Source organism: Coptis chinensis, chromosome 5 (assembly GCF_015680905.1).
Source record: "Coptis chinensis isolate HL-2020 chromosome 5, ASM1568090v1, whole genome shotgun sequence".
Taxonomy (NCBI): domain Eukaryota; kingdom Viridiplantae; phylum Streptophyta; class Magnoliopsida; order Ranunculales; family Ranunculaceae; genus Coptis; species Coptis chinensis.
Genome location: NC_141460.1, coordinates 89,594,655 through 89,738,833, shown reverse-complemented (window position 1 = coordinate 89,738,833; position 144,179 = coordinate 89,594,655). Strand labels below are relative to the sequence as shown.

General features: G+C 37.4%; 9 protein-coding genes and 2 long non-coding RNA genes across 32 annotated transcripts; 6 read left to right on the top strand and 5 right to left on the bottom strand.

The window, feature by feature from the left end:
* Positions 1-23,630: 23,630 nt before the first annotated feature.
* Positions 23,631-26,963, top strand: LOC147499898 (elongation factor 2). 2 transcript variants are annotated; one of them, XM_086561661.1, is made up of 4 exons: positions 23,684-23,728; positions 23,820-23,878; positions 24,087-24,126; positions 24,231-26,963. In XM_086561661.1, exon 4 carries the CDS (start codon positions 24,243-24,245, stop codon positions 26,772-26,774), a length of 2,532 nt encoding a protein of 843 aa, XP_086417787.1. In that variant the 5' UTR covers positions 23,684-23,728; positions 23,820-23,878; positions 24,087-24,126; positions 24,231-24,242; the 3' UTR covers positions 26,775-26,963. The 2 variants fall into 2 exon arrangements, with proteins under 2 accessions (XP_086417786.1, XP_086417787.1); XM_086561660.1 differs by lacking the exon at positions 24,087-24,126 and having other exon boundaries at positions 23,631-23,728.
* A 4,544-nt stretch (positions 26,964-31,507) lies between these two features.
* LOC147499897 (uncharacterized) lies at positions 31,508-34,920 on the top strand. The gene is made up of 5 exons (XM_086563560.1): positions 31,508-31,957; positions 32,035-32,244; positions 34,232-34,365; positions 34,417-34,524; positions 34,860-34,920. Exons 1-5 carry the CDS (start codon positions 31,508-31,510, stop codon positions 34,918-34,920), a joined length of 963 nt encoding a protein of 320 aa, XP_086419686.1.
* Positions 34,921-35,383: 463 nt separating this feature from the next.
* On the bottom strand, positions 35,384-40,345 carry PKP-ALPHA (Pyruvate kinase family protein). Of its 2 annotated transcripts, XM_086561659.1 has the most exons (7): positions 39,564-40,243; positions 38,771-38,861; positions 38,469-38,662; positions 37,929-38,050; positions 36,572-37,050; positions 35,854-36,166; positions 35,384-35,744 (listed from the first exon to the last, which is right to left on the bottom strand). In XM_086561659.1, exons 1-6 carry the CDS (start codon positions 40,068-40,070, stop codon positions 35,865-35,867), a joined length of 1,695 nt encoding a protein of 564 aa, XP_086417785.1. In that variant the 5' UTR covers positions 40,071-40,243; the 3' UTR covers positions 35,384-35,744; positions 35,854-35,864. The 2 variants fall into 2 exon arrangements, with proteins under 2 accessions (XP_086417785.1, XP_086417784.1); XM_086561658.1 differs by having other exon boundaries at positions 35,384-36,166; positions 39,564-40,345.
* A 25,191-nt stretch (positions 40,346-65,536) lies between these two features.
* LOC147499894 (putative histone H2A variant 3) lies at positions 65,537-75,318 on the top strand. 2 transcript variants are annotated; one of them, XM_086561656.1, is made up of 4 exons: positions 65,537-65,706; positions 65,790-65,949; positions 66,278-66,391; positions 74,821-75,318. In XM_086561656.1, the coding sequence occupies exons 3-4, from the start codon at positions 66,287-66,289 to the stop codon at positions 75,115-75,117; spliced, it is 402 nt and encodes a 133-aa protein (XP_086417782.1). In that variant the 5' UTR covers positions 65,537-65,706; positions 65,790-65,949; positions 66,278-66,286; the 3' UTR covers positions 75,118-75,318. The 2 variants fall into 2 exon arrangements, with proteins under 2 accessions (XP_086417782.1, XP_086417783.1); XM_086561657.1 differs by lacking the exon at positions 65,537-65,706 and having other exon boundaries at positions 65,887-65,949; positions 66,221-66,391.
* Positions 66,400-67,499, top strand: LOC147499895 (uncharacterized). Its single transcript, XR_015196122.1, has 2 exons — positions 66,400-66,927; positions 67,215-67,499. It is a non-coding gene; the product is annotated as an uncharacterized LOC147499895 (long non-coding RNA).
* Positions 75,319-76,192: 874 nt separating the features above from the next.
* D27 (beta-carotene isomerase D27-like protein) lies at positions 76,193-79,972 on the top strand. 2 transcript variants are annotated; one of them, XM_086561653.1, is made up of 8 exons: positions 76,715-77,048; positions 77,142-77,281; positions 77,577-77,669; positions 78,386-78,447; positions 78,545-78,651; positions 78,954-79,019; positions 79,295-79,387; positions 79,582-79,972. In XM_086561653.1, exons 1-8 carry the CDS (start codon positions 76,814-76,816, stop codon positions 79,620-79,622), a joined length of 837 nt encoding a protein of 278 aa, XP_086417779.1. In that variant the 5' UTR covers positions 76,715-76,813; the 3' UTR covers positions 79,623-79,972. The 2 variants fall into 2 exon arrangements, with proteins under 2 accessions (XP_086417780.1, XP_086417779.1); XM_086561654.1 differs by lacking the exon at positions 78,954-79,019 and having other exon boundaries at positions 76,193-77,048.
* Positions 79,973-82,107: 2,135 nt separating this feature from the next.
* Positions 82,108-85,302, bottom strand: LOC147499892 (calcium-binding EF hand family protein). The gene is made up of 4 exons (XM_086561652.1): positions 84,876-85,302; positions 84,588-84,782; positions 82,758-82,939; positions 82,108-82,562 (listed from the first exon to the last, which is right to left on the bottom strand). Exons 1-4 carry the CDS (start codon positions 85,174-85,176, stop codon positions 82,254-82,256), a joined length of 987 nt encoding a protein of 328 aa, XP_086417778.1. The 5' UTR covers positions 85,177-85,302; the 3' UTR covers positions 82,108-82,253.
* An 8,271-nt stretch (positions 85,303-93,573) lies between these two features.
* LOC147499891 (uncharacterized) lies at positions 93,574-94,080 on the bottom strand. Its single transcript, XM_086563559.1, has one exon. It carries the CDS (start codon positions 94,078-94,080, stop codon positions 93,574-93,576), a length of 507 nt encoding a protein of 168 aa, XP_086419685.1.
* Positions 94,081-115,399: 21,319 nt separating this feature from the next.
* Positions 115,400-119,524, bottom strand: LOC147499890 (uncharacterized). Of its 11 annotated transcripts, none has more exons than XM_086561648.1 (6): positions 119,394-119,524; positions 119,030-119,118; positions 118,144-118,437; positions 117,280-117,802; positions 116,861-117,136; positions 115,400-116,477 (listed from the first exon to the last, which is right to left on the bottom strand). In XM_086561648.1, exons 5-6 carry the CDS (start codon positions 116,864-116,866, stop codon positions 115,920-115,922), a joined length of 564 nt encoding a protein of 187 aa, XP_086417774.1. In that variant the 5' UTR covers positions 116,867-117,136; positions 117,280-117,802; positions 118,144-118,437; positions 119,030-119,118; positions 119,394-119,524; the 3' UTR covers positions 115,400-115,919. The 11 variants fall into 11 exon arrangements, with proteins under 11 accessions (XP_086417774.1, XP_086417776.1, XP_086417773.1 ...); XM_086561650.1 differs by having other exon boundaries at positions 118,144-118,432; XM_086561647.1 differs by having other exon boundaries at positions 118,144-119,118.
* A 6,291-nt stretch (positions 119,525-125,815) lies between these two features.
* On the bottom strand, positions 125,816-132,189 carry LOC147499889 (uncharacterized). Of its 8 annotated transcripts, XR_015196118.1 has the most exons (7): positions 130,177-132,189; positions 129,145-129,212; positions 128,990-129,035; positions 127,664-127,996; positions 126,668-126,947; positions 126,279-126,368; positions 125,816-126,197 (listed from the first exon to the last, which is right to left on the bottom strand). It is a non-coding gene; the product is annotated as an uncharacterized LOC147499889 (long non-coding RNA). The 8 variants fall into 8 exon arrangements; XR_015196115.1 differs by having other exon boundaries at positions 127,664-129,035; XR_015196121.1 differs by lacking the exon at positions 127,664-127,996.
* Positions 132,190-138,255: 6,066 nt separating this feature from the next.
* On the top strand, positions 138,256-141,053 carry LOC147499888 (uncharacterized). The gene is made up of 3 exons (XM_086563558.1): positions 138,256-138,607; positions 138,701-139,883; positions 140,981-141,053. The coding sequence occupies exons 1-3, from the start codon at positions 138,256-138,258 to the stop codon at positions 141,051-141,053; spliced, it is 1,608 nt and encodes a 535-aa protein (XP_086419684.1).
* Positions 141,054-144,179: the final 3,126 nt, after the last annotated feature.

Genomic DNA, 144,179 nt, shown 5'->3' with positions numbered 1-144,179 from the left:
ACACCTTAATAGTCATAATTCAATTATATTACTACATGAACAAAGAGAGAGAACATAGTAAAGAGAGAGAACCACAAATAAAATTAAATTAAATGAAAAACTTTGGTTGGATTGTTTCTTACCATCTCCCAACAGATTAATCTTCATGGAGGGGATGGGTCAAGCAACTATTTTGGTTTTTAGTCGTGGGGTTTTTGGGTTTAGGGTGCTTTAGCTTTCCATTTTGAGTTGGAGACTTGGAGCAACCCGTTTTTCTTTCGCCAGTTTTTTTCTCCACTTTCTGATGCATTGATAAGTGATAAAAATAAATAAAAGAATTTGAATGTACGTTATATACATTAGTGTATTTCAAAACTTGATAACACTCCTCTATTCATTCGATAGGGATACGGTAATCCAATTCCTTTATTTCCAATGACTTGATAACCCTAAGTGACCCACAACTTAGACACTCCCAAACAAAATCAACATAGCACTAAAATCCCAATTCTTTATATGTTAGATCTAAATGTTCCATTTTCTATTCATTTTTAAGAACCCAAATAAATCCTAAAAGTTCAAAAATCCAATCAATTCCAATAAAAAAAAAACACTTTAGTGAAGCTAGAGAATGTGAATACCCTGATTAAACATGTTGGTTTAATTACAAAACATAAATTTTGGAGAGAAAGAAGAAGATGCGTACCTTGATTTGGAACGGCAGTGAGAAATGCTCAAAATAGATACACATCAGTATGTGTACTTGCTTTGCTAGTTCTAGCAAGTTCTTGTGCAATATAGTTGAGAGTACCTGCATGGCGAGAAGTTTGAGGATCAACTCCATGATCACATAATTTACTAAGGTCGAAGTCTCCTAACTTTGGGTTTGTTTCACCATCTAGTAGTATATTGCAAGCTTTTAGAGGCTTAAGTTAAAGTGTTCAAATTTCGATGACTAATGTGCAATTAAGTAATGGCACAATTATTTAGTGATGCAAGTTCAAACCTGTCAACAGATGCAATCATGACAACTAAAAAAAAAACTCTATCAAAGAAGAGAAAACCCACAACCAAAAACGCAAAGTTGGAAAAATAAAATAAAAAATAAAAAACTTGTTTTTACCTCGTGATTTATGGAAGCAGTGTGTTCAATCCCTGCAAGTTATACGTGAATATTTAAGCCCACCATTATCAAGTTAATTATCAGTAGATTAATATTCACAGGATGGGAGAGGCAGAAAAATTACGGGTTTTGGGAAGAAATACAGTGGGCTATTACTTATTAGGTAGTGTTTTGCTTACCGTGGATTCTTTGTAGGTTTTGTTTCCATTTTTTGTCCCCTGATTTTAGGAGTGTAAGTGGATATCCAAATATTCGAATATGGTTCGAATTCATATTCGAAAAATCGGATATTATCTGAAAATTTCGGATATCGGATTCGGATAATTTTTTATGGCCGAACTGGTTTCGGATACGGATTCGGATACTGCCATATCCGCATCCGAAAATATCCGATCCGATTTAAAAATTAATATTTATTATATATAATTTATTTATTTATTTATTATTGTATAAAATATTATATAAAATCATAAACTAATAATATAAAACTATAATAACAAAATAATAATAATAAATGACAAATATATATATTTATAATAGTTTTTATAGTGGTAAAATGAATTATTCAAAGCAAATAAAATTTTAATTAATATTAATTTTCGGATTGGATATTATCTGATATTTGATTCAGATATCCGAAATCGGATTTGGATAAATTTTTTAATATCCGTTGGATTTGGATTTGGATTCAGATATCGGTATAAATTTTTGAATTCGGATTCGGATACAGGCATATCCGAATCTGAACCTATCCGTTTGCACCCCTACCTGATTTCTCGTGTGCGCAAAAAGAAACTCCAACGGCTCCCTCCTACATGAGAATTGATAAAACATAATTAAAAACCATTCAATTATGATAATTAAAATCAATAGGAAGGCAACCACTGATTGAAAAGAAAAATACCAACATTTATAATAAGGATAAATTATAACCTGAGTTGCGAATGTCGACAGTGCTAGCTATGTTACCGTTACTTGATATGTTGTTAGCTAGCTTAGTGAACCCTCGAAGGTCATCGCGCAGCCTAAATTGGAATCGTTAGGTAACCTTATTGCAATTATATAACCTTGTAGTTTAGAAGGGCGCACTTGCTTGGTGGCAGGCATAAAGTTATCTTGTAACTGAGACAGAGATATTTCAATTGTTGTCTAGATTTTCCAACGCTTGTAAAGAAAGTTAAGAAAGAACATAATAAGAAATAAACCTAATTGAAAAGCTTTATACACACTTTGAAAAGGTCAAATATGAGTTGCATGAGATCATGACGACCATCACATCCAACTTTTTTAAAATTAATATTAGTACAATTCCAATACGTTGCCCATAGACAAAAATAGTCCAGAACATTGGTACTAAAATGACAACTTACATTTGCAATTACGTTGCGACCATCGTAATTTATGTGAAACATTTTCTAGTTGAGACCATCATCTAATTAGGAAAAAGGATGTGATGGAGAAAAATAAGAAACCTCAAAGAAAAGAAGAAGAAGAAGAAGAAGAAAGAACCAATATAAAAACGTAACCTTGAAATATATAGATTAATCATTATTACCATTGAGTGAGATTCCTCTTTTTTCATTAATGGAAATGCCAATGGGTGATTGATTTTGGGAGAAAGGGATTATGACTTTTATAGGCCTGCTTCATCTCAAAACAGTAACAATACCATTTAGTAGTGCTACTAAGTTTCAAAGCCAATCTGCAAGGGCAGACTTCCAACAACAAATAATGGACAAAACTTTTTTAGGGTACTATGCATGCTAATATTATTACGATATATCATTATATTGAGATAAATAAACTTGCAAGAAAAAACACGACATATGGAACTTAAATTCGATAAGGTAAGACATTGTAATTAACATTTTTTTCAGACCAACCTGTTTCAAGTCTAGAATAATGTATTTTTTTCTTAGTGATTTTAATAACACTTTTTCCAACCCAAGTAGATGGCTTATGAATATCAATCATTGATGCTTTGCATAAGTAAAATTTAAACAAAACTAAGTGAGTAAGGGTACATATCCATAAAAATAATATAGAATTGCATGTACTTAAGAAACTCAACTAAGTTTTCAAAATGACAATCATAAATACAGTAGGTAGAAGCCAATTCCCAGCCTCACATCAACTAAAATATTTCTCACATGTCCAGCAAAAGGACGCGAACTTAGATTTATTAGGAAATATATCCCCTAAACATCAATACAACAACCTACATGTAATGGGATGACCAAAAACAGAAAGGTTGAACTAAGAAGAATATTCAATAATTACCACTCCCTAATTCGCATACAAAAAGTCATGAGGGTTTTGGACTCTTAACATAACAGGATAGGTGAAAAGAATGAAAACCTATGAAGTATTTTGCACTTATTAATCTTCTAGATCAGTCATCTCTAAGCATTTGGCGAGGAGGAGACCCTTGAAGTCTTTTGCCTCCACATGCAGAGTAAACCACATATACAGAAACAGATTTTTCAATCCAAGTTGGAGTTTGTAACCATGCCATCTAAGGTGGGGTTACACGAACTAATCTCAGGGGGGTTACATAAAATTTCCAGTTGATTTACTTTGCCTCTCACTCGTTTTCAGTCTAGTTGGCCACAGTTTCTCAGCTGTAACGCAGACATACAACAAAGAAAAACTGAAAAATGGCTCTAGTTTTGATGAAAAAGTAAAAGAAAACACACTACATCAGTAATTGTACTCAAATTTTTAGTAGGTTTTATATCCTTTAAACTGTTAAATGCCGAAAATCAATGAGGAGTCAAGGAGGTAGAAAGAGAGCTCTGATCTTACCTGATTATTGCCTTTGTTTTCTTCTTATTCGAAACACCAACTGAAACAGCGAAAGTCTCTTGCCTCTCTCTCTCCTATATCCGTAGAATACTTTTTGTAAAATGACATGAATACCACTCGTGAGGATAGGCTTAAAAATTATATATTCATATGTGTCCACTGTCCAGTGCTCCCTAGCCACCTCTCATGTACTCTGAAACCATTTTTTAGAATCAGTTAGAGGTTAGGCTAGTATCATCAGCTGCACCATTCTCATGGATGACAGCGCCAGGTCTTTATAATTAGCATATACAGTCCAGGCATGTTTATAGCTTGACATTTTACAACCTTCGCAACAACTTCCAATTTATTTTTATTCAAAAATACTGCTCAGTTATCTAGGAACTGAATAAGCACTTGGTTTTCCATTTAGTTACTCTATGTACTGAGTAGTACACTATGTTATACACCGATACAAATTGTTGATATCTCAAGTAAGAGCACAAACAAACTAATCAAAGCCATAAGCAACATTTGTTATTCAACTTATCTAATTAAGATATCTCACCAAGCATCCATTATATAAATCAAAGTAAGACAGATTTAAAGTTTGGAATTAAACTATAAACCAAAGCACGGGAAAGAGAATGTGATAAGAGTGGTAACATACCACTAGTACACGGCACGCGATGGCGCCATGCGTGTCGGGTGATCGGCTTTTGGTCGGCAAAGACAAAAGTTTAAAATTCGGTCAGTGGCAATATCGAAAATGACTGAGAAAATAAGAGCAATATATTACGCCACGTGTGCGGTCAGCTGGGTTGAGCCGGGCAGCACAAAAATATAAAATTCGATCAGCGGCAATTGATGGCAATGTGCTAAAATGAGGGAGAAGCGTCTGAATTTCACTGTGGAAATGGACGATTTTACCCCTCCATAAATTACGTTATTACAATAATCATTAAGATACATATCCGTAATTATCGAAGCCGAATAGGGGTAAAATCGTAAAGTGTTATTGTTCACGAGACAATTCTCTTTAAAGTAGTAAGATAGATCAGTTTTTTGAAGAGCAGAAGAAGAAGAGAAGAAAATCAATGTCGAGCTCATACTTGGTTGTCCAACAATTCTGCTCCTTGTGTTTCAGTCAAGCTCTTAATAGTCATAATTAAATGGTATGTCTCATCTGATTGTTAAAGAACATATAATTAAAGAAAACTTTATGATAACTTTAGACACTCACCGTTTACGTTCCATGAATTACCATACTATCTGTGAAAGAAAATGAAAACAAATAACCTATTCCACTATAAGTTAGGAAAAAATATTAGACATCCAATACAAAGTGTTTATTATATGCAATGTAGGAATGTAAAAAATTAATAGAGTTTAGTATCCCCATTTTTAGGAACCTGTTTAGTAGTCATGATGGAATCTAATATGTTTTCCATTGTAAATATTATTGTATATAACCTAGGCAATAAAAGAATGATAGGCATTGCCTTTGTCTAATAAAAAAAGTAATTAAAGCTCTAAAGGTGACCAATACATTCTTTTCTAATTGAACACATACTATGTCGATATTATGTAGATGTAAAGCAAACCCCATTGTTATTAGCCTATTACACAACCCACATTGAAGGGGATAACCCACATAAGGATGCAGGTATAACAATAGAAGATGTACTATAATGGGTTTTAACCTATGCCTGGTGTAAACTAACAGTACTACAACTATCCAATATTTGTACTTGTTTATAATCGGGGTGGATTGTTATATACGAATAACAAAGGCCTGTTTGGCATCCTGCGGTCCTACCCCATCTTATAGTTAATGGTGACAAAACACTTTCTACAACTAACATATATGATATTTCAAATTAAATTCGTAATTTCATCTTGACAAAACACTGTACAGGGCAATGAGATTATCCCTTTTGCCACCTTCAATCTTATGCTACATAAATTGCCTTTCAAATTTTCATAGCTTTCTCTGGATTTTGCTATGATCAAATGAACCTACAATAATACCAAGGAATATCATTCTCAACTTGAAACTGATATAACTTCATGGCTACCATATGGAATTATTAACTGATTGTACTAAACAATAAATTTGCAAAAAGTATTGATAAGTTATGAACAAATATCGTCGAGCTTATCAATAATTGTGGCAATATTTAAGAAGGCAAATGGTGTCATGGAGTGCTATCGTACAAAAAGGGAATTAATAGAAGAGTGTGATCACTATATTGGACATGAAATAATATTGTAATGAAACTTTGGTTTTGGCTAATGCAAATAGATGCCAAAGTGTCCTATTCACTACTTGATCATTTTACTTGATTGTTTATAACAAACCATAGTCTAAACAGTTATTTTTTTACGAATTTCTGCAAGATATAGAAAACGTATTTCTTGAATTCTCAATCTTCATGTATCCATAAAGTCTTCACAATCTAAGGGAGTGTTTTCTCATAATAATCAAATATACTATAACAGAGACCAAAAGTTTTGGAGTTTTAATCAATCCAATATAATGGGTCAGAAGTTTTAACAAAAATCGTGAAATTTTTATTCAAATTATTTAACAAACTCATATTACCTTCAAACGTGACTTTCATTACCCTGACAATAAGCTAAACATGAGTATTTCATTACCCTGACAATAAACTTAACATTTATTATCCTATAAAGAGCTTGATCTATATTTATTGGTTTGAAAGAGAAACTAAGAACTTTACCTGTTCGAATTCAAATTTTTGCAAACGTTTAAGTGTACAAAAAATATTTCTTTTTTCAATCGATATCGCAGTTGGAAAAATTAAAGTTGACCTAAACAATTTTGATGATGAGGGATTGAACAATCTTGTAAGTATTGCTAATGAGAAGAGGTGTTTTCATTTTGTTGGGGAGTTCTAGGGTGGAAGACTTGATTAAATTTTGTAGAAGGCAAGGGTTGCTGAAACGGTTGAATGACAGAATCACTCTAATTCAACAATTTTGACGCCGACGTATCCTACACTAATAGAGCATGACTACTACACAAATACGAAAACGAAAGCATTGTCATTTCAACATAAACATGGCATGCATACCAATCTATATCAAGATATTCGAAAAAGAAAATGGTAATATCTTTCAATTCAAACAGTTATTCGATTACCAGGAAAAGTAAGGTACGGTCTACTCACATATGCGAAACTTTTTTTCATACATGCGGCTAAGGCCTAAGGATATGCCTCTTCTGCATCAATAAATGGCAAGAAACATTTAGACTATAGTAAATGACAGAGAGGGAAAACAAAGAAACACCCTATGAGCAAGTTAGAACTTAGAAGGACAATGCTGACATAGATATCCGTTGCAAAATATCCAACCCGAGTAGACATAACCCTGTACTTGGCTTTTAGGCAAATTTGGGAGCAGAATCAGCAGCCGTGCAAGTTTATTAGTGGCAGCATGCTAGCAGTGGTTGCGCTATCCACTACCATGACACAAATATAAACCCTCCTCTTTTGACGCAAACTGCCGTTAATATGCAGATGACCAGAAAATTCTACAAAGAAGACAATGTCTTCAAATCAATGCCAAAGTGCCCATCACTAGATTAATTACATAGATAAGAGACCACGACTCTCACATCAATAATGATAAGAGACCATGACTAATGACTCTCAAGTCAATACTACAAACGTATCCAATGGTGCAAAAGAGCAATCATGCAGCACATACTAATTATTAGCTAGTAATGCCCAACACTACCTTGTCTAGTGCTAGCTACCAAACATCATGGCTTCACTACTCTCCATCTCCATACTGGTTTTGATTATATTGTTACTACTACTACTTTCTCCCAGCTCATATGCTAATGAAAAGGCTGTTGTGTCATCTGTATCGTTATCTGTAGAAGCGAAATCCCTCCTCTACTGGAAGGCCAGCCTTAAATATTATGGGTCTACCATCCAATCATGGTACAATGATACTGTTACTAAAGATTCATCAAACCCATGTGCAAGGGACGGAATCAGATGCAACAATCTGGGAAGCATAACGGAGATAAGCATAGGAAACACACCGGATATATATAACGGATATATATATATATATATATATGAAGGTCTTTATTGGGAACCTAGCTAGTGGTACATTGGACAATTTAAGCTTCCCCTCTTTCCCAAATCTCTCCCTTCTTTGATTTACACGCACAGGGTTGGCGGGAACCATCCCTGCCGACATTGGTAAACTTTCTAAACTAACCTACCTCGAATAGATATTGCCATCATTGACATCATTCTGTTCCGAACCGTTGCTCTTTTTCCTAAAATCATGAACGCCATTCTCACATCTAACATCCTTATCTGAACCGTCAACTATTTCCTCAGCACCATTACCATGACTAACATCCTCTTCTGAACTTTCATTGCATCCATTATTATTTCTAGAATATACGCAATGTATCTCGGTATATGCAAGGCGATTAACATGTGTATTCTATATCTTATTTAGACTTTACAATGCTTTGGAAATTATTGTCCTGTGAACTGAAATACATCATTCAGATACATTAGACTAATTTTTTGGAAACATTTTTCCGTCAATCAACATGCACCCTTAGTGCAATATATTTGAATAAGATCAGGCAATTCTAAACATTAAAATAGAATAACATATTTCTTATTAATGGCTGACGAACTACTTACTTGTGTTTGGCTACTGCATAAGTTTTCATTTCGCTTGTAGTGTGGAGAATACGACAGTGGAAGAAATTTTAAAGACAAAGGGAGAAAAGGATAATTCTTTGTTCTGGTGCTGAACAAATGATATTGTCTACGATGTAGTGAAGCAAGTAGGATACTATAGCTATCAAGTTTGATAAATATAAATGTATATAAATTTTTGGAATAAACAACAATATATTTACTTTGGTATTATACATCACAGATGACACTAAACAAATATTGGTTCATTTGCAGTTCTGAAGCCGGGAAAACCAAACTACATTGCAGGAATCAAACTGAAAGAGGTAATTTGTTTTCTGACAATGTACGTACCTTACATTCATCGTTATGTAAGCCAAAGTGCTAGGTGACATTCCTAACGGACAAATTGATTGCAACAGACTATCTAAGGAAGATAATTGTACAAGGAAGAAACTCAAAATCGACTAAAGTCGGGGAAATCTTGATGGATGAGGTTCGTTCATTTTGCTATAATTGAAACTTTTGCTACAAGCATCAACTACTTTCTTTTGTAATCCTGGTAAAAAAGGGCATCAAACAAAGATGATCCAAAGAAGTTGATTTTTCAAATAGAATGGATGAAGAGATTGGTAGAGTAGGAGAAATAGCATTTTTTTTTCAAGAGAAAGAGGGCAGGTCATGGCACTTTCGATTTAGGGTTTTTTTTTTTTCGTTATTTCTTCTTTGTACAAATGGTTTCCCGTGTTTTTTTTTTTTTTTAAGTGGAAATTTTATTGATAATGATAACGAGTTTTACAAATAATTAGGACAAGTGTGCAACAAGGTGTGACGCAAGTTTTTCTGAATAGCAAATCCTATCCTCCTAAAAACAAACTCGTTAGAACCAGCTGTCATTACGCTGCAGTCCATAACTTTTTGCAATCTCTTAAGGAACTCAACAGACTGTTGTGCCAAAAAACCAAAAGTGTCAAAACTGAACGGAATGAAACAATGCTGGTTAGCCCTACAAGCCTCCTCGTGTTTCTCAATCTTTCTTGCTGCTGCTCTATTAGTTGCGTCACCCACCCCAAAGACTCCATTCTCAATCCCTACCAACGGAGAGGCTCTAGTTACATCAATACATGCATGCCTCCCCTCAGACCAACTATAGATCAATACATCCGCAGGCCAAAGTGTCGATCTTCCCTCATTCGGATCAATGAGAAAATTGACGAGAGCCTCCTTTTCACTTGTACCCCAGCCCTCCAAAATGCATTACATAAAATATCTCTGACATGATCATGTCGATATTTGAAACCTGAAAAGTGTCGACAGTGTGCTGCATGGTCCCCGAAAGCATCCAATCTACTATTTTTGCAAATAGGGCATAGACCACCGTCAGAGTACAAAGGAATCATGAGACGGTACCGGAGAATAGAACGATACTCCACCGGCGACATACACTATCCAAGTCCCTCCATCGGAATAACAAGTAGAAAATCTTTTGCGTGTTCTGACTGCAAGTATCCAATGACTGCTTTTTGATGAGCAGATAATTCAAACTCTCTCTCAATACCATCAACAATCTTACTGTAGAACGCTTCTGCCAAAACTTTTTGTGGTTTTGAGGGGACGATAGCATTCACAGCCAAAGAATTAAGGTCAAGATCGGTAAACAGAGACTCAATGCACTGCTAGCAACATCAAGAATCGCATCAACAGCCACTCGGCCACAACTCCTAAGAATGTGGTTCTGAAGCTCAGAAGTCTGACAACGGGAGGCCACGAAAGCAAAAGTAGAGACATCAGAGGCACAATAGATACCTAAACCATCAAGATATAATGGGAGTGTCGATAAACGCCACTGCATATCACCAAATTCAGGACCATCAGAAACCACAATACCCTGGAGAACATTGCGGAGATGCCGATCAAAAGTCTTAGCTGCCTCTCTGAAAAGCGATGGTGGACAAGTACGAATCGCAAAGACCAAAGAATCCCACACATGCTCGTAAAAGCGCTAACTCACACTGAGGATCTTCCAACACAGCTAAACGGTCCATCAAAGTCATAACCTTTTCAACACGCTTTCGAGCAAGGCCCCTGACAAAAGATAGATCAGTGCTGACCGCACCTCCAAGCAACCTAACCCCCTGCTGAGGACGGGACATATCTGAAGGAAAGAGACCGAGAGTGGAGCGACGTGGATCTAGTGATGGCCAAAATACCTCAGTTTTAGCCACATTAAGAACCAGCCCATAAGAAGGTCCTTCTTCCTGAATCATACCCAAAGCTATCGCCACCTATTCTGTATCTCCGATCAGAGTCCCATCATCTAGGTACCAAGCCTGTAGCAATAACTGACAACTAGACTGGATCCGTAGAATCAGAGGATGCAGCACCAGTGCAAAGAGAAGGGGACCCAAAGGGTCGCCTTGCTGGATATAGAACATATGTAGCCATCTCCCAAAAATAACCTTGCAGGTTGACAATACAAGTACTCGACCCAAGGGGCAATAGCTGGGCACCGGATACGAACCTCTCTTAACATGGTAGTCCGATCAACCATGTTAAAGGCATTTTGAAAATCTACAAACAGCATCTAAAGAGAGGTATTGTCCCTGTTAGCATACATTATACGGTTGACAGCGTGCAAAATTGCTTCTGCTCCACCCGAAACACCAACCCCATATTGAAAATCCTGTAAGTACCCTACCACGTCTTTGGAAACTCCTTTCATTGCAATCTTGGAGACCAGACGGCCAAACCATGCCCACAGCTATAGGACGAATACTATTATCCGACTTAAGAAATAGAGTAAGCGGAGCACTCGCAATGAACTCCGCTAACGGCTGTGGACATCGTCTCTGTAACCAAAGATTCACCACAGGGGTCAATGCATCTAGTAAATTAGATGATATAGCTTCTGCAGCACCACTCATGGCATCTAACAAGTGCTGAGCTCGAAGACCATCATGGCCACAAGAAGTACCTTTCGGAAACGACCTAATACATGACAATAGGGCGTCTTTCTCTACCACTAAAGGGGGCTCAGCAAAAGGAATAGTTGGTCTTATAGGTGGTTATCGCATCGAGTGCTTCTCCTCTAATGCACATATGGTCTCCGCAGTATTGGGGGCAACTCCTGATGAAGTCAACACTTTTACCGTTGCAGCAGAATGTCCATCAGCAACTTTCTGCAAGCATCGACGCACATTCTGAATGGGGATAGATCTCTGGGGTGGCTAGATTGAAGGGGGCTTTATTTACAAACTCTAAGAGACGAAACATCCCACCAGGCTCATTCCATGTCGTCAAAGGTTAAGCATGGAGAATCTATTTTTGTTGAAGGTTTTTTCTAGTACCAGAACGACGTTCCTGACGATTCTGTGGTTGAAAAACTTGCAGAATACAGCGCGGCAGAAGAAGGAGATGAACCCAGAGCATAACTAAACGAGGATCAGTCGTAATATCCTAGAAAGCAGATTTTAGTGCACCAGAAAAAGCCAAACGACAAGCACGTGGTATACTTTTCACAGTACGGAAAGGTATACGGAATGCACTATCAAGTAACGTCTCATCAAGATGCGAAACATCACCAAGCTGATTAGGGGTATCACCGTCACCCCTGTGTGTCGTGAGTGTAAGATCCGTAGTGTTAGGCTTAGAGGGCGGCTGTGGTATGCCCATAATAACACATGCGGGTTCTCTACTCTCCATCAAAGCAGGCGGTTCTATGGTATCATCTGGATGTCGACACGGTATCCCGAGTGCATAGATGCAAAGACAAATGCCACAAACCTATTTGTCTAATGACCTTAAGGAGTTCTCTAGTGACAAATACAGTTCACAATCATCCTTAATCTCATCTTGTACCCTATGGATACTCAACTGGCAATCCAAATGTTGTTTATCGAAATGTGTGAAAATATAGGGAACAGTAAACCCATTACCGTTCACTCCATTGGTGCATCCATGACGATCCCGGAAAGGACAATTGACACGTTTCTTAGGGGGTGGGGCACAAACCCCCAAAGAAGTAGCTGAGAGGGCGAGACCTTTCTTCCCTCTCATAGTAAAATCCCGCAGCCAGGTAACCATATCCCAAACCAAACAAACCCCAAACTATACATATCCCATACCCAAAAACCCGTAGAATAACAACACACAGAACCCAATACAGACAAATCCACAAACAAATCCCAAAACTAGTCCAACAAACAAATCCAAAACCAAATGCTGTCAACAGTATACCACACTGTTCCCGCCAACAAAAATTCTGAAAACCAAAAACCAGTGAGTACACTGTTGCCCTGTTGCTGATGGAGTGAGTGACAGTGTTATGGCAAAGATGTTGACGGTGGTGAGTGACAGTGCTACGACAAGCTTCGTTTTGCTTTTTTTTTTTTGTAACAATATCTTTTTTTGTTATTTTTTTTTGTGATAAAATTAGAAATTGAGGAGGTCATAGTAATTTAAGAATAGATTAGGGAGATTTAAACAAATATGGGGAGGCATTTCTAATTATTAGGACCTCCTCTTTTTTAGGAACCACTAATATTGCTTGGGTTGGAAAATAGAGCGATATGGTGATATGGTATATATATATATATATATATATATATATATATATATATATATATATATATATATATTTCATGTGGTTTAGAGGAGCATTTATTTTCTCTGCTGGAACAACCACCAATATAGAGTTTCACTACTCTTTCTTCTTCTTGAGTTGCCCTACAAAAAACTGACATGGCACTTTAAAAAGATAACGTGGCCCTGGGTTTTGAAGTTCTGCATTGGTGATGCCCTAATGGAGCCTGGATACGGCCATTTAACTTCAAATTTAATGGACCTTAAAGATAAATTTCCTCCAACGCAACCCTTAAATAGGCCTTTAATTTTAACAGACTGGATATATGTCTTCATTCTTATAGATCGATCTTTTAAAGGAGCTAAAGCCCAAAGCCCATTCACACTTGACTTTTTTTTTAAGCAAAACGTGACTTCTCCAACGAACACATCTTGATTATCTTCGTCTTCTTTTTTTTCAATAATTTCACTGTTTTGAGGGGTTTTCAAGCTAGGGATAAAATCAATTTTTTCAACTTTAAATTCATCATTCTCATCTTCAATTGAAATGGACTTTTGAGATTTCTCCATCTTCTCTTCTTTTTCTTCTTCAATTGAAATTGGTGTGGGGGTTCGAGTGTGAAACTCATTTGGTTTAGAGGTCCTTTATATATACAATGTTTTTCCTTTAAATAGATCTTTAAAATGCTAATGCGGCCTTCTATTTTGAGGGCCTGCATTTGCGATGTCCTAACACTTGAATTTCAGCAACAATTTCAGGCGATGTGAAACATCAAACATGTGCAGTTTAAGCGTTAAGTGGTAGCTAATCGGTTAAGGAGTGCATAGCGATTAGACCTACTAATCGGAATATATTGGGGATTAATTGGAAAACTAATCGGGTGATAATTCCGAATAAGATTTTCTCTTCCCATAGGTAATATGCCACAAATAACTAATAGCTAAATGCATATTTAAGTGAAATAAAAAAGAGAAACATATCCAACAATCACCAAAATGTAATCATAGCCTCATTGCAATATAGTCTACTGTCTAGTCAAATAAAAAACATATAAAATTTCAAAAACCCAAAGGCATCCATGACTCTGCTAAAATTATATCATAGGGAAGTTGGTTTAAGTTGGGTTTATATATTATAGGTTTTTTGTTCTATAACTTTATATATACAAATCATGTTTTGAGAAAAACATAAAACAACAAATAACCCTCATGCCTATTAATTGTCACTTTTTTGACACGTATTTGTGCTAAATCGCCCCATTAATGAACATAAATCGAACTATTAATTGGCATGTTTATTAATTGACCCTGTTTAGATCGTGGTTTTTTCTGCTAATCGTATCGGTCAAGTAGGTTATAGCGCCTATTAATAGGCTATTAATCACCTATTAAACTGCACATAATCAAACATTTGAAGGGTCTGCACATAATCAAACATTTGAAGGGTGATGCAACTTCAGTCGTTAAAGTTAAAATGAGGCAAATAAATCATGTGCGCCAAAAGGTAAACCGTTCATCCCAAGCCCACGCCAAACTCTAGTTATATATCAATTTATCATGTGCTGAAAAACTCAGTTGAAAAAAGTCCACGCGTTAGATTGTTAACCACGTGCCACTTATAAAACCACACCATATTATTGATGAAGCAACAAACACAAGACAACTTGCTACCAAGGGTGCTGAGATTTAAGGCTTGGAGAAGGATTAATGTTGGATTTCAACAAAAAAAAAATTGTTGATTTGGTGTTTGGTGTTGATGGTTGAAGACTTGAAGATGCTCTAAACACTAGCATATCCTCAAACAAAAAACACATCAAATATGTAGAGTTACATTTAGTCACGACCTTACAATCTCGGAGAATAGGATTTGTATAAGATGTTTGACTAAACTCAGGTCAGTGTTCTGAGCTGCCTACATATCAAGTTCTCTGATGAACTGGAATCAAGTCAGACGTAGTTTATCTTGAGTGATTGAGTTGGAGATGGAGAGAATTTGAGCCTCCCCCTTGAGAATAGAGAAGACGCCTCTTTTTATAGGCATAGATCCCCTTTTGCACTATCTTAATAATTGGTTTTCCTCCTTCCATTACGAAGTAATGATCTGTCATTAATGATGTTGTTGACTAGTTTGCAGCAGTTACATTTCATAGGTCATTTGGACGACCTGATCTTAGGTCGTATGTACGATTTACTTGTAGTCTGGACACGTGGTCTGCCACGAGTGGTTGAGAGTGGAGGGTACTAACAAAATATAAAATGAAAATCAAGATCTAATGGTTAGATGTAGTCGTAAAACCCCAACTTCATTTGCGTATTTCAACCTTATATTTATATCTAGTGGAATGCATTGTAACCCACACACCACCTTCATTGGGTGTTTGGTTCCAGACGCCACTGCCAATAACGCATATTATTATTCCCTCACACGCATGTAATGTTAGTGGTGTGATATTACATCGTCAAACACTCGTTGATACTTAACCACACGCCAATCAGAGTGGTGAGCAATTGTTGTTAACTGCTCCATACGCTAAGATAGTGCTAGGGGGGTGGAACATTTGCTCCATATTGAATATATTGAATTTAATGTCCAAAACGCATTCCCTCAACTTCATCCATTGTGCTATAGGGTTATGTCATGGTTCAAACATATACCAAACCATCGAAATAATTATAAAGAATAACTTAATTCTAACGTTTTTTGTCTTGTCTCATAGCTATCACTCTTTCAATTTACAAGTTTTGATATAATAAAAATAAAATACAAATCTTGTCTCACCGAGACTCGAGCAAGCATATATAGGAGGCACTATCAGAGACAATAGAGGGAATGTTATTCTTGCATACACAAGAGCTGCAGGTCGATCTGAAAACTATTATGTACCAAGAATTGAATGTTATCCTAGTGGGACTCAAGGGATGTTAGACTATATATACAAGTTTAGCGAATAGAGGTGGCTTTAGACCCAATGCGAGTAGTACATATACTGCTTAACAAAGAACAAGGGGTATGGGAATGCTGGAACATCAAAGCAGAAATTCTAGAGGTTGCATCAAGATGGACTAACTATTGATTTAACCTATGAACTTGGCAAAATATTCCACTTTGCCCCCATGAACTTTTTTTAGAGCGAAATAAGCCTAATACTTGGTATAAAATTCCACTTTGCCTATGCCGGTAGATTTCGGTCCACGGAATGATGATGTGGCCAATGTATTTCATGTGTTTTTTTATCAAATAATCAAAAAACAACATAAACAAGTGATTGTACAAAATGAAACACATCACCACATCACGTGCATCTCAGCCTATCACGTGAGTCTCTTCTCTCTTCTCCCACAAAACAAAAACAACCCATGCATGGGAAAAAAAGGATCCAAAAAAAAAAACAAACGAGAGGGAAACATAAAAAAAAAAAGGTACCCATTCCATAAAAAAGAGGAAAACGAGAAAGGAAGATTGCACTGAAATTGGAAGATCGAAAGTGTGCTTCGACTTTGCATTGTAGGAGAATCAAGTAAGTGTAATCGAAATTTATAACTTTAGGGTTTGTGAACAAATTAGGGGTTTTATATAATTTAAGGTTTTGTATGTTCTGATTTCATTCAATTATCATTTATTTTGTGTCCATTTGCTCTAAATCATTATGATTTGTTGTATTGATTCGAATAAATTAGATTTGTCTATTTTGTTATTGTAACATGAAAATTAAGGTTCTAAACTTATGTTTTATTTGTTCAGTGGATGAATTTGTTTTGGAATTGCATTATGGGGAGGGGGGGGGGGATGGGAATTTGTTGGAAATTTACAATATATTGGTGGAAAAGTGAATCGTGAATATCATGCTAGTTATTCAACGATGTCTTTCGTAGCTTTGACTGATATGGTTGCAAATATTGGTTATAGAAATTTCACTAGGATTTACTATAGGGTTCCAGGTGAAGCTTTAGCCAGTGGTCTTAGGTTGATTCAGGGTGATTATGAAATTACCAAAATGTGTGATCAAGCTAAAGTTTTTGCTGGGATTGAAGTGTATGTAGACCATACTGAGGTTGGAATAGGGAGTGATGAAGATGATACAGGTGAAGATGATGCAATTTTTTTATGAAGAAAATGATTCAAGTGATGATGAGAGTGTTGCTAGTTTAGATCATTGTTCTAATAATGAAGAGGTTATTGAGGTTAGAAAGAAGATTATAGAGTTGAGGAACTATAATAATAAAGGTAAAGCTAAGGCTAAGGTGGGTTCTGAGGAAGATGGGAATGCAGTAGGCTCTGAGGAAGATGGGAATGCACTAGTGAGGTCATTAGTGTTGATGTTGATGTAGGGGATATGGAGAATGATGTCTTTACTGCTGCAGGGGATAATAATGTGGAAGCAGATATTGATATTGGTGATGATGACTATGATAGTCCTGAAGAAGATGAATTTGATGTGGAAGCAGATGTTACAAGAAAGAAAGATAGGTATCCTGTTTTCAATCCCAAGACTGAAGTTAAGTTACAAAAACCTGAACTTGGAATGAAGTTTGCAACCATGGAAGAGCTAAAGGAATGCTTAAGAAACTATGCAGTTTACAATGGCCTTAAAAAGAATGAAGCTAGATTCTTAAAGGCTCATTGTGCTGAGAAGTGCACCTAGAAATTGTATGCAAGCTACATGCAAGGTGTGGAGACAGTTCAGGTGAAAACTTATATTAAAAAACATGCATGTTCAAGAAAGTTTAAGATCAAGCTTAGGAATGCTAGGTGGCTTTCTAGGAGATACAAAGATAAGCTAATTGACACCACAAGATGGAAGTTAGCTGAGTTTGTGCTAGATGTAAGAAAGACTTATGGCATCAATGTGTCTCAATCACAATGCCTTAGGGCTAAGAGGCTTGCAACAGGAGATATTGATAAGGCTGTGATTGAGCATTATAGTAAAGTGAGGGACTATGTTGGGGAAATAATGAGAAGGAATGAAGGAAGTACTGTGAGGATTGAACTTCACTGGCTAGTTGAAGGTCATCCTCCTGCCTATTTTCAGAGGATGTACATTGAATTGAAAGTTTGATTAGAGGGTGGAAGCAGGGATGTAGACCTGTTTTTGGTCTTGATGGTTGTTTTTTGAATGGGCATGTTAGGGGGCAATTACTTACAGCGGTTGGAAGGGATGGGAATAACCAAATGTACCACATTGCATGGGCTATGGTGGAAGGTGAAAACAATCAGTCTTGGTTATGGTTTTTGGGTTTGTTTGCTGCAAACATTGGGACATCAAATGGCCTTGTCATGACAATCTTATCAGATCAACAAAAGGGTCTTGTGAAAGCTATAGCACAGATGTTACCCTTGGCTTAACACAGGTGTTGTACGTGCTAGACATGTTTATGCCAACTTCAGAAAGAGGCATGGTGGTGCACAATTCAAGAATTTGTTTTGGCAAGCATGTAAAAGTGGTACACCTAAAGAATTTGAGAATGTTATGGATGAAATAAAAGTCCTATCTGATGATGCATATGATTACCTAATGAAACAACAAAACCCAAAACAATGGTGTAAAGCCTATTTCCTAAACAATTCAAGATGTGATGCAGTGGAGAACAATATGTGTGAGACATTCAATGCTTGTATATTGGGGGCAAGGGGCAAACCAATTATTTACATGTTAGAGGAGATAAGGCTATATGTGATGAATAGAATGCAGCAAAGGAGACAGATAGTTAATGGTTGAAGTGAGGCATGTGGTCAATACAGTTGCTTATATAGTTGACACAAAAGCATGGACTTGTGCATGCAGGGACTAGGATTTGAGTGGTATACCTTGTTGTCATACAGTTGCAACCATTGCTTTTAATGGTAAGAATCCTGATGACTTTGTGCAGTCATGCTACAAGGTGGAGACCATCAAGCAAGCTTATGAAGTAACCATGAAACCTTTAAATGGAGAGAAACAGTGGAGAAAAACCAAAATTAGTGGAATGGTGAAGGAACCCTTTAAACCACCTGATCGAAAGAAGAATGCCAGGAGTACCAAGAAGGAATAGAAGAAAGGATCCACATGAATCCCCAAAGAAACCAGGGCATCTATCAAGGAGGGGGGCACAAATACATTGTTCTAATTGCAAGGAAGTTGGCCACAATAAAAAAAAGGTTGCAAAAAGGCATTTGTTCCAGCACCTCCACCAGCACAGTCAAGGAATAAGGTAAGTATGATATGATATTAATATATAGATAATTTTGTTTTATTTGGAACATTGTTAATAATAACTTGATTTAATTAAGACAATTAATGTAGGCTAGGAAAAAAAGGAATCCAGTTCAAACTAAGACAACACCAACTGATGAGAGTGCAACTACTTCAAAGAAAAGGGTGAAACCACCAGTTGGGTGATTTGAAGTGATTGATTGTCTAAACACTAGAGACCAATACATAAAGGTTAGTGCATTTGTCATTTTGAAATGATTGTTATAATTTTGAAATTATTGTTATAATTTTTATTTCCATAGTTACCAGGTCAGAAAAGAGGAAAGTATTCAAAGAAAAATGCACCAGATGTTGCTCCTACTCTAAGTGATAAAGCAACAAATGTTGCTGGTGTTGCTGCTACTTCACCAAAGAATAAAAGCCCAAATGATGCAGCTCCTTCAAGTCAAACTTCTTCATTTGGACCTCCACCTTCAAGCCACACTTCTTCAAAGAAGATCAAATGCTAGTCCTGTTGCTGCCACTCCACCAAGGGTGACAAGGTCAAGTGTTGTTGCTGCCACTCCACCAAGGGTAACAAGGTCAAGTGTTGCAGCTACCACTCTACCAAGGGTAACAACGTCAAGTGTTGTTGCTGCCACTTAACCAAGGGTAACAAGGTCAAGTGTTGTTCTTGCCACTTAACCAAGGGTATGTAACAAGGTTAAGTCCTAGGAATTCAAGTCCATCAATAGCTGAAAACATGTATGCCTGGTTTAACTGCAGCAATGCTCCAAGTCCATCCAAGGCTACAAGGTCAACTGCAGGTGCTACAAGTTCAAGTGCAGCTGGTGGTACTGGTAGAGGGAAAAAGACAGTAGGTGCAAAGCATAGTAGGGGGGAGAAGGAGTAGGTGATTATGCTTTTGTTATTGTCTTGTATGTTAGGCTTGGTGAACCATATAATATGTATGCTGCAAGGTGATTATGCTTTTGTTACTGTAGTTCTTTTATTTTATTTGTTTGTTTTGTTTGGTGGTTATGTATGTCAACAAAAACACAAGACTGTTATGTTGCAGTTTCTAAGTACTGTGAGAAACCTTATAGTTTTTTTTATAATATATGTTGCAGGTTTTTTTTTTTTGCATAATATGCTACAATTTTTTGTTTACAAATGAATTGTTCCAATCTAAATAAAATTGGCCGCGCATGTATGTTTTATTTATGGATGAAATTGATGTTGAAAGATTATAGAAGTGCACAATGCAAACAGTAACTAAAAACTAAAACTCTATTCCATTACAGTGACGTTACAATCAAACTGGAAATCATAACACAACTTACAAACCCTACTTGCATCCACCCTAATTCAACATCCCTACTTCAACCAAATAAAGAAAACAACAAATAGAAGAAACACAATCAACCATTTTTCTTGTTCATTCTTCTTCTTCAGCATCATGATTTTGTTTTCCAACTCCACAATTGTCTTCACAAGCTCCTCGATTTTTAGTGTATAAGGCGGAAAAGTAAGTGGTGGATCAATCCAATAAAATGTCCTGCACTTTCTACTAGTATAGTAGTTGACACATCCTACAAATCGTCTGCCAAAGTTTTGCTCAGTCCATGAAGTTTTAATAGACGCTGGTTCTCCACACTCACAAGTACCAGACGAATAGATTGATTGTTGAGACATATTTGAGTGAAAAGAACTAAAAGAAATGATAAAAATTTAAGAGAAACTTATGGGAATTTAAGAGAAATAAAAAAAAAAATGAACATTGGAGAATGAAGAAGATCGACGACCTTGGTTTCCTTTTATATTACAAAAGAGAAAACCGTTGGACACTCACGTGATCACGTAATGTGGTGATGTGGTGATGTGGTGATGTGTTTCATTTTGCACAATCACTTGTTTATGTTGTTTTTTTATTATTTGATAAAAAACATGTATGAAATAAATTAGCCACATCATCATTTCGTGGACCGAAATCTACCGACGTAGGCAAAGTGGAATTTCATACCAAGTATTAGGTTTATTTCGCTCTAAAAAAAGGTTCATGGGGCAAAGTGGAATATTTTGCCAAGTTCATAGGTTAATCGATAGTTAATCCCATCAAGATTCCTCTCCATATAATTTATTCACGTATATTGAGAATGTAATAGAGCAGCCGATCTCTTGGCTTCTCTTGAGTATGTTGAAGGTTACAACTACTTTATACCCCCTCTAGTGCCTCAGTTAATTGTGGAGGAGGATAAAGAAAGTCATGTATATTTGCAATTCTAATGAAACAGTGGGGACTGCTAAACTCAAGCCCTATTCGGAAAAATAAATAAAACAATAAAAATATTCATAAATGACTTATGGTACAGCTTGTTGCACGCTTGTCGTAATTATTTATAAAACTCGTTATCATTATTAATAAAATAATGATATTTATTTTAATTTTCCACTTTTAAAAAAATAATAATAAATCATTTTGTAAAAATATAAAATAAAATATAAATAAAATTGAGTTACATACTTACATCTATATCTTAACTATATATTTTCAACATCTAAAGAAAATCTTTTATTCCTAAAATATCTTGTGTCTTGAATTCTCTGTTTCTACGTACACAAGGTAAATGTTAACCGAAAAAACAGAAAAAGTTATTACCACCAGTAGTTCAACCTAATTCAATGAAGAAAAATGTCACTTGATTCCTATATATAAAACATTAAATTAAAATTCCATACCCTTTCAAAACCATTTAAAACACACACATTTTCTCATCTCGAAGCCATATTATTCTAATACTAACAACATTAATTAGTATTGCTTCTTCTATAACATCTCTTAATTAGTTCTAATGATTTATCCTCTCATTAAAATTTATGTGACTAGGAAAAACTTACAACTAGGTGTCAAAACAAAATAATGGTGCTGAATACTTTCAATTTCCAACTCTTTTACTAAAAGAATGATGCCTAAGTTCACTCAATGAGAAGAAACGGATTTAAAGTAGACTCAAAGTACAAGATTTTTAGTACAAGGGGAAATTCGAGGTTGACTGTATAATGGGCAAATTAAACATTAGTTTACTCGAATATTAATCTACTTGTTTAAAAAATTTATGTTGACTTGCACAAATAATCGAATTTTGTAATATTCATATAGTCGATTTTTGTGTGAGCTCAGCAATTGAACTAAAAGAATTCCGAGTGTTTGGATAAATGATTTCAACCAATATAGATAGTTGTAGACTCAACATAATGACTTTGTTCCATCACTTCCATGCATGGTTCAAGATTTCGAAATCTCTGGAATTCTGAAAATTTTAAAAATCAGAATTCCGACCCTTATTCCGCTATATTTTGAGTACATTCTGAAACTTATGTTTTTTCGACTCTTGTTCGGAATTCCAAATTTCTCAAAAACTGAAATATTAGGCGAAATTCTGAGAATTCCGTCGAAATCACGAACTATGGTTCCATGTCATTTTCTTCATCGATTTCATCAGCAAATGTACAACAAAATCAGGTGACACAAAACCATAAATATCCCACAAAATTAGGCCTATAGACACAAATTGACTAGTAATTTCTGCTACAGTACCGGGTGAACAGTAATTTCGGTTTTAGGACAAAAATGAGCGGCTATCATTAATAATTTTGGTTTTTTGTTTAATACCAATTATGACATTCTTATCCATCTAGCAAAAAAAAACTCCAACTATAAACTTGTAAATGTTTTTGAGATCTAGTTGTTTCTGTTTTTGAACTAGTTGATTTGTGTATTGTGATTAGTGATTTAAGATATGAGAAAGCATCTACCTTCTTCTCCATCTATTAGCAAAAACAAAACTCAAACTATAAACTTGTAAAAATTTTTTGAGCTAGCTGATTTGTGTACGTGTTGTGATTAGTGATTTAAGATATGAGAAAAGATATTATTCTCTCATGACAAATACTCTTCTCATTTTGCAATCTACTTTTTCATTTTTTAATTATAGGTTATTATTAATTGAAGAATAATTCACTACAACATAAGAGATTTTTAGCAGCGCAGTGCATCCTTTTGCAATGCCAAAAAATTGTTGCTAAAGGTCACCTATTGCAACACTGTATGGGGCTGGTGTGGCAAATGGTTGTAATTATATTTTGAAAAAAAAAACAAACAAACAAACAAACAAACTTATTTTTCTAGAGGGGTTTTATCATCTACAACGCTACTTCCATTGAGGTTGCTAATGGGCTTTGTATTGGGCGGGTGTTAATGTCTGGAATTGGAACTAATGGGCGGGCCTATTTTTAACACTAAAAACTATAAAGTGAAACCCTGAGAGACTTTCTTTCTCTCTGACTTGCCCTTCAACCACCGCCACCCCAATTCTTTACTCTTTGGAAAGGTTGGTTTAATTTTATTTTTGGGTTAAGCTTTGATTTTCAGGTTGGTTTATTCTCCTTTTCAGATATAGGTTATCTTATTTTTTTTTACAGGTTGATTAGAAGTTGTAATTACTACTATAGAAGAAAAGTTTGAAGCTTTAATTTTCCAGGTTGGTTATTCTTTTACATCAATAATAATTTGTTTCACTTGTTTACTGTAATTCTTTTAATCATTCATTTGATTTCACAGTTTATATTCCTTGACTATTTATTAAATTGGCCTAAAACTGTTAGATTTTGGTATTTAATCTCTTCTCAGGTTGGTTCAATCTCTTTTATTAGGTCTATAATTATTGAATTTTTAATGTGTTTCTTTAGGTAGTCTTTTCTTCTGCATCGACGTCGACAACTGATTCAAGTATTCGTCTTTTTTTTTTTTGCACTGAATCTACATTTTGAATTCTATTGCATCCTCAAATATTTGATCTTTTTTTCCTGAAGCTTATTTGTGTTAATCACCAGGAGCATTACGAAATGGTGAAGTTTACAGCCGAGGAGCTTCGCCGAATCATGGATCTCAAAGATAACATTCGGAACATGAGTGTTATCGCTCATGTGGATCATGGAAAATCTACTCTTACTGATTCTCTGGTTGCCGCGGCTGGTATCATTGCTCAGGAAACTGCTGGTGATGTTAGAATGACAGATACCCGCGCAGATGAAGCAGAGCGTGGTATTACAATTAAGTCTACTGGAATTTCTCTCTACTATGAGATGTCTGATGAATCTCTCAGCGCGTTCAAGGGTCCAAGAGTTGGTAATGAATATCTCATTAACCTTATTGATTCGCCTGGGCATGTCGACTTTTCATCTGAGGTAACAGCTGCCCTCCGTATCACTGATGGTGCCCTTGTTGTAGTTGACTGTATTGAGGGTGTTTGTGTGCAAACTGAAACCGTCCTCCGACAAGCTCTTGGAGAAAGGATTAGGCCTGTATTGACGGTAAACAAGATGGATCGTTGCTTTCTCGAGCTTCAGGTTGATGGAGAGGAGGCATACCAGACATTCCAGAGGGTCATAGAGAATGCCAATGTTATTATGGCCACTTATGAAGATCCTCTCCTGGGTGATGTCATGGTTTATCCAGAAAAAGGGACTGTTGCCTTCTCTGCTGGTCTGCATGGTTGGGCATTTACCCTCACCAACTTTGCAAAGATGTATGCGTCTAAGTTTGGTGTTGACGAATCAAAGATGATGGAGAGGCTCTGGGGCGAGAACTTTTTTGACCCAGCTACCAAGAAGTGGACTGCCAAGAACACTGGTTCTCCTACCTGCAAGAGAGGGTTCGTTCAGTTCTGCTACGAACCGATCAAACAGATTATTAATACCTGTATGAATGACCAGAAGGAAAAGCTGTGGCCCATGTTGAAGAAGCTTGGTGTAACCATGAAGTCAGACGAGAAGGAGTTACTTGGCAAGGCTTTGATGAAGCGTGTTATGCAGACCTGGCTCCCTGCCAGCACTGCTTTGTTGGAAATGATGATACATCACCTCCCCTCTCCTTCAAAGGCCCAGAGGTACCGTGTTGAAAATTTGTATGAGGGCCCTCTTGATGACAAGTATGCTGAAGCAATCAGGAACTGTGATCCTGAAGGACCTCTTATGCTCTACGTGTCAAAGATGATTCCTGCAACTGACAAGGGCAGGTTCTTTGCGTTTGGGCGTGTGTTTGCTGGAAAGGTTTCAACTGGTTCGAAAGTGAGGATTATGGGTCCTAACTACGTCCCTGGCCAGAAGAAGGACTTGTACACAAAGAGTGTCCAGAGAACTGTTATTTGGATGGGAAAGAAGCAGGAATCAGTTGAGGATGTGCCTTGCGGTAATACAGTAGCACTGGTTGGATTGGATCAGTTCATTACTAAGAATGCTACATTGACAAATGAGAAGGAAGTTGAGGCACATCCAATCCGTGCTATGAAGTTTTCCGTTTCACCTGTTGTTCGTGTTGCTGTGCAATGCAAGGTTGCCTCAGACCTGCCGAAGCTTGTTGAAGGTCTTAAACGTCTAGCCAAGTCAGACCCTATGGTTGTGTGTACAATTGAAGAGTCCGGGGAGCACATTATAGCTGGTGCAGGAGAGCTTCATCTTGAGATTTGTTTGAAAGACTTGGTTGATGATTTCATGGGTGGGGCCGAAATCATTAAATCTGACCCTGTAGTTTCCTTCCGTGAGACTGTGCTTGAGAAGTCTGTCCGCACTGTGATGAGCAAGTCCCCAAATAAGCACAACCGTTTGTATATGGAAGCCCGCCCGTTGGAGGATGGTCTTGCTGAGGCTATTGATGATGGACGTATTGGTCCAAGGGATGATCCTAAGGTTCGCTCAAAGATCTTGTCTGAAGAGTTTGGCTGGGACAAGGATCTTGCAAAGAAGATCTGGTGTTTTGGTCCTGAGACCACCGGTCCTAATATGGTTGTTGATATGTGTAAGGGAGTTCAGTACTTGAATGAAATTAAGGACTCGGTTGTGGCTGGTTTCCAGTGGGCATCCAAGGAAGGTGCATTAGCTGAGGAGAACATGAGGGGTATTTGCTTTGAGGTATGTGATGTTGTGCTCCATGCTGATGCCATTCACAGAGGTGGTGGTCAGGTCATTCCAACTGCAAGGAGAGTCATCTATGCTTCACAGATTACTGCCAAGCCAAGGCTGTTGGAGCCTGTTTACATGGTCGAGATCCAGGCCCCAGAGCAGGCACTTGGTGGCATTTATGGTGTTTTGAATCAGAAACGTGGGCATGTCTTTGAGGAGATGCAGAGGCCAGGTACTCCATTATATAACATCAAAGCGTACTTGCCAGTCATTGAGTCATTTGGGTTCTCCGGTCAACTCAGAGCTGCAACATCCGGACAGGCCTTCCCACAGTGTGTGTTTGATCACTGGGACATGATGTCCTCAGATCCTTTGGAGGCTGGGTCGCAAGCAGCAACCCATGTGTCTGAGATTCGTAGGAGGAAGGGCTTGAAGGAGCAAATGACACCTCTCTCCGAATTTGAGGACAAGCTATAAGGTGTTAATTACCAAGTTGGGGTTTTCCCATCGTAGTTTTGGCTGTCATTTGATATGTTCTTATTATGATTTTGATACTCTGTTGGACTGCTCTACGCACTTATGTTTCCAATTTTCATGCTTAAAAGTTTACTTGTGGTTATTTGGATTCGGTTAAAAAAAAAATATTTGATCTTTTATTTTCTTGTCTGTAATGTGTAGTGGGATACACTTGATATATTTGTAATGGGGTGTGAAAAGTTTAATCAATCCCATTATGTTTACTATCTACTGACTGTTGAGTGATGGGTGTCTCACATACCCTCTATCGATCATATAAGGCTTGTATCAATACTGACTGCTGAGTGATGGATCTTTTGGTTCCTCAGGTAACATCAATATGACCTTGTTGCTTTAATTTCGTGTTAGTTGATATGTGCTTATACACGTACTGTATGTTTCCAGGAAAGGCTGGTGTGACTCTGTTGGTATTAACTAGTAAGTGTTCTAGATATAGTTTATAATGTTATGATTTCTGATCGGTTGACTACTTGTGTGTGTGTGTGTGTGTGTGTGTTTGAGATTTTGTGTCCTTTGCAAAAAAATTGCATAACAAGGTTCTATACGCTGTAGTGAAGGAAGACTTCTTAAATTTTATTTTAATCAAAAGACTAGTTCATGTATAAACTGTTTATTGCAATTATCAAGTGTTTTAGGAGATTGGGTCTGTTGGAGTAAGGGCTAATGCAGAGAAGGGAAATGTGGAATATGGAAAGTTTTTTCTGTTTTGAAGCAGAAAAGATAATTTTAACTTACAGTCAGAACATTTTCTTAGCCTCATGTTTATATATAATCCAAACATCCCAAGTATGTTACTATACTACAACGTTCTAAGAACGATATTCCTTACTGTGGGTTCTCGGACATTTCAAGCACATGGATCGAGTAGTTAGGTTATTATTCTCTGAAACTTTGTGTAGAATCTTTAAGGTATGATAAACAAATCTCTGTGTTGAGTGTATATTAAACGAGATCGACATAAGATTTTATCCCAGGTGGTACCTCTGCGATTCTTATTTCTTTTCCGTATGCCTCCATGAACATCAAAAGTTGAGGAAACTTAGAAGCAACCTTTTCAGAATCAGTGTAAATTCTTGTGGCACCATAGTCGTTTTTTTTCTCCCTTTTTTGTTTGGAAGACACATAATATATTGTGAAGAGATCATAGTGTTGTATCTTTTTGGTATAATACAGATTCAAGAAAGCTACCTCAAGATTTGCACTACATCACCTTCACAAAGGGATTCCTAGTATATATAGACAATAACCCTATGTCATGAAACCAAGTAATTTAGTTTGTCTCACAATGCTTAGGAGGTACCATTTGGTATTGGTTGTTAATAACACAATACTACAGTGGCAACGAGCCAACGAATAAGACTCACAGCTTTTAACATACTCTTATAGTCTTATTAACATACTCTTATAGTCTACTTAACGTATGTCTCACAGCTTAGCTCGACGTTGATGTATTTCTACTTAACATTCTTATAGTCTTATGCACTTGCTGAGTTGCCCTCTCTGTGAACTTCTAATAAAACTCAGTCACGTAGTAGGTAAAAAATGAGAAACTAGAACTTGCCATTGTCTCCTACGGATTTCCAGAAAACTTATACGTCAACTTCCATGTGGGCATGGAAAGAATGTTCGGTCCAAACTTGAAAGATTTAGCATTGAGTACTCTTTAGCATTTCCATCAACCAGTAACTTGGGGAATACTGAAAATGACTTCTGAGTTAGAAGAACTCAACACTCAAAGTAGAATTTTCCTAAGGGGAATTTAAGCAAAGTTTATGGTTAGGAAAAATATCAGTGAGTTATGCAAAAAAGATTTCTGATTGCGTATGCGTAGACCCTTCTGAAGCACATCGATCAAGTAGTTTCTGTGCGAATATATGCAAATGCAGGTCAACCGATAACAAATTGGCCCATGTCACAAGATGCAACATGCGAAAGCCATTGAAAGCAATTCTCATTTTGTTATTTTGAATGAATCAAGGGAAAGGAAATATTACTTGCTTGATGAAGAAGATGTAGTTGCTAGTTTTGAAGTTTCAGACATTTTTTAAATCAACATTTTCCCTAAACTATATCTTGAGTTGAATTCGTGTAATGGCCTGATTTTTATAAATGAACCACCCTTCGTTATATGCAATCCCGTCTTCAGAAATCTCCCAAATATGAAAAGAAGGCTACTGTAAGTGGGTTCGGTTTTGATTCAATTACAGAAGAGTATAAGGTAATCCGCATAGTCCCGACTAACAAAGATTTTCATGAGGCTGAAGTATATACAGTGAGCTCAGGTATGTGGAGGACGATAACTTATGTACCGTACACATTTGAAAGTAAGTCACCGAATGTCTTTGTTAATGGAGCTCTTCATTGGTTGGGATTTGAGCAATACAACTCTACTAAGACTGAGGTTACCATTGCCTCCTTACTTTGAAAATCCAGAAAGAGAAGAGAGTTTCAGGCATTATTTGGTCGTGTTAAATGGGTATCTGTGCTTTATTTGTCATTTTGTTGAGGAGCCACCTGAGATTTGGGTAATGAAAAATTATGGAGAACAAAGATCCTGGACTAAGGAATATGTAGTCAAAGATGTGTGTGAATGGGGTTGGAAACCTTTTCAAGCCCTTAAAATGATGAATAATGGGAAAATATTGACTACATGTTTTTGCGAGATTATAGGTTCTTATGACCCCAAAACTGATCATTATAATGTTCAGTCTTTTGAAGGTCCTGCCTGAAATTAGGCATTTTTCGCCGCCATTGATCCATGTGGGGAGTCTTATTTCACCGAGGTATATTACTAGATTTGCGAAGTGGTAGCTGAATTCAATATTGAGGTGTATTCTCATCTCTTCTGTTTTGTTAACTAATGCGCTTTCACATTGTTGCCTTTCTTGCATTGATAATGAAACTTTGATGAATTAGAGCATATTTAGGATAGCTACCAAAAAAACACCAAAATTTTGAACCAAAAAAACATCAAACTAAAAAAACACCAAGCAATTTTCGCCATCAAACTACGTAGTTTTGGATAAACCGCGTCATATAGCCCACGCGGTTTTGGATAAACCGTGCCACTAAAACCCAACTGACAGACCCAAGCCCACGCGGTTTCGAGAAAACCATACGGTGTTCAGAACACCGCATGCTACTTCTATATAATCAAGACCAAAGCCACGCGGTTCAATCACTTTCAACTCTTCTCTCAATTATAAACCCTCTCCTTAGTTTAAAAAAAACAAAAACCTACCTAAACTCTTGAAATTTGATATGGATCATTTTGAACCTTTCGAGGGTGATGATTTGCAATACACAGACGACATTGGCGATGAGAGAAAAGAACCCGAAAAAGTAAAATACGGTGGGGGAGAAGACAGTGGGGGAGAAGAACCTGAGGATGTCGCGCCGACTGATAGACATCTCTATGTACTGGAGTATCAGATGAACGACTTCAATTGGCAATTTGCACCCGGTGAAGCACTTGATATGGAAGTTGTGTCTTCTACACGTGATACAAAACACGTGTCGAGTGCAGTGGCTAATACTCAGGTAATTATTTAGTTTTGATTAAATATTTTGAATATTATGCATTAATTAATTGAGTTGGACCAATTAATTATTTATCTTATACGCATTATTTTTTTTTTCATAATATCATCATGTTATTGACTACCGAGTTAGATCGGCTTTACATGGTGTTAGAGAGTGGTGGAAGGTTATTAAGAGTTTAGATGAGTTTGTACATATTAGAGATAGTATTTTGTATACACCTTTAGGTCTTTTGGTTGATGTGGATTATGAGAAGGCTGATTGGACAGTGGTCATAGCTTTAGTAGAAAGATGGTGGAATAGAACTCATACATTTCATTTCTCTTGTGCGGAGTTAGGGTTCACACCACTAGACTTCACTATGATTTCTGGGTTGAGTATCAGTATAGGCCAACTGATACCTTTTCATACAAATTATGAGAATATGGATAGTATGCTTATGAGTTTTCCTCGCTTGGATGCGGATGCTTATGATTCTTCTGGTATTAAGCTATCTCATATTAAGATCGCATATATGGAACCCCTCTTGGACCCCCGATACACACGAAATGAGTTAGCTTTGACTGTTCTACCTGGTAGTGAGGGTGATGATGTATATGTTAGGGCTTTTTTTATGTTTTTTATTGGGCATGTTCTGTTTTCCAATGGTCATTCTATAGTATGACTGAGATATTATGCTTATGTATCTGATTTGCATGCTATGAGAGATTATGACCTGGGTAGCTCAGTATATGCCACATTGATAGCGGCGTTAGATAAAGCTTCACAAACATTAAGAAGTAGAAGTCCTTAGATTGCAGGATTCACAGGACTTTTAGAGATTTGGTTTTATGAGTACTTTCGAACTCTTTGTCTTAACATAGGCATGATTGCTAATACTCGCCCTAGATTTGGTAGTTGGTCAGAGCCTCACTTGACTCGTAACAGGGGGTAGATTAGAAATAATGTCTGTATGGCTCGTGCTCAGATTGATATTAGATCATTGTCATCTATTGAGTGGAGACCTTGGCGTTTGACTACTGCCTTTGACGATCCAGTTATGCAGCATGCTTGTATGTTGTCACGTCCACGAGTTGTTTTGCCCGCGCGGATCAGTATGGTTTGGTACCGCGGGCGGCGGATGTTGGAGGCAGATGACTGGAAGTTATGGAGTTCCATGTGCTCCCATGCCAGATGTTAGTGATGCGAAGTCGTGGGGTAGAATTCAAGTTCATGAAGTTCATGCCAGTGGTGGTCCTTGGCCAGATGCGTCTTCTTTTGTTGTTGAGCAGATTGCTGATCAGTATTATAGATGGTGGAACCATGTCTCCATGGGTCCATTGTTGCCCCCTGTTGATCTGGCTAGCAACTTCGAGTTTGTGGGCCTGGAAAAGATGAGACGTGAGCTACGTATTCCTCATCTGCCACAGCCTATTTACAACCCACAACCTCTGAATGCATATCATACAGCTCCTGTGTCTGTCAGTAATCTTCAGATGTTTGACGTGTGTGGACCTGATGGGGAGGCTACTTACATTTCCATTCCTGAGGTGCCTCGTGCTCGTTGCCATGAGTTAGAGCCGCAGAATGATCCGTATACCACGGTAAGTTTAGTTATTTTATTTTTCTTATTCATTATATATATAATATGTACTCACAATGTATTTTCTTGGATTTTCAGGCTGAGATTCGGGAAAGATATGAGAACCAGATTTGTATGTTTGATAGGATGAAGACTGACGTGTATCATTATAGCCAAGAAAAGGAAGAGGCATATTCTCAGACATATCAGCAATCCCAACGTGCGTATGACGAGACTCGAAAGGCGTATGAGGATATTCAGCAGGTGTACACGCAACAACATCAGAGATATGAGGAACTTCATACTAAGGTAGTTAACCTTCATGCAGACAGAGAAGATCTTGATTATCAGATTATGAACTTAGAGAAGCAGTTTAGGAATATCCAAATAGAGAGAGGAGAGAGATCGAGTGGTAAGGGGCATAATAAAAGAGTTAAATAAATTTTATGTTATATGATAGGTTTTAGATCATTTTGGATATTATATCATAATCATAGATTTTGGACTGCATAATCATAATCATAATCATAGGTTTTTAATTTCTTTAATTTTTTCGATTTTGAATCACAATTCTTAATTTCTTCAATTGCACAATTATTAATTTCTTAATTTCTATGCACAATTCATAATTTCTCAAGCTCTATGCACCACAGTTCTAATTTTCAAAAAAAACGCACGCGGTGTTGGCAAAACCGTGCCCATAGAAGCTCAAACCCACACGGTTTTGGAAAAACCGTGCAATAGAAGCCCATTTAGCAGCCCAAGCCCACGCGGTGTTGGAAAAACCGCGTGGTTTTGGCAAAACTGCGTGAGTGATTTGATACAGCACCAAATCTGGAACCAAATATTGGCCGATTTGGTGTTTGATTTGGTGTTTTCATCAACATATGACTCTCCTAAAATTGAAAAAACACCAAATTGTTGGAAATTTGGTGTTTGATGCTAGATTGATATTGCTCCTAAAGATGCTCTTAGTTTTTATTCTTTCAACTGACTAGTTCTTGTATAAACTGTTTATTGCAATTATCAAGTGTCCTAGAAGATTGACTCTATTAAGTAAAAGTAGTGGACTTGATGCTAAGTTCTGTTTAGATTTCGCAAGTTTTTGACATGTTAAGTGCCTTGATTATGATTTAATCATTGAGGGGTCTATTGCAGAGAAGAGAAATGTGGAATATTGACACTGTAGCAAAACGATCAATCATGACTTACAGTCACAACATATCCTTACCCTCTTGTTCTTATGTAATCTATAGATGCCAAAGTACGTTACTATACGTTCTAAGAATGTTATTCCTTACTGTGGGATCTTGAGCATAATTCGAACACATGGATCAAATAGTTAGGTTATGTTTTCCTGATACTCTGTGTAGAATCATGAAGGTACGGTATAGAAATCTCTGTGGCCAGTTTATAATAAATGAGTTACTCATAAGATTTTATCCCATACCTCTGCAATTCTTATATCTTTTCTGCATGCTTTGAGATGTACCCTACACCGTCCAGGTGGAAATGTCAATAAATGTGTTTGTGAATGGAGCTTTCCACTGGTTTTTTTACACATAAGTAGGGATTTTATAAAGAATGAAAAATTGTACAACAAGTAAAAGTTTCACATGTTGTTAGAGCTTACAATTCCAAACCTAACTAAATCTGTAGTATGTCAAGTAAGGACATTCTAGTTTTGAAATATAGCTTGGTCTAGTAGAGCTACATAACCTGTCTCCTGGAATGAGTGTTGCACCCTTCTTAGCTGCTGCATCCTCTCCAAAATTAGCTTCCCGATATGTATGAGAGATATGCCCGTAGTCAAGCTTATGAATTGCTCTCTTCTACCTAGCCTGCAGTTTCCAAGGAATTGTGCCTTTTCTGAAGGCCAAGACCGCAGACTTTGAATCACATTCTACCCATAGCTGTTTCCAGTTTTTACCTCCAGCCACTTCTGTTACCAGTACAATGGCTGTGCATTCAGCATCATAGCTTGTAGTCATTCCCCATACCGTGTGCTAGCACTCCCAGCAACTCTGCATTGTATCCTCTGAATATCACTCCCGCACCACCATATCCTGGGTTGCCAACAGCCAAGCCGTCAGTGTTTGCTTTGACAGAGCTTTCCACTGGTTAGGCTATAATCAACAGAAGGTTTTTGTTTTTTCTTTCAAATTAGAAAGCGAGGAATTTGAAGAAAAACATTGCCTCCTTGCTTTGAAAATTCAGAAAGGGAAGAGGGTTCGGGTTATTGGTTGTTGTTCGTGTTGACGGAATTTCTCAGATTAACCTGTGATTTGTTGATCAGCCTATTGAGATCTGGGTCATGAAAAGCTACGGAGAACAACGATCCTGGACTAAGGAATACTTCTTCCGAATCGACTCTTATTCTGAGCCTTTTGAAGCTATAGATGTCATGAAATATGGAGAAATCTTGTTCCTGTATGCTTGCAGACTGTTGGGTTATTATAATACCGAAATGAATTATTATAGGTTTATTGATCTTGAGGAGACCATACCGGAGAAGAGGTTTGTTTCACAAGCAGCTGTTCATGTTGGGAGTCTCATTTCTCCAAGGAAAATTGGTGGATTAACTAAGAGGTACCTGAACTATTAATATTAAGGTGTTTATTTAGTTTTCCTTATCGAAAGAATTTTGTTAACCTATGTGCTTTCACATTATCATCAACGTAAATCTCTGCTTTGAAACTTTTGTTTAAATGCTTAACTCATTTTTGTTACTGGTTTTCTTTTTTCTGTTTTTCAGAAGACTAGTTTTTATCTGAGCTTTTGCAATTATCACGTGCTCTCCAAGATTGACTTCGTACGCGTGTAATTCTGATGGACTTGATGCTAGATTGTTATAAACTCTCCCCAAGTTTTTTAAACATGGCTGCGCTTTCCTGTGACTATAATTGTTGAGGAGACTATTGCAGCGTTGCAGGGAAGGGAGAGCACAGCAAAAGAAGAGAGGATACAGAGGAACAGGAATACTGAAAATGGTTTAAACTGGAAACCGTATATTTGTTGCTTCATGATGCCAAACGAAACTGTATATTTGATATATCAGAGATAGAAGAGATTATATCTCTCTAACCTTCAAACACGATGATGTATTGAACAATCACAAATTCCAATTTACTTTCAGAGAATTTCAAGTTCAGCCCTAAATAACGCAAGGTATCTCTAACTCTTTTACTGAGTTTCCAAGGACTGATAATCTAACTACCTGGTTCTAAGAGAGACTGGCTAGATAGGAAGCAATACAGTGTCTAAGACAGTATACTGGGTACAGAGTTGCGTACTTGCATTCAGTTGCTCAGTTGTAAACACAAGCACACAACATAAAGAAGATACAACGATTGACCTCATACAGAATCCCACAGTTGGACTCCCACTACGGTACAAATGGGTCAAGTTTATGTGGGTTCCAACTTTATTATTCAATCAACCAAAACCCTTGGACAAAACTTTCTTACTAGAATAACATCAAAAGTTCATAAATCAGTGTCTATTGATAAAACAAAAAAGACAACATAAAAGGAAGCAAAAGTTCATACCAGTATCTAATGTCCTCTTCAGCACAAGTTGATCACTTTGAAGGATTTGCTTCTTTTGTAAAAGTACTGCTCTACACCACCAAAGAACCTCATCTAGAAGCCTAGAACACTTCAAAAGTACCAAATTCGGGGCAGGTTCAAATGCAAGGATGTCACAGTTATGAGAGGGAAGAACTGACTGTAAACTCTGAAAGGTGCCAGCAGTGAATACGGAGCAACTTTCTTCATTTGGTTTCTTTTGCTGAGCAAATTGCAGAGGACCTTCAATTTAAGTGTCACAGATGAAAATAATAAACCCATTCTAACACATTGATAGAACAACTGAAAGACCATAACTTAATGGAAGAAACAAATAAGCACTTAATATTACAGATATTTTCTTCATGGAACATTCATCACTTGAATGGACTGCAACATATCAGACACGGCAATGACAAGATCACCAGACTGGATCATTCCCCTCGCCTTGAGCAAGGAGAAGGTCTTGTTAAGGTTGCTCTCCATATCATCAGAGAAACTCAAGCGGAAAGGTATCAAGCCCCACTGTAGGTTCAGACGTCTCCTCACAGAAGTTGTAGCTGTGAAAGCAAAAATTGGGCAGTCAGGTCTGCAGCGCGAGAGGAGAGACGCCATATGCCCTGTCTTTGTGTAAACAAAAATTGCATCCACCTCCAAATTGTTAGCTGCAAAATGAAAGTCACAATAATCAGAAACCCCAAATAAAATTTAATAAATTAGAGCTCAAGAGACCAAGACTGTCATTGTATTAATTTAAGAATGTACGTCAACCCAAAAACCAGCTAAAACAAATTTACCTATCTTTATTAAGACTAATAATGTGATCACAAATTCATGACATACACCAAGATTAACACATCCTGTTGTTATCATTAGCATGCAGAAGCAAAGACAGTACTGACTACTGAGTGATCATCAAGAAAAGTACTTGTAACCTGAAGTTGTATATTCTAACATTGGGTTCAGGATGTTTTTATAGCAAACACGAATTTGTAATCCATGTCGTCACTTACTAAGTAAGGAAACAGAAACTTAAAAGCTACAAAATTTGGCAGTCAAAAAATCTTTACCCATCTTGGCAGCGGAGTTACAAATCTCCTCTGAAATGCTGTCCGAGAATGAAGATGAAATATCTGGAAGTTCCATAGCTTCATGGCGTTTCTCCTCTCTCCACCACCTCTCAATTCTCAAGCTGACGCTTCTCAGAACAGTCAATGCTTTCTCTGGGAACTGGCCCATAGCTGACTCACCTGAAAGCATCAGGGCATCCGCCCGCTGCCGAACTGCTTCAGAAACATCAGCAACTTCAGCTCTAGTAGGTGTAGGGTATTCAATCATGGATTCGAGCAGCTGCGAGGCAACAATGACAGGCTTGTTTAGCTTCCTGCAGACCTCAACAATCCTCTGCTGGGCCGAAGGGACCTGCTCCAATGGAATCTGAGCACCAAGATCTCCTCTTGCGACCATGGCTCCATCGGACGCCAGAATTATCTCTTCCAAATTTTTTAGAGAATCGACACTCTCTATCTTTGCAATAACAGCAATATCACTGCAGAGCAAATTCACGAGAAACTTGAGTCAGACAAGTATGTTTATGCAATGCAGATTCCAAAGATAACAACATTTTGGTTGTTTCACATAAAATACATGAAATGGTAACCCAATTATATTCTAGCTTTCATTTTTTTTGTTCCTTCCCAAAACAGAAATCTACAATTAACACCATCTTTGTAACCTCTCTCTCCAACTTTATTTTTATCTATGTGGGGGGGGGGGGATACAGAGGAAGAAGAAAAGTGGCTAGGAAGATGAGAGAAACAGAGATAGAGGGGAGAAGATACTGCTAGCTAGGAAGAAGAAGAAAATTTCTGCTCAGACGCCTGTAGCATGCTCTGCCATTCTGCACTATACATATTTGAGGTTGGAATTGTGTTTTCCCTATAGGGTATGTTTGGAAGTTTTCCTTTGGAATTGGAATTGAAAATATAATTCCAAGACTTACAATTTCAAGTAGTTAAAATTCCTAAATATATGGAAATCTCAAGTTTCTGCCCCCTATAAAAATTTACAATTTCTTGATTTTGGGGATTTGAGGTTTCCATTACAGTGCAGAAAAGGTTGCCAAACATGGTGATTCTTAATTTTCGGAAATATATTATGAATTCCACCCTAAAATCCTAGTTGCCAAACACACCCTTAGTTTTGACTGTTTGGGGCTTTTGATACTGTCCACCTTTCTCATTTCTTGGTGCCTATTTAGCTTTTACAGGGACTCAACAATTAAGGTAACTGATCACCGACATAATAAACCCCAAATCTGGATTTTGGAGCTAGGACTTTGCAGTGCGTGACACTAGTATTTACAAGAGAAATATATTACCAGCATAAACAGAGATAACAAAAGAAAAAGAGAACAGTAATGCTTGCCTGTCACGGGATCGTGCAGCAATGTAACTCTTAAGATGGTTAATGACTTCTGCAGACTTAACAAACGAAATTGCAATGAAATCAACACCCTCTGCAATCCCAAAATCAATATCCAGCCAATCCTGCAAGGGGAAAAAAGAGAGGACAAACTTATTTTCATAGGCATCCGTTGTAATATACATCCCAGGTTTTTTTCTTTCTCAGGAAGGAGAAAATGTCAAAAGTTAAATGAAAACTTGCTAGCAGTTTGAGAGACCATTAACACTTGACTCATTCACATGCTTCTAATAGTCAGAGAAAACAGTGATAAAGTGAAGGTTTTGTGTGTGTGTGTGTGTGTGTGTTGTGGTGTTGCTTGCTTTTGGTAGTATGTTTACACCACCTACTTTTTTTGCTCACTATTGCTTCTTCTCATAATATAGCACTATTCATCAGGCCTTAGCAGTGAAAATACACACAAGCAGCCATACACATTCCAAAGTAAACCAACAAAACCCATTTCATCATAATAAATGCAGGAATTTAATTCAAGTCACCAACCTTTGAAGAAATTGTGGGAAGCATGGCATTTCGTTCTCGAACCAGACTTCCATCTCTCCAGAAAGTCAGATTAGCTCGTGGTAACAAAAGCCCAGGATCAGTGCAGCGGCACTTAACATCTGGGCCGATTTTCTCAATAACATCAAACCTCACCATTCCTCCATCCACAAGGAGTTCATCACCAACTTTCACGTCTGCATGACATTCAAATATATTGAATCAAATTCAGTAAGCTTCTTTAACAGTAGTGTGGTGTGGCTATGGTAATGTCTTAGGAAAATAGGGGTGTTAGAAATTGTGACCTTCAGCAAACCCATCGTAGTTTACGCTGATGGTATATTCCGGAAGAGCTGATTCAAAGGCACGCACACTGAAAGTCCAGATCTCTCCGTCCTGAAATAAAAACAAATCTCCAATTAGCACAAGCAAAATCCGGAAATGAGGGACTGCCGAGATGAAAGAAGAATGTGTGTTCACTTGTAAGAGGCAGTTATATTATACTTCACTAAACAATGAGACCCTTCATGCAATTTTAAAAATATTGACCACGTCATATTAGGCGAGACAATATCAGGAAAAAAGAAACTACACCAAATATTCCTTCTCTTGGAAACTTAATGCTCTAGTAGCAGAACATGACATGATTGTAAGTGTACAACCAATGATAGAAAGGAATTATTGCATGTCTAACAGTACATAATCACTATTTCGTGATTCACTTATAAAACACACTAGATACTTGTAAAACAGAATTCCTGGCATACATGATTTCAAGTCCCAGCCCCTAAACCTATTTAGTACGAGATACAATAATTAAATCAATAGATAAGCCCTTTAACCTATACTCCGTACCAACACATATATTAGTAGACCTACAAAAAATAAAAATTTCGGTATCTTGGTGCCCTTTGAATAATATTTATAGCTACATCGTTTTTCATTTCTATGAGAGACTCGTCAACTTGTTGGTGATGCTTGTCGAATTCATCTAACTACATACTAGTCTAATTTTATTTTTGGTATCAAACAATATAAACACATAAAAAATCGATAAACAAGAAATCGAAAGTATGATGAAATGGAAAAAGTGGGTACCTCAGCTTTAGCAGAAGTAGCACCAGCACCAAAATCACCCATATGAATCTCACTACCTTCAGTATCCATCATAATAGCAACAGCATAACCTTTCTCTTCATTCAACCTCCTAACCTTATCAATCACACCTCTATGCCACTCACGTGTCCCATGACACATATTAATTCTAGCCACATTCATTCCACCCACTGCTAATGCTTCCAATTGTTCAAACCCACAACTCATGGGTCCAATTGTACACACCAATTTCGTCCTACGTGTACTTCTAAACCCATTCTCTTTCATTTCCACTTCCGTCACCGTATCCACTTCTATCCCACCCGTTGTTCCGTTCTCTGCAGTCAAAACCCTAGGGGTTGAATCCGTTTCGGAATAAACGGCTGAGATCTGTTTTTTAAGCATCGGGATTCGTGGGAGTGAGATGATGGATGGTTTTGATGGCTGGAATTTTCGGTTTCGGTTTAGTGGTGTGGAGGTCGGGATTGTGAAATGTAAAGCTTGGGCCATTTTCTTTTCTTTGGTGGAATCGAATGAGGAAGAGTTGAGTTATATATAAAGATAAAGAAATAAGGGGCGATCTGAACGAAGATTGGAGCTTCGAGTGTGTCGCCCCAGAGATTTTGAGAGAGAGAAGTGTTTTTAAGTGGACTAAACGACGAATTATGAGTTGTTCGCCCTTTTGAATGTTGTTCAGAGGATATACCGCTTTACGGTTCACCTGCTACTAGACTACTTTTATTGGTGAAACATTAGTAGGGGGTCGAAAAGGATTTGTTGTGGATGCGTACTGCAACGTTAATAAATGAAATCAACGATGGTTGTGGTTTTGGATTTTAGTGTGTTTTGTCTGTTTGAGTGAGAATAACAAATATGATTGGATTCACGGTGAATGGGGAACGAAATAACAACTTTATCCTTTTGAGTTATGAACACGGACTTCCAAATATATTTTGGGTTTCAACTTTCAAATGTCTTAAATATATTCAGGATTCTCAATATAGTTATGTTTGTTTTATAAATGAGGAATTGAGGATAATAAGTGTAAAGGTTCTAATTGGTTCAACTTACAAATGTAGGCAATAATCGGGGAGAAGGGTGTTTGTGGGATTGAATTGATCGAGTTCGTTCTGAGCGAACTGCCTACGTATCAAGTCATTTCTACTAAGGCGAGACTTGAATCAGGTCAGACGTAGTTCCTGTCTCCTTTATATATAAAACATTGGCGATCCTTCCTTTTCTTTAACGTCAGGTCAGATCCTGGTTTTAAGGTCATGATGACGAATTATGGCAATTGATGAGGTGCACGACTGAAGCTGCAGCCTTGAATACATCAGTGAAGGCGTACGTTACTAGCCGTTATGGAATGGGGTGAGCGAGCACTATGGAGGTCGCTCTAGGACGAGATCATCTATTCGACTTGAGTCACTTTGGAGTGAGGTCGTAGGGTGAGTGTATGAGGTCGTTAGGCGAAGTGATTATGTTGGTTCGCTGTGAAGCGATTTGTCATGAGTTCGTCGATGGAGGTGTCTTCTGATGGTGTCAATTCGTGATGGAGAGACAGTTTGGTTCGCTATGAAGCGAGCTATCATGAGGGGGGAATGTTCTCTTGATGAGTTGTGCTGGACACGTGTATTATATACATTGGTTGTGTATATTAGTCCCTCACACAGCCCCCTCTCATTAGTTCGTTCTTGTTCATTGGGGGGATTTGATGAGATAGTAGGTTCACACGTGGGAAGCATATAAGAGAATGACTAGTGGTCCGGAGGACTTTGTGAGGTGGATGAGCTGGATAAACAGGTTTGTTCTGTCGTCTGGGTCAGTTCTTGGTTTTTGTGCAAAACCTTAAATGTGAAAGAAACGTGTTGACAAGGTTTTGGTCATAACGAGGTACGTATGACGTGGGACTTGTCATAGTACGTACTTGTCTTGGGGTTTGTTTTGCCTTGATAGCTGGGCATAAAACTTGAGGCTTGAAAGGTTGTGTTATCCACGGCATTCTTAGTGAGGAGGTCATCTGAAGGTGAGTTTTCTTTTTGAATTGTTTGTGTCTTCTTTATGCTCTTTGCTTTCGTTGTGTCATTGGTAGTTTGGATCTTGGGTGACGCTCGACCTGGTGATTCTTTTGGAGAGAAACTAGGATTTTTTTTATATTTTTGACAGCTATGCAACTGTTTCGGAAACTGTCGTAAGTGTGTCTGGAGATTCCTCTTGTTTTAATATGTTATCACCTAGGGCTGTAGGTGACAAAACGGTAGATGATCTTGACAATCTGAACAAATAGTCCGGTAACGATCTGAAGAATCGGTTTGGTATTGATCTACCTGGCTTGGATATTTGTGAATTAGGTAAAGGTGACAATGTTTTTAGTAGTGAGTATGTTCCTCCCAAGAATGAGGGAATAGTGGTTTGCTACGGTCAGCTGGAGGTTGGGTTACAACTGCCTTTCTTGAAACTAATTGTAGATTTCCTAAACTTTTATAACAAAGCCCCTTGCCAGTTCGCGAGCAACAGTTGGAGGTTGTTTAAAGTCTTTGACTTGCTAAACATGATGGGGGAGTATTGTATTACTGTTGGTGATATGCTAGACCACTTTTCTATGAAGACGTCGAAGTTGAAAAATTATGGGTTAATGACCATGCCTGGGAGGTCGTTGGTCTTGGAGGGGATGTATGATAGATCGTGGGAGAGGAAGCTGTTTTTAGTCTTTGGAGACTATTGTGCTTCTGGTTGCTCTTTGAGGACTAGGATTTGTAACTTTGATGGTAGGTTTTTATTTGTTGGGCTAGTCTTGATGCGTTCTGATTTTGAGTGACAATGAACTTCTTTGTTTTTGTTTTGTAGAGGTCTTTATTCCCAAGCGAACTAAGCGAAAGGTGATTAAAGGCTTTGCGTGTTTGAGTCGTGGTGAGAAAAAGAGGAAACTTCATGTGGTGTCAAGATTTTTCTCTTCGAAGAGAATTAAAGGAATCAATAAGGGAGGAAGGAGTAAGAAGAAACGTCCTTCACTTATGAGTGATTCAGACTTTGTCATGGGGAACGAGGTGGCTGAAGCTGTTGTGAACGAACCGAGAGGTGTGTGTCTGTCAGCTCGGATGAGGACTGGTGGTAACCTTGGGGGTAGTTCAAATGCTGGAAATAATTTGATGTTACTTTCTGTTAGCAATCGTCCTGTGGGTGAGAATGACCAAGAATGTCTTCTGCGCCAAGAAGGCTCTTTCTTTGATCTGGAGGAGGTGATTGTGGCAGTTCGACCACTAAATTTGAAAAAGAAGGTCTGTGATGTTGCTGATAATGTGGGGATTATAGGAACTTGTGATGGGAAGGTGGCGATGGATGGTCCATCTCTCTCTAAAACTATTGACCTTAGTGAGTTTGACTTGGATGTTTTTGATAAGGAGGTCGGTGGTGCGACTGTTGTACGTTTCTTCTCCTACTGTGAAGCAAAGAAGTGTTATGAATGATTGTGCTAAGGGGATGCAAACACGGAGCAAAAGTGCTAAGCTAGCTTGATAGGAGTTTGTCGTATGTTCATCCTAAAATGGGAAAATTCTATTTGGTGAAGCGATCTGATTGTAGCTTTAAGTCACCATTGGTGGCGAGCTGTTTGTTGGATAGTATTGTTTTGGATGGTGACATGAAGGAGTTGGCTGAAGGCAAAGAGCTGGTGGATAATCTGAAATCCATGGATGTTAACCTATGTTATGTAAGTACTCCGTTTTGTGCCATCTTTGTGGTGTTTTGATTTTTTCTGTCATGAGGACTTTGATTTGTTTTTGCAGCTGCTTGTTAGTTACCAACATCTAAAACGATTGCCTTTGGTTGGTGATACCTATAAGAGAAATTTGGATGTGGCTCATGCGGAGCTGGAGAAAGCTAATGAGGAGCTGCGTGAATGTTCATTATGTTTTGAAGCTGCAGAAAGATGACGTACTATGATGTTTTGAAGAAAAAAATATGACGATTTGGGTGCAGAGAAGGTCGGATTGGCTTTGGAAAATAGTGATCTAGTACGTCAGCTCAAGATGGAGCAAGCTAAGTTGGTAAAAATTAAAGATTTTGCAAATAAATGCAAATCGGTAGCAAAGTTGACTAAAAATCTTTATGAGACTTTGTTTAGTGAGGTGGAAAATGGTAAGTATGTACTTTCTAAGGACTTTTTAGAACTGAAGGGAAAGTATGAAGACTTGAAGTTGCAATGTGTGCATGATGCTTCTGGAGCTAGAGATAAACTCATACCTGGAGGTGCAAGCAGTGGTGGAGCTAGGAATGTAAGTGAGGGTGAGCCACCCAGAAACCAAGCATAAAAAAAAACAATACACTAATTTTTTTTTTAACTAAAAATTTAAACCCGATCACAAAAAAAGTATATTTCGAACATAAAAAAATCATATAAAATAATTGTAATATAAAAAAAATAAGAAAAGAAAAAATAATTCAATCTAAACAAATACTTATTCATGTTATCCCCGGCGACCTTCTTTTTTGTCATCATTCTTCATCTTTTGGAAGCGTTGCAAGATCAACTTGGTATCAATGCTATCAAAAACTTCTTTTTCAATGTATGTTATTAAATAATCATTCAACCATTCATCTGTTATCCGATTGTGTAGACGATTCTTTATGATATTCATAGCAGAAAATGCCCTCTCCACAGTAGCAGTAGCAACAGGTAAAATCAGCGCCAACTTAATCAACAAATACATAAGAGGGTACACAATGCCTTTCTTCGTCTCAACCATTTTTTTGGCTAGGCCTCTAATTCCATTTACTTTGCCAAACTTAGTATCGGAACGCACATCAATGATATAATTCTCAAGCTTATCCGCTAATTCCATCTAATCTATCTCTGAAAAATCATCGGGATAAAGTCGAGCAAAATGAATCAACTTTTGTTTATCGAAAGCAGCAAACGACTCACAAGGATCAAGACATGTCATGCAAAGAAGTAATTAATTATGTGTTTGCTTCATTAAACCGATTGTTTAACTCTTGAAGTTGCAAATCAATACAGTGATAAAATAATCCAACACGATAGTAATGTAAATTAGTGGTTCCTTCCATTCTTCGTCGAGACCTCCCTCGAGCCACATACCTCTCTTCCATATTTGGAACAACCACATCATGTTTGGCATATATATAGTGAAGAAACTTCAATCAGGAGACTATCCCACCAATCATCTCTCATCTTCTGTAAGCGTACCTTTATTATTTTAACAAGAACCATAGTATTGACAATGTCTTGGTCTTCACGCTGTAAAACCTTTCACAAATCATTACTAATTCCTAGTATCGCTTTCATCAAATGCAAATTTAAGATAAATTCAAAAGACTGCACTAAAATCAATAATCCGTAAGCCTCACCTCTTTGTTCTGAGTTTGAACCATCTTCCACTATATTATCAAGCATATCAAGTACTGAACCATAAGTGTTTATCATGTCAAGAAGTGTATAATAGTGTGAGCCCCATCGAGTGTCACCAGATCGTTTAAGACTAGTCTCTTGATTCAACCCTTTGCCACTTGAAATTTCTCCGCTTTGTAAGGCTGCAACAACTCTAGCCTTCATTGCTTCGCGTAACATATCTAAATTAAACACATGATGCTCCAACATTATTTACCACATTAGAGAGAACAAAAAGGTTAACAATTGACTCATGGTTCTTTGCAACTAATACAAGGGGCTAACTGAAGGCGATGAGCGAAACAATGAACATAAAATGTAGACTCATTCTCTTTCATTATAAGTGTTTTTAGGCCATTCAAATCACCTTGTATATTGCTAGCCCCATCATACCCTTTGTCCACCTTCTAAATATGCTTAACCCATGCTTAGAGAACAACTCATCAATTGCCTTTTTAAGTGTTACTGATATTATTGTTGGCCCCATCATAGCCTTGTCCACGCAGTCTAGATATGCTTAACCCATAATTAAAAAACAACTAAAAAATTTTACTTAAACAAAAGTGTTCTTCACTAGTTTCCTTAAAATGCAAACTCCAAAAAATCTCTGTCTCAACTAACCTTTCATATCGACATAAAGAAAAACAAGGCCATTTGCTCTTTAATTGATATATCACGTGCTTCATCGACTAAAATAGCAAACAATGAATTTTCATAATCCTTTAAAATAGCATTTGTAGTTTCCATAATAGTTGCATTCACAATCTCTTTTTGTATATCAGGCGAGGTCAATTTCCGATTTTTAGAAGCATTTTCAAGAACGTTCTTAATGACTTCGTTATGATCTTTCAAAAATCATATAAGTTCAAGAAAATTGCCTTTATTGATCGACTCCTCTGATTCATTATGGCCACTGAAAGCTAAACCTTGTCTCAAAAGAAACCTAATACAATCAGTTATTGCAGTTAGATGTATTCGATAATCCGCCGAACTTGGTCGGATTGTCTCTCAACAAATGTTTTCATATGTTGCTCTTGATTTAGCAATGCCCGTGTTGCCCTATAAGCAATATTATGAGCACTATTTGGTTCTCTAACATGCTCTTTTAATTTGGTTTTCCTTTCCCAATTAGTAAACCCCTTGTGAGAAAAAACATCTCCGCCTCCTTGAACCCCTCGATCGGGGTTTAAAGAGATAACAATAGTGACAAAAAATCGCGGCATCTTTGTGAATACTATATTCCAACCAACTAAACTCTCCATACCACTCTTTACTTCTATTTTGCGAGACCAACACACATCCCGAGGGGCGTGGAATGAATCTCGAGGCGTCGCTATCCCGATTCTACCAAAATTTTGGCGAGTTTCCTTTGTTTAATCGACATTAAGTAAACCCAAAACCCATGTATAACCCCGGACATCTCATAATTCATTCTTCCAACCATATATATATCCAACAACCATATATACTACTCTTAACTTTAAATACTACGGGGATATGACAATATCTACAAAACAAGGAGAATCATGTTGCCATATCGATTATTACATCAAAATGACCTAGCTCTCTATATATATACAACAAAAGAAACTAGTCTCTCTATATAAACAAAAATATGAACTTGACTATGTCCTCGTCAAGCATAAGGAAATCCTCCCAAATCATTGCATAACCATAATCCCTTAGGGTTAGGAAAACCTCCATACAATACTATACTAAATGTTAAGTAGGATGAGCAAACAACTATGCCCATGAGAAACGCATGTTTATAAATAGTTACTTATAGAAAACATTTAAAACATGTTTTCCATAAAATTATTCAAATATCGTAACTATATATATATACATCACTAACTAGCGAGAAATCATCTCGACATGCTTCATTGATATACAAAATATAGTTTTCACAATCATCATATTACAATATTGTGGCGTGCATTCTATTAGAATGGTGAGGAAAAATTTTTCGGCCAAAGGTCCAAATAGTCAATCTCGGTTCGATTTCGCTTTCGGTCAAAACCATGCACCGTTGTTTTCCAAATTTTACCGCGGAGTCATGTTAATGTCGTGTTTAGAGTACATACCAAATCTCCAAAGCTTTTAGGGCTCAGGCTCGGCCCTGGCCTGTGACCACGACCCCCATACGAAACGTCACCTAACTACGGTGAGGTCAACCGTTCGACACGAAAGTCTAAACGGGATCCTCGACACATCCGGGATGGACTAACTTATATGGACCGCGTCTAAACCTAACTTCATCGAGGTAACATGTAACCCCATTAAAAATCTAATCACCATACAACGCGTGACACGCAAAGCATGGTTATCTAGAAAAGAAATTCCCGATTACATCCAATTGATGCATCCTTTTAAAGGTGGCCCACCACCTCGAAAATAGTACACCACCGTTGGAATCTGAACTAATCCTCGGGAAATCTGACAGCGGTTCCTTCTTTTTATAGGAATTCACAATTTCTTTTCTAAATCCCTCGAATAATAAGCATAGTAATATATATATATATATATATAACTTAAACATTTCCAAATACTATAGATACATATTTAGTTTTTTCCTTTTAAAACTGTTGGTCCCATGTGGGAGTTCCCTGATTTCCCCATCGATCACATACAACCTATGACTCCCAAACCACCCAGTCATAGTAAATGACAACCGATGATTCCCCAACGGTGAATCATTTTAAATAACAAACGAAACTCTATCCCGGGACAATCAAAAACCTCACATATATTTACAAACAACCGGGTAATCCTTACCCCGCTTACAAAATCATTTTCTCTGCCTCCATTACAGGCTTCAAGAGACAATAGACCCTTCCCAAAACCAGTTTTCTCTTTTAACAAAGAAAATAAATCTCCGCTACCCGATTTTACCAAAAAATCATTTCACACGAAAAGCTCTATATATATAGTTTATAGCGAGGAAATACAAAGGCAAAAACATGAATATCATATATACATGCATGGTTGATACGCAACTATCTATTTCCTATTTAAACAATTCAAATCATGCATGAAAATTAGCGGACCATATATTGGTATGTAGGTTCCTACCTTAGCAAGCTCCGTTCTCCTCAAGCCCAAACTTAACCAAATCCACTGAGATCACTCCTATAACACCAGATGTATACAAAAATTTACCAGAGTTTATCAAACTAACGAGGAAATTCTTATCTCACGAAAGTCGAGAAGAATCTCGGCGTTAAGAATATGGTTTCAAAAATTTCATCTAACTAAAACAATAAGCTACAGGCCATTTAATAAATACTCGACATCTCCGCGGCCTTTATGTCAATACCACTCTATCAATTCCACTAACGATTAAGATTTTTCCCAACTCCAACTACAAACAAATTTCACTCTTCAATTCACCCTTAAATCTAGAAATAATTACAGGGTGTTCCTTATCAATCGGGTCATCAATCGACCTAATCCTAAATTAGTATATAAATAACATAAACTTCTCTAAAATAGAATGAATATTTATAATTCTTAAAGTCGAAAGAATGGCTCCTAGCTAGTCGCTGCTCCACCGATATCAGCTCAACTCAATCTTCTCCAAACAAGCTATCTTAAACATTCAACAACCAATTTCAATTATTATTATTATTTTTTTCAATACATCACAATCCCATCCAAATTTCAACACTCCAACCATAATAACTTCATCAATGAATGGGTGCTTGAATTTACTCTAATACATATAAACTTAGAATCATTGCTTTTAAAATTCCTGTCCCTATAAAACAAAGTATAGAACTAGAGAATATCAAAATCTCTTACCAAATCGGTAAGAATTCTTCATTTAGCTTTCTTCTCGGCTGATTTCGTTAAGCCATCACCTCTCCAAATAGCTACTGTCGAATTATACAACCACCCCATTCAAATAGCTTCAGTAACACATCAAATCCATTGAAATGAGTTTAAACTAGTTGTTTGAAACAAATTAAACTCACCCGCAGCAAATGCAATGAAATTCCACTAATTTGAATCTTCACGCTTGGTTTTAGTGTTACTAAGATTGGGTGTGAGGAATTGTTGGTTTGGATCACTGAAATTGGGGAGAATTGAGTCTCTCTCTCTTAAGAGGTGCGAAATTGGGGAAAAGATGGGTGCGATTTGGGGTTGTTTGGTGCGATTTTTTTTTTTTTGCATATTTACGTTTCTTTTTTGGTCGCGATCACGGTTTTGTTTTTGTTTTTTTTCTTGTTTACCTTGTTAAGGCCCAAACCCAATATGACCCAATTAGGCTTAAGGCATAATTAGACTTCAAAATCGTGATTATTTTTCCGGCCCCTTCCGGTTAAATTTAATTTCCTACATTCTATCTCACCGCAGGCTATAACAATAACCCACTCATGCGTGCAAACTAACTGCTATATTATAAGCTTATTTGGTTCTCTAACATGCATTTTGTCAAATTTTTCGCATTTTCCTTTTCCCCAATTACCTAACGTGACTTAAAATCTCCTGAGTTAAGTTTCAGTAAGTTACGTGCGTTTGAAATATAAACCCGATAATCAATTTACACAAACGACCCTAGATTTAATATGAAATTTACAAAAATACCCTTAATAATAATTCAGGACTTTACACTTTCTGAAAGTGATGGTTCCTTTTGCCTATTGTCCTTCAAGAAAAAGTATGATTAGGCTAGCAAGGACCCCTAAGAAAATATGTTCTTCTCACTGAGTCATGATCATTAGGATGATAATCTGAAATCTTGTTCCTCAATCCAGGGTCTCCTAGAAGACTAGACAAGTCAAGTTCTTCATGATTTTCATGTTGAACCCGCTTTGACGTAGGTTGTTCAACACCACCATCCTCAGTTTCATGGTGACTTCGCTTTGAAGAGGATCCTACTTTAACACTAACAACATGATCTATGTTACTAGTTGGTAGAGCGGGCAACGACTTTTATCTGATCAAATACTTTAGCATAGTTATTTAAACAATTAAAATAAACCACCAATCAATTTAATTAAAAGCACGAATTAAAATAAACCACCAATGATGTGCACAAAATAAAATAATAATCACAAACATATAAAAATCTAAATAATTAATATGGTTTAGGAATCCGTATAAAAAGACGACAAAAAATTAAATAATATAAGGGTTATTTAGTTACCTCCACAAAACCGGTAGATGTAAAGTTGTTTGTTTCGGTAGAAGAGTAGAAGACTTAAATTTTAATATAGAATAATAGAGAATGGAAGAGAGGAGGAGTAGAGTACGTGAGCAGTGAGAATGTTTATTTGTTTGGGTTTATATATGGGTGGGTTTTTTCGGTGGAGTGATTGTTGGGTTTTCTATTTATTATTATTATTTTTTTTTGGTACTGTTATCACCTCTCAAGAAGTCACGAGTCACGCATTAGTACATGGGTCTTTTGGTTTCGTTTATACTTTTTTCCTTTTACACATCATTACATCAAGTACATAGTACATCAGGCATCAACACATGCTATTTTTTTTTTGCTTCTTAGCACTTACGCCTGATACACTAACTATTTTTTTTTCTTCAAGTTGAGGGTACACCGGGTGTACCCTGGGCCCCCTGGCTCTTCCACTGGGTGAAAGTGGTGCCGATCTAACAGAGGATGTTCCTGTTGTGCGTTCCAGAGATCGTCATGCTGTCTTATCCGACTCTATTGATGGAGTTATGGATGATGGGGGCATGTCCCCATAGTTTGAGTAATGTAATGTTTAAACTTTGCCTGTTATATTGGTGTGACGGGAGGATGTTTACTTTTTGGACTGGTTTGACCAGGTCATTACTTGATACAATTGCGCTTCTGCGAACTTGTTTCCTGAGGTGACTCGGGCAGTTCTTTTGATACTATGAAGCTTTGTGAACTGGTTTCCTAAGGTAGCTTGGGTAGTTCTTTGAGTAGCTTTGATGATCTATTTTGCTTGAATGTTCCTTTGTTTTTAGCATAGTAAAACTCTGTTGGTGTTGTTATGGGAGCTATGATCCTAGAAGTGTAGTTCCATAGCTTGTAGTTTTGTGATGGAACGCGCCTAGCTTTAGATTGTCCTGTGTATGAATAAGCAATCTTTAGGGTTGGTGACACTTCAATAGACTGAGTGGCCATTCCATCATTGAGTTGTTCCTGGACGAGGTCGTCTACCTGGCTTGAGTTACTTTGGAGTGAGCTCGTGAGGCAATTTCATGTTGATTTGCTCATAGATTTAGATCGTCCTGCATATAAGTGACCGATCTGTAGGTTAGGTGGCACTTCAGTAGACTAAGTGACCGTTCCAACGTTGAGTTTCTCCTGGACACCCGGCTTGAGTTACTTTGGAGTGAGCTCGTGGGGAGAGTACATGATGAGTTGATCCTGGACGAGATTGTCCATTGGTATGATACCATCATATAGGTTGATCCTGAACTAGTCCTAGAAGTTTAGGTCCCCAATTGGCGAGACTATTTGCCCAGTTAGAGTCACTTTGGAGTGAGCTCTTGAGGCGAGTTCATGTTATGTTGCTCCTAGCCTTTGCTCTCCATTTGTATGATACCATGATAGTTCGATCCTAAACTGGTCCTAGAAATATAGGTCTCCAGCTGGCGAGACTATTTACCCGGCTGGAGTCACTTTTGAGTGAGCTCATGAGGTAAGTACGTGTGGAGTTGATCCTAGACGAGGTCATCTGTTGGTATGATACCATCATAGCTCGATTCTGAATTGGTCCTAGAAGTTTAGGTCCCCAGTTGATCGCGAGACTATTTACCCGGCTGGAGTCATTTTGGAGTGAGCTCGTGAGGTAAGTTCATGTGAAGTTGATCCTAGACGAGGTCGTCCATTGGTATGATACAATCATAGCTCGATTATGAACTAGTCCTAGAAGTTTAGGTCCCCAGTTAGCGAGACTATTTACCCGGCTAGAGTCACTTTGGAGTGAGCTTGTGAGGTAAGTTCATGTTGAGTTGCTCCTAGCTTCCGCTCTCCATTGGTATGATACCATGATATCTCGATCCTGAACTGGTCCTAGAAATATAGGTCCCCAGCTAGCAAGACTATTTACCTAGTTGGAGTCACTTTGGAGTGAGCTCGTGAGGTAAGGACATGTGGAGTTGATCCTGAAAAAGAAATGTGACCTTACACGACGTGGCTGTTAATACAAACTAATGGTAAAAGATACATCCGGATTGGTGGGGTGTTTCTATCGGTGCATTTGTTTATTGGCGATGCCCCCAATATGGTTTGCGTTGTGCGACTATGATTGTGAGTTGATCTTGGTGTGGTCATATGATTGGTATCAATCTGCTCTGAGTAGGTGAGATCAAGGGCTATTTATGGCCAGGACTTATTGGAGCATACTGCTGGTTGATCAGTATGCTTCGTTCTATGTGGTTTGGTGACGTCTCTCTTGAGTAAGAGTGAGTTTTGAGTTGGTCACTATGTTTTTCGTATGGACGGAGTTTTTTTTTTTTGTGCATCGTCCTGGTGTAATGTTCGTCTCCTTTGTTATGGGGGAGTCGAGTGTGACTTTGTGGTTATAGCAGTTTGTTAGTTGTTCTAATGTGTGTGTGGAAGCAAACTGGTTTGACATTGTGAACTAGGTATTTTTCTACATTGAATTGTAAGTACGAAGAAAAACATGTTCCATGAAAGGGGATAATTTTATTGATGAACATAGAGGTAAGACATTGACGAAATAAATAAAACGTGTTGAATTGACCTTTGAGAAAGCATAGATACTCCTTTGCTCATATGATGGTGGTTCTTTGTGAACTGTTGTGTGTATCGTGCTAGATTAGCTAATGTGCGCTGCCATACATCGTTGTTGTGGTAAGCGACCTAACTATAGGTTAGTGAATCTGGACGATATGGATGGATCCATTTGCAAACTGGGAGTGTAGAATGGAGGGAGTCATGTTCTATTCTGGTCTTGCCTATTGACACGGGTGTTTGAGTAAAAGCCCCAGTAGTTCGGCCTCTCTTTTGTTTTTGTGGTTCGCCACTGTTGGCATACTAGGTGGATGTAGTCCCTTTGTTCTGGACCTCTACTAGATTATTGTAGTTTGTTGTCAACGAATTCCTTCAAGAGTCCTTTCGCTTATCAGGTATTGTATTTAATTTCTCAAGCACTTGCACTTGTCGGTGTGATGGGAGTGAACTTGGTGGAATTGACAGAACGGCTGACTGGTGACGTTTGGTATTGGTTTGATATCCGGTTTGAAAAATGGAATGTTTCTAATGTGGTTGAAAATGTGACTTAACGATCTGGAGAGTTTCGCAGATTGAGTTGTGCCATGGGGGGGTAACCAGTTCGATTTCTGGAATTGCTAGGTACTCATATAGGTAACCTTTATTGAGAAGGTCTTGAATGTGGTGTTTCAAGTGCTGACATTCATTGGTGTGTGGTTGCAGAGTTGGTGATAATGGCAGAAGTGATTGCCTGGTTTCTTGGGGAGCTTGTCTGCTCTCAGGGGGTGGGTTGAAAAAATGGAGTGCGTTAGATTTCCTCGAGGATTTCTTCCATTGGTTTGGATAGAGGAAAACTGTCTGCTCCCTCGTCGTTTTCTTTTCTTCTGGTGGTTTGAAGTTGCTTCAGGCTTGGGTATTGTGTTCCTCATGCTATATCTGTTGTCATGGCTGCGATGGTTCTCTGGTTCATATGGAACTGGAATGTATGTTGTACTCCTTGTGGTTGTCTTTGATTCGGTCTTCTCGAAATCATCTTAAATTTTGGAGTGGTTTTGTCGGTGTTGAGGCGTTGATGCGGATCACGGGGTGCCCAGTTAGGATTGAAATTCTCCACAGGGTTTGGTTGTCTTCTTCTAAGTTGGAGATTGCTTATTGCATTGTACTCACAGTAGAGACAAGTTCATTGAATGAATCCATGAGGATTTCCATGCTTTGTGGGCCTAAGAATAATGACTTGATCGTGTTGTTTTCTCTAGGAAATCACCCCACAAATGGCGCCAATGTAAAGGTTCTAATTGGTTGACCTTACAAATGTAGGCAATAATCGGGGAGAAGGGTGTTTGTGGGATTGAATTGACCTAGTTCGTTCTGAGCGAACTGCCTACGTGTCAAGTCCTCTTTGCTAGGGGAGACTTGAATCAGGTCAGACGTAGTTCCTGTCCCTTTTAAAAAGAAAACCTTGGTTGTCCTTCCTTTTCTTTAGTGTTAGGTCAAATCATGGTCTTCAGGTCATGATGGCGAGTTATGGCGATTGATGAGGTGCACGACTGAAGCTGCGGCCTTGAATGCATCAGTGAAGGCGTACGTTACTAGCCATTATGGAACAAGGTGAGCGAGCACTATGGAGGTCGCTCTAGGATGAGGTCGTCATTCGACTTGAGTCACTTTAGAGTGAGGTCGTAGGGTGAGTGTATGAGGTCGTTAGGCGAAGTGATTATGTTGGTTCGCTGTGAAGCGATTTGTCATGAGTTCGTCAGGGGAGGTGTCTTCTGATGGTGTCAATTCGTGATGGAGAGACAGTTTGGTTCGCTATGAAGCGAGCTGTCATGAGGGGGGGAATGTTCTTTTGATGAGTTGTGTTGGACACGTGTATGATATACATTGGTTGTGTATATTAGTCCCTCACAATGAGTTAGTCAACAAAACTTCACTTCATAGGAGACTAGTATTTGAAATTCCGGCACTTATTTTGTTATATTCCGAGTACATTTTGAAATTCAGGTTTTTTCGATGATATATATATATATATATATATATATATATATATATATATATATATATATATATATATATATATATCATCAAAAACCTAGTTCCATATATATATATATATATATATATATCATCAAAAACTTTCAAAATGTACTTTCGGAATATATATATATATTAAAAGGACATTAAATAAGGATCAAATCTAAAATAACCACAACTTCACCTACAAAATGATTTAAAACCTAATCTTTTGTACATATCATCTACTAACCATAAATAACATCTCTACAAAAATTTAACTCGTTTGACAATTTTTAACATTGGCAAAAAATGATTGCAAAAACTAGACATTTCTTGACCATTAGATATTTTTCAAAAATGGACAACAATTTTTATCTAAGTTAGGGAATATTTAAATTATTTTGTAGGTGAAATTGTGGTTGTTTTAGATTTGGTCCTTATTTAAGGTCATTTTAGGAGCCGGGTATATATATATATATATCCCCTCCTAGACGGACGTCCGTTTACGGATTTTAGTTTAAAACCGAAATTTCGAAATATTATCTCGCGAAGGGTTTTCTCAAAACTCTCTCACTCACTCCCTCTCTCCTATTCTCTCTCCAACTTCTTCTTTTTTTAGAGACAGAGAGTTTCACAGAAAGTAGAAAAGAATCCCACTAAATATTTTAGTTTCAACACTGAAATCCCAGCAAAAGAATAATTACATTTTCTTAGTCACATACTCATATTCGTTTCAATCCACCTAGGCAAATTTGTCATTTGTCCAATAACAACAAACCCCTTCAGCTCTAGTTTTTTTTTTTCTACAAAAACGTTAATAACGATGTCTTCTTCTTCATCTTAGTCAACTTCACAGTCGTAAAGTACTTAGAGAGAAAGAACAAATAAAGTTTGAAAAAAAAGCTATGGATAGTAACAGAAGAAATGATCTTTCTTTTGTTTGAAGAGATGGACATGAGATCTTCATTCAACATTCAACCACTTCAAATTCTCTTTCTCAACTTTACTCTCAATCTACTAGTATGCAAAGATGCATCTTTGAAGTTGGGGAAAAACATGCATTGGTAATATATGAGTTTAAAACTAATGGAGTTCTGTTTATTTCGATTTCTCTTTTAGTTATGTATTCAAATTATGATTTTTCTTGCATGTGCACTTGATTTAGATGTATTAAAGTTTTCTTTTCTGATAATAGGATGAATGGGGTTATGTTGTATCTTTCTGTGCTTGCATGGTAGAGGTTTGTTTGAGTATTATTTGATTTACTTAGTCTGATTGCCCTGTATTGAAAAATGCTTGGTTTTGAATATGGGTTTTATATGAGATATTAAAATGAAAGATTTATATATCTAATCTTGATTGCTTGACATTATATAATTGAGTTGATTAATTAAGTCAATCTGAATTTCTCATTTATTTGTTGATTCATCTGCACTAGTCTTCAATCAATTGTTGTAGTCAATCAGTTGTTATAATGCTATTAATTGATAGAGAAATCTTTTCTTATTGTGCTGTCTTGGCTAGTAGCCGGTAGCGCACGTCCAATGTAGATGGAGAGATTTCTTTTGATTAGGTTGATTTTGTTGTGGTGGCCTTAGTTTATCCGACTCCTAAGGCATGATTTTGATTGAAAGTAATTCAAAATGCTTTCACGGTCTTTTACTATTATAAATAGTTGTGGATACATGTGATTCCTGCTAGATTTTGTCTGTAATTAACAGAACACTTGTAGCTTGATTGTGTTAAATGGATATGATCAGTGCATATCCTTGGCGGAGGGAGAAAGAGTTGGTTTATGAGGAAAGGAGATCCCGAGGCACATGTCCTCTTACACCAGAGGAGATGGCATTAGTTTTACAAGCATTAGGCTTTGGGAAGAGCACTCAGATATATATAGCCTCTGGTGAGATATATGGCAGTGAAAGGAGGCTTATGGCATTAAGAGCTGCATTTCCGCGGCTTGTGAGTCTTTTAAACCTTCATCATATTCAACCAGCTAAAATTTATGGATGCTTATGTATCAGTGTTTGATTACTTTGATTTCTGATTGGCCTACTATCGTTTTAGGTGAAAAAGGAGATGTTGCTCGATCCTGGGGATTTGCAACAATTTCATAACCACTCATCTCAAATGGCAGCCCTGGACTTCATCGTTTCTGTTGCCAACAACATATTCATTCCTACTTATGATGGGAACATGGCTAAATTAGTTGAAGGTCACCACATGTTTGAATTGTACTTTCTTTGGCTTTGTAAATTTTGCACATAAGCTTTACATTACGCTATATCCGGGTTTGTGAGAGAAAACAACATCACGTAGCTTTGCCGAGTTTTAACTTGCTGCGCGGTATCATGGGTTCAAAAACTATTGTACGGATAGAAGAAAGCTTGTAGAGTTGATTGATTTGTATCATAATAAGACACTCTCTTGGGATGAGTTTGAAGTTGCTATCCGATTGGCACACCACAAAAGGTTGGGAATGCCAAGTCCTCGAAAAGTTATTCTAGACAAGCCCAAGGAGGAAGAATACTTCTATGCAAATCCTCACGAGTGTCTGAGCGAGGCTAAACTTTGAGGAGTTTACAAATCTGGTAGTAACTCTCATCAAATATATAGAAGGCTGGTGGCTGCAGAAGCAAAAATCTACTAAGGCTAAACTTCATGATGACATGGCATCGGTAACCATGCTGCATAAGTTGGGGCTTTGCTATGACTCAAAAGGTTGAAAAGAAAGAGAACACCTTTCAGCATATCCCAGTCTTGGTCTTCTTATTCCTTTGTTTATATGATGATAATAGTTTGGTTCGATCAATGTATCCGTTCCAGAGTTAGCAATTTTTGCTCTGTATTTCTATAACACTTATGCTGTAATTACTCTTTGAAAAGAAAATTCAATTTATTAAAGCACTCAAATTGTACATACGAGTTTTGGCATTCATCTTTCGTACAAATCACAAGTGTAATGTTCTCTTTCCACTATTTCTGGCATTATTTCCAATCTAAGTAAATGAAACAATATGTCATCTCAAAACATAACATAATTCAGTTAGAATCGAGTTTCCACACTAACACTAACAAGTGATTGAAGATATGGTTCTCAAGTCCCTTCCACACTAACAAGTGATTGAAGCTATGGTTCTCAAGTCCCTGAACTATAAATTTGCAAAGAGATAATTTGAAGTGGAGTTGTGCACCTGAGCTATAATTGCTAACATAGAATGGAATCTGTGGTGTTTGGTAGTATGTCATAAACTTCGTCAAGGTGATCTTTTCTTGACTTGGTCCTTAGAAGAAATAGAAGTATGCATATGAGCATATCCATAGCTTCAACCAGAAAAAGTAAGGCACTGTGATACTAAACTTGTAGGGTACTTTAACAACGACCTCATCTTGAGAAACGTTCATTTAGGATAATCATTCTCAAAGCCTTCTAAAACAATGTCAGAGTGCTAGACTTTACTAATTTATTTCATAGACTTCCGGAAACTTTCAGCAGCTTGTAAAAGTGTTGTTAGTTGTTGGTGATACAAAAGATTTTATGGTGAGAATTCTCACGAACTGCATGTCTGCATGGCTAGTCATGAGTTGACAATGGTTTAAAATTTCAAGCGTATTGTATTTGAGCGTCAAATGGAAGTGCCTTTGCATTTTATACTTTAATATTACAAGAGAGTAAGCAAACGGTAGTTGAACTCATGTTTTATGGCGCTATGTTCTAGAATAAATCAGATTTGCGGCTGTTTGGTATTTCTACATGATCCACCAAAGTATCTATTAGATTTGCTTGGAATTTGCAGTTTCTTGCGCACATGCAATGAACATGTCAAGCTTCATTTTTCTAGCAGTGTTGTACCGACAAGTGATAATCCAGTTAAATGTAAATCTTTTTAAGGAAAGGAAAAAAATTGCAGCTCTGAAGGGCGACCTGATCTAAGCTTCTTCCCCCACATTAAAAAACAAATACAAAATGCTATATTTTCTCCTCTGTTAGCACTTAGGACTCCAAAAGCAACCAAGAGACATCTTATGTGCGCACTAATGTCTTGAATCAAAGCGGCTAAAGCTCTTTTAACCAAATCCCCTTCAACGGTTGTTACACCCCGAATTTTGATAAATCAGATAATATAAATTATATCCGACTCCTCGATATCCGAGATGTGACAACAACCTCAAAACCCAATCTATTACATAACCCTTAAGAAAATAATAACACATGCGGAAAAATCTAAATAATAAAATATTGTTAACAATAACTTATCATTATGAAAACTTGCAATCAAAATTAAGTTACAAACTTCTTCACTTAAGAATTCATAAAATAAATTCAAACATATGTCCCCAACAAATTCCACTACATCTCTCAGGAAAAATGAACCGACATCTTATTAAAAATAAATACTTAACATCAATCACGAGCAACACACCACCTTCTCGAACATCAACTAACCCTTGTCCACGCTGATCGACTATGTTCATATAAGAACATACCCGATTAGCAAACATGCAAATCGGGTCACCATTATAAATAATGCTAGTATGAGTAGCCTTAGAAAAACCATTTAGATATACATAAAATTTCGTTCTTTATATGGCAGGTAGTTCCTCCACCGAGGCGCATTAGCTTCTAACTAAGAGTAAATCAAACGTATGGTATCCTAGTACTTACCTTTATGCATACTCTATCGCAGAGTGGGTCCTCTCTGCAAGAATAATTAGTTTAACTCACTATTCTGCAAAACAATTTGTAATAATCATAGCATAAAATGAAACTTAACTTGAAAGTCTTAAATCAATAACCACACCGAAGTAACATTTATCAAGTGTCCCTAATAACACGTCGTCTCTATGTTTTACCTAGTTTCGGCTCTATGTTTTACCTAGTTTCCACATGCCTCCCCTCACATCTTGGACCACCCGCGTAACTACCTTAACATGATACATCCACACGGAAGCCATTATGTGAGTAATGCCACTATTCGGCATAAAAATAACGCGCGTCTCGTTCTAAAGTTTGCGAACGAGATAATCAAGCCACTATTCGGCTACACCAGAAGGGCCATTCAGATTAACTAAAACGCCAAAAGGACCAATCAAATTGCACAGGCCCTACACAGGGCTAATCACATGAGTTGTGGTAGCTAGGTTCTAGGATTTTCATTACGTAATTTATTCAAATGTATATATCTATGCATCTTAAAATTTCCCTATCTTCACGTGTCAATATTCACACAAGATTAACGTCAAATCTATATTAGATACTGACAAACAAGTTTATACAAGTATCACCAACATCCTATCGTCGGATTGGTCCGTAAAATTCAATCTATAACATTTTGGAAAAAGTCAACAGTCAACGGGTCAATAGTCAAACCCAACAATCAACAGTCATAATCGGTGGTCATCCCAACTGGTCCTCACCCAAACCCATATTTAAAACAAATCAAACTTTGGTCCTAACCAACTTGGCTAAGCTAACCCGGTTCCATAACTTAAGTCGTACCCCCGCCCATAAACTGATTTGGCCCAACTAACCGAAACAGACCTTAAAATTATTTAACCCGGCCTATGTGATTCACTTAATATTCTATGGACCAGCCCACATAAACATGTTAAACTGGCCCAAAACAAAAGATAAAAGAATTGGCCCAAAAACAAAAACTGTTGTGGTTTGACCCAACTAATTATTCACAGGTCTAAAAAAAAAGTTACACACCGACCGGGAGCACTAGATCGCTCTCACGGGTCATCTCCTTCCCAACACCAGCACTAGCTTCTAGCCACCCAAAAATCCTTCACACACCACCCAAAAATAACCCAGCGAAAATTTGTGTGGGTGAAAAACCCCACAACTTTACTTCACCAAGAAACCCCAAATCTCAGTTTCGAAAACACCTCTCAACTCTTAGATCCGACCGCCATTAACGTTCTTGAAGCTTTCAACCACCCTCAAACTCCCCCCTACCACCATTTATCAAACAACCAACCCGCAATACAAACAAAACAGTTCAAAAAACAAAAATACATACAATATCCAACCCCTCAGTATCGCAGTATTGAATATTTACAGGGGAGGAGGTTTGGGGGCTCACGCCTCCCTTTACAACCACCTAAGGGTTTCGATAGTCCTAACAAATCTAATAAGTTTTAAACATTAAGGAGAAGAATCATTGTTGAACAGAAATGAGCAGAAAATGAAAATGAACGAAAACATGTAGTCCTACAGTAAAGTCATCTCTCTGTATAGACGAGAAAAAAAAATGAAACTAAACTACTCACCTCTCTGTGCATAGACGAGAAAAAGAAATATCGAAAAAGACTATGCGATAACCAATCCCAGCTAGCTAGCAAAATCCGCCATTTTTCTTCATTTTTGCTTGAGTGTGCTGTTTGTGTTTTTGAGAAAAACTACTTTCTCTGGAGACACCATATATTTTGCTTCACTTCCAATTTTACTAAATATCCTTATTCCTAACTATGGAAATCTTATTTTCTATTAAAAGTATTATATCTATTAAGTTCCTTATGTTAATATATTGTTTCCTTCTTATTTAAAACTTTCCGAAAATTAAAGATAATCTATACCCAACATTCAAAATTCAAATATTAGTTTCCTATATTAACATTATTCAAAATTACTATTTGGTATTCCCCCATTTCTCTTTCTATCAAAAGTCAAACCCACATACTAGCATGTTGACTAGAAAATATAATCAAATATTGACATACTAAATATTGTTACGAAAATAATGTAAAAATAAAATAGGGGTCTTACAACGGTACCGATTCGAACAAGTGAATTCGTCATAGCAGATCTCCTAACGAAAAACAAATGAGATATGAAGGAGATTGAAACGAATATGAGTATGTGACTAAGAAAATGTAATTATTCTTTTGCTGGGATTTCAGTGTTGAAACTGAAATCTTTACTGGGATTCTTTTCTATTTTCTGTCAACTTTCAACTCTCTGTCTCTGGAAAAAAAAAAAAAGTTGGAGAGAGAATTGAAGAGAGGGAGCGAGTGAGAGAGTTTTGAGAAAACCCTTCGCGAGATAATATTTTGAAATTTTGGTTTTTAACTAAAATCCGTAAACGGATGTCCGTCTAGGAGCGGGGCTGATATATATACTGGTAAGCCTGTTTTAAATGAGGATCAGTAACTCTTTGATGCTGGCCGGGTTCGAGCCCCAGACCTTTGGTATCATCACCCAAAAGTTTTACCAATTTTGCTAGTTGGCACCTACTGAGTATATTTTATTAATAAGAGTTATCTTCGGTTTTACCAACTTTGCTAGTTGGCACCTACTAAGTATATTTTATTAATAAGAGTTATCTTCATCTCTGTGTAATCTTAAATTCAAATCTCAATCTAAATCATACAAATAAACACAATAGGGAACACACATAAAAATATGTCAGTGAAGATCCAAGAATTATGGCTAAATGATATAAAATTGGAACAACACAACTTAATAAAGGTTCTAAGGACATGTATGTATTACAAAAACACGTAAACAAACTCATCATTGTTAAGGCATTTCTAAATTTTAGATTTGGCTAATTTTTTGTACATATGATCTTCTAACTAATTTAAACATGGAAAAAATGAATACATATGATCGTCGATTTCAATTGTAACGATGTAGGCACTCCTTTTGTCTGACGTCCAAATTGACTAACATAACTTATTTATTTATTTTATTTTAATGGAAAAAACTAATTAAACAAGTATGTGATGAGTCAGTTAATGCAACATGTAACCCCATGTATAAAATTGTTAGGAGATCGTATATGCAAAAAATTAGCATAATCTGAAACTTATAAATATCATAACTATTTTAAGTTTGTTTATGTGTTTTATAATATATATATGTCTCTACAACCCCTCCCTAAAGTAAACAATTAACTTGAAGTCTTGAACAAGTTACAAACGAAAGAGTTGAAAAAACAAACCAAAACGAGATAATTTTTCAATTCAAGATTCAAATACAAGAAAGACGGTCTTTATTTATTGTGAAAGGACAACTTCATAATAAGAAGTAGAAATAAATAAAAGTAATAGGGTCGGCTCTAGGGAATTTGGGTCGGGTTAGCCCAAGCCAGATGGACTAAAACATGACTTTTGTTGGTCCTGGGCTAACATATCAGATTCGTGGTCCGGGATTGATTTTGTAAAATCAAAACCCGACTCGGTTTTGGGTTGGGCTCGGGTTAGAATATAAAAAAACCGAAAAACCCGAGCTCGTGTGCATATCGAGCCCATTATATGAACTCCACCACCAAAAGTGGATTTATAAGATGAATTGAGGGTTGATTATTGGTGAAGACAGTCTTCTTATAATGGAGAATCTCCCTACAAAAAATCATCCCAACCAAAAATGTTTAACCTTGTCAAAAGTAGTTTTGAAATTTGAAAAATCTGGACCGTTGGATAATTTTATAACATTGTAAGCTAATTTTGATACAACGAAACATCTTCAAATGTGTTGATTTTTTCTAAGAATGATCTATATTGTGGGGATAACATCTCCTCCAAAAATCAGCTTCTAATTTATTATTTTTCTTTTTTGGAGTTTGTATAAGTGGAGTTCATATAACGTAGGATAATGTAATTAACAAAGTTAGTTTTCCTTCCAAACAATCAAATCTCTTTAATTTCATTAAAAGATTTCGATTTTGGTGTTTTTTACCTCATAATTTCAAAAAAAAATCATAAAAGTTTGATCAACCCGACATAACCCAACCCAACCCAATTGGTCGATTTAAGAACCAACTAGGACTTGGTCCCGGGCTTGGGTTGAAGCATTTGAAACTTCGGGTGGGTTTGGATTATGTCTCAACCCGCCCGAGTTTCAACCCCTAGTTGGCTCAGGGCATTCCGGGCCTAAACTAAAGTTAAAAATGGGCATTCTCATATCAATAAATTAAATTTTGTGTGCATTGTAAGTATCAATTTTTTCTATCGAACCGTAAAACTTTACAAATGATATTGAAATGAAATATTGAAAATAAAATTATGGATAAAATATGGAAACTTAAATTAGTGTTGGCTCAATATGTGCAAAAGACTTAATTACATTACCACCTTACTTCATGTGCATTTAATTTATTTTTGTGGAGAAAAAATAAAGCAACACCGAATAATAGTATTTATTGTAAATTTTATATTGTTGTTTTTATGTTAAACTCAAATTAATTAAAGACTTTAGAGTAATCAAAGGGCCCATAACAAATAGAACTAAGTAGATATTTAGTTTGGTTAATTGTGTATAATTTGGATTGGGCCTTTCTGTTTATAATAGCAACACATGCCCATCTATAGTTTGTATCCATGAGATTCATTTGGGAGGAATGGTCCAGGGCCCTTTTTCAAGTGAGGTCCTAAGAAATATTTTGCTATAGGTTGAGCCGGCCTTTTAAGAGCATTCCCAATGCAAGCAACAACTTGTTACCTCCATATAGGCCACATATAACTATTTCTTCTCGCAACTATTTTGTTGGTGAAAAGCTATCAAGTGTTGCCCACTGCAAATGTGACAGTAAGATATCCTGTCCAAAAATAAAAATAAAATAAAATAAAATAGACTGGATGCTTTTGGGGGCCATGCAACACAGTGTAAATATTTTATGTTTCAAATACCGAGATGATCATGTTAGAGACATCTTATGTGATACATTTTGGACTGGGGGTACAAGTGAAGAATGAAGGCTCCCGTCAATTTTCTCACTAATCCGAATGAGGGCATATCAACACTTCCTACCAGCCAGATATCTTGATCTACAGTTGGTCTAAGGGGAAACATACATGTGTTAATGTAACTTGAGCCTCTCCGTTGGTAGGGCTTGTGAATGGAGTTTTTGAGGTGGGAAAACATCAAATAGAGCAGCGACATGAAAAATAGAGAAACACAAGAATGATGGGTGGTTGTAATGAGTTTGTTTTAGAAGAATATGATTTGCTATTCATAAAGGACACGCGGCGCAATTTGTTGCAAGTTTGTCATAATTAAAGTAAATCTCGTTATTAATAAAATTTCCACTTGTTAAAAAAAAAACGTGGGACAAAATAAAACATTTGGTCTTAAAGAAAAAAAAATTGGAACAAAAAATACGGGACAAAATGAAACATCCGTTCGAAATTCACAACTCAATAATAATATCGGTACCAAATGCTACTCTCATTGTTACTTAGTGAAAAGCTACTTCCATAATCACCCTTGCATTGAGCTACTGATTTTTGCTTGCTCATAAGGGCAATAAGTTTCTATTTCTCTTCAAAGTCACCTTGCATTGGGAATGCTCTAAGGCTAAGTCCAATGTTCCAAACTCTGTATTTGCAAAATTGGGAAAAAAGGTTGTTTTAAAGATAAAGAGTACGAAATTGGATCCAATGGTTTGGAAGAGATACTTTATACGCTTAGACCAAGTCAAACACTTTAAAGTTTAAACAATTTGGTTTTGTTCATTTAACACCAATTCAACTCGCGCAAAACACACTTTTTTCATTCAACGCCAATTCAAGTCGCGTAAAATGCACTTTGTTCATTCAATGCCAATTCAAGTAACTCATAACACACTCTCTATTTCTCAATTTTACTCTATATATTTTACTCGAGTAAAATTGAGATAGGAAATCAAATCCGCCTGTTTGGACTCCACTTTTGAAGAAATAGAAAGCTATTGGACTCAGCCTAAATATCAACCAACTAAACAAAAAATTATCATTACTTACAACATTCAATCTTAACGAACGTCCATTTAAAAACTCAAGTTCATGTTGCTGTAATTGATTGTTTGGTCATTGTGTACATCGGTCAAACTTGTACGTGTTATTGATGGGGCTCTTGCATTTCAAGTCATTGCAGAGTTTATTGATATTCGATATACGACTGATTACACTCAAGTACACAACACTCTGATAAACGTAAACTGATGGTTGTGACTTGTGATTATCAATTATTATTTAGTAATCCAAAAATGATTTTAGCTTCTGTTGGACTCCTCGAGATTGCAGAACAATCAAAACGATGACCACGCCAGTCTACCATTTAAACCAAGGCCCAAAATTTCAGTCCAAAAACCGAGATATATCGGATATCTCGGAATTGCACTTTGATATCTCGCCGATATATATCGTATAGTATTTTGGAAATTTCAAAATGAAGGGCAGGATTGGTAAAATACACTTCCAACGTCAGTCTTCGGTGGATATATATCGGAAATATCGATATATTTAAACCCAAACCGACACCCAGTTTTTAACCCAAACCACTTGACCTTGCGACCGATCAATCTAACCAGGTACCTCTCCTTCGCTCACTCCTTTATATGGTTTAAGTCTCATTTCTTACGCTTTGCTTTTATTTTTTCAATTTCGACTTCTTATCATCATGAAAATAGTCTCAGATGGTTCACCGGAGATAAAATTTATCAAGTAAAAATGTTCTCCACAAGTCCCGGGACTAGATTTTCCAAAACCTGATCCTTAACAGTTCCCAAGACTTTTCAATTTTATTGGGAGACGTGTCATTGTTTATTTTATAATAATCCCGTCTTATATATTTTTTTCCAGATGTGAACTAAAACTTCTACGTTCATAGTTCATATCTTACTTTCGAAATTTGTGTAGAAAAAACAAATGGCGGGAAAAGGTGGGAAGGGACTTTTGGCGGCAAAAACAACAGCAAACAAGGACAAGGACAAGAAGAAGCCGGTTTCCAGGTCATCACGTGCCGGTCTCCAGGTAAAAAAAGTCTTTTTTCACTTTTTGTGTTTTTTGTCAGTGTGGTCAATGCTATAGTACACCCGGATACAGGGATGTTTTTTTTTAAACCATGGGCTGCTCAGGTGGTCCCAGGAGTAGGTTTTAGGTAGTGGTCCTTGTTGAAGGTATTGTTCTGAAAGTAATTAATAATTGAGGTGGGGTTGATAAATGAAGAGTGTATAGTAGTTGCAGTCTTGCAGATGACGTACTTAATGGACATGGACATTAATTCAAAACCTGCTTTCTTGTGTTGTGTGTGAATTATATATACATTGCAGTCATGTATTATTATACAGAATAGGACATGTAAACTGCCCTTGAAATACTCGGCCCAATTTGGCGTTGTTTCCCATTTTTTTAACAAATGTGGAAAAGGTCATTGGTTTGAATGTTTATTTATTTTTTCATATATCACTTTTTAAAACTCTGAGAAGTGTGAGTCAAATGCTTTATTGGATTTGGCGCGTATGCACTGTGTTATGTTGCCATATTATTCCATTTAGTTGGCTGTTACGGTTAGTTATTCTTACTGCATATCTTCCAGATTTATTTGATGGTTTATATAGTCAATAGACGTTTTTGGTTTAGTGGCCATTTTTCTTTCTCAAGTAGAGTATATGATTGCCTATCCTTAGTCTAACTCTCCAGAACATCCCTTAGGACTATATTACATCTCTTATGCATGAGGAAGTAATAACTACATGTTATGACACATGCTAAGGTTTTCGCATTGTTTTCCATTGTCAATTTGACACGATTCTCTGTTTATTTGTATGCGGCGCAAATTGCTATGGATGTTTAGACCTCGAGGTTTGCCTTGGATGAGGCTCTCTGAAAAACTAATGCTCTGGGAAATCTTTCATCTCTCAAAGCAGATGTCTTACCGCCTTTTCTCTATCTGTTGGTGAAGGCTTGTTCCTTAGGGCGTTATGTAGTGTATCTTTTCCTTTTGTACTGTGATATGCGAGTCCATGTCGTAATCTGGATGTCATTATCATATCATAGAAATTTCATGAAGTTCCTAATGTAGTCGTATATTTACACCTCTTCATTTTGTTTTACAATCTTAGTGATCTGTTTCCTTACTCTTTTGTCCTTGCTTAATTACATGGATTTGGTCAAACAGTCATGCCACGTTTTATTGTTTGAGATATTGACGTGTAATATTCATGCTTTGGTGTCACAAATTGGAAAAGAAAGTAGTAAAGTATTATAAGTTTTCAGTGAGTGCTTTCATTTGGAAAGATATTCATCCTTTTGTAACACTTTGTGTCAAAAATGGTAGCTAGTTATATATGCTTTTATCTAGAGTATGCAAGCTCACAATGTTTATGCTCTATGAACTGAAGCTAATGTCTCAAGGTTTTGATATTGCAACACATCAGTCGTGCCTTGGTCTTCAAGCTCAATTGCTTTTGGGAAGTCTTCCCTCTCATGTTCATGTGGGTGATTTTGGGTATGAAAAAGGACTGAACTTTTTTGGTCTATAATATGTTTAGTATGTCGGTTCTGCTTAAGACTTGACTTTTGATATTGGTTTAATGATAAAGTCATTAACAGCTGTAATACTATTGTTTTCTTATGTGATGAGCATCGAGTAGTACTACGAGGTTACTTGTCTTTTATCTTTCATGTGAAGAATGCATTTGTGTCAATATGTGACTTTTGTGATAGATTGAGTGAGATTTCTCATGTTGGGTATAAACAGAGTTGGATCTTTGTTGAACCAGTTTCTGCCTAACAGTTTGTATCAGTGCTATGCTTTAAGACAAGTGATTAACTCAGAAAATGAAGAATTATGCGGTTACTCATTCCTGCATCTCCGTGTTTAAATTATAATGTTGTAAGCTTTTCATAAATGGTATACAATTAGCACTGATTAGAAGGTGACACTTTAAAACAACCATGGCCTTGGGCTATACCAACTGAAGTGTATTTCATATCATTTTCATTAGATTATAACGTTGGTAGCACAAGAATGTTGAATAGACTTGAAAATGGTACATAATAAGCACTGATTAGACGGTGAAACATCCAAGCGACTGATGCTGGAGAATTCCCACAATCACATTGTACTTTATCTCGAGGCTTGTAACTGTTAGATAGGGTTTTATACTTTTATGGTGATATTATAAGAATGCCGTATAGTGGTATGATGAAGAAGTTTATTCTAAAGAAACTTGAGTATGCACTTAAATTTTAGGAGAATTGTAATTGTGAATTGGCATGTGTGTGATGATTTTTCCTAATCTAGAAACACAAATATTTTGTTGATGATCAATGAACAATAAGAAGTATTGGATCAAGAAGAAAAAGAGATATAGAAGATGATGAGTTGAACCACGTTCTTTAATGGCTGCCTACGTATCCTGTCAATAGGAATCCAACTCAAGGCGTAGTTCTTTCCCAATTAGTGTTTAACTAGGAGACCGTCTTTTGTTAAGTCTCATCTTGACGAATAAATGAGGTTTCCCAATTAGTGTTTAACTAGGAGACCGTCTCTTGTTAAGTCTCATCTTGATTCTTCTAGAAGCCCCATGTTTCCCAAGTCAAATAGGTCTCCTTTATTGACTTAAACAACAGAAAAACATGTTTAGGTTCGGAGTGGTAGTTAGAGCTCCGAACCTAGTAGTTGAGCTCCGGATTTGGAGTTCATATTTAGGAGTTGGTTATACGAACCTACTACTCCAACTAGTTCCAAAGCTCACGAACCTGTTCCGAACCTAGGAAGTGTCTTACTTCTGAACCTAGGAAGTGAGAGGATTTGGACTTGAAGTGTGTTCTGGTACTTTCTACCCACACCAAGACCATATCCGAGCCTTAAAAAGATGTTGCCACGTGTTACATATCTATTTGCTAAAATATGCACACACAGATGGCCCCCCTTTTTTATTCATGGGTTGTGAATCAAACTCTTAAGGAAAAAGGCCAGGTAAAAATGTACGCGACATCTTATGCCTTAATTTTCTCATCGAAATTTATGTACAAGCCATAATCACTCATCCGAAAATATTTGCTCGACCCGCCAAAATCCAATCTATATCCGTAATATTTCGTGTTATGGTGCTGAAATGTCGACGGTATGTGCAATTGAAATTTCGAAGGCTGTCAATCCCAAACCATTCATTCGGAGCTAAACCCGGACTTGGCAGATCCCGGACCTCAACAATCCACCATGACTCGGACTTGAACTTTGCAATTGCAACCCGAACCTGAATTTCAATTCATCAAATCCAGACATGCCAACTTTGCCAAACCCAATAATGATCCGGACTTGGATAAATCAAGTCATCAAGACATGCCAAGCCAATTATCACCATGACCCAGACTTGGGTTTAACTCATCCGGAATTGACATGTGAGGAGAGAAAAAGTAAAGGATTCCCTTCCTTTCTTATTTGTTATTTGTTGGTATAAGCCTTGTTCTTTTTCATTTAGTATAACTCTTGTGTATTGTAAACCCCATACAAGTTCTTTTGCTGCCGCCAGTAAGAATTTGTGAAGTTCGAATCATTATTTTTGCATTCATGCCCACCGATTTCGTCGAAAGAAGTATTGAACATATTTTCAAGTCCACCATTAATGGGATGTTTGAAGTTTTTTGCTGTTATCACCCAAATCTTTATGACCATGAACTATGGGTTTGCTCATGCTGTTTTTTGAATCAAAACTTGAATTTTAATCTTGTACAAGTTGGATTTTTGCACCCCAAAAGTTCATCGTAAAAGAAAAACTACAAGCTCGCCATTAATGGTCGTTTCACCATCTTCCGAAGCTGAACACTCATGTGTCCAACGCCGCAACCGAAGTCCTTGATCACTTTATGGCCAATCACAAGGTCAACCGCCCCAACTTTGCCAATTGATCGCACACTACCAATTTCGATGACCTTGCCAATCCGTTTGACTTTTTCAATTGTCGAGGCAGCCCGGATATGTCAAGTTACAATACAATTTGGATAGGCCGGTATGCGTAGTTGACAATGTAGTTTCGATTCTTCCGTCCACAAAAACAGTTTGGGTTTGTTACTCGGAGAAGCGATCATCAACTTGGACTTTCTGTGTTTCTTATTAGCTAGGAAGTGGAGTTCCGAACTTAGACAAGTTCCGAACGTGGAGTTCCAGGCAAGCTAGGAAGTGGTGTTCCGAACTTGGATAAGTTCCGAACGTGGAGTTCCAGACTAGCTAGGAAGTGGAGTTCCTAACTAGTTAGCAAATTAAGTTCCGAACTTGGACAAGTTCCGAACGTGGAGTTCTTGATGAGTTAGGAAGTGGAGTTCCGAACTTGGACAAGTTCCGAATGTGGAGTTCCTGACTAGCTAGGAAGTGAAATTCTGAACTTGGACAAGTTCCGAGCGTGGAGTTCCAGACTAGCTAGGAAGTAAAGTTTCGAACGTGGAGTTCCTAACTAGCTAGGAAGTGGAGTTCCGAACTTGGACAAGTTCCGAACGTGGAGTTCCTGACTAGCTAGGAAGTGGAGTTCCGAACTTGGACAAGTTCCGAACATGGAGTTCCTGACTAGCTAGGAAGTGAAATTCCGAACTTGGACAAGTTCCGAATGTGGAGTTCCAGATTAGCTAGGAAGTAGAGTTTCGAACGTGGAGTTCCTAACTAGCTAGGAAGTGGAGTTTCGAACTTGGACAAGTTCGGAACGTGAAGTTCCAGACTAGCTAGGAAGTGGTGTTTTTTTCTCTTTATTTGCATTTGCCCCTGTCTCGATTCCTGTAAATACCTTTAGTTTTGTTAAGAAATAAGACTTTATAGGAACGTAGGGTGTGCTTTTGTATTATTTCTTATAAAGTCCTTAAATGATCTGGTATCTAATGCATAAACCGACACTTATAAGCATAAGGCATTAGAACTACTCTTAGGAGGATAAAATCCAAGCTAAGTTAAACTTTCTCCATCACACGGGGAACAACACATGAGATCTTTCACTCATCATCCCGAGAAAGCTTTATAAAGGTTCTGATATGACTTTGGCCAACATATGGGATCTCTGACCCAACATCCAAAAAGTATCCCAGCAGAAAATTATAAAAGAAACAATGCTCTGAAAAGAGAAATATAACTTTTATTGAGAATTGATTGGCATAGATCATGCCCCCAATATATTGGAAGCAGATCCAAATTTGTGAAAATTTTGTCTCTTAGAAACTAAGAGTAGTGTAATATTATTTGGAAACAGTACATGTTAGCATCGAGATTCACCACTGGAGGATTTTTCATGAACATCTTGTTCCTGGTTAACTTCAAAGATATCCTCATAAGGATAAGTTAAAGTGGTAAAGTCTCTATCCTGTGGGGGAAATATATATCCCTTCTGAACGTGTCACCATCTTTTGTCTCTTGGACTTATCTTGATAGGAATTCCTGTCGACTAACTTGTATTCCGACTGTGGTTTCTCGGACTTTCTATCATTATAATGACTAGCAGAGCTCCTACCAACAGGAGCGGAGGTGACACTGGTTATCACTCTTTTATGAGAAAATTCCATATCCAATTGGTTTTCTTCCAGTTCCGCATACTTATCGATCCGAGCCTGCAACTGTGTTATGTTCGTAGACTTTTTTTTCTTCAAGGACATGTATAGACCAGAAGTGGGATCTAACTCCTTTCTAAAGGCCACAATGGCGAGGGTCTCATCGACGTTGTCAACAGGCAATTGAACCTCGTTAAATCTTTTTGGTGAAATCCCTAATACACTCGTCATTTCGGATCTTCATGTCAAATAGTGCATCAGCGGTTTTAATGTAGGGTCGGTTGCAACTGAATTTCGCAATGAAATTGATGGATAATACCTTAAACTGTGGATGGATCTTACAGGCTTTCTTCGCGTACCGATGAATGCCGAAGTCATTAAACTTGAAGCAAAATACCGACACAAATAATGATCTTTCTTACAAAGACCCACCATTGCTTGACTATAACCGAGCACATGAGAGACCGGATCTCCTTTGCCATTAAATTTAGAGAACTTCGGTGGTTTATAATCATGGGGGATGTATCCACTCATAACATGTCGTGAAAAAGGAGTTCCAATGTCTCCTTTGATTGCTGACTGAACAACTAACTCATCCATCTTGGTTGGTTGTGAACCTCGCAGTTCCTCTAGCATTTGTGCCTTGAGTTGTGCAAGAGTATGTTGGTTTATGAATTGAAGTTCTCTCGTTGTTGTACCTTGGACCTGGACTCTTATAGTTCTTATCTCGATGATAATGTGGTTCCGGTTCCCAAGATCGAGTGGAGGAGTTTGCAAAACCGAATCGGAGAACTGAGGGATTCCGAGGCAATGAAGGTTCCCTTGGAACTGAAAGTTTTCTTCGTATCGAGGGTGACCTTGATAGTTGTGGATTCTGGGGAAACACATTCAGACGTTCATCCCTCGTACCTTGAGAACTTGAATACCAAGAGAAGTCAGGTCCGTGTGAACTCGAGTGTCGGGTTGGATCCAATTCCGGATTATAATCCGAATCTGGTTGGTCGCTATGATACCCAGCGAAGTAAGGGATATAAGGCGTAGGGAAGTAGCCCTCACCATGGTCGAGACTTGGTGGCCGGAACTGCCCCCTCGAGTTTCCATCAGTAGGCAACACCTTTGGAGGTGAACGACCCTCCTTCGTGTGGTAGTAGTCTTGGAAAAAATGTAAACAAGCCTCCTGCCGGCCACGTTCGGCCATCATAGCATCTATAACGGCTTGGTTGGTTATGGCAGATTGGGGAGTATCGTTGTTAGGCTCATCTTCTTCACGCCCCTGTCCAAAACGATGATCTCCTCTACGTCTAGATTGTCTTTGAGAAGTAACATGTGGGTTATTGATCTCATTATTTCCCTCATTACCTTGATTCGCGTTGGCTCTTGTAGTAACCATGATTTTAAATCAAAGTGAAGAAAAGAAATATATATTATTTTAAAGAACAACAAACCCAAGAAAAATTGGTGGGTAGGAAAATCTAGAACCGAAAAAATTTCGACCAAGAAATCAAATCAATTCTGTATGGTGTCCCCATAGACGGCGCCAATTGTGTGATGATTTTTTCTAATCTAGAAACACAAATATTTTGTTGATGATCAAAGAACAATGAGAATTATTAGATCAAGAAGAAAAGGAGATGTAAAAGATGATGAGTTGAACCACGTTCTTTAATGGCTGCCTAGGTATCCTGTCAATATCCAATTCAAAGCGTAGTTCAACTATTCTATTTATAAGAATAGATGAGGTTTCCCAATTAGTGTTTAACTAGGAGACCGTCTCTTGTTAAGTCTCATCTTGACTCTTCTAGAAGCCCCATGTTTCCCAAGTCAAATAGGTCTCCTTTATTTGACTTAAACAAACAGAAAACATGTTTAGATTCGGAGTGGTAGTTAGAGCTCCGGATTTGGAGTTCATATTTAGGAGTTGGTTATACGAACCTACTACTCCAACTAATTCCAAAGCCCACGAACCTGTTCCGAACCTAGGAAGTGAGAGGATTTGGACTTGAAGTGTGTTCTGGTACTTTCTACCCACACCAAGACCATATCCGAGCCTTAAGAAGATGCTGCCACGTGTTACATATCTATTTGCTAAAATATGCACACATAGCATGGGTAAGTGTTTAGGATCTAGTATATCATGTAAATTTTGGAAGATATGTTGTCATTTCTCAGAGCTTTGTGTTTCCATCCATACCATTCACTCTGGTAGTGCTAAGCTGATAAGTTTATGGAAGAAACAAAAAAAAGAAAAAGTTCCTTTTTGTTTGATGTACAAGGTTGAGCACCTTTACAACTTCATCCAGTCTAACTTGTGGTTGTAGTTTTTTCTTAGTACTATCAGAATTTTCTCGGTGTATGATAAGCTGTAAGAAGTTGAGTTAATTTTAGCTTCTCGTAGTTAGTGATTTTACTTGTTTATGAATGAGTTAGTGGATTTATGGCTTAGTTCCCAGGTCTCCATGTTGTGTGGACTTTCATAAAAGGGTGGTATACTTGTGTTGTAGCACCAACGCTTCATGACGACTATACACTTTTGTTTTCTTTCTTTTCTTATTGCAGACTATTACATTGCAATGGCTATGTATTGTGTTTCTTACAATTTGGTTGAAAAGTTCGTTTTTAGCACGTATGGTGTTAATCTGTTTGATACTAGTGTGCACTTGTAGATGAATATATGATTTATAATCATCCAAGTATGCTATCTAAAAATAATATGACTGCAGTATATCCCGAAGCAGCCTTAATTCTATATTCATGCTGAATACTACCCTCCTTCCTTTAAATCCATCAGTTAATAGTCTTAATACTGAACTGAGCGCTGATATTTGGTTAATTGTCTAGTTAGAGCTGCCACAATTTTGTAAAGTTTTCAACGACGACAAAGCAGCTTTGTAGTTGAACTTATTTGTTGTTATGTATTGTGATTGTAGTTTCCAGTGGGTAGGATCCACCGACATCTGAAATCGAGGATTGCTGCCAATGGGCGTGTTGGAGCTACTGCTGCAGTCTACTCAGCAGCTATTCTTGAATACCTCACAGCAGAGGTGTTAGAGTTGGCTGGGAATGCAAGCAAAGACTTGAAGGTAAAGCGTATAACGCCAAGGCATCTGCAATTGGCAATAAGAGGGGACGAGGAGCTTGACACACTGATCAAGGGGACAATTGCAGGAGGTGGTGTGATCCCACACATTCACAAGTCCCTGATCAACAAGTCAACCAAAGAGTAGAGATTTGGTATTCTGCACGTGTTTTTTTTTAATCGTCGATTCCTAGGCTGTGGAGTGGATTCAATGTTTTACAAATTGGTGGGATGAGAAATGAACTTAGAGTTTTATTAAGACTTTGTTCTGAAGTTGTAGCTAAGTCGATATTGAATCTTTGTGGTTGAAATCATTTTAAAACCAATGAATGTTCAGTTTGGACTGGTACTTAATAGATCTGAATATTCCCTACCTTGTTTTAGTTAGTTAGGCGGAATATGTAACCTTCGTATTAAGGTTCTAGTCTTCTAAATGCAACCGGGCTGGAGGTTTGGTATTGTGTTCTCTACTTGGCATGGTGGTATTTAGCTGTATCATAATTGTTGAATATGGGCCTTGGTCTGATATTGGTTACCAAATACCACATATTGCTGTAGTAGCTATCGTCTAGAATCTAGATAACTTTATGGGCCTGTCAGATATTGATTGAAGTCACTTTGAAATTGGACTGAGAGCCAAATTTTCCAATTTTTTTTTGCCGTAATTCCACTTGAATTTTAATTTCACCCCAAATCCAAAAATATGGAAATGACGTCAGCCCAATGCACATTTAAATATATATATATATATATACAAACTCAAATTTTAAATTTATATATATATATATATATATATTGTAAAATATTATGAAAATATAAATTTACATATGTAAGGAAAATTGTATAAATTTAAATTTTCATATATAAATGATGATGTTAGCCTGGTTTATCCTTAAGTTGAAATTGTTAATGAAAATGTGTTTTTGAACTGAAATTATAAGTAAACAACAATGATGTCTATCCAGTTTTCCTTAAATTCGAATTAAAAATTAAAGCAGATTTGGAGCGAAATTATTATTGGGCTTTGTCCATAGGCCGTAATTACTGACTTTGGAGAGTTTTTCACCGTTTAAGAGCTTGTTTAATATTTTAAAATTTGAAGTAGTGTTTTGCCAACAAGTTCGACAATTGGGTATAAACTCGGAGCAAATAATTCTGGAAGTGGGAATCTTTAGCTGCTCCAGTTATTCATTTAAAATAGACTAGAACTACTATTCGTAGTCGTTCTTGTGAAGTGTGAACAAAAATGAGCATAGGCAGTGCACAGATCAAATGGGTTTTAATTATATTGCACCGTCAACTTACATTTGTATATTATCAGAAAAGTTACAGGTTATTATTATTTTGATTATTATATGGACATAATATGCTCCAAATGAAATTCTTGATTGAGAATTGCTAGTAACCAAAAGAAGTGAATTTGTTTAATTTTTTTTGATAATCTGAAGTGAATTTGTTTACATGCATGTCAGTAAGTCAATTCCAACATGACCTTTGCCATTTTAAGTACATGGCCAGCCAAGGGCTAAGTTCTTGTTATGGGCAACAAAGGAGGAGAGAACACCAAGAGAGGCACTGCTACTGATTCTCTATTTCCATCAAACATTAAACTCATTAAAGATTCCCTGCCCTTTTATTCCCTCACAATGTTTTCTCAGTATGCCCTCAGATGCTGTTTTGTTTCTATTCTATGCTTACTATGATAAAACCAAAGCCCACCACTATTTTTTAGTATTAATAGTACAACTTCCGCACTCTCTTTCCCCAAACACACCACTACACCACACACTAGACACTACCACACACAAAAACAGAAACACACTTTTCTTTCTGTATCACTCAATATGGAAGCAAAGCTTTATCTGCATCACGGGGGACTCTCTACCATATGGAATACTAGAAGAAAACTGAACCACAGCCATAAGCCAGAGTGTTTACTAACAGTTCAAGCGGTGTTAACGAGTCCTCCTAGAGATGCCACTATTAGAAAACTAGACAGTACTACAACTGTGTATAATGATAACTGGTATAATCGTATCGCCATTAACCATCTTTCTCAAAGTTTTCAGACCACCACAGGTAACTTATATTCTTTCTCATGTTCGCTTCTTCTTTCTCTAAATCTCCAGACTACGAACTAACCGACTTTAGTTATTTTTGTTAAAACTATAGGAGTTAAGAATGTGAAGGTTGGTTACGATAGCTTGGTGGATGCTGCGAAGGTGGTTTATCAAAAATTTAGTACAACCAAACAACAGGAATTGGTGGTTCAAACTCTGGAAAATGCCTTTCCCAAGCCCATCCTCTCTTTGGTTAGTTTTCTTCTTCATGGACGCTAAAAAGAAATATTTAACATAAAAGCATAAGAAGAAAAGCATCTTGATGAACATCATAATTGCCTAACCAAATAAATAAATGAAGCACGAAGACATGAAGGTAAATAAGGCGCCCTATTTGAATGCCAGTGAAAGTTTAGAAACTTCTTTCGTTTAGTTTGAAAGATACGAATATTCTCGGTTTATTTGTGTCCATTGGTATATATGAGGATTAACTTGTTCTTTTTATTTGGCTTATTATTTTGTGACACTTGTTTTGGATGAAAAACAGGTCAGGATACTGATGCCACCATCTACATTTACAAGGGAATACTTTGCCATCTTCACCACAATTTTTTTCGCTTGGCTTGTCGGACCTAGTGAGGTAGTAAAGCTTAGCTTTCTTGCCAAATCAAATACAACTAGCCTGCAATTCCTTTTCTATGACCTTATATTAATCAAATACTGACAAACATGTAAAGATCGGAATCCGTAGAAGTGTAGAACTATCGATCACCTGGGATAAGAGCAACTACAAAGTACCAAAATTTTCATTTTCAAAAGAGAGAGTCCAAATAGTATTATAAACTATTAAACTGACACAATTACTTGATCGTCTATCCCTATGCAGACATCATTTTCCAAACTCGTGCATCACAATTACTCTCTAAATTGGAAGGCAACTCTGTCGTGGCCATGTTGTGTGCCACCTATTCTTTGTTTTTTGCTTGTGTCCAGCTATTGCAATCTTATGTCGAATGTGATATCATGTTTGAGATCCCAACATATACGCCAAAATCACCTAGGTCTGATCGATAATAATCTAGATCACACAACTCTGCCATTTTTCAAAGGATAATTTTCTCCTACTTATATTTTGTTGAAGAACAAAGGTCACAGAGCAGATGTAGTAATCCTTCCATAATCTGGAATTTGAATACAAGGTGGAATTCGATATTAAATGTATATTATGATCAAAACTTTCAATGAGTATGGTAATCAGCCAGTGGCCTAAAGTTAGGTGCCTAAGAATACTAAGGTGACAACTTAATTAATTTTTAATTTTGAATGCTAAGAGGATCATGGATTTTATGAAACCAGGTGAAGGAGTCTGAGATCGAAGGTAAAATAGAGAAAAATGTGGTGCACGTCAAGAAATGCAGGTAATCAGAAAAACAAAGTTGTGAAGGGCTAATCGCAGTCTAATCTTTACGCAATGAGAATAGTTTTATGAAATATCTTGGTTGTCGAAATTTACAGGTTTATGGAAGGCACAAATTGTGTAGGGATGTGCATTAACCTCTGCAAGATGCCTTCACAGAAGTTCATTAAAAACTCCTTTGGAATGTCAGTCAACATGGTACCTAGTAAGTTTTCATATTGCACTGCATGCTAGATTGATCAACGAAGATGAAAATATACCTAAGAGTAGTTCTTCGGTAGACTTACCAGAAGATATACATACATTTTTCCTCTGGTTAAGTTGCATTTTTTTGGCAGCGACGTTAGGTTAGGCATCCGAAACACAGAAAATGTTTACCAATCTTATTTTCATAAACGCAACGACAATGATTTTAATCTATCAGTCAATTCTACATCTACATTGGAATAACAAGAAATAACAAGAAATAACAAGTGTGGAGTATTCAATGACTTAAATTAGTTGCAGGGGCCACAAATGAAGCACTTACGAAACAAGTAGGACCTTCAGTTTACTGGAATCATATTAAAAAGGGTACTTTATTTCCTAGCCTTTAATCATGCTTATATGATGTCAAGTTCCCTAACACTGCAGTGATTTTGTTTGTTAATCATGAGACAACTGCAATGAAGCCGATTTCCATCAATAATAATATGTCATCCTCTTGGAGGGTCAAAGAAAACTCATTACAAACACCAATGGAACATCAAATCATATTTCCTTTTGCTTATAAAAGAGCTTAAAAATGAAGTTTGTGGACCAACCAATATATGCATTGTGTCTGATTATTTTTCATTTTTTGACTGTAGATTTTGATGATATGAGCTGCGACATGATATTCGGACAGGATCCACCAGCACAATCAGATGATCCGGCACTGAAACAACCATGCTTCTCTATGTGTAAGAACAAATTCTCCAGGACTCAAAAACCTTTCTAAGACTATGCCTAACATTTTGGCGACATCTCTGGTCTTAGCTGAGTCAAAAGCTTGGTCAGTGTGGGACTGCACTTGTGCCAAATGGACAACCGAGAAGTCAAATTTTGGACTCAATTTTTTTTAATGATGAATTGCTTGTGTTCAATTGTTATGCAGGCAAAGTGAAGCAAAAGCATAATTCCGAGTGTGTCAATTAGCTAGCATGATTTTTCTTCCGGGGAGGGGACTTTTGTACAGTACAACAGATATAGTTCAGCTAAGTCCGGGAACCGTCATGCCCAAGAACCAAGCATGTTACATGTTGATATTCATTCCAAATTCGATGTTTACCAGGAGCAAAACAAGCGTGTCATCTATCTGGGTCAGCAAGCTGATTTTTCACTCCAGCTGAAGTTCATCCTTACTTCCTCTGTTTTGATTAAATCTTTTGGAAGCTCATCCCCAGGAAAAAAAATGATTCTTCGTATTGTCCATACATTTTTTGTAACAACAAGAATTTTGTTCTTTGAACTATCATTTCCAAATAAAAGGAAGCATTACATGGTTTCATGAGGTGCACTTGACATCTCTTACGGTAGAAATGCTCTCAAGTACAAGAAGTCATTTGATAGTAGGTTTAAGTTGGATTGGAGTAATTGTAATTAAGAATCTACATAAAGAATAATGAGGCTCGTTAGAGGTCACTAAGCAACAGTTTTCAAAGGATTAAGCAATTTTTAATAGGAATATGAATGTCAAAGACGAGATCTATTGATGTGCGCGGGGCCAGTCAGGGTTCTAGTAACTATAGAAACTAATGATTAGCTCTCAGACGGATCTATAGATTAAATCTTGGCATGATAAGGACATCTATTTTCTAGATGTCTAACTAAAATAAATTGCAGGAAGGTAAACGGACGAGTTCCAGAACTAGCTAGATTCTAAGAGTAATTGACTACATTCTTGATACAAGGTTTGATGGAGGTCGAGTTGGGCGAATTGCAATTCTTGTCAACCTCTTCCCTGTTATCTAATTACGGGGACAAAGCAGCTGTGATTTAAAAGATTGTTTGGTGGCCTGTCCCATGCGTCAGCCACCCCATCGACTTAAAAAACTAGTTAGAGATTCTTGTTCTGTCATTTCGACATTGTCAACGTAGTGATGGCCCTGGCAGCCAATTCCCTACCAGTAGTTGAGAAACTGAGAGTTGAGATCATTGTTGTTCTAGTGGTGGACATATTAAAAGGAGTTCATAATGCTCTTTTATTGTAGTTGCATAACACCTTAAGACTTATAACAGCAGTCAAGTATTTCAGATACATGCAAATCTCTACACTATATGACAGCCGGGTTTGTAGGAACCACATTTCTCAACCCAACAGTGTATTTCTAATCTCTCAATCTTAAGATTTTAGAACCACCTCCCTACGTTAATTTAAATTACATCTCTCCTATTTATTGATAATTACAATTGGCAATCTCTATTAAAATTGAACCACCTCCTTCTTCAATAATTGTATAGTCTTCTTAATTTAAAACCGTATAGGAATTGTATATCTTCCCCATTTTTAGAAAATTGTTTCTCTTTTCTTAGTGAAGATTCACAAAAAATTGTCTCTCTTTAAACAATTTTCATTTTAGTTCTTTTTTATGCTAGTAGCTAAATAGTTGATTACCTCTCCTTGTAAGGACATCATCTCGATGAATTCACAATAGCAACATACGAATATACGATCATGAATACCGATCAAAACATTTCCGCTTTTATGCCAACGGGTTTTAGGCGCAGTGATTACGGGACAGACAAAGCCCAATAATAATTTCGCCCCAAAAAAACTAGGTTGACACAATCAATCTTTACTTATAATTTCAGCTCAAAGAGAAATTGGGTTGACATCATCATATATATGCATATATAGATTTATATATGACAATATAAAATTACACAGTTTTTTTTATCTATAAAAATGTAAATTTACATAGTATTTTTACATATGAAAATATAATTTTACATTTACATAGCATTTTATATATAAAAATTTCAATTTACATTGGTGATGTTTTTTTTTTTTAAAATTCGAAATTAAAATTTAAAATGGACTTTGGGGCGATATTTTTTGGAAAATTGGGCTCTAGCCCAATTACTTGTTGTTTTTTACTCTTTTACGCATGAGAATGCCAATCCTTGCTTCACAGAAATCGGTTTGGAGATACAATCTATATCTTAGACGCTAGAACCTTAGGAATGCTTTTGTGAACTCTACAAGTGATGCTAAGGAGATGAAAACTCGTAATGTCCAATACATCATGGCATTTAGAGATAAGAGTGATGAATATATTACTCAATTACGCTCTGGGAAGACAGTTAATGGAAGTTTGTTCCCCAAATCTCTTCCTCTTATAATTCCTTCCCAGAATCCCATTCGCCTTATTTGAGAATCAATCATCCGAATATAGAATCATGAATGGCAAACTAGAAATGGGAATTTACTTGGTTACACTCGGAATCTCCGAGATCCTCCATCTGTTAAACTTTGAATTTGTTCTAATTCAAGGGAATGATTAACATTTACATTTTCTTCCCTCCCACAGCTCGTTTATTCTAACGCTCTTATCACTTTAGGTTTCAGTGCTTTTACCCTGATTTTCAAAATTAATACACATCGAACCACATTGCTTAAAAAAGGCAACAAAAGGGAACATATCAGCCAACAAGTAAGTAGTAATGACCCAGTACGCGTACACTCAGATTTTTGTGAATCAGAGAAAAATCACAGGGGTAATATCAACTGTGGGCACAACAACAATATTTTTAATCACATAATCTGAATCATTACACCAACCTGCCTCAACTATCAAGACCATGAAAAATGGGGTTGGCTTCAAGCTGCTCTGAAAATTTCTGAAGAATATCCTTCACAGATGGCTTGATATGATCTCTGTCTATAGTCTTCTCGTTGTCAACCTCAGCAAATACCTGATCATAAAGAAGAACCACTGCCTCGTTGCCTTCGGGTGGTGGAATGCCAAACGTCGACCCACTTTTCTCAAGAATATCCCTAATTATCTTTATACACCCAGTTTTATCGTTGTCAGCCCCTATGCCATGCAATATTTTCTCCATCACACTGTTCAGTTGCTCATCATCGGCCAAAAGCTGCATTATTGTTGGAATTTATAAGTTTTTTCAAATGGAATATATACTTATGGTGTAACAACATTTTAAAGAGTTACATATAAGGCTGAAAATATTGAAACTGAAATGCAACAGGACAGAATTCTCCATTATGAATATTAAAGAAAAAACAAATTAAAGGTAGGTAGCACATAAAAACAAGATTAACAGTAGCACCTTTCTCAGCTTGGAGCCATTGTTGATCTTGATGTTCTGGACAATAACGATATGCTTTTCTGCTAAAGCATCTGCTAGGTCTTGTAGGACAGGCTGAAGTGATTCTGCAAATTGTGCCTGCCCTAACTCTTCTTCTCCTTCGGCTCCATGTTTTTTTAAGATGTCCTCTAGAAGACAAAACTCTGCCACATGATGGACTGACCAGTTAATTAAGACAAACGTATTTTAAGTTGCACAATTCAAACTAAAATCATGTTACACATACATTTGTGGACATTAAGACAACATTCACTATGGAATTCAATAAATATTTAGTCAATCAAAATAATCATGACAACACTGGCAAGAACAAATAACCATGGATTAAACACCATCAATTTATCATTTAGTAAAACCCGGAAAGTGGATTTGAGCTAACAGGCTACTGAACATAATGTGAATCTTTTGTTACGTAGCTTGAATAATCATGACAACACTGGCAAGAAGAAATATATTTAACCAGCACAATTTTGTATTTTTCATCCTGGGAATGGATAAGATAAATAGACTGCTTGATCGAATTTCAAATCAACTTAATGAATGACATTTGATTCATTTTAGTATTTTCTTTAAAACAAATCAACTTGTCTTTGGAATTTGAAAAATAAGTAGAATTGCTAGTTCTGTCAATTATTCATGGTTTTGATCAGATTGACTGACTTGAGGTTCGGTTTCAATTTACCATAATGAGAAGTAATATTTATTACTAGGTGTGTTAGCAAGGCCCAAAGCAGTTCTTCTCTTTTACTATATGACCGTGGTGTTTTGGTGAACCGGAGATATGGTAGGCTAAGTGACTGCATTCTTTACATTGTTACCGTCCCATGCCATAACTACAAAATATGCATCGAAGGCATGAGATTTCAGGATGGTGGGGCACCACATTTTCCTTCCTTATATGATAGAAGGATGGCTAGCTTGAAGCTTGAGATAGGACACAGTCCTGATCCTCTAACTCATTGGCAAGATTTTTTTTTTTTCTCACTAACTCATCAGTGAGATTGCCACCGGCAGATGCTGGATTCTTTAATATTCCACCAGCAAAGTCAAGCTTTAGAATTCATATATGAAATACCTTTTAACCTTATAGGCTTTAGATTCATACCACATACATCCTAAAGAATCTCAAAATCTTCAACATGATTTGGGATATAATATATATAGACAATCTTATGAAGAGAGCAAAAGCACTTTTCAGGCCTAACTTCTGTAATTTGTTTTGTTCTATCACCTCCTATAGCAACACATTAGATACTCTAAGTTATTTATATTAGGGCGAAAACATATGGCTAAGCTCTCTTTCATCCAATTCTTCGTCCTTGTTCTTCTTGCATACTCAGGTTTCCATTCTACTTCATTTGTCTTCTTTGTATCTCACATTCAATCATCTCATTACCTCATAGTTTTATCACAATGCATTCTAATAGGCTCCTTAAATTGTTTAATAGACATGACTAAATCCCACAACACATACTCCAGTAAGAAACAAACAAACAACAAAGCACGCGGTGTGCTACCATGGTGCTTCTCTGTTTACTAGAATCCTCTTCTTCAATTATTTATTCTTCCAGTTTTTCAATTTTTCACTTCACCCTAATCTTCTTGCAGGTCACTTATTTGAATCTCTCTTAGCTATCTCTACTGATTCCTCATTGTCTCACGGTATATATACAAGTATACTCAATCAAATAAAAACTAAGCAACTCAGCTAAACATAGAGATATAAGCAATGCCTATAATCCAACCAATGCAAACATAAAAAAATAACACAATTACAAGAAGAAAAAGAACCTGAAAAAGGAGGAACACCCAATTCAACACCCATATGAACAAGAGCATTTCTAATCTCATTCTTCTTAATCTTCCCTATATCAGCTACATCCAAATCCGTAAACAAATTCTCCGCTAACATTGCAAAATCATCCTCATCTTCCAAAAACAATCTAATAGCACTTCCATCCAATACACACACAACCATTGGATCATCTAAATAACAAAACAAAAAATGCCCACCACTTAAAATCTCCAAAAGAACATAACTTTATAAACCAAATTTGCAAAATAAATATTTTTTTTTACCTTTCAATTCATCTGCTATTGCAATCACGTAGTCTTTTAGCTTAAAAAAGGCTTCTTCTTGTGTTTTAAACTCTTTAGAATGGAAAGTGTCCACGTCAGCAATGTTTAAACGTTTAAGTGCGTTGGATATTAAGGTTTGAGGTAATGAAATATTGAATAAAGAAGAAGATGCTTGTGTTTCTGCTATAGTTATAAGTTCAGCTCCTGTTATAACGGTTATGCCGTTAGTGTTGGGTATATGGAGTTGTGTTTCTCTTAGTGTAGTTCCGTCTAGTACCGTTAAGCCTCCGTCTAATGACATTGTGTATGGAGAAGGAGAAATGAGGAGTTGGAAATTTTTTTGCGGTTTTGAAGAGGGAAGGCGGTGGACTTGGTTTTCAGTTAGTTAACTACTGAAATGCCATTTTGTTTTGACTTTTATTTTGCTAAATCAATGTGAGAACGCGTGTAATTCAATACTTAGATGCGAAATTACTCTCGTCAATAAGGGCTGGTAGACTTGAAGCTGATGAATCATGAACTTGTCATCCACGACCAGTTTGTGTCATGGTATGCTTGTGTGAGCTCATAACTAATCTATAACCAACTGGGCAGGATCAACTGATGTCGGCCGGGAATAATATCTATCAAGGGAGAATTCATTATACCAAAAAATATTGGCTTTGTTTGATGTTTCTATACTGGACAAAAGTAGTTGAAGACTTTTTTTTTTTTTTTTTTTTTTAAATTGAACGATTTAAACTAGCGGAAAATTGTGAGTTAGATTGAGGATTTGGACTTTAGCGGACAAAAATAAATAGGCTGGGATTCGGAAGTGCTATGTTCTAATATCATCTCTAGGTGGTAGTAGTATCATCTGCATCTTTGAGGCCAAAATTTGAGGTAAGTACCCATAAAATTTGACCAATTCTAGGTGGAGGTAAATAACAGTTGCAACTTTGGAATAAGGTCTATCTTGTGCGACATTGATACTGTCGCCCCAGGTTTGAAAAAAGTGAAAAAAAAAAAACTCACATGACATTCTCACTGTTGCGCTAAATTGAAAAAAAAAAAAAAAAAAGAACTCACGCGACATTGGCAATGGTGCGTGATATTGTCACTGCCGCGCCGTATCCGCATCCAAAACTGCAGATTTGCATCCACGGATACGACTAGACAAGTGATACCTCCACATTTGCCTCCACCTATAAATGGTTTTTCGCAAAATTCCGAATGATGGAGACAAATATGCAGGTGATACCTCCACATAGAGATGCTCTAAGACCCTTAGAGCATTCCCAATGCAAGCATTTTTTATCAGCAGCTTGTTACCTCCACGTAGGCGCCACATAGGACTAATTCCCCTCATAGCTACCTTGCTGGTGAAAAACTATCAAGGGTTGCTTAATGCAGAGGTGATTTTAAACTTCAGACGAAATGTTTCATTCCTTCTAAATTTTAAAAAACGAAAAAAATATCGAAAAAACGACCGGGACGAAATGAAACATCCCGTCCGAACTAAAAAAAAAATTGAAAAAACACGCAAGACAGAATAAAACTGAAAATGACAAAATTCCAAAATAACGAACCAAAAAACCCACCCTCATTTCAAAAACACTCTCAAGGAAAGTAATTGATTTTTGTTTGAAAAAGGCAATAGTACCCTGGTATGCACAGCTGTCGGTGCATACCACCTTAGGTATGGACAAACGTCAGTGCATACCAAGTATCACAAAGAAAATCAGTGCATACCACTTCTTGGTATACGAGATATGCACAAACGTCAGTGCATACCAAACATCACAAAGAAAATGGTATGCACAAGTGTCAATGCATACCACCTCTTGGTATGCGAGGTATGCACAGACGTCAATACATACCAAACATCACAAAGTGAGTGCATACCACCTCTTGATATGCGAAGTATGCACAGACGTACGTTAGTGCATACCAAACATATAAGGATAAAATTGGAAAGAGTAAAAAATAAAAAGGTCAAGCAGTCTGCCCTTATTAATAATTAAAACGTGAAATCTAGTTTTTCTAGTAGTTATAAGCCAAAAAATGTCCTCATCAATGGTTTCAAAACCCAACTGTCCTAGACTATGATTAAAATTGGAAATTGGGCCTTTTGGCTTATTTCTTGATAAAACATTCCGTCCAAAAAAAAAAAAAAAACGAAATGAAAAATTTCAAAATAACACACGAGATGGAATAAAAAGTTTCGTACTAAGCTCACAGCTCGGTACCAATCTTAGTAGCAAGTGCTACTCTTATTGTTACTTTTGCATTGGGCCATTGTTTTTTGCTCAACAAAGGTGATAAGTTATTATTTCCCTTAAACCTGCTTGCACTGGAAATGCTCTTAAAATTTTGCTAAATGAAAAAACCAAGCAAGCCACCGGCAACACGTGACTACATGAGTGAAGGTCTTACGAAACAAACTAATACAACAATAATAGGCCTAAAATACACAAAAGCTACAAGGTTTTTTTTTTTTTTTTTTTTTACACTCAAGGATTGTATTAAAAATGAAATAATGTGGTACAAAGAGAGTTTTACATTTCATCAGACTCAACAGAATCTACAATAGGATCTAAAAGGATACACACAATTAGGCAATTAGAGTTTCATGTGTGTACGATACTATATACTATTGTGATCTCGGTACGTTCCTTCATCTCGAGCCTGTGATCTTATGGTTCAGCTGAGGTATTTGGAGTTTATTGCCTGTTACGCGTACTTACGTTAGGTGCTTCACTTAGATACAACAACATGTCAGCACGAACCTCAAAACTTTGGGCTGGCCGAGCAGGTAGAGCTTTGGTGTGTTAAGAGCTTCAGGGCGTTCAAGCACGACTGCACGACTCATATTGCAGTACGGTCGAACCAGATACAAAATACTGTTGTTGGATGTAATTTGAGAGTAGTTGAGCCGAGCCTAGTTAAGGTTTTGTGTGCTTAAGAGCCTTTTAAGCCAATTCAAGTCGCCCATTTTCAATCATCGTCTCATGCATGACCTCTCTCCACTGTGGTACTATCTATCTAATAAAAAGCAATGGTGTGGAGCCTACAGAGACTCCATCCAATGGTTGTCATTGTCTTTTCTAAGTTGTGAATCCAAGTGTTTGGAGAGTTTGTGTAATTTTGTTAAGTGTAATCAATACTATGGGATCTATCCAAAAATCAACCAAAAGTCAACAATTGCAGCTGGACTTATAAATTTTTAGGCTAGCCCATAAACTGTTAGTGCCTCCAATTGATTTGGGCTTATAGATAATGGGTAATTGGGATGGCCTTGCGGCTGTATTTATAAATTGAGTTGTTTCGCTAGTCTTGTGCCGAATATTTTACGCCTAAGATGCGTATACGCCTTGCGACGAAGGCCGATGAGTTGTTGGGGTAATGTCGCAGGCGCGTTGAGGTCTCGTGGGCCGTAGGCACGGGCATACCCTAGTCCCAACTAAAACATGTTATTACTTATTAGTCTCCACTTTTCTACTCTTTCTTTACATTTAGTAAATCTGATTCACTCACATTATACAAAACAAATATCGTATGATGAAGCATAATTTGTCACTTTGTCTGCTGTAGATGTTGGTTATTTTGGGACTACAACTTGATGATCTGTTGGATAGGAAATGACTGCACTCTTCTTGGGATAAGAGTTGCCTACGTATTAAGTTTCTCTAGATAAAACTTGAATCAAGCTTTATGTAGTTCATCTCTCTCTATTTGTAGATGTGTGTCTGAACCGTTATGGATTGCATATCCACTTTGTATGCTATCTTGATGATTTGTCATTACTCTGATGTTACAAAATAAATGACTCCTTGATTGTTGCGTTGATTGAGCTCCAGGATTGTGCTAGTTGATATCTTTCCATGTATGGTTGTAATCTTGTTGGTGACGACCTAGGTGTTGGGTCGTTGGTACGTTCTGATGTTGTGGGACTAGCTGAGGTAAGGCGTCCTACCTTGTGGACACGTGCTCTGTAGTGTAGAATAGAGGGTACTTACACAACCCCCTTTTTTATCCGTTCTGTGGACAGCGGTTGCGTGGGATAAGAACGGTTTAAAAAGTAAAGTTTGAAGGCACGTGTCTGACAGCTGTTTTGTTTTGAATTTAGGTTTTGGGGAATGTGTGGAAACTGTTGGGCTAGATTCGTGGGCCCGGAATTTATGGTGATTTGTGGGCGACTAATGATTTAAGTTTTGGGAACACGAAACGTTTTGATTGTCTCGAGGTGTTTGGCAGTTGAGGGTTTTTTGACTTGTAGAAGATTTTTGTTTGTTCACTTTTCAACCGAAGGAAAAAAAATAGTCTGGAGTGAAAGAGAAAGAAAGAAGAAAAAAAAACTTCTCGTCCTTCTTGAATCATGTTCATCTTTCCACTTTAAAAATTTGAGCTTTCTTTCTTTCTTTGATTGTGTCATGTCTATGACTAGTGATAGTGTAAGTGGTAAGGTTGAAGTTGGTAAATGGAGAGAGAGAACTATAAGTGAAGAAAGTGAGGAGAGGGTTTGTAGTGGTGATGAGGCTTCGGCCGCCTTCCTCGTTGGAGACGGTGGATGAGAGGAAGCCTAAGTCGGTGAATTATTTTGCTTTAAGGAGGAGGGAGTTTGGTTGGGTGAAATCCGACCGTTTCTCATCGATCCGGGTGGGAGAAGAATTTGTATACTAACGACTACGTTCCTTGGGGTGGAGGAGTAGTTGTTTGCTATGGGCAGATGAAGGCTGGGATGAGGCTGCCCTTTTCCCGTCTTACTGTAGAGGTTTTGAACTTTTTGGGGAAAGCCCCTTGTCAGCTCATGGGGAACAGTTGGAGGATTCTCTATGTGTTGAACCTGTTGAATGACAGGGCCTACAACACCTGTTTAAACGATGTAACGGAGCACTTTGTTGTGAGGAAGTCGGGTGCTGTGAACTTTAGTTTTCATGTTTAGAAGGGGAAATCTTCTGTTATTATGTGGGTGAGCAAGGAGGACTGGGGGCGTAAGCTGATGTTGGCTGTAGGTAGATATTGCCCTCTTGGTTTGGAGATTGATAAACGTGTTGTACAACCTCGTGGTAGGTCGTTGGTTGTAGGTCATAATGTGTGTGTTGTAATTTATAATTTGGACGTTATGATTTATTTGGTTTGTTTTTTTGCAGAGATTACAATCTGCGATCGTACGAAGAACGGTGTGATTGAAAGGTTTGCTTGTTTGAGTTTGGAAGATAAGCAGGCTTTGTTGGGTGAGGTTGTGCATTACTTTAAGAGACACGGAGGGAAGAAAATTAACCGTAAGAGGCTGGAGCAGAAGGCTAGGGCTCGCAAGGTGGTGATTAAACTTTCTGATTCTATCTCGGAATTTGCCATGGAGAGGGAGAGTCATAAGAAAGCACCTGTTTCTGAAGTAAAACGGAGTGGAGGTGCTGGTGACAGCCAATCTGGTGGAGCTAGGACGTCTGGTGGGGTCGCTGAATACCGTTCTGGAGCGGTGAGGGCGGCTGGAGGGGTGACGCCTTCCAGGCGTCCTGAGTTGGGTAACGCAAATCATTTGATATCTCAACGTTCTGAGTTGGGTGATGCAAATCGTTTGGCACCCCAACGCTCGAGGGGGTGGAGGCTTTGCATTCAACCACTTCTCCTCTGGTGATGCAATTCGCTATGTATCCAACCTCTGTTCTCCTCTAGAGAGATCTCGGGTCTTTGGAAGTCTTTGGTGGTGGTCTTCGGGTGGCGATCTTTGGGGGAGGTTGATGCTCCCACTTTGTTCCTAAGCCTAATATGAAAAAGCGCGCTTGAAGTGGTTGAGTCGGAGGGGGCTAAGAAGGCCCGAATTGGGTCTAGAGACCGACCTGGTCAGTGTTTGTTGTGGAGTCGCTTTCGTCTTGGTCGGGCTCCTCTGCAGAATATGAGCTTGATTGATGTGGCTACTGATGTTAGGGCGGTAGAGGCCCGAGGTAAGGATAAAGTTAGTGATACTGAGCCTGTTACTGAGCAGGGCAAGGGGTCAGGAAGTACGGACTAAGTAAGAAGAGTGATAGTGATGTCCTTGATAGACTGGTTTCGTATGAGGACCCCTACAATTTGTTGCCGAAATTTGTTGTGAATAGTGATTGTAGCTTCAAGTCTCCTGCGGTTGGTGCGGCGTTGTTGGATAGTATTGCGCTTGTTGGGGATAGGCGCAAGCTGGATGGTAAGGGTCTGGATGTGAACTTTGTGGAGATGGAACGGTCGTTGTGCTTTGTGAGTATTCTTCCGTTCTGAGTTTGCTCATTTTTGGTCTTGTTGATTTTGATCCATTTTAATGTCTACATTTGTTGTCTTGTTTGTTAGGTTCTGGCGATGTATCGAAGCTGAAGGATATGGCATCTATTTCCGACCGTTATAAGAAGGAGCTGGATGACAGCAAGCAAGCTTGTAGCCGGCTGGTGGTTGAACAGCAGGTGGAGAGAACGGAGGTTGCAAGGCTGAGGGATCAGGTGCAACAACTTGGTGGTAAAGTGGCTTTGTTGCAACCCGCTTTGGATTTCGCAAAGTTGGAGGTTCAGCGATGGGTTGATGAATGTAAGAGGCTGCGCTTTGTTGCTGAACGAGCTGAGACTGCATACAACGACTTGGTGGATAAAGTGGAGAGTGGTGATGAGTACGTGCTATTAGATGATTATCTTGAGGCATTGGATAAGTATGATCGCCTTAAGATGTCTATTGGAAGTGGGGCTGCAACAGTGTCTGCTGCAGATGCTGGTGTAGATGCTAATAGACCATCTGATCTGCTATTTGACCAAGTCGTTGTGCCACCGGTTGCTCTAGTTGTTCCTTCTGTTGTTTCTGAAGTTGTTGTTGATCAGGCTACCAGTTCTGGTGTTGTAGAGGGAGTTGATATGGACCCTTTGAATGTGGATATATACTCTCTTTGTGTGAATTGATTCTGAACGTCTTCTGCTTGTCTTTGGGTTGGGAGGTCTTTGAATGTCTTGTTCTTGGGTTGGGTGGTCTTTGAGTAATACTTAAACAACTTTTGTTCTTGATACAGATACAATATTATTTTTTGATGGGGATACTTAGGTTGTTTTCCTGGGATAACCTGGGGGCCTTGGTATCTAACCGATTTTGTATTGAAGTAGAAATATTTAAATTACTTACTTGTTGAAGTTGGTTTGAAGTATGCATGTGATTGCTTTTGTTGCTACTGACTTGTTGTTTGACGACCTGTGCTGCATAGTGGTAGTCTTGATGTACTGCTTGATTTTGCTAGGTCATCGTTAAGGTACAGGTCGTAGAGCGATTGAGTACAACCTGATGTATTTGCGTAGTTGGAACCTAGGCTTTGTCTTGTGTCAGGTATACACCCTGATTCGTTCCTTTTGGGGGAACTCCTGATTGATATAATTAGCCTTTGAGTGGCCAATATATTTGAGTATGCCTTAAATCCTTTGTGAGGTCGTAAGTTGACTTGGGGTCCTTTTGGGGGTCCCCTAGATTGAATTTGTCTGATAATTGACCTTTGAGTGGTAATTACAGCTGAACCATACCTAACCCTAGCATTGGTGTTAGGTTGGTTTAGGGTCCTTTTGGGGGACCTTGATTTGAATTGAATGAACTTAACCACTGCGTGGTTGTTGTTGTTGAGTCGTTCTTAACTCCATCTTTGATATCCGACCTGACATTGTGATGTCTTAGGTCGGGTTGTGTAGTGTGGAATGCAAGGTGCTCATGTAATGCAAAAATGATAGCTGCACTCAACAATGTTAATGAGATTTCATTCATATTGATTTATGCACTTGGAGAAAAACTTATTGATAAAAGCGCTTGAGGAGAGCTGTATTCCAAGGTCGGGGAAGCTTATTATCGGGCTGGGTTTTGATCCAGTATGCGCCATTTCCAACGACTTTGTCAACAATGTAGGGGCCCTCCCATGTCGAGCCTAGCTTGGATGGTGCTAAAGTCTTTTTGAGGACTAGGTCGCCAGCTTGGAAAGATCTTGGGACGACCCTCTTGTTGTAAGAACGTTGGATTGTTTGGTGGTACCGAGCTAGGGATATTGTGGCAGCTTCTCTACATTCTTCTAAGAGATCCACTTCTTTTGCCAAGATGTTGTCATTGACTCCTGATTCAACAATGTCAGAATGTGTAGTTGTGATTGTGAGTTCTGATGGTATCACTGCTTTCGTTCCGAAGCAAAGTGTGAAGGGAGATTCATTTGTACTGGATCTAGCTGTTGTTCTGTATGCCCATAGAATGTTTTCTAGTTGCTCTAGCCATTGGTTTTTCTTGCTCTCCAGCTTCTTTTGGAGGTTTTCTTTGATGGCCTTGTTGGTGGCCTCTGCTTGGCCATTGCTTTGTGCATATCTAGGTGTAGAAAATGCTTGAGTGATGTGCCATTTTTGTAGAAAATCCTTGACTTGAGTGCCAGCAAATTGTGTTCCGTTGTCCATGACTAGGGTGTGATATTAGTCCAGATGAAGTTGATTACGTTGACTTTCTTGACTTGGACTAGTGGGATTGCTTCAACCCACTTGGTGAAGTAATCTGTGGCTGCTAGGACGTATTTGAGCCCTGATTTCTTTTGCGGGATGAATGGTCCCATGATGTCTAGCCCCCACATGTGGAACGGCCATGGGCTGGCTATGTTGATCAATTCCCTTGCTGGACTTAGGTGATTGTGGCCAAAATTTTGACATTGGAGGCATTTAAGAACGTACTTTTTTGCCTTGATATGCATGCCTGGCTAATAATATCCTTGGGCGATTGCTTTGTGTGCCAGTGATCTTACTCCTGCGTGGTTGCCACATTCACCTTTGTGGATTTCATCGAAAATGAGTTGTCCCTCCTTTGGAGTTATGCACTTTATGAGGGGTCCTCTAGCAAATTTGCGAAACAGTCTTCCATTGATCATTGTGTATCTTGGGGCTCGGAGTTGGATAACACGAGCATGCTTTGCTTCTGATGGGATCTCACCATGTAAGATGAACTTGAGGAATGGGCCCATCCAAGATTGGCTGATTTCTTCTTCAGATGAGGGTTGTAAATCTGTGAGGCTGTTGATACTTTCTTTATGGTACGCAGGTCGTTCCAGAATGTCAACGTAGACTATGGTTAGACATGCCTCTTGTGTTTTGGAGGCTAGGAAAGCCAAGCTGTCTACATGTCTGTTGTCTTCTCGAGGAATATGGTCTAAGGAGAATGTCTTGAACGAGCTGATTATGTCATAAACGACTTGAGCATACTTTGCCATGTTTGCTCCGTTCGTGACATATTCTTTGGTGATCTGCTTAACAATTAGCTGGGAATCGCTGCAAGCTTTAAGTTTTGAGACTTATAGTTGATGTGCCATTCGGAGGCCTGTGATCAATGCTTCGTATTCTGCTTTATTATTGGACGTTGCGAAATCGATTTTGATTGATTTCTGTAGTTGGGCTCCCTCTGGTGAAGTTAATACATCCCCCAGTCCACTACCACTACTATTGCATGCGTGATAAGAGCCCAAAACTGTAGTTTTAACCCCTTAATAATACTACTTTTAGACCAATTATGCGAGTAATAAATAAGAGTTAATGCTAATTAATTACGTGTTTTTATGTATTTCAAGCATGGAACTCAATTATGTGCAGAAATGTGCCATTTTGGCGATATAAAGGAGCAAAAGGTTGGTTGCTAAGAAGTTTTGTGATAAAGGCCAAGATTCAAGGAGACAAAGTCTTTATGAAGCCCGGTCAAAAGCTGAAAAGTCAACACGGCGTAAACAAATGATTGCACAAAGTCGAGAGAAACTTCCAAAGACCATAACTTTGGACTCAGGCCTCGGATTTAGGCCTACCTTACGTCAAAACGACCATCTTAGAAAGAGCTTTCCAATGGTCTAAGCCTTGACCCAATCAGAGGAGCAAAAGTGGACGAAAAGTCTGTTGAAGTAAAACCTAGCTGAAACGGGCTCTGTGGACTGAAGAAATTGGGCTTTGGGCTCGATTTTCCGGCCCAAAACATGAAACCTCAGCCCATGCACGAAATTGTGGAGCTGGTCTCCTTCTTTACATAAAACAAGACTTAGCTCTGAAGAAAGATATAGTTAGATAGCTTAGAATAGAAAGTAGCCATTAAAATAGCTTGTAGATCTAGTTTTTGGAATTTCAATTAGTTAATTAATTAGTTTCATACATTGTTTTAGATTAGTTATTGGAATGATTGTTCTTCATTGACTAGATAAATAAAATAGTAGTTCTTGATCATTTCGATTTTTGTCATTTAAATTTGTAGATCTAATTTCAATTCTTGTTGTTATTCAATTCTTAGTTATTAATTAGATTTAAAGTATTGTTAGTTAAAATTAGTAAAGTCCAAATGTTTATATTATGTCTAGTTTTAATTCAATGGGAAATGATAGTTTGATGAATCAAGGCTAACCTCCATTAGAGGGGTTTGATGAAGCCTTGATGAAAACTTGATTGTGTAGTATAGAATCGTTGTAAGAATTTATTTTACTCTAGAAGGTTGTTGATTCGCCATGAGAATGGGTGGACTACCTCACATGCTAGTTATGAATTGGTAGAAATGCCATGTATAATTAGGGATTAGAATGACCAATTCTTACCGTAAGAACGTAAGACTTGGTTTACAACAATTCTATGCTAGGTTATTAAGTTGGATTCAAGGTGGAATCAAATTCCCTTAATTCTTTATCTCGATTCAACTCTTAGCAATTTGTCATTTCGTTATTCGTAGCTTGTTATTTGAATTCACATCGTAGTATAAATTCCACCATTACTCTCATTAGACTTTGGATAGACTCGTCAATTGTAGAAAACTTGAATGCTAAAGGACTAGGAGTAGAACGAATCTTCTATTCCAACTCTACGTCAATAGATTCGAGATTAGAAAACAAATATCTTTGATAAATCTAGTAACAGACTAGTTTATAGTTTTACTTGCGTTTAGAGTTTCATCGCTTTATTTGTGAGTAAAACTGTCTTTTTATGGTTATCAAATGGCGCCGCTGCCATCTTAGTACTCTTTAGTCTTGTTTTCTTTAGAATTGATAGTTTTTCAAAGTCCCATAACCCACCCACCCTTGTTTGATTCTCACTGTGGTTGTCTATTTCAGCACTTAAATTTTCCTCGGAAAAATTACTCGGAGCGCGACCACATCTCTATGCAAGCCAAAATGAGAGCGCCCTTCGCTTCAAACGCTGAATTCCATATTATGGCCGAAGCGCGACTGCGCCCGCCAAGGCAAACCACGAGCGCCGACCTGCCCCACACCTGTAATTCCACTTTTTGCCGAAGGCGACTGCGCCTCTACCAAGGTTAACTTGGAGCGACCTCGCCCCAGCCTAGGCCTATTCTCGAAATACCGCCCTCTGCTGAAACCGCCCCAATTTCCACAGTTTGATTCAAACATCCATTTCTTCAAGATTTTCAGTGTTCTAACTTGTTATATACACCGAAAGCACGCATAAACAAGACGCTATTCATAAGCCGGGCAAGGAGAGGCTTTCGTGTACTCTTTTCTTCCACATCTCGCATCTTCTGTTAGAGGTTCATACTAGTATATCAGGATTGTTTGGAGTGTTGTTGTGTTTCATTAAGATTGGCCTTAGCCTTGCATGAGATTAAGGTCGGTCAAGAAAAAAATGCCTAACGAAATTAACCGACAACGCGAATAACAAACAAGTCTTTCTAGTATACCACTCATTACACCTCTAGCTAGCATACCACACACCACACCTGAAATAATGGCTGAAGAAAGAAAGTCTCCTCTCTCGGACTTTTACAAAGCCTTGAATGATAGCCCTAAATCTTGCATCGTTCTATTAGACCCAGTGGGGGATTTCCAAATTCCCCCGAATATATTTAATTTGTTACCCGTTTTTCATGGGTTAGACCATGAAAAGCCTTATCAGCACATGCGTAGGATTGACCAAGTCCTTACTACATTTCACCATCCTATGGTTGGTGCTGAACAAATTAAACTAAGGGTATTTCCGTTCACTTTAGCCGATAAGGTGGCGTCTTGGTTAACTGCCCAAGCGCCAAATTCTGTGGACTCGTGGGCTAAACTTGTTCAACTATTCATGGAACATTTTTACCCACCACTGAAGACCGATGAAATACTTTCCAAGATTCATTTCTTTCGACATAATCCTCATGAATCATTTTCAGAGGCTTGGAATCGTTTCACCGATCTACTTAGAGAGTGTCCACATCATAACCTTGCGAAAGATACGTTAGTTCGTGCCTTTTTCAATGGACTTCTACACCACCATAAAGAAGTCCTTGACATAATGAATGGGGGTAGTTTCTTAAGTAAAGGAGCCTCATAGGCTTATAAATTTTTAGAAGATCAGACTAAGCGTAATAATAACTGGGGGGGTAGTGACGATATCTCCCGCAACGCTAGTTCTTCTACAACAGTAAAGGTCGCTGGTATGTTTGAGATGAAACCCGATCCGGAACTTAAAAATTTAATCGAATCTCTAACTAAAAAGGTAGAGGCTATTTCTGTTCAACAAACTCCTATCCCCGTTATGAATGTCAACTCCAATCCATATAATTTTTGTTTGAGTCCAGAGCATCCCGACTCCTATTATCCTTTTGCCTATGAGCAATAACAGTCACAACAAGATAATGTTTGCTCGATTAATAGTTTTCCTATTCCTAACGCCCCTTGGAGAAAACATCCCAACTTCAGTTGGAGAAATAATCAACAAGTAACACCTCCAGGGTTTAATAATCAAAATGTTAGGCAAGCAAACAATTACAACCAAGCTCCACCACGACAAGGACAAGGTCAGGGTAATTATAATAATTATAACAACCAAACGCAACCACGACAAGGCCAAGCACAAGGTCAGGGTAATTATAATAATTATAACAATAATAATTATAATGCTAATAGAGGTATCGTTTCGGTAAATAATAACTACCAAAATCTACCCATTAATAATCAACGTGACATAGTTCCTGTCACACAACCTAAAGCTAACACTCTTCCACAACCGGATCGTTTTGATACCTTTATGCAATCTCAACAATAGATTTTACAAGCCATCCAACTTTCCTTACAACAGCTAGCTCAAGAGAAAGTACAACCCAAAGGTGTGTTTCCAGGACAAGCGATACCTAATCCGAAAACACCAAACACAGCCTTTGAGGTAAATGGTAATACTAGTACGGAAAATGAAAACGTTGGAGAGCTAAATGCCATCTCCACTCTCCGTTCTGGGAGAGTGGTTGATAACAAAGTAACTATGCCTATAGTTACCCCACCAGTTGTCTCTACACCGCAGATTGTACTAGATACCGTAATAGAAACTGAAGAGCCTACCCCCGAGGGTACCCGGTTAAACTACAACCTAAGAAACAAAAAGCCAAGGTTAAACATCCTGTTGATCATTACGCTAAATATAGAGAGAAATCACCGTTTCCCCAGAGATTAGCAATGTTAACTAAAGATAATAATTTCGATAAGATTAGGGAAGTTTTCAAAAATCTAACGATAAACCTTCCTTTTCTTGAAGCAATACAAAAATTACCTCACCATGCTAAGTTTCTTAAAGAGTTGTGCACTACTAGGCGTAAGACAAATATTCCTAAAGATGCCTTTTTAATTGAACAATTTCCAACTTTAACGAAACACAATGGAATCGTTAAGTACAAGGACCCCGGGTCGCCCCATCAGACAATGCACCTTAGGAGATTCCCACAAGACGACCGCTTTACTAGACCTGGGGGCGAGTGTTAACTTACTCCCGTATTATCTATACAAACAAATAGGTCTACAAGAGATGCAACCTACTAAAATGACGTTGCAACTAGCTGATAGGTCTATCAAGTATCCTAAGGGTGTAGTGGAAAACGTGCTAGTTAAAGGTTCAGGATTTCTACTATCCTGCGGATTTTGTTATCCTCGATATAGAAGTCGCTAACGATTATGTTCTAATCATTTTAGGCCGCCCTTTCTTGGCAACTGCCAACGCGCTTATAAACTGCCGCGATGGTTCGATGTCCTTGTCTTTTAGCCATCTTTCTGTTGCGGTTAACGTTTTTAAGACGATCAAACAGTTGCCTTATACAAATATTGATGGAGAGGTTAGTATGATCGAGAGCTTAGCTCATGATTATTTCAAAACCACGTTTCCGAATGACCAGATGCACAAATTCCTTTCCTTTGGAAGTTCCAACTTCAACAAATACTCCTTGAACGTAGAGGAAATGGAGGAAGATTTCCTTCAACTCTTTTGCAACTCTTCCCTGCCATCTCGCGAGTCCCACCCTGCCAACATCCCTTTATCCCTTGACGCTATGACGGAAGATGAATTTTTCACCCTTTATCCTAGTGATTCTTTTGACCCACCTATTGAAGAATGTCCGGCATATCTCAAGGCTTCTAATGATCTAGACATAAGAGCTCTAGCTGACACTCATTCATCTTCCCTCACTAATATTTCTCACCTTCCACCATTTCAAAGGAACCTAGAGTTTGCGCTTGACCATTTTGTTTCTTCTGTACTTAATGATTTTATAAATCCTCTTAATACATAAATAATTCCCAAGGGAAAGGCACTTGACACCTTCATTTTCAGAATTGAGACAGTTCCCACCTACACCATGAATGAGTTTTGTGCCAAACCTACCTTCTCATTTCTTCCATTCCTTACATCTGAATTTCCTCCATATCCACCATATCTTCCACAAACATCCATTTTCTCACGATCATTCACTTGGAAACCCTCTCGTTCAAAGGCGAAAAAGAAGGTACATGCGTGGTTACATTCTAGATCCATCAGACTTCGCTTTCATGTCAATAAGTTGCATCGTAAAAAATCTTGGTGCTTGATTCTGTTTGGGGGTGCATTCCATGGTAATTATTTATGGAAAGACCCATAACTCTTTAGGTTGTTAATATATGGAAAACTACATGGTATAAATATTAATATATCCAATTAATTGTTAAAGGTTTTGGGAATCTGACTTTAAAAGACCCATTGTTAAAACAAATTTTCTAAACTCTGTTGTCTAAAATTTGTTTAGGGATGGTGTGTTCGGGTTTCTTTCATTGATGGTCAAACTTTCCATTTATGTTGTTTAGACCGTTTAATCGTATTTTGATTCGGGTTGACATTTTCTATTAAGTTAGATTTCATTCGTTCGCATAACGTATGTCATGCACGCACTTTGAGGCGTTTTCTATCTTCTTATATGTCACCCATGGTCAGAATAGAGTGTTTTATAGATCATTAGATTGGAAATTCTCTCCTGATCATTTCCATACCTCATTCACACAAATCGGCCTGATAACGAAGCGGCAATTTAAGTTTGAAGTTGCGTGAAATATCGAAAAATAAAAATCCGAAAATGAAGTGGGCTTGGGCCCAATTTCACGCACACGTGCATCTCCTTCTTCCACCAACAGTCGTGTTTCATTCTCCAAACCGCCATTACCAAACAACAAAGCTTCAAAAACCTAACCTAAATAAATTAAAAAAAAAACTAAATACACCCACGCCCAAAGGTTAAAACCCACCCCAAATCTCCTCCTAACTACAACCACCACCACCTCCACCAACTTAAACAACCAAAAACCACCGAAAATTCAAAAATTTCGACTGCCACCACTACCACCGCGCCTCCTGCCATTATTTTTAGTTAGGGTGTTTCAAAACAAGTCCCCCTACCTTATTCAAACCCACACATCTTATAAAAACTCCAATGGCTCAAAGACGCAGGATATTGTCGGAGCACGCTTTTACTGCCGACCACTTTGCACTGTTTTACGGTGACGAGATGGTTAGAGAGAAACTGGAGTGGTTTGTGGTACTCGACAGATGATTTTTACCACGAAGATTTGGTCCGAGAATTTTATAGGGGCGAGGGAGTTGAATGGGAATCGAATTTTTGTTAAGGTGGCCGAGGAGGAGGATGATGTTACTACCGGGTTGTTGGGCTGAGATTTTAGGCATTCCACCTAGACACCATCTTGATGCCACATTACAGATTCCCAGGTTCTCGTTTTAGAACCTTTGATGAACGCGATTTGCAGAGTGGGGAACTACAATGCGAGCTCACATTGTGTTCGCCGGTTTTCTCTCGAACCAACCAAATTTGGTCAGAGCTTTCGATGGATTGGTAGGAATGTCATAGGGAAGGAGAAAGTCAGCGATATTTGTCTGAACTGCCTTCATGTTCTATGGATACTCCAGGAGCAGAAAAATGAATTATGTATTTTAGAGTTTTTGCGTAACATGATTATGGGGGTTGGAAAGAGCATTGCACCTCTCCCTGTTTTGATAACGAAGATCATGATAACCTTGAGAGCGACTCCAAGGTCTGATAGGATTTGCCTGAAGGAGCACCGAAATCATCGTATTTATACAGAGTGTATCCAGAGAGTTTGGAGGTTGCCTGAAGAGAGGGTAGTCGAGGAGACTGACTCGGAGGATGAGGATGGCACGACATGTTTTGATGCCGATGCCTTGGAGAAGTGTAGGTCGGATGCAGAACGCATGGCTGTGATTCACCGTGGCATGCATTCTCTCAATACTATTTGTGAAGACCTCCGAACTCGGCAGGCTACCATACATCATAACTTCGAGGCTCGTGCCCGGCGCGAGGATGATCGGTGGGAACAGACGGGGGCCGAGATGGAAGCTCAGCGCCAGTTCCAAGACGACATGCTTGCACGCTTCCCACCCCAGGGGGGTTCTTCTTCGGAGGAGCAGTCTATGAGGCATCGAAGGCCGTCAGCCGCCAAGAAGACGATGGCTCGCCCATCTAAGCTCAAGGGTCATCCGCTTCTCGAAATTCCACCACTACTAGCGAAAGTGGTTTAGGGATCTAATGAGTTGATTTGTTTTATTGTATTTGTTTTATTTAGTACGGATGTAAAAATATTAGTTCAGTAATTAAATTTGAATTTGGTTGTCGTATGTTATTTGGAATTCAATTTTAATATAAGTTGTTTAATTTCGAATTATGCGTTGTTTTTATCATTAATCCCACCTTCCCGAATTGTTTGGGGGTGGTATTAGTTAGCCTAGCATAATTCATTATATGATCATCTATTTTAAGAAGTTGTTTTGGAGTGAGGGTTGAGAATATTGCCGATAGGGGCATCGCTATAAATATATATTGTGTTAGGATGAAATCTCGATGAGTTCGGTAGTTTCTATCCTAAATTTAACCTAAAAGATATTAGGGTTGTTTTAGAATCATTAATATGAGTTGTTTCCATTTTCGGTTTTGGAAATTTTATTATTTCCGAAAATTGCCTTAAAGCTTTTTGGCAAATTCCCGATTCGGTTTGGCAATTTAAAACCTATAAAAACTGCATTCATTCTACACTCACAACCACAACTGCATCTCACATTCATCAATCACGTTTCATTCCCACTTTACCTTATTTTTCCTTCGCACTTCGACCTAACAGCTCCCCGAAAGCTCTCGCTTCCCTCAAAGATCGCCGAGAAATTCTACCCCTCGAAGGGACTGCCCTCTCTCCCGCCTAAACTTGAGCCACTGCGCCCAAAACACTGAATTCCAGTTTTCATCCCGAAGCACTTCCCCATCCCAGCTAAAAGTGAGTGCACCTTGCCCAAGTGCCTGGAATTCAAAATTCAACAGAGCGCACCAGCGCCATCCTGCATACCTTGAGCGACTCAAGGCGTCTGACCCACAATGGGCACCAAAATTTCCAGTTTTCGAGGTTTGTTCCGGATAGTTGCAGCTATTCTAGAGAGTAGTTTTGTGATGACTTCTCCTATAGTAATACCGAGCAGTCTTTCAACACTTGTTGGGGAGCCAGTCTTATGGACATTGGTTCCGCAGAGGATCATGCGATTGGATGGAGGTATCTTCCGGGTAAGTGAAGACAACTCAGATTCACCTAAGCTTACTGAATTTTTCTACAATAATGTTAAGTTCTATTGTAACCGGGATGGAGAACAAGAATTCTCCGTCCACGGTTGATGACACACCCCTAGAATTCAATAAGTATGTGGTAGCATTAGTTTCGAATACCAATACCGATCCTATTCACACGTGGGGATATATGACCGATAATTCATACCTCTATGACTATACATATTTCCATGAGTATTATGGGGAAGGGGTATTTCGTATAATGGACCAAGGGCGTTACAACATAGCCCTTGGTAGCCTGTTCCTAAATGTAGGCACCACCATGTTATTCATCCTCATGAATATTCTAGGGGAGTGGCAATTTACTTCTGCAAATAGTACCCCTGGTGACGTTTTTCTTGCTTTAGCTGAAGGACGTCACCGATATGACATTCCCCGAGTATTAGTGGCTAGTCTTAAGAGAGCCCAAAGCATGCGCCATAAGTATCTTCTTATGCCTGTTTTGGTTTGCCGCGATCGCGCCCGATTGTCTACCGAATTATGTACCTAGTTCACGGATTGGAAAAAAGGTTGAAGTCATGAGACCCACCAATTGGGTGGTTCATTCATTTCGAAAGTAATGACTTGGCGGGATGGCAGGTGCAACCTCATTTGGTTGCTCCTTACACCCCATCGGACATAGTAACACTAGACAAGTTAGCACAAGTTGACGACACCTACGCTGGCTTTGGCAAGTTATCATGGCATGGCAGGATCTTTGGCGGAACCTCATCTCTTTGAAGAGGGAAATGAGGAGGAAAATGTTTAAACGGGAGTACAGGTAAGTTTTATTTCAGTTAGTGTCTGCTTATGTCCCAAGCAATCTATTTCTCATTAACCCCGTAACGGGTGGAACTCTTATAGAGTTGCGTCAGTTTTTCTATATTAGTATGTTATAACCTTGTTTTGCAGATGTTCCGGAATTTCACGTGTTTCAATGGTATTTTCCTACCCTCTTTATTTAAAATACTTTGAGGACAAAACATGTTTCTTGTTTCGGGGGGGGGGGGGGAGAGGCATAAAAACACGTGTAGTTAAGGCATCTGTTAGGATATATATATATGTATAATATGCACTTGTTTTCTAACTAAAAATTCAAAAAAATTTAATATAAATAAAAAGTATGATATACACTTAGGAATATTGGTATTGTTTTCTTTCTCTATATTCTCAATAATCTAGAAGTCTCAATATTAGCTTTTTTTAGAAATTTAGGCTAATATGTAGGTAATAATTCTTGCATCCGTCTATAAATATGTTACACGAAAGTATCTATGATTGTTGGCGATAAGTTTTATGAAATCTAGGCTAGAGTACTTATTCTACAAATCCTGTGAGAATATAGCCTAAAGCCTTATATGAGTGAACATTTGAGAAATGACACAAGGGAGAAGTAAAATCCGGATAGAGAAATCACATGTCCACTTGCTTGATTACTATACCATATCCTAAGCGAGAATTTAGGCCCTCTTTGGATCGATATAGTCAGAAATTTAAACCTATGAATTATTTTCCACTAGTCGCCCCTCTGAGCCTTTCTTTAGCCTTTCATAAACCACAAATCCTTTACCCTGTTACAAAACAAAACAAAATGAAAAATCAACCTACCCAATTCTTTGAATAAGTATGAGAATAGAGATGAAGAATAGAAAAGAGAAGAACTTTTGAAATCAAGAATTCGTTAGTCGCTTCAGATAAGAAAAGGAAGTTTCCATCCAAATAAAAAAAAATAAATAAATAAAAGAAAATAAAGAGTTAGAACTCCAAAAAAAAAAAAAAAAAAATAGAATCAAAGGAGTCAAAAGCCAAAGAAAAGAAAAATATGGCTAAGGATGGAAACAAAGTGTAGAAGCAAAAGTAAGGAACAAGGTCTTCTCTAGTTACATAAAATGAAGACTCTATTATATCAAACTTGTCCTTTTTGAATATTCATTTCCTTCCTTCTTAAAACCATCTCCTAATCCCCGCAACACCTAATAAAGACATCTAACTCAATTAGGAATAAGTTAGTGTGATAGTAAGTGGCAGATGTGTTTGATCGACTCCGGCTTCCTTGTGTGTCATAGAGATTGTAAGGTAAAATGTGCCCACTACACACTGGAGTAGCAAAACTTGAGCGGAAAAATCAGAGTGGTTTTTGTCTTGACATTTATGTGAGGACCTACTTAAGGACGCTTATTCGAAGTTTTCTAAACGGACCTGCTAGTTCATTTCATAGTATTACTCATTGTAAATATGTTTATTCGTAGATGATAGATTATTATGCATATATTAGCTTAGGTTTTGACTTGATTATTCTGTATTCATTGCTAGGGAGATGTATAGATAATTGAGACATAGATAAGGAAACAATAGTTTTATTTCGAAGTCATTGTAGTATAGATGAAGTTTGTGAGTACCTTCAATCGAAAAACTCTCACGAGGGGCTATAACTCGGCCCACTAGGGAATTCCTAGTGGTTTAAGGCCCCGCTCCATATGGTTAATGCAATCGCGACTCACCAAAACCGATTAGTTAGAACTCCATTTTTGGTCACTTATGCTAATTTCTCATATTTGCTTGAGGACAAGCAAAATACTGTTTGGGGGTGGTTTGATAAGAGCCCAAAACTATAGTTTTAACCCCTTAATAATACTACTTTTAGACCAATTATGCAAGTAATAAATAAGAGTTAATGCTAATTATGTGCTTTTATGTATTTTAGGCATGAAACTCAATTATGTGCAGAAATGTGCCACTTTGGCGATATAAAGGAGCAAAAGGTTGGTTGCTAAGAAGTTTTATGATAAATGCCAAGATTTAAGGAGACAAAGCCTTTATGAAGCCCAGTCAAAAGCTGAAAAGTCAACACGGGCAGAAACAGTGCACAAGTCAACAGAACTTCAAAAGATCATAACTTTGTACTCAGGCCTCGGATTTGGGCCTACCTTACGTCAAAACGACCGTCTCGGAAAGAGCTTTCCAATGGTCTAAGCGTTGACCCAATCAGAGGAGCAGAAGTGGACGAAAAGTCTATTGACGTAAAAGCCAGCTGAAACGGGCTCTGTGGATTGAAGAAATTGGGCTTTGGGCTCGATTTTCCGGCCCAAAACATGAGACCTCAGCCCATGCACGAAATTGTGGATCTGGTCTCCTTCTTTACATAAAACAAGACTTAGCTCTGAAGAAAGATATAGTTAGATAGCTTAGAATAGAAAGTAGCCATTAAAATAGCTTGTAGATCTAGTTTTTGGAATTTCAATTAGTTAATTAATTAGTTTCATACATTGTTTTAGATTAGTTATTGGAATGATTATTCTTCATTGATTAGATAAATAAAATAGTAGTTCTTGATCATTTCGATTTTTGTCATTTAAATTTGTAGATCTAATTTCAATTCTTGTTGTTATTCAATTTTTAGTTATTAATTAGATTTAAAGTATTGTTAGTTAAAATTAGTAAAGTCCAAATTTTTATATTATGTCTAGTTTTAATTCAATGGGAAATGATAGTTTGATGAATCAAGACTAAACCTCCATTAGAGGGGTTTGATGAAGCCTTGATGAAAACTTGATTGTGTAGTATAGAATCATTGTAAGAATCTATTATACTCTAGAAGGTTATTGATTCGCCATGAGAATGGGTGGACTACCTCACATGCTAGTTATGAATTGGTAGAAATGCCATGTATAATTAGGGATTAGAACGACCAATTCTTACCGTAAGAATGTAAGAATTGGTTTACAACAATTCTATGCTAGGTTATTAAGTTGGATTCAAGGTGGAATCAAATTCTCCTAATTCTTTATCTCGATTCAACTCTTAGCAATTTGTCATTGCATTATTCGTAGCTTGTTATTTGAATTCACATCGTAGTATAAATTCCACCATTACTCTCATTAGACTTTGGATAGACTCGTCAATTGTAGAAAACTTGAATGCTAAAGGACTAGGAGTAGAATGAATCTTCTATTCCAACTCTACGTCAATAGATTCGAGAGTAGAAAACAAATATCTTTGATAAATCTAGTAACATACTAGTTTATAGTTTTACTTGCGTTTAGAGTTTCATCGCTTTATTTGTGAGTAAGACTGTCTTTTTACTTGCGTCCTGCCTTGTGGACACGTACTCTGTAGTGTAGAACGGAGGGTACTTACATCTGCTATATATACGCCTATACCCGATCTTGATGTACAAGGTCTCGTATTAATCTTTTATTGTTTGTTTCTTTAGTGGCTTGTTTAATGTTTCTGTTCAATTTTGTTAATTTTTCTTGCTTATCTCAGTCTCAAGTATTGCAAATAAAGAGGTGATCTGTTTCGATTTAGCGCCGCTTTTAATTGTTTTCTCGAAGATTTATTTATATTTTTTCATCTTGGATCACTACTTGCGTAAGCCGTCATTAGATGACAAAACTATATATGATGATAACTTTACAACACATACAACTTCTTGTATCATATCCAGTGTTCATTATTCCGAACGGAATATCTGAAATTCTGCCCAATATTTCGGTTTTTCAAAAAATTAGATAAAACATTATGGAGTCGAAATATTAATAATTCTGAAATTTGTTGAAATTCCGAATATAACATGGGTCAAAATATTATGAATTTCGGATTTTGGATTTGTCGGAATTTCGATAATTATGAAATCCCGAACTATGATAATATTGTTGCATCCCGGTCTCCTCCTCCACTTATCACTATGAACATAGATGGAAATAGGGGAGTGCGTGTAGGGGCTATCACACCCCTTGAGATTAGAAAAGCTCTACTACTACATAACTAATTGCCTAAAAAAATCTTCAAACTATAAGGACTCATACCCTAATTTTTTTAGCAAACTTCCACTACCATACCCCCAAAAATTTCACAACATAGTAAGAATATTATCAACAAAAAAAAATAGTATGAAAAAAAAACTAATAAAAAACATTCCAATAAACCAAATTTTTTTTTACTTCTCTTTTTGCCCTTACAAAATTATCATTTATCATTTATTTTAAGTTCAAAACCATTAAAGAGTAACAAATATGTCTTTGAATATTTGATGGGTTGATGAGACTAAAATAGCCAAAGGCCCAACTATTAAGTTTGTATAATTCTAATCACCTATAACAAACTCGTATGCTCTCTTTCCTTTCTTTCACTCTCAATTCTTAAACAAATGTCAGACCTTAATCCAAACAAAAAACAAAAAACAAAAAACAAATTCATAAAGGACTTGCTCCTAATTATTTTGTAAAACTCGTTATCATTATTAATAAAATTTCCACTTAAAAAAACAAAAAACAAAACAAAACAAGGTAATTTTTTACTTTCAATGTTAATATTTTATTGTTTTCTCCACATGATAGTAGGGTTATATAGACTTATAGTATTATAGGAAGTTAACAATTTATTGAATTGTTATAGACTAGATTATGTAGATATGTATAGACATAGTAGTATCAATTAATGGCTTAAATGCTTAAGTAGTTAACTTCATCACTCCATATTAAATTCTTAGTAGTCATCACACTCTAGTTTTGTGAATTGAAATAAATGCATAATTTTGTTAATCTTTATTGTTTAGACCTTTTGACAAAAAAAAAAAAAAAAATTGCATACGTTTTTTTTGGGTGGGGTGGGGTGTGCACATAATCTCGCACCCCTGGCTTAGAATCCTGGCTCTGTCCATGGTCCGTGGGATGCGAGAAATAGAGGTGTGTCTTTCAAGACTTTATATGACAATATGTATAAGACTCTGGGGTTGAAGTTATACACTATGAATGTGCATGTGACTGCACTTAGTTCAGTCATCTATTCGGGTGTTAGTGCAATTGTTGGCTCTCTTCGTAAGAAGAAAGGAGATGAGGTGAGTTATAAGGCTGTGTTGTTGGACTTCTCCGAATGTTTTTCGTCCAGGATAAGCAGTGCGCCATTTGAAAGCGCCAGGACTAAGATGTTCTTAAGTCCCTGGGCTTATTTTGAATGAAACTCTTATTAAAACAACTTTTTCTTCTCTGAGGGTGGGTGGCATGCAAGCTGCTGCACAAGCATTTGTTTACAGTGGTTCTTTGTTTGTACTTGTAAGTTTTTTATGTTTTTTAATGTGCTCTATTTTAAGTCAAATGCCTTCTTTCTAAGTCAAGTGAAGGTTGCAAGTCAGACTGCCTCTGAGCTTTTTATTTGGTCAAACTGCCTTTGAGCTTCTTTTGGAGTTATCTTTGGCATTGCTAGACCCATTATTCAGTGACTAATATATAGCCACCTTTAGCTAAATCCTCGTTCGTTAGTTTGGTTATTTACAAAAAAATTGAAAAATATATTATTAGAAAACGATTTGACCACAGTTAATTGAGACAATTCAAGGTCAACAGATGGAAGTAGAACTAAAACCTAATCATCGATAATTTTAGGACTAAAATCTAAATACCCCATAATAAGTAGGACTAAAGCCTAAATAACCATTTTTTTTATATTAGCAAGCCTGTTTTAAATGAGACCAGTAACTCTTTGATGCTAGCGGGGTTCGAGCCCAGACCTATGGTATCATCACCCAAAGGTTTTATCGACTTTGCTAATCAGCACTTGCACCAGGAGTACACATGTCTTCAAATTACGTATGCCATTTGAAGACATATGTACTCTTAAATTTAGGAAAGCAATAATTCTTAGGGGACACCAAACAACCAATTTCTCACTTCAAACCTTAGCAATTCAATTCTCATAGAATTCAATTTCTCACTAGAATTTTATTTCTCGTTACCAAACACACCCTCAATATATTTAGGGAAAACGAGAAATGAAATGATTCCATTAGTAGGTCAAATTTGTGAATTGTTATGTTTTAGTTTGTCGTTGTTGTTGTTTACAAGGCCACACCACATAGTTAACTTAGACCATCTCTAGGTGGAGGCATTAAGTGTCAACTTGTCTCCACCATTCGGAATTTCGGAAAAAACCATCTCTAGGTGGAGGCAAACATGAAAACTCTCATAATTCCCATGCATAACTCAAGAGCGAGTTCTTTCAAAGAAAAATATTATGGGAATCTAGTTTCTAAACCCATGGGTTGTTTTCTACATACAATTTTCAACTTGAGGATGAGTTGTTTCAATGAAGAGGAGAATGATGTAGGATATAATACCTATGTTCTAGATGATTCTATAATACTATTATTAGGAGTTAAATTATTTCTTAATTCGTGCCAAATTTGAATTAGAGATAGTTTCTATTTTGCAATGTTTAGAGTTCAAGAAACCATATCTATAAATATAGTTTCTCTAATATTTTGTAAACCAATCCATTATGATTACTAGCAAGATGCACGTGCTATGCACGCTGATGTTAAACAAAACTTGCCGAAAAGTGTAAACATAATTTGGGTGAGCACACTTACAATTGACATTATGTCTGAGCAGACACACTGGCATGGTCGTTTAAAATTTGAATTGAATGGAACTCCATTCCTATTTGATTTCCAGACATGTAAGCAATAAACTTTTAAATATAGCTCCAAATAACATGTACTTTGAGCCTCTCATCCTAGCAAGTGCACGTTGCAAACGACAAAGATAAAAGGTTAGTGCATCAAAAGCATCTATGTAACGTTATTCACTGAAATCAGTATCCAACCCTTAGGTAAATAGGTAATATGCAACTATAGGTATTGAATTGGAATAATGGGACATACACTCCAGAGCTGAGTCATTTGGTTTGTTAATCAATCATCTAAAATGGAGCTACAATGACATATGCGGCACAACGGCATACTCAGTCTACATAGGATATTACATCAATATAATAATTAAAGTACATCAATAACAAAAAGAAATAGGTTGCTCTGACTTGTCCTCCACTATAATAGCTGGTATGTTGCAACCATCTACTCACAAGCAGCTAGCTACTCGCAGGTAGAGTGAGACGGGTGGGGAATCTATAGAAGTACGCTCTTCTTATGAGTATTCATGCATTGGGTGTTGGCTTGAAACTGGGTCCCAGATACGACCATAAACTTAGCAATTGTCAAAGGGAATGATTCTTGTATAGTAACTGCATTATGAAATGGAATGCATTGTCACACCCCGAATTTCGACAGAATTCGGAAAAAACAATATTTGTTCCCGACTCTTCGATCTTCGAAGTGTGACGCACTCTCAACTCCCAAAAACCCATAAACAGTTTAAATATGCGGATAATTTAAAAACCAGTAAAAATTTCAAATTAACAAAAGTCCTCTTCATTACAAAAATTTACAAATGAAAATACAAATAACTTTGTCTCAACTAAAACTCTATATCACCTCAAGGGAAAACAAAACATATCCTGAAATGCAACGCTAACGCAAACCTCAAGCAGCAACCAACCTTCTTCAACACTAAATCTGTCAAGACTTATCAACTATGTTCATTTAATTAACACACCCGATAAGCAAACATGCAAATCGGGTCAGCATTATAAAAATGCTGGTGTGAGTAGCTCTAAAATACAACATATTCTTATACAAATATATACACAATCCATAAGGTAGTTAGTTCCTCCACCAAGGCGCCTTAACTTTCAACGACTAATATAACATCCTTAAGTACAATAATTAAGGCAGGTAGTTCCTCCACTGAGGCGCCTTAACTTCCCACTAACCACACAACAAACCATACGCATAATAAAAAGGCATGTAGTTCCTCCATCGAGGCGCCTTAGGTTCTAACTAAACAAATACTCAACCAAGTATATTATATCCGTACCGCATTTCATGCTCAATTACAGAGCGGGTCGTCTCTGCCCAAATAATTAGTTTGACCCACCCTTCTGCAAAACTCTATCCAATCATATATTTAAAGATATATTATTAACCAACACATTACCCTAATTATATTATTTAAGGCTTTCTTTGTGTGTCCCTAAAATCACGTCGTATCTATGTCTTACCTAGTTTCCATAGCTACCACAATCGCTTCCCAACGCCGAACATGTACATCCATATGCCTCCCCTCACATAATGAACCACTCCGTGCGTAACTACCTTGAGCGGGATGCCGCACACCAGGTAACCCTCACACGAAAACCATTATGTAAGTACTGCCACTATTCGGCATAAAATATCGCGCGTCTCGTTCTATTTTGCGAATGGAATAATCAAGTCACTATTCGGCTACGCCAGAAGGGCCATTCAGATTCACTGAAATGCCAGAAGGGCCAATCACATTACTTACGCCCGAAGGCCATTCAGATTCACTAAAACGCCAGAAGGGCCAATCACATTACTTATGCCCGAAGGCCATTCAGATTCACTGAAACGCCAGAAGGGCCAAATCACATGAGTTGTGGTAGCTAGGTTCTAGGATTTTCGTTACGTAATTTATTCAAGTGTCATCCATTTATGACTCATAATAATTCCACTATATCCCGTGCAGGTCAAATACCTTATTGCACTATGCCACAAAATTTAGAAAATATCTCAATTATATCTCATAACTACTTTTATTCTGTCACGTGCCAATACATTATTGCACTACTCACGTCAAAACTTAATTAGATAATGACAAACAAGGTTATACAATGTTCGACAATATTTTATTACTATATTAGTCCATATACTTAAATATACGAAAAACTTGAAAAAGTCAACTTTCCACTGTCAACGGTCAAAGTCAAAGTCAACACGTCATGGTCAAAGTCAAATTGTCATTGTCAAAGTCAAACTGTCGTTTCTATGTTCAACAGGTTCATGGTCATAGGCATGGTTCATGGCTAAGGTCAAAGTTCATGTCATGGCTAAGGTAATGGTTCGGACCCAACTGGCCAAACCCAAACCTTAAAACCCGGCCCCCAAAGTCTACATTGGCATAGTGAATCAACCTGACCCACTTTAAAACATATGGACCAAGCCCAAAACAGAAACAGAAAAACCGGTCCAAAGAAAGCTAATTGGGTTCGACCCAAGCTAACAGAAAATGAAACTTAAACTGGCCCAAAACCTTAATTGATTCGGCCACAAACCACTAAAATGAAACTGGTCCCATAACAAACTAAACTAATCTTGGGCCCAAAGACTAAACTGAAAATGTCCCAACACTTAATCAAAATTGGCCCAACACTTAATCAAAACTAGCCCAACACACTAATGAAACTGGCCCAAGAAATCTAGTTAGTTTTTGGCCCAACCAACTTAATCTAAACCGGCCCAAAACAAAACCAAAATAGCCCAAAAACCGAAAACCGGCCCAAGGCCCAGCCGGTAATCTTCTTCCTCCAGCAGCCACCCAAATCGGCCACCACCAGTTCCGATCGCCACCATCAAGAAAAACCAACCGAAATTGGTGAGGATGAAAAACCCCACAACTTTAACAAACACGAAATCCTCCAAATTTATGGAATTCAACATCTCGACCAAAACTAGATCTGAGACCGTCCGCCATTAATGGCTTCCACCACCTCCGACAGCACCTCCCCACAGCCCTTACTCGACAACCCCACACACAACCAATAACCCCCTTAATCCAACCACACTTTAACAAAACAAACAACAAAATCCAAAAAATGATACTGGGGTTTGCGCTGCCATTAACGCTTGTTGAAGCTTCAACAGCACCCAGCCAAACTTCAATACACTTCACACGTACACCATCAACCAACATCAAAACTAAAGAGTTCAACCAAATTAATAGGATTTCGTTCCCCTTTTTTTTTTCTGGGCGACGCCATTAGTGCCTGTTCAGAGCTTGAACAGAGCTACAACAGTTCAATAAAAATTGATACTAAACTCACTTAATAACCCAACCCCACAACACAAGAAATAAAATCATAAATGTTCAAATAAAATCGGGCGATTTCTTTGTTGGACTCGCGACGCCGCCATTGACGACTTCCGAAGTTCCAACAGCCTCAAATCCCAAATTTCGAGTTCGAGTTTTAACAACACAAATGCTTTTCAATAGAGTTTTAACAATGCATGGATCGGCGCCGAATAAAACAATATAATGAGTAGTATATAAAAAAACATAAACATTAGATAGTATATACCGATACACGAAAACTATAAATCCGGTGAAATAACAAAATAGCTACTCACCTTAACTAACAGCTCGACGAATTCCTCCTAGTCCGAGTCGTCGCGACTCCAACGCTCGAGCAAACAAGCCGCCTCCATTTTTATTATTTTTTTATTCTCTCAAAACCCTATTCTCTAGAACAATGTGATTCTATACTTGGGTCTGAAACCCAAGCCCAACACAGACTCGGGCCCAGAAATCAGGCCCACATGCCCCAAATCCAATCCAACAGATTTTTAAATAACTAATTAAATTAATAAATTAATAAATAAAATACGTATTTTAAATACGGGTGTTACATGCATCATACTCACATATATGCAAGAAATCATCAAGAATACAACCCATTGAATCCATTGATACTCCAATATTAACCGAGTATCTATAGGATGAACTTAATTAAGTTAGAAAATATTTCTTTACTCATTTAAATAGATTAAATTTCAGATTGTTATAGTTATCTAGAATCATAATTGGATGGCCTTTTTATAATTCATTAAATTAGATATTTCCTATTCTAACATGGATATTTTAGGCGTTGGATTTATCGCCAACTTTCTCCAATAAACACCACCAAATATAGTAATATACCATATTTTTTTATTGTACATTATTAGGATATATTTATTAACTGAGTCATCCCTGTATTAGAGGTACCTTTGATAAGGATCTTCAATTTGAGTATAAAGCAAATGGGATTAGGGGAAGTATACAACGTAAAAGTAAATCTTCAATAAGAACTACCAAGTTTTGAATTCTCATAAAGAAAATTGCATGCATTTAAGTTTAAAATATGCTTTTGGATATATTGGTCTTACTTGTCCAACCCAACCCGGTTAGCTTGAGCACGCTTAGCTTCCACAGCAAATGCTCCACATGGTGTTCCAGAAACAATCTTGATCTTGATATTTATCTGATGAACAGTACCATTTGGAAAAGAATTAGTAGCTAAGTAAGCACATCTGCACATATACACATTCAAAGTTACTAAACCCCTAACCTTGTTTGGGTCATAAACATCATGAAGCTGGAGCATCGTTTGAGAGCAAGAACCTGTAATATCAATATTTTGGGGTCAATTGGTTCCCAACTTCAACCTATGAGTAAAGTTCTTGGATCAATCCTTGGCGATGGTGTTGCACCGAGACCGGACTTTTTTGTTTTTGGGTATCTCCGGCCACCCATGGAAACAACCACCCGCAATATAGATACATTTTACAGCTACTTACAACTACGCAGGTAGAAAAGAGCTACTTACAGCTGCAATAGAAGAGCTAGAATATGCCCTAGGAGTCCAGGAATGGAGTGAGTAACATCAAAGACCAAAAGGCCATTTTCTAGTGGCAGGCCCACATCAATGGCGCTTACCAATTAAGTTGGAAAAACTATCGAGCCATGTTTGTGGCTTTATGCTCAAAGACATTAACATGAGAAGGCCACAATATAAACACTTATTTGATAGCATACCTTCTACAGACACAACAGAAAAGCTTGTAATGCTACCCTACTTTGTGAACTCTTTGAAAGGGTTTAACAAAAATTTCAAGTTTTGCGCACTAAGCAATTCTTATGCCCCTTCATCAGACAATAAGAGCTTATGTTGAGTTCCACAAAGACAATAGGAAGCAACTTTATTCGCCTCAATGTAAAACCCTACAACTCCTCTGCAGCATATGGTTCAAAAGTCTAAAATGAATGTTGTATTACAACAATATCCTAGATATAACAAATCTGAGAAAAATAATAGTATGCTAACTATGAAGAAGAAATAGGAGACACTCCATCCAACGATTTAAATCCAAATTCAGAAATAGGCTACCAATTTTGAAGGCGGCTGTAACATCCTTTGTCTGCTTGTATATATATCAGAGGCATTGCCAACTTGATCATTGTAGCTTTTTATGCTTCGACTACTTGCACCACTGTAGTCGCTATATGCCTGTGAAGTATGGACGCTGTGAAACTTGTTACCATACACTTCCGCCCCTTGCCAATTGACACTGTTGTCACCATCATTTGCCTGATAGACTACTGCGCTTTGACAGTTAAAACTCTTGCCTCCACCATATGCCTGAGTATGGACATTACGAAACTGCTGGTCATCATTGACTCCTGTCCTATGACACTTAACACTATTTGCCTGTGAAGTCTAGATATTGAGAAACTAGCTATCATACACTTCTGCATTGTGACAATTAAAACCATTTCCACAACCATTTTCCTGTGAAGTACCTATATTGGCAAACATTTCTTGGCTTTTATAATCAACTCCGCTACTAGTTTCCAGTGAATTTAAGATATTGCCGATTGGGACTTGTACTTGTTGATTGTCATCGTGAGCATAATCTTCTGGAGACCAGAAGTTGTTGCAGACTGGGGGTAAAAGAACATCTTCCACAGAACTAACAGGTATATAATATTCATCCAAGAGTTCCGTTGCTTCCTCTATGCTTGTAGCAAATTCACTGTCAACCTTTAAGTTTTCTAGATTATTCCTGCTACCTTCAACTTTAGCTTGGCCTTGATCTACATCGTCTTCATTGTCATTTCCTTCTTGCCTTCTCCTTTTTCCATTGCTTCCTATATATTTCTTGCCTTTTCCTTTTGCCTCACCTTTAGCTTGGCCTTGAACAACATCATCTTCATTGTCACTTCCTTCTTGCCTTTTACTTTTGTCTCTCGTGATATTGTAGTGTATTTTGTATAATACCCAATCATCTAGCTGGAGAATTGAAACAATAGCATAGCATGTATAAAAATCAGTAGATAGAGATGAATCTACTTGAAAGAAGCAAAGCGTCACATATACATTAATTCATTCATGTGTGCCATATGACATAAGTATTGAAATGAAACTAACAACAAAAACAAACAAATTATTGAATTGTGCATGAATTGAGATGGTCGGTATGCAAGGACTTTAGAGTTTCCTATATTTACGTTTTCTAAGGGAGCATAAACATGGATTTCACGCGACAGTCATACAATTGCTCTAAAGTCTTTTGCTTAATGTCGAGCAGTGCTCAAAACAAATAAACATGAATTCATAACTGTACTACAGATCATATTATGTTGAAATAGAGTTAGAAAATGCTGAGAAGGTACCTTCATCTAATTGCTTTGCTTGTTCTTAGGTATTTGATATTTTGGAATCCATAACTCATGTATGATCCAATCTGTTTTTTTCCCAGGATTATCCTTGACTTTAATTTCTTCCCTTCATAATAGACCAGAGCTCTCGTAAGACCAACTTTTCTTTTATCTTGATCTATCAACTCTTTTTTGGACCCACTGGCTTTCCAATATCCATTACCAGCCTCATGATCTGGTCTGTCCCCCTCTTTGTATTTTCGCCGTCCTCTTCATTTAACCTGTGCTTTTCTGCAACATGAATGCATTATATTAGAAGAATATCTAGCACCACAGAGATATACTGATGAAACGTTTAGGCGATAAAACTTCCATAGTTCCCTACTAAGTTTAGTGATTTCCGGCATGATATATAAGAAATGGTTACAACTTACAATATATAGCAGAACACAGAATGCTGAATCCAATAATTAGAGATCATCAATCTTGCTCAGTTTTATTTCTTTGATTGGTTCATGCTACATCTAATATATGGTTCCACCCTCCCTTCACGTTGTTGTTGTTGTCTGATTCATCACTTCATATAAAGTTTCCAATAACGAAACCCTCACAATACACCCAAAAGAACAGAAGAAGCAGAATTGCATAATAGAAACCAATAAAAGATGTTATCTACCTACCAATAACTATGAACTAAGAACAAAGGCAGACATATATATAGTTTGAGATGAATAAGTAAAACTGATTACATACCAACCAGTTCCTGTGGATGACAGGCATAAACATTAGCGTCAGTAATCATTGTACATTTGAAGTGGGGATCACGGAGCTTGTTATTGAGATAAGGCACTATGAGTTGTAAGCCAGTTGGAAGATATCGGAAGCCTGGTGGATATTTGATCACTGGTGTCCTCATATTTCTTCAACCTTGACAAATTGGCATGTGCACTGTGCACCCTTCAAAGTGAGATTGAGAAAGAAAAAGTTATTTAAGTTGACATGAAATATTATTAAGAGAAACACATCTCATATACAAGTGAAAAAGGGCCTACATATATTCTCAATACTCAAGACAAACCACGAAATCTACAGACCATGCGATTATACTCCGTCGGGGATGACTATATACCAATCAGAAGTAGAAATCATGAGAACTAAAGCTTCAAGTTATAGATATATACTTCGAACTAACACATTAATGATAGAAAATTAACTAAATAATTTAATTGTTGCCAGAAAATTGATTCACACACCAATTAATTGTCATGACAGAAAGAAATAAAATCAAGATTTCTCACCAAGTATCAACATGAGAATTCCAGCCCTACCAATATAGAATCGAATTCAGCCTGACCAATGATTCTTTGGTGGAGTGTGTCTTCCATCTTGAGGAGTTTATTAAACTCATCACTTGATACTTTGTCAACTGGGATTCCAGTCCATGAAGACACAATATGTTGTATGTCAACTTCTGTCACGACAGGACCTGAATCACTTGCCTCACTCTCTGCCCTGGGTTTCTCTTTACCTTCGTCAATTAAACTTGTGATCTGGGCCTTGAGGTCCATTTCCCTATCCCTCAACTCACTAGCCTGCCAAAATTCATCATAAGCTTGAATGGATAAAAAAAAAATGGTAAACCCAAAGAAAATTTAAATTTAAATTGTTCCGGTAACAATATCCTATGGCTTCACTATATTAGAAAGTTCTTGGACAGCTAAACTGCAATGAGAAGACTTAAGTTAGCCACATCAAATCTTGATACAAACTGCCCTACATCAATACAGAGAGAAGACATGTAATAGATTCGGGATGCAATAAAAATTTCAAGAATAACTCAGAGTCCAGACTGGAGTTTTCATCGTAAATGAGGCTTCTGCCTAGGAAAGTAATCATACCTTCCACCTTGCTTTCTATTAATTGTATTAAGCTGACTGCGGATAGTGTTATACTCAACAACACGTATTTGGCACAAATCATGCCGGTTAGAAAAGGTTATGCCTCATACGTGTATGAAAATATGCATGAAAATATACAGAGAGATTAAAAACAATACATCCAAAATTGTTGTGGGAAAGGCCCCACTATATGCCTAAATCATCACAACATACACACAAATACTCAAATTACAAAACCCATGAAATCCCCAAATACCAATAGCCATTTTCAGAAACCTCTACTAACCTTCATCGCCACCGTTGATCATCATGTCTGTAATTTGTTCATTGCAATCAATGAGCTTTGATATCTCTAATCCTCATGCTTCTCTAATTCTTTTGGAAAATCACAGATTTAACAGACTCAAAACTAAAGGAATAAAACGTAAGCAATCAAATAAAATTTGTAAGAACATATGCCGAAGAAACAGATTTTCGTTGCCTCGTTTTTGTTTAAACAGCGAAAGGGTTTGGTAGATAGAACCCCGAGTATTTCAAGAGTAAGAAAAACAATCTGATTACAAATAACTTTCTAAGAATTGGATTTCAATTTCGCTATACAACTGAAGAGGGATCACAAATCTATGAATAAAAATATAACAGTGTCTCACCTCCTCCATGGCCTGTGATGGAGTGATGGATACGAAGAGATTCCATAGTGAGAGTGAACGAAAAATAGCAATTGGGTTCATTGTGAGAAAAAAAAATTATGAGAAACAGAAGAGATGGGAGATAAGGGAAACGCGAAATTAGTTTAGAGGAGTTAGTTATAAATATTTAGTAGTCCTAAGACTCCTCTTAAATTTGTTTAGAATTTAATACCCCAATTTGACCAGAATATGGAACTAACCACCTGTTATCCAATTTTACCAGGAATAGATGGGATACAAAACAAAAATTGAATTTCACACAAAAAAAATTCACTTATAACTACCTGCCTTCACATTTAAAAATGTATATAATGAAAAGAGGGCATCTAGGGTGCATCAGTGTATGAGTTACTTCTTTGTTTAATGCACCAAAAGATTTGTGCCTATATGAGGGCCCAAATGCTATATACTGAAAGTACACCCCTCACAGACACTAGCTTTTCGAAATGAAAAACTAAAAATATTATGCCTCCAATATTTTGTGGAGGCATTTGACACTAGTCGTTAAGTCTAAACTCCAAACCACTAGACACTAAACCCAAAATCTTTATAAACTAGACCCTAAGCCTAAACCCTAAACCTTAAGACACTAAACCCTAACCCCTATAAACTAGACCCTAAACCTAAAGCCTAAACCTTAAGACACTAAACCCTAATCCCTATATCCTAAATTTATAAACATTAAACTCTAAACCAACCCGTTTCATTTAATAGTAGTTAATCAAACCCACAAAATAAATAATCAAATGCATTTTGTATCTGCATTTTAAAATATGTGGTGTGTATGCATTTTAAAATGTATAATTTATAACGTGGTGCATCTGCATTTTAAAATATATAATTTATAACATGGTGCATCTGCATTTTGAAATGTATAAGTTTATAACGCCCACATTCAGATGAAAACAGATAGGATTCAAACCCAAAATCTACTATTTTTTTTGTTCTAGTAGTTATCGTTATCTAAAAGTAGTTATCTTATTCAATCTTTATTCTCGGTAAACAAGTAGTTATTTTGGAAGGGTGAAAAAGAGAATAATTTATATTAAAAAATAACATGTGGCACCTTCTCGAGTCAAAAGCTTAGATTCTAAAGATTTTCTAAAAAAACACTTATGGCTTAATAAAAACAATGTAGGGGTATTAAAACCCAAAAAAATTATGGATAGGGCTTTAGAGTTGTTTTTTTTTTAAATGAGACTCTCTAGCCCAATTTCTTGATAAGGGAAAATAATCGGTTCGTATTCTCTAATTAGACTTTTAACCTCTTATTAAATAACCCAATTATTGCTAATTAAATGGCATTTATACTAATGTGTACAATTGAGAATGGCGTGGATTTGGTTTTCTAATATACTGCCACATGAAAAGACTGATTGCTCCTATTTAAAGGTCTTAAGCAATATTTGTATTTAAAGATAATATCGGTACTAAAAATTTATAAAGGCATAAAAAGACAAAGAAGTCCTCATTAATAAATATCTAGGCATCTGATTTTATTATTCATCAAGGGTATTATGCGTCAGAAAAAGACCCGGATGAATTTAAGAGGCTACGATCATTATAGGCTATACTACTAGTAGAGATTATGATTTGATTATTATTCAAGAATCTCTTAATTGAGTTATCTTTGCTAATATCTATCTTTCTACTTATCATCTTCATCTTCTTCTTTAACATATTGTTCTTATTCGTCTAAATCTCTTATCTTTTTTTCTTCACTTCTCTATTAATCGAGATTTCCTAATCTGTTTCTTCCAAATCTTTACCTTGTTCTATATTACGTACTAGGTATAACCCGTGCCATAGGCACGGTTGGTTATGAAGTAGCATATACGTCTTGATCTCAATTTATTCAAGGAAATGAGTTATAGTATAATTAGTGAGAACATATACCCAAAAGTTCAAATTTCATGTTTTCCGTACTTATGTAGTCAAGACCGGAATAAGAAGTGACAAACATGACATCCTTAATGAAGGCTCTCAATGGGAAAAACCTAAGCCACCAATTAATAGCAAAGCGTCGTGCATTAGATAAGAAAATGGATTGAACTGAATCTAAATCTTCTAGTCTAGTAATAATAATATAATAGAACCCATATTTCTTCTAGCTTAATTAAATATTTCTTGTTTTTTCTTCTATTAAGTCGTACTCTCTTGCCTCAACTCATCAGTCGACTTTGTTCGTCTATTTTCTCCGAGTTGAGTGGGACATTTTACTTGGCAATTACAATGAGCACTAATCACAAATCAATTACTACAATGAATAGTTTATATGCAACTTTAAGAAGAATTAGCAACTGACAGGTGAATCTTTCTATAGTACCATGTACAGATCGAGATGAATATGTTTACAACCCAATCCAGTCTTCATAAATTCATGAATCGATGGAAAAACAAAAGAAAAATTCCTGATTTTGCAAGAACTTAGTCCAAAACTTGTTTTTATGCATTCTTGATCGAGAACTGGTTTTGAAGTACACTTATCTCGTAGAGCTTCCTCAAGAGTCATAAGTGTAGTTTAAAGTTCTCCTTTTATGAGTTGAACTCCCATGAAATCGAAAGATAGAGAAAAATTGTCGATTAAGAATTAGGAGGAAATGTGTATGCCTAAGCTTTTGCCCCATGCCACTTTCACCCAAGCAGATCCATTGTCGTAGATTCTATTACACTAGTACTCAGTGTTTGTGAAGTGCAAATTGATCAAATCAAATATATCCTTGAGTCTCTTATCTTACTACCACCACCCTGCGACATTCACAATAAAGAGATTCTAAAAAATGTTGTTACAACAAAATCTAGTTTCCAAGCAAATTAATGGGGACAAACCCCAAACCCCAGTGAGAAGAAAGTCTATTAGACAAATTCTGGTTGTGTTGTATGGTATGCTACTTGCTTACCAAAACATCAGCTCATCAAGTGAAAATTAAAAGTTCAAAACACGTGGAAGCTAATGAAGTAAGGGATCCCATGAAGTAATGAATGATGATATAGATAGCATTAAGACGGATTAAAAAATTATGTAAATACAACACTTACTCGGAATGAAATCAAGTAGGACACCAACATCCATTTGAGAATACAATTTCAAATTATCACTAAATCTTCCATTGAAATTTCTAGACACCAGCCTTCATGAACTCCTTAATAGAACAATTTCCATAAAATGAACTTTTCTTTCTCTAAGGCCAATGCCCCATGGAAAAACCATTACATCCGGCATTCTAAGTCCGAGGTTGTATAGCTCCTTGATAAAATTCCTACACATCCAAAGAGAAGCCTTCAAATTTCTAAATATTGTACTAAGACACCATAGTGCTGGGTTGAGTAAAATAAGAAGGATGTGAAAGCTGGTGCAAATTTTCTTGGCTTTTACACTTACTTCCCTTACTGATAGATTTCAACTTTCCAAGAACATTCTAGCTTCAATAATGTCCCTTCTACATACCTCATTCTCATTTATTAGGTTTTCCTTGTAAATTAATGGTTTGGGGTCTACATATTCATAAGCCTGGAAGTTAATATGATGAAACTTACACATGGTGTTTACGGTGATAATGATATATAAGCGTTGATTGTGACAAATTTGTGTTTACAGTCTCGTTTAAAAGTTGGACTACCAATCACTTGGAACTCAATTCAGACATTAACACCATTAAATCAGTATGAAAATGATAATAGAGCGATAGGAAAAGGAAGCATGCAATATGGTGAGAGTGATAAATGAGAAGGGCCTAATCAAATGTAGTATTGTACAAAGTTGGCCAAATTATAGGAAATTTTGAGCAACACGACGTGGGCTATTGACGTACAATATGAATTGCCGGACGGGCCACTTACAACAATTGGTAGTTATTATATATATGCTATGTGGAATTAAGAAGCAAACAACTTAACAAACACAATCATGAGCAAACCATTTGATCCCAACTTACATCACAAGTGATGTTGAGGCTCAATGAGTGAGAGAAACAAAAATGAAATACCTACACACAAACTTTATAGTATAAAATTCCAGTTTCCAAAAGACAAACAGAAGTGAAAATAGAAATGACAAATTTAAGTGCAAAAAAAAAAAAAAAAAAAAAAAAAAAAAAAAAAAAAAAAAAACAAAACAAAACAAAAAACAACGTTTATGGCATGGATCAAAAACATAATAGTGTGAAAAGATTGTTGACCATGTGAAGACTAAAAGTGATTAGTTCATCGTCATTGCAATCTCCAACCCAAATAGATGTGAGTTTAAAGTTCTGCAATCAAATGCGTTAAAATGAGGATGCAAACCGTTAACCATATGCCATTAATCATAATTATATATGTTGAATAGATGAAAGTTGGGTGCCAAGAATTCAACTCCAAAAACAATCAAAGAGAAGTCAATATCAGTAATAATAAAACTTAAGTGATTTACACTTATATTTCCAATTATATTTCCATTAAGAATTTGAGGTTGCAAACTAAAGGGGAAAATGGGGTAATTAGAGAGTAAGGAGATTGAAATGAAGTCCAAAAATAAAATCAATTTACAACATAAAATGCAATTTGATCCACTAAAACCAGTTGAACACAGCTGATCTAATTATATCAAAACAAACCAAACCAATTATAATATCCAAATTGGATCAAATTTAATAAAAGTAAAGGCTAATATAAATTTTGCCTTGGAACTTGTAGAGAAGAATGATTCACTCATGCTCTTAAAATTGCAGGCTCTTCTAAAATTTGGTTGAGCTAGATGGAAAGTGTCTTAACATAAATGGTGGTGGAGCTTCTAATTGTGTGTGAGTATGTGTGGCATTTCATTGGCAAATGTTTCAAAAAATATTTAATTCATTAACTAATTATTTCAAACGTTATGAACAGAGTTAAAGACCCCTCAATTGCATTTCAACGCATTCTACAAACCTAGTGGCAATTTGACCATTGAATTGTTATTTGTTCGTAAAATTGATGCCATGTATGAACCCCAACTAATTAAAAAAAAAACCCCACACCTTAAGCCCAATATTGATTGAGTTTTAGTACTTAATTAGAACTTGCAAAACCTATAAAAGGAAAATTATTGTCTAATGAAAATGAAAGTTAATCAAACATAAATGCATTTAAAACATAGAGATGGAAGTGTATATGAAACGGTAGTATATATTTTAAAGATAACTATTGGGATTCCAAATGTAATAATTCATTTAATTTACAAACCAATTTTATTTATGCGAACTCTTCATTCATTTACAAAATATTTAATTCATTAAATAAACCTTTTAAGTATCAATGAGAATTAGCCTCGAAGGGTTTCAAAACAATATCTACCATACGCATGTCCCCCATTTATTGAATTTCTTGATTTACACTAATGGTTAAAAAAACAAATATAGTAGTAAAATGAATTCTATGAAATTCAATTGTTCTACAATTTTTTTTTTTTTGAATTAGAAAAAGTATATCAGTAAAAGAGTACGTATAAGGTACAAAAAAAATATATGATGATGAAGTACATGCACTTATTCAAATCTAAGATAGGTTGCTCCACATTTGGATAACTCCTTACAAACATTTATGGACTTTTGGTGTAGTAAAGTTGTAGCTTGCTTGGCCACATGATCAATGACGACAAAATTTGCTTCTCCCAATGTATTTGTTATTGCTCAGTAGTGAAACTTGTTCAACCAATTTTCTCATCTGTGTTTGATGTTTTAGGGCAGCTGGGTGGTGCACGCCAAGTGCAGTAAACACATCCACCCAGTCCACTTCACCTAGATTCTTTTCTCGACATTTGCGTAGAGCTTCCTTGACACTATTTAGGATTGCTAAAACTTCTGCAAGATACTTGGTACCAACTCCAATATTCTTGCATATAACTTGTAGGATTTCACATCTTAAATTTCTATATATAGATAGCACCATATCCAGCAGCACCAAGACTACTAAGTGAAGCTCGCTAAACATTGATTTTAATGGTATCTTGATCGGGCAAGTCCCATTTGTAGTCATTCTCTATTGGTGACCTTCAGAGCCTATTTGATGGGATGATGGTCTCCACTTCAGTGGTTGTGGTGTACATAGCTGCTTTCAGAGAGCCAGTGTGCTGAATTTGCCTGATCACTTCCCTCTTGTAGTTTTCCAAGTTATTACTCTCGTCTTTTTGCAGCACTTTGTGTTCTTTCATATAGTTACAATTCCAGACACCATTGAGTGTTCCATAGGTGTTTAATCGATGCAATTGTTCGATTTCAAATATTTATAGTGTCTTTTAAATTGTGAAAGACGGAGTTGACCTTAAACTTTTTTGAAATCCATGACCATGTTCCTTTGTAGTGTCACATTCTCAGAACAAATGATCAAGAGATTCTTCTTTCTGCCATCCCAATCCAAGCAAGTAGTAATTACTTTAAATGTGAATTCCATAAAAGCTTGCTCTAGCAGACCTTTGGCCTAGTATATCATTTCCCATTACGTCTGGAACTCATTATAAATTGTCCCTTCGTATCTGGAGTGCAAACTCTGTAATCCTTTACACCTTGATTGCATTTACGTAGGTTGTTAATGCTCATGGCATCACCTTGTAGTAAGTGAAATATTTCTACTGGAAGGCTCCATTCTCAACTAAATAAAATCTAACTCAATTTTGATTTTGATTTGCATGCATCCTTTTGTGAAGAGACTTGAACTCCCCTATAATCCCTCCAAAGGTCTATATTTGCAATTATCCATTGAAAGCTAATGACGCACTTTGCCAAATGGAGGACTTCTTGTTCCAAAACTTACCTGGGTAACAAATTAAACCATGTCAGATATTGCAGAGGAACAAACTTCAACAACAAACTAAACCAAAATCAAATAACATACCAATTGGAATCGCAACACAAAGTGTTTGTGCATGTCTGTATCACTCGATTCCGATCCTTATTGAGTTGTTGTACCGTGGGCGAAAGCAACCTTAAAATTTGACAAAAGGATACCTTAACAGTTGGTTTTTTGTTTTTGTGAACACATTCGATGATATTATTAAAGGAGTAATAGGAATTGAAATAGATTGAATCAAAAAAACTAAAATAGAATGAAAATATGGGAGGAAGTATACAAACGAATTGGGAAAAAAAAAAGTAAATTAGGGAGCCCAGTGCACCAGCTACCCGTCTCTCTCAATTATGGAGGTTAATAGGTTATACAGGGAACTCTAATTTTAAGTTAAGGAATCGAGTTGAACAGAAAATTATATATAATAGAGTTCATACCAGTTCCAGTAAAATCCCCTCATATTGGAATTTAGAAAGCAAGGAGGTCTTTCTCTCAAAGCCAGAAGCTCATCTCAAACGAAAGCGATAGGGAAGATAAGGGATAGTGATCGTAAGTGATCATGTTTTGCAACCATTGATAGGATCATCGCGTTTGGTACAATATTACAACATAGATGAAACAGTGGAGGGAATCCCTATGCATTCGGGGGCATCAAACTTTTCCGACTTCTAATTTCTAATTTCGAAACTATGTATGTATGCGCCAACAGCCTGCACACTTCAAAGATTGGAAAATAAAGAAAGAGAATGAAATAGGTTAGATGGAGTTGTTTGGCTAATAAATTTAGTCATTTACGGATTTCAATGAGTAATAAATTTAGTCATTTACGGATTTCAATGAGACATACCTAATCGACAAAATTACATTTGCACTCAACCCTCGATTCAGCAAATTTAAAATTGTTCACGTTCACCATTTTCTATGGAGTTGAATTTTGAAAAATCAGATCAGAACCTAATGAAGGCGAACACTTTCAAGCATTTTTAGCAAGCTGTATGAGGTCCATGATTGCCAACCACCCAATGGATGCAATACAAAGATTAATAAGAATTGTCGTCAAGAAAGTTCCAATTCCCAACTGTTCAATCTACACAGTACATACAATTTGCAGGTTGGCCGCATACAAATTCTATAGCAAAGGAAAATATATATAGTAGCAGTATAACACCTAAGTTAAGTACCATATGTTTTCACCAAAAACAAAGAATAAAAGGCAATAACTGAAATGACTCCATTAACGGATTTGAGTCGTTTACTCTCCTTCTAATATTTCTATCACAAAGTAACCAAAAATGGGTAGTCAAGATTCAAGAGTATATATGTGTGACACATTAATCCATTTTTGGTATTCAAAATGATATAGTCAGGGTATATCGAAAAGAAAGGAAAAAAGAGGACACACATCTAAGAAGGTTGGAGTGATAATTGCTCACCTTAATTCTTAGACGTTGGAAGAATAGTTTTTGAGATTAATTGAAGCCTCAAGAATAATGTTGAAAGCCTCTAATTCAAACAAATTACATGGTAGAAAAAGACAATCTCTGAAAAATCAAGGCTAACTTGACAAAAACCAAGACTTAATCTCTGTCAATATAGAAATTGAGTGTTACTAAAAATAGAGAAAATAAGATAGCAGAAGAACAAAGTCACACTAAAGATATCATATAAAAAACCAAAAAGTACAGTGAAATAGAGAGAGAGAGAGAGAGAGAGAGAGTATCTGAGTGCAATGTATTCATTGATAGTATGTAGCTTCCTTGAAATCTCTGTCCACATTTCAACCAAGATTAGTAATCAAATTTCTAAACACTGAATTTTGGTCTATAAAGAAACAACCAAATGCCTGGGGAGAAATGAGTCACAACTGAACTGAGGAAAAAAGTGAGATGATTAAAATTTAGGAGAAAAAAAAAACATATAGGAAGAACTGAGAGACAGAGAAGAAAATCAAAGCAAAAAGGGAACTATGCATACTCTTGAAAATCCGAAACAGTTTTTCGACTATTTAGTAAAGCCCATAGTTGAAGCCCATCTCGTTGGGCTTTCTTTTGGAAACTCCTTATTTACCATACTTAATTTTCTTCATTGTAAAACTGAAACCCCAGACTCCCACTTTAAAAGTTCTTAGGAAACGTATATCACTATATCAGGAATAGATTAGATTATAAACCGCAAGCCATCTAGGCCCAAAGCCCTCTTTCCTTTCACTTTCTTATTATTTTGGTAGAAACTATTTAAACGCAAATTGTTTGTCCTGCAGCTAGTTTAATCCCAGTGCTAGGTTCTCTTGAAATGAAAAGAAAAAAAAAATCGTTCAAAATTAATTAAGAGTTCAAGCATAAAAGACAAATTGATAATACAAATTCTATGTTAAATTTAAGTCATGGATTAAAAAGGTGGTTTGCAAGTCAAGAAAGTAATAATATACAACACACTTTGTCAACTAAAAATTAAAGTTATCCAAGTCTGACAGTAGTTATAGCATTCCACCAAGTATACACATATATTATATAGGACATGGTAAAACTCTTAAAGTAGTTATGATATACAATGCCAATCGAAACAATAACACCAATGTTTACCATTTAAGTATGATAATCAATCAAATCAATGATATATCGTGCATTAAGCTAATGGTACATACTACCAAGTGATCATTAAACAAACGCATCGGTATGAGTGTATGACCACTAAAAGCCATAAGAAATTTTTGGTGATGAATGTGATCAGTCATAGTACAACATAAAGAATATACATACCATCAACTTCTCAAATCGAGACTAAAACTTCTCCCACACCTTCATCCTTTTACAAAAAGCACTTTGAATATATCAGTAGCTATGAAATCAATGCGCACAAAAAATAATAAAGATTTGAAATTAAAACAACGAAACCCATATTGAGGTGCACGTACCTCAAAGAAGAGTGCCTATTAGTAGTGTTTTTTTATTTGCACTTGTGTTGTAATAAAGCGAAGAAGACCTACATGTTGATATCAACTTCAATTAGTCAATAAGTATATATGAAGACGCTTTGAAGATTTATGTCAAACCGAACTTGAGCAGAGTGCGATCTAGAGCAATAACCAATGTTGGCATGCCTAATGAAATTCAAGCACATTCATTTTTAGTTCTTTGTTGCAGTATCACATGCTCAGTTTCCTTAATTTTCACTTGCACTGGTATTGTATCCATCGATCCCAATCTTACGTTTGGAAAAGTAACAATTTAAAAACAAAAACAAAGTAAGAGATATTTATTCAATCATATATCTATTTAATATTGCATTGTCTACCCTGTTTTGCAAGCGATTTATTTTCAAAGTGAACTTTCTAAAGTGATTAGCTAGGTACTCTTAAAGTATATAAATTTTTATTTTTGAAGCTGGGGAGGGGGGGACTATGGTGGCATGATGAGTATGTTTCGGTAGAGTGTTCATACTAAATCCACACCAGTGTAACATTTATTATTCTTATTTCTGCTACGTAGAAAGAGGAAAGAAAATTTTGTAATGCATATCTGTGCAAAACACATTTTAACCTCTACTTTGGAAAGATTCCAGGAACTCAAGAATCACATATGGATTTTTGTTGTGCTAAGGAGTTTCGTCTTATGATGAACTTTCTAGGTGGGGACCAATGAGATGGGAGTGATACACTACTCTTTTTGCTTGATGGTGTTTAACTTAACATCAACAATCATATCACTAAGTGAACATTGAAATACATAAAAGCTGAGTGATATACAACTCAAATTTAATTAAATTCTATTCTGTAGAATGAGCACCTAACTTATTATATAGTTCTCCTTTGTACACTAAGTTGCACAAAAAAAAAATATAGTACGTTTTATACCAAAAAGGAAGCACCAATACAGACAAAGAGCGAAAAATCAATAAGAATTTTTTGCACATAGAGTGGGTTGGGGGTGGTGACGACAATACATACCCGAAAATTTATCGCTGCTGGCAGAGTTGCCCTTGTAGGGAATGAACATAGAAACAATTAAACTTAGTACACCTACAAAGTAATTGCAAATTAGTATGTTCCTTTGCGTGTATTTGCGGTTTTCTGTTTGATTCCAAAAAATTAAATAAAAATTATTACAATGAATAAAGCAGCATTGTGTAAAAGATGAATATATGACCTTTTACATTCGGTAGAGGAACGTTGATGGCAGAAATTTGGTGAGAGAGTTATTGGAGTTGGGAGAGGGAGCTTTGTTGGGGTTTTATACACTTGAGATAAGCAATTGAGTAGCTACCGGTCAGATGCATTGTTTGGTCAGGCATCTTCTTTAACTCAATGGAGTAATTGCAATAAATGGTAGTGGAGCAATGTAAGGAAAACACTAATGGTTGTATTAATGGAGATGAAGACAGGGGGAAGAGAAATAGGGCGTTCGGAAAAGAAGAAGTTGTAAAGTGTAAACAACAACTCGTTATTTTGGAAAGTCTTTGTCAAAAAGAGGAGTTATGGTATTAGAGTTTTCTTTCTATTTTCAAATATAATTAAAATAATTAATTAAGTATAATTAGTGTTCGATCTAATTGAAATTTGAGGAAGCGTTCTAATTGAAATAGGAGGGATGGAAACCCAATTAATTTGGCAATCCTTGGAAATTAAATGAGGCATTCAACCAACATCTGAAAAGATCCCCTGAACCAACGTTATGAACACAATGTATTGATACGTATCAAGTAAGCTTACTTTATTTGGCATTTTTACATATTAATGTATTTTAAAAGACTACTCTCATCTAACTCAGATCCCTATGCAATCCCGACCACCCTTTGTCTATCCATTTTGTTTTATTATAATAGATGATCAAGGGTAGATCTATTCCCCCCCGTGTTATCCTACCTTAGGCCCACAGTCTACAACCCAAACCCAAAAGAAAAAAACAAGAAAAAGAAAGCCTAAGTGCAAATGTGTAACTTACTAGATCACCTATTTGTTGTTATTTGGGTAATTTAGCTTTTAGGCCCAATTACAATTGGATAATTTGTGTTTGGCCACCAGTTGATCGTTTATTAGACATTGGGCCAAAATTGACGGTGATCCATCCATACTTTCTGAAATGGCTAATTTACCTTTACACGTGTACTACACGTGATTCAAATGAACGTGGAGAGATCAATGTTATTTTGAGATCAACGGCCAGCACGACTTTATATTCCGACCGTTTTGTTGTAACACGTGTCGTAATCTCCAACTACGGGAAAAACACTCAGCATCCCGCCAGAATCCAAAAGAATAACTTGGAATGTAGGTTGATGATCGAATTCCTCATAAGAAAATTAATCTATTACTAAACTTTCATTGAAATCATTTTCTGGCATTACCTTCACAAAACCACAGTCCAAGACTCACCTCATCCCCCTTAACAACCCCCCAAAAAAAAACACGAGCGAACAAACACACCACACATGCTAAGGTCAACGGAGCCCAATCTAATATAGGTGTTATCCTGTCTTCCACTTTAATGGCATGTACAACACTTAATACTTCAGGGAAAAGTTAAAGACACGGCCTCTTGCAGAAACCATTTTCAACAACTGCAAGAACAACACTGAAAGGTTTTCAGACAGTAACCCATGTTGTTTACAAGTTTTCATCTTAGAACGAATTGAAAATAAAATATACTGACCACATTGATGCCAAGAACGGGACACAAAACTAGCACGAACAATATCAGACAGGTCATCCATACACGATAAGATATTTGACGATACATCAGTGTCGAGAATTTGCAGAAAATCGCCGAAACTCTCCATACCAATAACTTGTTTAAAAAACAGTCGATACCTAATGAATACCATCAGACAAAGTTTAATTAATTTTGACAAAGAAGCATAGGAGAATCAAAATTTCGATTAAGACTGATGTGATTGTACATATCGAATCTTTTTTTTCCGGTTGAGAAATTTGAAGAAATAAAGACATGAGTAAAGCGAATTGCATAACTGTGAATGAATTGAAGGCTCTCAATGGTTGAACTTCCTCACAATATAAAAGAGTGAAGAAGACGAATTCTAAAGCTATTTAATTGAGACCGTTAGATCAAATCTCAGATCTGACAGTTATTTTGATGATAGTTGAAAAGTCTCGAGATAAACACGTGCAAGGGAGTTTTAGGCATTACACAAAACCTGTTTTTGGGCCCAATAGTCAAGTCATGAAAAACACAAAGTCAACGCAGTCAACCATCAATTTTGGCCCAATGTTAATAAACGATCAATTAGTGACCAAACGCAAATTATCTAATTATAATTGGGCCTAAAAGCTAAATACCCCTTGTTATTTTGTGCACACCCATAGACACATAGTTCTTCTCTCCAAGTTTGTCATTTTTTATTCTTGCAAACTTCATTTTCTATTATTTTTGTAACCAAATTCTAGAATTACTAACTTTTCTAAACTCAATTTTGTTATTGAATTGCCTTAATTTTTAGTTGAGTGCTTACACTTTCAATTCATTTATGTTAAGTTGTTTATAAACTATATGTGAAGTGCGTATTATGTTAAGTTGTTTATAAACAATATGTGAAGTTCATATGTTGTTAGTTTACGGGAGATTGGGAGCAAGAATACATTTTCTAATGGAGATTTAAAATGACATGTTTTGTATATATATATATATATATATATATATATATATATATATTCCTCATAAGTAAGTCTCTTCCTGATCAATCATCCATGGCTATGATAGTACAAGATACCCGTAATCAAGTGCGCGCAACCTCCGCTAAAGCGAAACTGTGTGGAGAAATTCCTTATGAGAAATTTATTGTGGTCACATTCTGTGGTGTCTTATCTAGATAAAATTCCTAGCTCCGCCACTGCTTATGATGAAGTATTGAAGCCTAGTTTGTCTGCTATACGCCAATACCTAATCTTGATGTACAGCGTCTCATATTACTGCTTTATTATTTGTTCCTTTATAGTGGCTTGTTTAATGCTTCTGTTCAATTTTGTTAAATTTTTCTTGCACATCTCACTCTCAAGTGCACTACTTCCCGTACAAAATTTTAGACGAACGGTAGGCCACAATTGGGCAAAATAGGATATGAGGTTTTGTGTAATCGCTAACTCTTTGAGGAGTAGAAGAGACTCTGGACTGTTCAATAGAACGTTCTCATATTGGGCTAGACGCCGAAGGATGCTAACAATTTTACTCGTACAAATGTTTGAAATTGGGCTTTGTGAAAGCCCGGTCTTCCACTTGCCTTCGAGCTTGGGCTCAAATGGTTTTGTTCTTTTAACACCTTATCAGAGCGTAGGACCGGTATGGCCCTCAAGTTGGTGAAGTTTCTTTTTAGGATCTGAGGTCTTTTTTATTGATCGTTGGAAATTTACGATTGAATGTCCCATTTAGCATCAAAATTTCCTCTTCTTAATTTACCATTGGATGTCCCATTTAGCATAAAAAATTCCACTTTAATTTTCAAGTTTGTATGTTGTACAACCAGGACAGAGCTTGGGGTGCAAGGGTGAAGGGTATATGCAACTCTTAATTGAAGTTTGAACTTTGAAGTAGGGGGGGTTGCGGTAATAGAACATTTTTAAAACTCTTCGGGTGCGAATCGTTGTAGTTGTAGTTTGGCCATTTTTTTTCTAACAAATGATTCTTGGCTCAGGAAGCCAAAACCCACTAGTCTGTCAGTCCGTTTCACCGCAAAACCATTTTTTTAACATCCCCTCTCTCTCTCTCTCCAAACACCACCACAAATTATGTTTTTCTCTTTTCTCTTTTTGTTCGGCTCCCACTGTTTTGCGGTATATTAGCACTAATGTTAGACCGACCCACTTATTTGACCTATTCTTTGCACCTAATGATGTGTCAAAAGTCTTAATTATTGATTTATATAGAGATACGTGTCCGTGTGTATTGTAATGCAAACTAACATTATCCAAATAGTGAGTCAAAATATTAGTCCCCCCCCCCCGCACAACAAATATACACACACTCCCTATTTCATTTATTTTTACAACTGTAGATCTGCTTAGGTTTGGATAGTTTTGTAACACATCAAGTAAGAGAAATGGTTACAATAATCATGAAAGTATAAGGTGTAAAAACTAAAAAGTGATTGAAGGTCATGTAGTTGATTTTGTTGGGGTTAAACAATATCAATCGATTCTCAACTACACAGATAATTTATATTTGAACAATAACCATTCCAATCAATAATCTAAAAACCTACAACCAAACTAACATGCCCAACTCGCTAAACAATTATTAACAACAGATAATAATGTAAAAGCAGTAAAAGCATACTACAACACGAAGATATACCGTGGTTTGGCCAATGGTGCCTACTTACACAAAAGCTAATCCTTTTTATAAAGTGGAAATGAAGATTACAATCACTCATTTCAGTCTCTCACCTTACTAGATCACTCCTTTCTCTTTACAGGGTTGTTTTTCTGTAAGGGTTATCTCTCAATCTTGATTACTTTCAAGATTGGGTTTCCTCTTTGTGTGTTGTGTATTTTCGTGTCTTCTGGCTTAGTTAGGTTTTGCCAAAAACCCCAACTTGTATTACAAACTCACGGTTCACAAAAAATAGAATGCTACCGAAAATAGGTATGGGCGCGGGCACGCCTTGGGCAAGGCCAAGTCGAGTGCGGGGCGTGCTCCATCGCCTGGAGGTTCGTCAAGGCAAGAGCGCGGGTCGCGCTTCGAGCAAGAACAAACTGAGCGTGCGTGCGCTCAACCTTCTTCACGCAGACTGAACTTCAGTTTCTCCTCATGTGAGGGATAACTCCAACAATCGCCCCCGAACAGTGAGGGGGGATACCTCCATGCAATTTTCAAATCAACAGGAGGAGTCTGTTACCATTCTGACGATAGCACAACAAACATCAAACTTACCTTTTGGTAAGACTTTTGTAATCATATCCGACCCATTCTTGTCGGTATGGATCTTCTCGATACACAAATGCTTGTCTTCCAGTACTTCTCTAATCCAATGATAACGCACATGTATGTGCTTGGATCTCGAATGAAAACTCGGATTCTTGCTCAAATGGATGGCGCTCTGACTGTCACATAGAACTACAAACTGTTTCTGCTTTAGCCATAGTTCGTCGAAGAACCTCTTCATCCATAACATCTCTTTACAACACTTAGTGGCTGCAATATACTCGGCTTCTATAGTAGAGAGGGCAACACACTTTTGCAACTTAGATTGCTAAGAAACTGCTCCCTCTGCAAAAGTAACCAAATAACCAGAGGTGGACTTCATCGAGTCAACATCACCTGCCATGTATGCATCAGTGTAGCCTTCAAGTAAGGGCTTACTTCCACCAAAACACAAACACGATTTGGAAGTGCCCTTGAGATATCTCAATATCCACTTAACACCTTTCCAATGCTCCTTACCTGGATTTGACAGAAATCGGCTTACAACACTAACGGCGAAAGCAATATCCAGTCTTGTACACACCATTGCATACATCAAGCTGCCCACTGCGGATGCATAAGGAATCTTTTTCATCTAACTCTGCTCATGCTCACCCTTTGGACACATCTCTTTGGTCATGCGGAATTGGCTACCAAGTGGACAACTGACTGGCTTTGCTTGATCCATGTTGAATCTCTTCAACACCTTCTCAATGTAGCTCTCTTGAGAAAGCCACAACTTCCCACTCTTTCTGTCACGAGTGATCCGCATCCCAAGTATCTACTTTGCTTTATCCAAATCCTTTATCTCAAAGGACTTACTCAAGTCTTTCTTCAGCTTGGATACCTTATTGATGTTTGGGCCAACTATCAACATATCATCCACATACAACAAGAGCACAATGAAATCCCCATCTGGAAATTTTTGAACAAACAAACAATGATCAGAAGCAGACTTCTTGTATTCTTGCTTCTCCATAAAGAAATCAAACTTTATGTACCACTGTCTCGGTGCCTGCTTTAACCCATACAAGCTCTTTATCAGCTTGCATACTAGGTGGTCCTTGCCTTTGACCTCAAACCCCTCTGGCTGGTCCATGTAGACATTTTTTTCAAGGTCTCCATGAAGGAAAGTTGTCTTAACATCTAGCTGCTCAACCTCTAGGTTCATACTTGAGGTCATACCTAATACCACTCGGATAGAAGTCATCTTCACTACAGGAGAGAAAATCTCATCAAAGTCAATCCCTTTCCTTTGACCAAATCTCTTCACAACAAGGCGAGCTTTGTGCCTTAGGTGTGGATTGTTCTCCTCATGCTTGACCTTGTAGATCCACTTATTCTTGAGAATTTTCCTTCCTTGCTGTTCTCAACTAACTCATAAGTGTGATTCTTATGCAAAGAATCCATCTCGTCATGCATAGCCTTCAACCACTTCTCTTTGTCTGTATCTTCAAGTGTCTCTTAATAGTACATAGGTTCTCCACCATCAAATAGTAAAACATACGTATGTGGTAGATACCTGGTTGAAGCTAGTCTCTCTCTGTCTGACCTCCTTGCCCCATTTGCTGGTGCCTCAGGAGGATGCACTTTTGCTTGCTCTGGTGGTGGTTCATGCACTTCATCTGCATCTTCTATACCAATAGGTTCTATCCCATCATGAGCAATAGGATTCTCATCATGAGCTTCAAACTCATGGTTCTCTGCATTCTCAATGCCTTCTGCACGTTCCCCAGTAGGAACTTCTGGTTCTGAATTAACAAGATCATTAGTGAAAGTCTGTAGCTTCTCACCCTCCTCAAAGTCTGCTATGGTTTGGTCTTCTAAGAATACAACATCTCGACTTTGGATTACCTTCTTGTTAATCGGATCATAGAGTTTGTAACCAAACTTTTCATTTCTATAACCCAGAAAAATGCATTGCTTGGCTTTTGTATGTACCAGTGTACTCATACCCCAACGAATGACCATCATTGGATACTACTATAAGAGCCGCCCACTAATGAGGCGTGCTTGCTTGCCCGCTACTGTGGCATCGCTTGCCTACTAGTGAGGCGGGCTTGCTTGCCCGCTACTGTGGCAATCCCACTTGCCTACTAGTGTGGCATTCGGGCATGCCCCCTATTGGAGCAATGACACTACCCACTAATATGGCACCCAAGTTATATATAGCAGGTCCGGAGATATTTCAAGGGATTTTTTCCATATGAAGCTTTGGGAAAGATTTCATACAAAGAGGAAAATATCTCATCAAATAAGGAAAGGGTATTTTAAGCAATAAGATTCCTATAAATACCCAACAATCATTTCAAACAAAGAACTACGTGCATTTTTTAGACTTGATTCCAGATAACAATTTGGATACATAGGCAACCATTGGTGGTATAGTCTCTTTCACTCTATATCAACCTCTCCAACAAGATCATTGGTATGTTTGTGTGAGTTCTCACCCAAACATAATTGGTGTTGTCTGTGGGGATTACCAACAAACCTTCGTCCACGTTCCTTCTTCCAAGCACCATTAATGGCAAAAACTACAAGGTCTCAGGCGAACAAGAATGCAAGAACACAACAACAACAACAAGACGAAAATCCGGAAGTACTAATCAATCAGGAGGTGATAGATAGAACAACTCCGCCGCAACAGATCTGCAAAGATCAGCCTTTTCAACTCCAAGTGTCATGACAACCCAGATCTAGACGTCTGCCATCTCAGGCTCCAGTAACTCACCTTCAAGATCTAGATGTTACAAATGCAAACGAAGTAGATCCGGAAAATATGAAGATAGGAGATGAAGACATACCGTTAGAAGTACTGCGTCAGAGGTTTAGAAGAGAGAAAGAGCATAGCAACTACTTGCAGAAGCAACTGGACAAAGAGAAACAAGTACAAAGGGATTACGTCGATGCTGCATCTTCCACACCAGCAAGAGCTCCCTAGATCCGGTGAAAACCGGAGTGTATCCAACCGACTACAATTTAATTACGGTACATCCCGTCCATTAGAGCCTGTCCCTGAGCATCATCACTCAAGGTCAAGCAGACATTCATCCCATTCAAGAAGACGATCCAGATCTCGAAATACCAACAACACTAGGCGTAGAAGTGGTCATAACATGACAAGATCATTGAATGTTGATCATAGCACATCAGAAAGGTGGACAACATCCACCATAAGACGCAATGCTAAACGCCAAGATCAGGACCTCAGAGACGAATTGCAACATGACCTTAGACATGGCTTGAATGCAGCAAACCGATATAGACAGGTTAATGACGGTCAGCCCAGAATATGGACACACCAAAGAAATGGCTCCCCAGTTCGACAGCCTAGCCCGTTTTATCGGCATAGGTCTCACAGCCCAAGGAACCAGCCAAATATAGAAGCAAGCAACAACTGGGGGCGACAACACCGTGAGATGCAACGTAGTGAAGTTACTCCTCAAGTCGTAAATCTAGAAGTCATAGGTGCACCATTCATGGAACAACAAATCAAAGACATCATCAAGAAAACAATGACCAATATGGGTGTCACTGAAGCATGATGGAAAGACCTTGTAGTGAATGAAGATGTCGTCCGGAGATTTTCCCTAAAGATACAAAATGCAGAGCATCAGAAAGGATTCAAACAACTAGACCTTCCTACGTTCATCGAAGCAGGAGGAGACCCGAACGATCATGTTATGGAGTTTAAAAGCAGGCTAATTTTATGGTGCAAACTTTTTCCGTCTACGTTAAAAGGAGAAGCTCTACGTTGGCTTTCCAGCTTGCCAGCTCAATCTATCGCGTCATTTCAGGAATTAGCAAACCAGTTCACATATCGGTTTAAGCATAATTGGACACGTCCTAAAGATGTCAACAGCTTGCTTAACACCAAGCAGCAAAATGATGAAGCATTGGCAAAGTTCGTAATTTATTTTTGCCAAGTGCAAATAGAGGTCACCAATGTTCCTGACATAATGATCATTCATGCATTTAAGGAAGGAGTCCATTTCGATAAAAACAGAATTTATAACTCCCTTGTACGGGACCCCCCACAATCAAAATTTGATTTGTTTGCACGAATGCAGCAGTTCATTAACGTGGAGGAAGATGTTAGATCAAAAGCCTCAAGAGACAAAGACTTTCGGAGTAAAGACTCAAATGAAGGTAAAGGCAAACAAAAGCAGAACATATCGGAAGGGCCACAACAAAGTCGAGAACAAACAAGGTTAACACGGCTTTGTTTGGAAATGAAGCTCACTCCATTAAATGCCAAGTACGATGCGATATATGAAAAGATCAAGGGACGCAACTTACTTTTTCCTCCGCTACCCTTGCCTGAAAACACTAAGTCTACATGTGACAAAAATCTTTGGTGTCACTTCCACAATGATTTCGGCCATGAAACAGGAGAGTGCAGATCCCTCAAGGGAAAAATACAGAGGCTAGTTGACAAGGGGCAATTAGACGAGTTTGTGCTTTCAAAAACTGTGAAGCAAAATGTAGCAATGACTAGCTACAATGTCATACTAGTTGGTCATGCCAAAATCAATGATGTTTCACGAACAAGGCAAAAGTGTGAACAACGAGCCAAGTTTGGTTTCTTGCGGGAATTTTATCACGTCAATAACATTGATTTTGTTGAAGGACTTCGTTCAGAAACCACAGATCATGGTCCCCTATGTTTTAGTGATAGAAATCTAATTGGCGTCCATCATCCTTATTATGATGTTGTCGTCATCTCAGCTTTCATTGGATTATGGCGAGTTCAGCGCATTATGATAGATACTGGAAGTTCTATCAGCGTCATTTTTGTAGGTTGCTACAAGAACATGCAACTGTCAAAAAATTAATTATTGTAGAAAATACTCCAATCATTGGGTTTGACGGAACCGCAACAACCCCAGTAGGAAGAGTCTCTCTACCAATCACGCTCATGGACAAGTCCATCGACATTGAATTCCTCCTGATGAATTGCAAGTCCCCTTACAATGCAATCCTAGGAAGAGAGTAGCTCCATAGCATGGGCGTAGTAGTCTCTACTTTTCACCAGGCAGTAAAATTCCCATCTCTTGACAAAATTTGTAAGGTGCGCGGCAACCAGATGGCTCCCACAGCGGTCACGAAAAAGTCTTGGAGGAATATCATCAGTCGGATATGCGGGGAAATATAATTCTCAGTAATTCACAAGCAGTGTCTAAATCAAAATCAGTCACGCACAGTATTTCTACTGCTAGTTCACAAAATAAAGGACCACCGACTATCGACCGCCTCTTAGAAGTTCAAATTGGGAATTTAGGCGGAGAAAAAATTTTGATATCGGCAAAACTGACGGAAAATGAACAAAAAGAAATGGTAGCACTCCTCAGAAAAAACAAAAAGATCTTTGCTTGGTCAGTCGAGTAGATGCCAGGAATCAGCCCAAAAGTTGCATGCCACACATTTGACATGGATCCTACCATCAAGCCAATTCGGCAGAAGCCTAGGCGCATGGCCCGGATAGAAAACTCAAAGTCAGAGAGGAAATTGATCGGTTACTCTCAACTCAGTTCATATGGCCTGTTTCATATCCGCCGTGGTTGTCTAATGTGGTTGCAGTGCCCAAGAAAGATGGTAAAATGAGAGTGTGCATTGATTTCACGAACCTTAACAAAGTTTGCCCGATTCATCCCTACCCTCTTCCACAAATATCGGAATTGGTAGATGCCACGTTTGGCTACCCACGCTTATCATTTATGGATGCATATTCAGGATACCACCAGATCCCGCTAGCTGTTAAAGACCAAGAAGCAACTGAATTCATCATTGACCAAGGGATTTTTTGTTACCAAGTTATGCCTTTCGGTTTAAAAAATGCAGGGGCTACATACCAGAGGATGATCAACACCATATTCGGAGATATGTTGGGCAAGACAATGGAGGCTTACATTGATGACATGGTTGTAAAATCCAAGCACAGTGGGGATCACATCTCTGACTTACAATTAGTTTTTGATAGAATTGACGAATTCAACATGCGGCTAAATCCTTTGAAATGTGCTTTCGGACTGATATCAAGAAAATTTCTAGGGTATTTGATGACTCGTCGAGGCATCGAAGCTAACCCAGAACAAATCCGATCCATTCAAGCCATGCCCTCTCCAAAAACAAAACAGGAGATTCAACAGCTCACAGGGCGCTTAGCAGCACTAAATTGTTTCATCTCTAAATACTCGGACCGGTGTCATCCTTTCTTTCAGACGTTAAAAGACTCAGCAAGGTGGAATGATGATTGTGAAAATACCTTTCAATTAATCAAGAACTACCTGGTCTCGCGACCAATCTTGGTCAGCCCACTTCTGAAGCGACTGTTGGAGCTTACTTGGCGCTACAGATATTGCGATGAATCCGCTGCTAGCATCTGTTCATCGATGGAGAAGACGGTCGTCCGATCTTCTTCATTAGTAAAACACTAGCGGGGGCGAAAGCAAATATTCGAGAATTGAAAAAATTGCTCTAGCGTTGGTTCATGCTGCCAGACGCCTCAAGCCGTATTTCCAAGGAAGACTGATCAAAGTATACACGGAATATCCTCTACGCAAAGTTTTCCGAAGTGCCCAGGAATCAAGTAGACTCGCAGAATGGGACATCTACTTAAGTACTTATAGCATCAATTTTGAACCTCGCGTTTCAGAAAAGGGTCATGCACTTGAATCATTAATGACAAATTTCCCTATCGACAATTTTATCCCTAAAGTCAACCAAGACAACGGTATCTATAGCGAAATGGCTATAGTTGGGGGCGAGGAAGCCCTGCCAAAACATTCTGACCCTTCATCCGATTCATGGATTGTTTACACGGATGGCTCACACAACAAATCCGGCTCTGGATTAGGATGTGTTTTTATCAAGCCAAATAAATCAACCATTAAGCGCTCAGTTCGTTCTGGGTTCAAGGACTATACAAATTCAAAGTCGTGGAGGTTGCGTTTACGACACCTTACTCCACGCATCAGAAAGTCGTGGAGTTTGCGTTGACAAAACCTTACTCCACGCATCAAAAAATCATGGAGTTTGCGTTTGCAAAACCTTACTCCACACATCAAAAAGTCGTGGAGTTTGCGTTTGCAAAACCCTACTCCACGCATCAAAAAGTCGTGGAGTTTACGTTTGCAAAACCCTACTCCACGCATCAAAAAGTCGTGGAGGTTACGTTTGCAAAACCTTACTCCACACACCAAAAAGTCGTGGAGTTTGCGTTTGCAAAACCCTACTCCACGCATCAAAAAGTCGTGGAGGTTGCGTTTGCAAAACCTTACTCCACGCATCAAAAAGTCGTAGAGTTTGCATTTGCAAAACCTTACTCCACGCATCACAACGTTGTGGAGGTTGCGTTTGCAAAACCTTACTCCACGCATCAAAAAGTCGTGGAGTTTTGCGTTTGTAAAACCTTACTCCACGCATCAAGAAGTCGTGGGGTTTACGTATGCAACATCTCTCCCCATGCACCAGAAAGTCATGGAGTTTGCATTTTCAACACCTCTCCACCCACCAAAAAGTCATGGGGTTTGCGTTTTCAACACCTCTCTCCATGCACCAAAAGGTCATGGAGTTTGCGTTTTCAACACCTCTCTCCATACACAAAAAAACTATACCCCTACGAACGATCATCATTGGGTACTACTATAAGAGCCGCCCACTAATGAGGCGTGCTTGCTTGCCCACTCCACAACTTTTTTGGTATCAATACCAACACTAGCATTAACAGATGCCATGTCAAACGGGCAGTTACTACTATTAGCTTTTTCATGCACTGGCACCGTAGATATTTCAATCACACTGTTCCATTCTTTTGCAATAATATTATATTTATTCTTCACCGCAAGGAACGAATTCCATCCGATGAAGAGGGGGCGGTGTATGTACCAGTGTACTCATACCCCTACGAACAACCATCATTGGATACTACTATAAGAGAGCAGCCACTAATGAACGGCGCGCTTTGCTTGCTCGCCATCGTGGCATCGCTTACCTACTAGAGAGGCGGGCTTGCTTGCCCGCCATCGCGGCGATCCACTTTGCCTACTAGTGTGGCATTCGGGCATGCCCCCTATTGGAGCAATGACACTGCCCACTAATATGGCACCCAAGTTATATATAGCAGGTCCGGAGATATGTCAAGGGATTTTTTCCATATGAAGTTTTGGAAAAGATTTCATACAAAGAGGAAAATATCTCATAAAATAAGGAAAAGGTATTTTAAGCAATAAGATTCCTATAAATACCCAACAATCATTTCAAACAAAGAACTACGTGCATTTTTTAGACTTGATTCCAAAGAACAATTTGGATACGTAGGCAACCATTGGTGGTACAGTCTCTTTCACTCTATATCAACCTCTCCAACAAGATCATTGGTGTGTTTGTGTGAGTTTTCACCCAAACAGCTTTGTCACCAAGCTTGGATCTCTCATCCTTCGAAATATGCACAAATGCCCTGCACCCAAATACCCTCAAGTATTCATAATCAACATCTCTACCTGACCATACTTTCTCTGGATAGTCACTATTCAGAGACTTTGACAGCGATAGGTTAATCACATGCACGGCTGTACGTATTGCTTCTACCCAGTAGGTTCTAGGTAGCTTAGAGTGAGATAGCATGCATCTCATCCTCTCTACAATGGTACGGTTTATTCTCTCAGCTATTCCATTCTGTTGTGGTGTCTTGGGAATGGTCTGCTCATGACGAATCTCATGACTCTGGCAATACTCTTCAAACGGCCCTATATACTCACCCCCATTATCTGAGCGAATACACTTTAAAAGTTTCCCTGTCTCTTTTTCTACCATACTATGAAATTTCTCAAACACGCCAAGTACTTCATCCTTAGTCTTCAGACTATATGCCCATACCTTTCTTGACGCATCATCAATGAAGGTCACGAAGTATAAAACTCTCCGGTGGGACTTCACTTTTATAGGACCACATAAGTCTGTGTGCACTAGTTCAAGGACATTGTCCTTTTTGTGAGACGGGAATCTTTGGAAAGACACCATGTGTTGCTTTCCTACCAAA

Bases quoted from the DNA above. Each gene is read 5' to 3' on its own strand.
- LOC147499897 (XM_086563560.1), top strand. From the start codon at position 31,508: ATGACTGGAAGTTATGGAGTTCCATGTGCTCCCATGCCAGATGTTAGT. The intron at 31,958-32,034 runs GTAAGTTTAGTT...TTGGATTTTCAG, and splicing joins AGAATGATCCGTATACCACG to GCTGAGATTCGGGAAAGATA. The intron at 34,525-34,859 runs GTACCTGAACTA...AGACTATTGCAG, and splicing joins ATTGGTGGATTAACTAAGAG to CGTTGCAGGGAAGGGAGAGC.
- D27 (XM_086561653.1), top strand. From the start codon at position 76,814: ATGGAAGCAAAGCTTTATCTGCATCACGGGGGACTCTCTACCATATGG. The intron at 77,049-77,141 runs GTAACTTATATT...TTAAAACTATAG, and splicing joins AAGTTTTCAGACCACCACAG to GAGTTAAGAATGTGAAGGTT. The intron at 77,670-78,385 runs GTAGTAAAGCTT...TTATGAAACCAG, and splicing joins GGCTTGTCGGACCTAGTGAG to GTGAAGGAGTCTGAGATCGA.
- PKP-ALPHA (XM_086561658.1), bottom strand. From the start codon at position 40,070: ATGGCCCAAGCTTTACATTTCACAATCCCGACCTCCACACCACTAAAC. The intron at 38,862-39,563 runs GTACCCACTTTT...TTTTTATTTCAG, and splicing joins CTACTTCTGCTAAAGCTGAG to GACGGAGAGATCTGGACTTT. The intron at 37,051-37,928 runs GCAAGCATTACT...TTTGCTCTGCAG, and splicing joins GCTGCACGATCCCGTGACAG to TGATATTGCTGTTATTGCAA.
- LOC147499888 (XM_086563558.1), top strand. From the start codon at position 138,256: ATGACAAGATCATTGAATGTTGATCATAGCACATCAGAAAGGTGGACA. The intron at 138,608-138,700 runs GTGCACCATTCA...AAGACCTTGTAG, and splicing joins CGTAAATCTAGAAGTCATAG to TGAATGAAGATGTCGTCCGG. The intron at 139,884-140,980 runs GCGAGTTCAGCG...TAAAAAATGCAG, and splicing joins TCAGCTTTCATTGGATTATG to GGGCTACATACCAGAGGATG.
- LOC147499894 (XM_086561656.1), top strand. From the start codon at position 66,287: ATGGCGGGAAAAGGTGGGAAGGGACTTTTGGCGGCAAAAACAACAGCA. The intron at 66,392-74,820 runs GTAAAAAAAGTC...TTGTGATTGTAG, and splicing joins CATCACGTGCCGGTCTCCAG to TTTCCAGTGGGTAGGATCCA.
- LOC147499892 (XM_086561652.1), bottom strand. From the start codon at position 85,176: ATGTCATTAGACGGAGGCTTAACGGTACTAGACGGAACTACACTAAGA. The intron at 84,783-84,875 runs GTAAAAAAAAAT...TTTGTTATTTAG, and splicing joins AATAGCAGATGAATTGAAAG to ATGATCCAATGGTTGTGTGT. The intron at 82,940-84,587 runs GTTCTTTTTCTT...ATCATGTGGCAG, and splicing joins GGGTGTTCCTCCTTTTTCAG to AGTTTTGTCTTCTAGAGGAC.
- LOC147499891 (XM_086563559.1), bottom strand. From the start codon at position 94,080: ATGGCAAAGTATGCTCAAGTCGTTTATGACATAATCAGCTCGTTCAAG.
- LOC147499898 (XM_086561660.1), top strand. From the start codon at position 24,243: ATGGTGAAGTTTACAGCCGAGGAGCTTCGCCGAATCATGGATCTCAAA.